Source organism: Dunckerocampus dactyliophorus, chromosome 1 (assembly GCF_027744805.1).
Source record: "Dunckerocampus dactyliophorus isolate RoL2022-P2 chromosome 1, RoL_Ddac_1.1, whole genome shotgun sequence".
Taxonomy (NCBI): Eukaryota; Metazoa; Chordata; class Actinopteri; order Syngnathiformes; family Syngnathidae; genus Dunckerocampus; species Dunckerocampus dactyliophorus.
Genome location: NC_072819.1, coordinates 36,330,905 through 36,475,083, shown reverse-complemented (window position 1 = coordinate 36,475,083; position 144,179 = coordinate 36,330,905). Strand labels below are relative to the sequence as shown.

Here is a 144,179-nt window from a genome sequence, read left to right as displayed (position 1 = left end):
GAGACGAGACTCAAAAATACCTTGGTTTACATGTGCTTTACTTGAGTAGTAGACTAAAAGCCCAAAATTCGGTGCTACGCCCCTGATAAATGGTCTAGATGGATGGATGGATGGACAATGCACACAAAGAACAAATGACTCGTGAGTAGGGTTGGGCGATGAAACGATGAAATCCGGGACTAACATTCCGATTCTCACAGAATCGTTCACATTGTTACATTTTCATTACTAGTTTCGATGCCCAGTCCGCTGACTGGAAGAAATAGCCCCGAACACCAACGAAGAAGCAGCCTGCGAGCGCCACGGAAAAAGAACTGGCTGCAAAGTTTGGCTTAATTACATAAAAAAAAAGGTTGTCTCAGTGCACCATTTGCAACACAATGATATCATGCAAAGGCGGGTGCACGACCAACATGATTAAACACTTCCAGATTCATGGTGCTACGTCTTTGACACGCTATGTCGGACTTCTTCTAAGCAGTCAGAATCAGGGAAGTCAAACAATAAATGACGTTTTTCTTATGCCGATGTAACCGACGGTTTCAGGAATCCCGCTGCTGTGGAAGTTTGGTGCAAATAAAACACGGGAGTCACGGCCTCAAGATGCAAGATGCAAGATGGCAAAGGTCAAGACATCTTCTCAATCCACACAACACACCTTCAACACACCTTCAAAATAAGAGCACTTTGTACTACATCTGGTTTACTTGTGCTTACAAAATAAGGGTGTCATAAAAATTAGCCTCCACCGGCATTGAGGCAGCAAAGTATACTAGTGCTAATATGGTACAGTAGCTCAAGGCTCATAGCTTATAGACAAACCTCTTACAGGTTTGATATTCTGTGCTCAGGTTAGTGCATGTTTAAGTGCACGGAGCATTACACACTCACACATAAACAACAGCATATGTGGAAATGTTTTCTCATGAAAAAAGTAAACATCTTTTGTGAAAGTGTATTGTGAAAATAGATCTGTCAGAAATTCATACAAAAGTTGAAAACAAAGTTCCTAAAAAAAAAAGGAACCGGAATCAAAATGAGGAATCAACATCGGAATTGGGTTCGTTCAAATTCAGACGAAGCCCAACCCTACTCGTGACATGCAGAATTGAGAGGAAAAAAACACAAAGGCAAGGAGCCTTGATGTTTTGACAAATGAATCCAATAAAAGTGTCTCAGTCCATCATCAGGTGTTTAAGTGCGTATAAAGGGAGTAAGTTCCGTTAGTTATGTTGGCATCTAGATGTTCAAGATGGTTTATTGGGTGGCGTAAAGGTGGTTGGCATGTGTGTGTGTGTGTGTGTCCACCACTTTTCTCTTCTTCCTCCAGAGCTCACACGGAGGCGACAGAGTCCCTCTCATTGCTAAGCAGCACAGAACCCCCCCCCCCCCCCCCCCCCCCCCCCAAACAAAGGCTGTTGCACAAGACAGGGGCACGTGTTCAAAGGCGATAACGACTGAGGCCTCTCATTTGAATTAGCATAGAGCATAAGCTCTGACACATATTCACCCCAACACAAAGAAACAGCAAACATGAGCACACACTCTTATATGCAATAGTCCACACGCACACACTCTCATCGTGCAGCTCTTGTGTCGACTTGTGGACAGTGATTACGGGATTATACTGCAGAGGCCACTTGCTTATGCATTCAAGCTCTGAGTCGTCAACATAGGCTTTTGCTCCTCGTGTGGAGGAGAGCTGCACAAAACCTACCGACATCAAAGTGGGAGAACAGGAATAGCAGCTACAGCCGCACTTGTGAGGGAGAGATGCCGCTGGCTGGCTTCACAGAGGAGGAAACAAGAGGATGAAACACGCAAACAGGCAACGCAACATTATTTCTGCTCTACTTGAACACAGCGCTCATCATCATCATCTGGCCCTCTGCATGTTTCACACCTGGTTGGTTAAATGTGCCACTCGGGCCTGGAGATGTCTACTGGGGGGTGAACAGCAGCGAGGCGGCGCATGTATGCAGTCAGAGACACACATGTACCAGGGTGACCTTTGCAATTTTGATCGTCCTCACGTAGCCAAATGCATTGTGAGCTCCTCTGCAAGTAGTCCCTTTAAACACCTTTTAAGAGCCTTCGTAGGATGAAGCATCAAGCATCAATCAAAATAGCAATTGTCATATCAGCAGTCATAACATTCCATTATTATCATTTTCTAATCTTTACAATGAGACAATGTAATCATATTTAACCTGAAAGTTAATCTTTAATGTCGAACGCTACCACAAACCCAGGAGGCTCTGCATTTGCTGGTGCATTTTCATGTTGCTCTGTATGAAAGAGGACGTTTGAATTTGTATTCTGGCCTGCATGATGAATTTGCCTTAGGTTTCATTAGTAAACTAAAGGATCCATCATAAAGAGTGGTGGATTATTCATTGTAAAACCCAAAGGAACTGAGGTATGTATATGTTTGCAAACATCATCATTTTAACAAAATTATTGTTTTATTAAAGCTATAATTCAAAAGCACTGCACTGAAATTCTCAGTGAAAGGTCAGTTGCTATCATTCTTGTGTTTAGATGGTGATAGCGTCTCCTCTTGTGACAAATATGTGCAATCTTCTCGTCTGTGTGTAGCCCAAAATCACAACTACTTGTTTTTCTTGCTGTCATATTGCTTTGACGCTCTTGTATGTCTCACTCCACTATGATTTGTGCAGGGGTCCTCACAGATAGCTCGGCTCGCTAACAACGGGGAGTCAAATGGAGCACTTTTGGAACATTTTCCGTTCCTGTGGATGCAGCCGTGCAAATCAGTAATTGCATATTTCAGGTGGAAATTTCACCTCTGTTCGCTGAGCTATCGATGTTTCAACACTTGATTGCAGGCAGCGGTGACCTGTTTTGCAAACGAGTTCAGGGAATGAGAAATATTTACCAAACAGACAGATACCGGCGTCAGTTGTGAGGCTGATAATGAGGGGAAAATGCTAGGGGAGGGAAACATGGAAGAAAGAACAGTCAAGAGAAGCGGAATGCAGCAAGGGAAGCGTCAAATATGCCCGCCATCGTAAGAGTGACTGATAGCGTTCTGCAAAGGCTTCTCTTGATGCGAGGCAGGCCTCTAATTGAGCTCTACTGCCAATCACACATGCATATATGATGTGTGAGTTCCTTTACTTGCAGAGTAACGTTTCCCGAAACAAACCCACGCAACACCCCCATGTCTCATGTGATTGAGACTCTTTATGTTCTAATTAGCTTGGTGTTAAATGTGTGAGACAAGAGAGCTCAAGCAGCGATGCCAACGGATGATCAGTGGATGCTGAGAATGGAACCGGCACCCATCTGCAAGACCAACTATCTACTAACACTTCTCAAGTCGTATTTTAATGGTTTCAGGAGAGCAGCACATTATGGGCAAATGAGGACAACAAACATTTAATTACGGTCACAGTTTTGTGGATTTATGCCACATTATTAGGTACACCTGCAATATACAGTATAAGAGTGTATATGATACTGAGATGTTTATTATTGTGGTTGTAGTTTTCAGTGTTTTGCACTGCTCTATTAGTGAGAGCTGTTCTTGATATTTTTGTATAGCTCAATAATAAACCATCCATCAATCCATCCATCCATCCATCCTCCATTTTCTATACCACTTCTCCTCTCGAGGGTCGCGGGGGCATGCTGGAGCCTATCCCAGCTGACTTCGGGCGTCAATAAGAACCAAAATATTAGAAACATCTTTTAATATTATGCTGTACAAATTGTGCAGTTAGTTAGTGTTGGTGCACACTGCAGTAAAAATTTTAGACATTTTTTTCATTGTTTGCATCTGGAATTGGTGTGAATAGTGTTCGCTGTTTTCATAACCCCACTTGAGACTTGGCAAAACACCATCATATGCTGTTTCCTGTTTCCTGATTATATGAGGGATTTATACACACAATTGGTCATGAATTTTGGTAGAAGTTTGCCCACATCTGAATGCAGTCCTAGTTATCTTTGTAACTTTCACAGAATATTTAGAACAAATTACATGAGCAGGCATTTGATTTGCATGTTATTGGCTCAGATCTCCGTTTGCATGTTCTCCACATGGCTCGGTTGTTTTTCTCCGTTTCCTCCCGCAGTCCAAAAATGCGCGTTAGGTTAACTAGAGACTCTAAGTTGTCCATAGGCGTGAATATAAGTTTGAATGATTATTTGTCTATATGTGCCCTGTGATTGATGACCAGTCCTGAATCTACCACGCCTCCTGCTTGAGGTCAGCTGGGTTTGGCACCGGCTCACTCGCGATAAGTAAATAAGGTAAACAAAGTAAATTGTTGGATCAAAAGAATGAATGCAGATTAGATCAGCATCAGGTATACATATGTTGTATATTAGTGCCTATAAGGCATTACAATTACTTTGTCATATTTTCATCATCTGAACAGGAATGCTGTTACTGTGTGTTGGAGTGTTTCAGAAGAGTCCTTTACTGCACCTTCAGACCTGCTCTATGCACCCTCCCTCTGCTGGCCCACAGCCTAGACGGAAAACAACAGCAAGCACAGAAGTAATATCAGTGCCTCCCCACCTTCCTGCCATCTTTTATTACCCCTCGCTCTCATGAATAAACATACCTTACATTCACTCAGCCCTGGCATGAAATGGCCACACAGCCCCTGGCACACGCGCACCCGGTAATGCCGCAATCATTATTCCACTGCAGTGGTCCCACACCGGCATATTTCACCAATCATGTGGCTCTCTCTCCTGGCTTTTGTCCGGATGACTTAAACAAATGATGTGGCAGTGAGGAAGGCCTGAGCAGCACAGCTCCCCCTGTTAACACAGCAACCGTTGACACTGACACAGAGGCATTTGCATGAGGCCGTCAAGCAATTCCTACAGTGGCCCCAAAGATCGTTGCCTCGTTTTCTGTGAGAGGGCAGAGCAGAGAGGATGAGGATGGGAGGGGAGGGTATCCTCCCACTTTGGTCGTTCCTTTCATGCTGGTCTTGCCTCTTCCGACTGCCAACTTCTCTTTTCTCTGCTGATTAATGAAAGATGCACACATGCCATGACACTGGTGGGGCGTTCAGCAGCAGAAAGGGAGAAGTCTATTTGGCAGAACTTTTAAACACATCCAAGACAATGGTTTCTAAGAATAAGCCTGAAAGGCTCATTTAGAAGAAGCGGAATGTGAAACTGTATCAACTGGTAAAGACTACATCAGAATACAGGGAGTGACAAATGTATTTCAACTGATGTGAAATGAACGAGGGGTAGGATTAAATATGTTTTGCTTCTTCCTACTCCTTTTGGACATGTGGAACTGCGAATTGAACTGTGTGATGTATTCCATTGTAACTTGTATGCATGTTTAAATCAAATTAAACCATTACCATTAATATTACGTTTACTTTCTAGACTGTGTGAGGCAAATACATTATTTTGAGCTGTCAGGGCTACAGATACAGGGTGACACAAACAAGAATGCTGATATTTGAAGACAGGGAAGGAAAAGTACATGTTACAGGTGAGGAAGTTGATGTTAAAATCCTGGAATAAAACTTAATCAAGCAGCCAAGCAAGCCACTGTCTGTCATTTCAAACTCGCTCTACAGTGCTTCTATCTTGATCTGTTTCACTCCCCTTATCTCATCCTTTTTTTAATCTCAGTGTATCTGTCTGAATGAGGAGATCTATTTGCATGCCATTCACTTTAAGAGAATGTTCCATTTCAGTTCTGCCTATCTTGTCTGACTTTTGGAACTTTCTCGGTGAGAGCGACACGCAGGAATAGCTTGCAATTGAAATAAACAGTGTTGTCTTTCCAGGTGCTTATGTAATGTGTGTGTGATGGGTGTGGCACAGTACAAAGGTTGTCTCCATGGTGATAGATGAGGGGTCATCACCATGACGATGGATTGCAGGGGGTGTTGGCTGCCCAAGGTCGCGGACCAAGGACACAGTGAGAGTGATTGCAGCCACCAAGACAGGAAATCGAAGAGGCGCGCAGCAAGAAGCGTGTGTGTGTGTTGGGAGTGAGGTTGACTTTGGGGGTTGGCTGTAAGGGTGGGTGGTGGGGAGTGAGGGAAAAGGTGCAATTTCACAAGCCAAATTACTTCTGGGATGAAGGAGAGAAAAATATCACAGCAATAACTGCACAAGGGATGGGGAGGGCAAAGCAAGAGGCAAAAAGGAGGGAGGTCCCCAAACAAAAGGGGCAACTCAATTAACCAAGTCATCAAACGTGCGTGCTCACACATGCAAACAGGGTAACAGCCCATTACCTCGACGTCACACTTCCTTGCAGCATCATGTGACTGAAAAGGGAAAACATATCCACCCTGCGTATTCTACATTGTCAGCATGGCTGGCGATACAACTATTGATTAGTTTGTGCAACATGCTGCTCTTCCGCACTCTTTTGTTCCTCTTGCGCTTTCTCACTCCGCACAATCTCAGCACACCAAACCATTGCACATCAGTAAGTGCATAACAATAATGATGTTGTCACCCCAATGTCTGACCCCCCCCAACAAGGGTTTCCACAAACACAGCTTCTCTCAAAAAAATGACCCTTGTTTGTGTGCGTGTGGTAATACGGATGAGTGTATCAGTAGCCTGAGTGCATTGAATCATTAAGTCCGCAGTGCCGCTGTTCTTATTGCCTCATTGCACCTAATTAAGTCCCCTTTTGTTTCCTGTCAATTAACATTGTAATTAAAACTAGTCGTGTTTATGCTTATTCACCTCGCAAATGACTCACAAGCCGTGATGTGCAGGAATTCTTCTAATAGTTGCCCGCAGACACAAGCCAGCATGTCACAATGCAAACATATATAGATATTTACACACACACACACATGCAATTCTCACTTGGCAAGACAGTGTGACAGATTGTTGATGGGGGCTGAAATGACAAGAGAATTATTTTCTGTTTGTGTATGTGTGTGTGCGTGTGCGTGAATGTGTGTGTGTGGAGTCGTTGACAGAAGCAAAGGATTTACCGCCACATGATCTAACTCAAATCACCTAATCCAGTCCTCAGGTGATACGAGAAGGTGAATAAAACCTAGCAGCATCACATATACACACAGATGCAAACAGTCTATAGTCCACTATACTACAGTGACAAATCAGCAACAAATGGGGGCTATTTTGCCCCATCCCCGCCATCTTACACCTGTCCCAAAGTACACCAAAAATATACACCCTATCCTCTTGTTTCCATGGTAACGATGTGGCTATATGAAGCAGCAGGCAAAGTCTGTGGGGCGAGAGGTGTATTGGTCTAAGGCCTTAACACCCCCCACACCCTCGCTCTCAAAATACAACATTTAATACAGTTCTATATTGCATCTACTATCTAGTAGAAACACACACTCACGACACCACTCTCAGCCTGCAGAGTCATACTGATGAACTAGGGGCGCTGACATTTTGGTTTCTTTTTTCTATGATCCCCACCCCCATTTCCCCATCTCTCACCCCTCTCACCCAACCCCCAGTACTCGTGCTCTTGTGGGTGGATGCTATGGCTGACGGAGGCCAAACTGTCCTTGGGTGCAGTAAAGCATTTGAGCAGCAAATGCCATGTGACCTTAATTCCCCCCTGCCTGTTTTTGCCATGTGCCAGCCAATCAGGATCCAGAGTCCAGCATGCATGCATGTGTATGTAAGCATGTGCATAATTTGCAGGATATTTGTTCAGTATGTTGGTCTTAAGTGCTGATACACTAACAGATGGATTACGTGAGATAAAGGTTTTATTGTGCTTGCATACGTCGGAGGTTGCATGTGTGTGCCATATTGTGTGTGTGTGTGTTTTTTTAAAGGGAGGGGGGTGATAGTGTGAATGAGCAGCCACTCCGGCACGTGTCGCACATTCAGACGACCTCATTCATCCCCTGTAACCCCAAAATCCCACTGCTCCTTGTCCCCCTCCTGTCCCCCACAAAGGGGCCTCAACCCCCACACAGACATTGCCGGCAGCCTCAGCTGGTGGCTGAAGGAGGAGGGGTGCATGCATAGATGGATAGATGGGTGGAGGCAGGTGCTTGGATTATGTGAAATATTTTCTTAAATGCTTGTATTTTTGTACTTGTGTAAGCAGCAGTTTAAAAATGACAATCACACGAGGACATGAGTGGGGTGTTCGTTAGCTTGCTCCCTGCAGACAAACCCGCAAGGCTATGTGCGTACATGAATGAGCGTTTGCGTCTTTGTGCCTGTGACGTATCAGACGTAGCGTCGTAAGACACCCGCTGTTGTTGTTGGCGCCCTTTAACCTTAACCAAACTTTGACCCTGGCAGAAGGCAACTGATTTACCCAACAAAGACAAATGAAACCAAACTCTGACCTCCGACCCTTGAGTGACGTTTATGCTGAATCTGAAGCGCGACATAAACTGTCCTGTCAACATGTGCGTGCCCATTTAGACAATGAAGCAGAACCAATGCTGTGCTCATCCATCACAGCAGCAATACCGTCAAATAACGTACATATGCAAGTGAAACTCATATTGAGTGACATGACAACACATATGATTGAGTGTTTTGCATTTTGTATAATTGTTTTTGACTGGGCGTGCACTATTCTCACCTTTATGTATTTTTATTGTTGTGTTATAAAGCAATCTGAGTGATACATGTTAGTAGAAAATACTCAAACATTCATTATGTGTGCAACTATAGCCTTAGAAATACTAATGTAGCCAATCCAAATATGTATTTCAATTAAACATTACATTTCTTAACACGCATGGGGGTCTTAGTGTAAACCCATAAACAGCGTTTTTGTTCTTTTTTAGAACTAAAAATGTGACCTCTATTGGCAATACTGAAGTGGAACCACACTCAATAGGAGGCGCTGAGCTGTCACCTGATCACAACCCGGTGATGAGTTGGATTAGATGGCAAGGGAGGACGCCGGACAGACCTGGGAGACACAAGCGTGAAGTGAGGGTGTGCTGGGAACGTCTGGCAGTCACCCATTTATCGAGTCTTCAAGTCTCACCTCCGGCAGAGCTTCACCTGCATCCCGGGGGTAGACGAAGAAATCGAGTCCGAATGGGTCGTATTCCGTGCCTCCATTGCTGAAGCAGCCGATCAGAGCTGCGGCCGCAAGGTGGTTGGTGCCAGTCATGGTGGCAAGCCCCGAAACCGATGGTGGACACCAGGGATCAGGGCTGCAGTCAAGCTGCAGAGTCCTATCGAGCATGGATGGCTTGTGGGGCACCTGAAGCAGCTGACAAGTACCTGCAGGCCAAGCGGCATGCGGCTTCAACATAATATTAAGAGAAAAAAATGTATGAGAAGAAAGTTAAAATATTTGTAAACATGTAAACAAATAAAAGAAAAAGTGTAATGTCATGAGAAAAAGTTCAAACTACTAATACGCTTTGTCATGGTTAACACAAAGCTGAGATGCACACTGTTGTTTTTTTCTTTAAATATAAAAAACATCTTTCCATAGCTATATGGGTTGGTTTAAAAAATTAACCGTGACCCCCGCATTCTTTGATTTTCCAGTATGCCGCCCTTGGTGGGGAAAGTCTGGACATCCGTGGTACGCACATATACGAAAGCCGTCTCAGAGAAGTGACCGACAATTTGGAGTCATTGTGTGGTAAAGATAGGCTATACATTCAATGATAGCTAACGTTGGTAGCTAAACTTTCCAAAATTGCTGCCATTAACGAACATAACTCATTTGCTTGTGTGTGTTACGTCAGCGTAGCTTGCATACTCAAAGCAGGAAGAGGCAAGATGCATTGCTTGCAGTATGTGTGCATGTTCTAGGGAGGTGGAGGAAGCCACTGAAAAAAGTCTAGACTTGACAGAATTGTACATATATTTACTTATTGAAGATACTCGCTCTATTAAGCATGGCTAATCTAACCTTAAAAAGACAGCAAACTGTTCGCCCAACAGTTACCTCTTGAATTTAGACTGAAAAGCGCATGCATGTATTCGCATGTAGAGTCATGTGATATAAATGGCTGGCGAGTGCACTGTGTGACAGATGGTGTGTGTGTGGCACCTTGACGCTCTGTGGTGCATCATGCCAACTGCTAAACCACCTTCATACAATCAACTGTTTTTCTTTCTATTACATATGTACTGGGATACATTTAGGAGGGAAAATCAGCATATTTACAATATTCCTTTTATATGTCAGGTGGATTTACAGCACTGTAAAATCCCATTTATGAGGACTTTTGCAAAATAGCTTCAGCTGCCCTCTCTCTGTTTCTGCTTTATTAATTTATAGATAGATAGATAGATAGATAGATAGATAGATAGATAGATAGATAGATAGATAGACAGACAGAGAGACAGACAGACAGACAGACAGACAGATAGATAGATAGATAGATAGATAGATAGATAGATAGATAGATAGATAGATAGATAGATAGATAGATAGATCAGACGTTCATGTGCCAAATAAAAGTGTAAAAACAATCTCTGCTTCCGTCATGGCAAAATAATCCACTACTCAATATGTTATGACACAGCCTTCAGACAAGAATGAAACAATACCCGCAAAGCTGATGGAAAAGAAAGTATGTTATGGCGTCCAAATGTATCTACTAAATCTAAGTGGTGTTTACACATGCACGCACTTTCCCTTGGCATTGTCCCGCAGTTCACTGTCACAAGAGCACGCCTGAACTGCTTGAAGACTAGTTTACGCATTTGCTATGCAATTTGTGACCAAAAATTCGCATGCTCATTGGCACATGTTATTTTACACCCAAGTCAAGCATTGTTTAAATCTAGTGTACAACATCATACGCAGGACGCGCATGGTTATGCATTGTCACCCCCGCTTCCTTCCTTCTGCCACGCAACAGCAGGCATCACCCCTAGCTTCATTAATTCCTCTATTTGCAAGGGACCTACAAGATGTTGAACTCCAGTGAAGAAGCTCTCTTTGTAGAAAAGTAATGTAATGTAGCTGCAGAAAGAGACTGCGGAAAGAGCAGGAAAAAGGCACAAACTAGAGAAAAGAAGGCACAGCCAGTATGGGAGAGGGAATTGCTGACTAGAAGACACTTTGGGCATTATGATTAGTTATTAACAGAAATTCACAAGGAAGATTCATCCATCCATCCATCCATCCATCTTCTACCGCTCTTGTATCCGAACAGCCTAAGCAGGGAGGCCCAGATTTTCCTCTCCCCGGCCACTTTGTCCAGCTCCTCCCGGCGGATCCAGAGGCGTTACCAGGCCAGTTGGGAAACAGTCTCTCCAACATGTCCTGGGTCTTCCCTGAGGCCTTGCCTCGGACTCGGACTTGCCCTGGACACCTCCCCAGGGAGGCGTCCGCGAGGCATCCTGACCAGAGTACCAAGCCACCTCATCTGGATCCTCTCAATGCGGAGGAGTAGCGGTTCTACTCCGAGTCTCTCCCGGATGGCAGTGCTTGTCACCTTATCTCAAGGGAGAGCCCAGCCACCCTACGGAGAAAACTCATTTTGGCCGCTTGTACCCGCGATCTTGTCCTTTCGGTCACTAAGGAAGATTCAAGACGCTATCAAAATTACTTGAGAATTCCCCCCTACTTGCTCTAAGCGTTGGTGGAAAAGTTAACCCATTCATGTGAATGAGACATGTTTTGATACCCGCCACCTGCATTGTTTAAGGCATACAGTAGGTTCCAGTGCGTTCGCGGTGCGTTCACAAAAAGTTCACAGAAATTATGCGTAGCTCAAATTTGGAACATTTCATAATTTTCTTTGTGCAATGACATGCAGCCCCGCACAGTTTACACATACTTCACACCTGTCCACTGTTACGCATTCCATTACTTCATCAATTGCTAGTGACATGTTTTTTAGTACCGCTGCAATACCACCTCCCGTTTTGTTTTCTCTTTTCATATATTTCTTCATGTCAAAATGTATCTTCATTCAACCATGTTTCTGAAATAATGCTAAAAGAGTGAGTGGATACTTTTCGAAAATAAAAACACTTTCTTGTTTCTTTACTTTATTTGCCTTTTATTTAACCTACAAATGTGTCAGATCATTTTGCCTGACCCTGTATTAAAGAGTGTGTGGAATTCTGACTAAAAGTCTCCGTATGTCACAAACCCAAAATGTGCTTTCGGATAAAAATATTCAGACATTTAAAAAGTGGCTTTCGCACTAATTCACGCAATTTATGGTGTATCGAGTCCACCTTGAGTAGAACTGCTCATCAGCGACAGCCTTGCAAGGACTACAAGCTGCAGTCTGCGACTGTTTAATTACCATATCTCGGAAGATGATGATTTAATCATTGCTAACTGCACAATCACACACAGATGTTATTTGAAACAATATTATTACCCTGGAACATTTTACTCACGGTAACATAAATGATAATGTTGTCCAAAAGGTCAGCTCTTTAAATGAAGTGCCAGTGTCAGGGGTGAAGACGAGAGAGAGTTGGACTGTGTCACTGCGAGAAAAGGACACAGTGCTGCAGGGTCTTGGCATGGGCCCCCTACAGCCACATTACAGTGGAAAGAACAAGTGGAAAAGAGTCACCATCATTAACCTCTGGCTCAGCTATAAATCAACAGCAGTTCGTGCAAATCAAATCAATTCCCACGATTTGCTATCAAGGGCCCTCACCATGACTTCGCTATAATAAATCATAGATGCAGGAGGGGGTTTGGTGACATTTTTTAGTGGTTGTGTTTTCCTGTAAGTCTTCTATGCTTTATGTATTCAATTTACTCGGCTTGACCTTGGTGACTCAAATATATTTGCTTATTCAAGATCACATTTGGTGAAGAGTGGGACGGAAGAGTAGAAAGCAAATATTTGCTCCATACTTCAAATGAAAGCAAAAAGTAATCATTTAAAACAGGCAAAGAAAGGGGGTGGTAATATACATGAATACAAAAACAAACGCTTCCATTCTTTTCAATCAAAATGTCAATTAAGTAGTAAAGTTACTAAACACCAAACCTCCTCATTTCCACAAATAAGAACCATCTTTGACCTTTAATAAGCACTTTATTGCTTGTATTTCTATAAAAGTAAGAATCAGTTACACAGAACTAGTGCAGGAGCGCAGCACAGAAGCTGTCAGAATAAAAAGGTGACACGGGTTATGCAATTTCTTCTTATTATTCTGCACAGTGCCCTCCTTTGGGAATGATTTGATGTAAATATGAAAGGATACAGCATGCTTTTTTTCCTCAAACAACAAAGAATGGGTTCAGCGGAAACCAAAACCCAAAATAACAATAGCTACAAATAGAACATTCAATATGCTCCATTTTTCTCCATGATAAGATTTTTGTTCCGGGGAGATTTGACTCCAACAGTATGAAGCCCGAATAGTCTCTGTACTGATTTTGGATCAGGCTGTAGATCCGTGTGTAAGTGTGTGTGCGTGTGTGTGTGTGTGTGTGTGTGTGTGTGAGTCCTTGCAAGGTGGCGTGGGGAGAGGGATGGACAGCTGCCGTCTCTCTGCGGTCGTCTGCAGGAAAGAGTACACAGTGCACGTCACTGGGAAAGGTAACAAATATGGCAGTATGTTGCAGCCATCTGTCACTGGAGCTTCACACATCCACACAGACAAAAGAGAGCCAGGCTGCGGCGACGGCAACATAGCCCCTGCCTGCCATTGTCCTCCGGGCTGGTGGGTAAATGGAGGGCCCCCTGTAATCAGGGCCCACCTCCCGCTGGAGCGTTGCAGCCAGGCTAGCAGGCAGCATTGTTCACCGAGGGCCCACACAAGAGAAGGAGGGCTTGTAAAATTAAGATTTTTGCGACACTTTCCTCATGACTTCTCCAAGGTTTCAAGCTTCGTTAATGAGAAGAAGAACCTTCAGAAAGTCATACTCAGTTTTGTCCTGTTGGAGTCTTCAACTCTAATTCCAATACTTTTTTTTATCGCTTGTACTGCCACTTTTCTGCTTACTCACACACACACACACACACACACACACCTTCATCCAGTCCAGATAAAGTCCTGGGCTTAGTGGACAGGGTCGATTTTCCATTATGGAATTTTATAATAAAGATAAACTGCCACTGCAATCAAAGCATCACTTGAGGCTATCTTCAAGCAAAACCAAGATCTCTGCTTGGATCTGCAGCCTCCTCCCCATCCCTCAAAATAATCATCCTCGATTCTCCCAAACAGCGAAGCCCCCATCAGGAGTCATACCATTTCTTCCATCTCTCTTTGAAGAAAGGGGAATAAAGGAAAGATGAGTATCATTTGATGATCTGTCAAAAATAGATAAAGACACATTGTAGACAGGAGGGCTCGATGGAGAAATCTTTGCAGGTTTGATACAGAAAACAGCAAGATGAACTGCTTGTCTCACATTTACAGAGTTTTCATTCAAACTTGACTCCCATGCACATTCACTTTCATTTCATTTCTATGCACCAAATCACCACTAAAGCCTTGTCAAGACACGTTTCATGTGGGGAAGCTTCAGGACTCTTTAAGAGAGACCATGTTGGCAACAACAGTCCACAAAAAACCGTCCCCATGATCAGGAATAAACTTTAGGCAAAAGTAAGACTCGGTTCAAGGCAACCATCTTCTGATGAAGCTAATATTTTCGTGTTTAACCAACAAAATACAAAAAATATCAATTCAATAGATATAGAGATAGTGATAGTATTAGCAATAGTAATTTGACACTTCAATCAGTGAGTGCTCTTAATATTATTACTAAATGTAATATGATACAATGTTATTGACTTTGGCACAACTCTGTCTAACGGTTCAATCAATGACTCTGTAAAAAGTATGCATTCATATGTGAAGCTGAGCTGACCCAAGCTATTTATGTCATCTTGTGTTGGGTATCCTTGAAAGGAAACCACTTTGTTTTTCGGTGCGATTATAGCAGGTAAGAATTGTTTAATCTCAGTGTGCCCATCAAAGATGAATTATTGCCTAATGCAATTCAGAAAAGAGCCTTACTGAATCATTTGGACAAAATAAAAAGTTTACTTTAAGAAACATCTAAGTGCAAGACCCTGAAACTTTTTGAAGGGCACAAGCAGATGTCCAATTCTGACCCCTTCAGGTTTCTTATAAGCCAGGGCAGTTTTTCCCAATTAGACAGATTGGTTATGGGGCCCAGTGGACACAAGGGGCCCAGAGTTGCTTTAAATCCTGACGGGGGAGGGGGGGGAACTGGCAAGCTCTCAAGAAACCTGTTTCAATTACCATAAGAGCCTTGCCTTGTTTCCTTTGCCCTATTCTTTAATGGATGATTCATGTACCGTCATGCAAATGACTTATAATAAGGTCCTTTGCTTTTAGGGGTGCGTCTGCTTGCTGCGTCTCTGCAAATGTTGTATGTGCACTTTTGCACCGGTATGATTAAGGCTGAATCCCAATTCCGCCCTGTACCCGTTATCTTTGCCCTTGCCGCTAGGTTTTGCGCGTTCATGAGAGGCAAGTGGTGTCCCAATTCTCCCTAAATCAAGGGCTCAGGGCTAAGAGGTGTACAGCCGTAGAAACCAAGTGTAGTCGGGGACCACACTTGAAACGTAAGGGTAGGAGGAGTTTCCTCGGATTCAGCGCTCCCTCTGACAAGAGGGCAGAATGGAGTCTGAAAGAAGCATATAAATGTAAGTAATTAAACATAATTATTGATTTTCGTAGTAACGCCACTCATGTTTTATTAGATATTCCATCCATTGTCACACTGTAAATTTTCGCCGTGTTTTTAATTGTTGGGGCCGGCACGGCTCAGGTGGTAGAGTGGTCTTCAACCTGAAGGTTGTGGGTTCGAACCTCAGTCCTCCTGTGATCATGTCAAAGTGTCCTTGGGCAAGACACTGAACCCCCAGTTGCTCCTGATGCTATGTCATCAGTAGGTAAATGTGCTAACAGTGTCACAGTGCTTTGAGTGCCTTGGAGGTGGAAAAGCGCTATGCAGTTTATGCATATATGTCATTTCTTCTTGCACCTTGCCACAACCCTTTGCAACACCACACAGCACTCTAGGACCATTCAAAAGCTGCAATCCCAGTATGGAAAAGTAAAATGCAACAAAATGCCATTCTGGACTTTCTTTCAAAACAATCCGAGAGAGAACATCAACGACAGGAGGAGACCGAGGCCTAAACCTTCAAATAATAGTTGATAAGATGTATACATTTGTTGATGTTCATAAAGTTTATGTTATATTCTTATTTCACATGTATAGATGATACATGTTCTAGTTTATAAATGCTGCTGTCCAGGTTGTAAGCTTGTTTGGAAATAAATCTCAGAGTTTGTAAAAAGGTATTCCGAAGTAAGCTATATAACAATGAAATAATGTAGAAATGTATGCATCTTAGTTTATGGTAGGAAACATTTATTATGAACAATTTAATTGTCTCAGCTGCCTATGTCAGATGACGACATGAGACATGATGACATGATGACATGACAATGAGAATTAGGTAGCGTCTCATTTCTTAGTGGCTTCTTCCCCTTGGCTCTTGGTTTTAAAGTGTAGGGATAGGAGTAAGACAAAGGGAAAAGGGCTAAGAGGTGGAATTGGGATTCAGGCTAAGTAGATCCCTGCCATTATCGCTTACACATTACTGTCTCTCTGGCTGCAATTCTTGGTACAGTTAATGAAATAAAGAGCTCAAATATGAATAAGTGCAAAGGCAATTCATGTATTGTTGGTGGTATATTGGCACTATCTGCAGATTTAGTCAGAAGAGTAACTATTGAGACCAAAATGAAGGTGTGTGTGTGGTACAAAGTCAATCAAAATGAGAAAACAATTGTAGTGTACTTGAGATGATCATTTGCTGGTGCATACGTGTTGGCAGAGCAGCAGGACCAAAGAAGAATCTGTCTGGTGCAATCTTTCTCCATCCTCCCGTTCTTTCACATCTTGTTCAATGCTATAATTTGCTTGTTTTTCTCCAGCAAGGAGATTTTTTTATTAGCAAGACCATTAGGTGAATAGTTGTCTCTGCACAGCAACAGGACGACACAGAATTTGGCCTGACTGGGTCCCTAGTAGCCCAATACTAACTAGTATTGAAATGTAAAAGCCTTAATCATTGTCGTACAAGGAACTATTTTGGTAACTTGAAATGAGCCCCGCATGAACAGAACCATGTTACCATTATCAAAATGCCATTATAAACAGTACCAGTACACATGCGATGCTTTTTTGTGCAAAGCAGGTGCAGCGTTAGATACAAATGTACATTTTTCATCAATCTCCTGGTGACTGATATAATGAGGAATAAGAATACTTGCTAAATATCATTACAGGAGATCCGCGCTTTTTGCAGGGGTTCCATTCATGACAGCGTTCCTGCCAGCATCCAGCAACTTTCCCAGCCATTGAAGAGGAGTGGACCAACATTCCACAGGCCATAATCGACAACCTGATCGACTCTATGGAAAGGAAATGTGTTGCACAGTGCACTGTTGCACTGTTGCAATGCGTTGCAAATGGTGGTCATTGGCACATTTTGGAAGGGCCTTTTATTGTGGCCAGCCTAAGTCACACTTGTACAATAACCATGGAAGCAAGCTAGAGAGGGTGTTTCTCCAAGATGGGTCTACATAATCCACACTGCTTGCCTGTTGCAATTCAAGTAACGATGTAAAAATAATATATTAACTTGTGCTCATAAAGACATAAAAATGTAAAAATTGTGGGCTTTCTAACAGTGGTACATGTACTGTACATTGTACCAAAAATCTGCAAATCTGCACCATTCAGCATGTGAATGCTGAATGGTGAATGGGAGAGGATTCACGTATATGTGTATATACTGTGCCCTCCAGAAGTATTGGAACAGTGAGGTCAGTTTCTTTATTTTTGCTGTAGACTGAAAACATTTGGGTTTGACAATAAAAGACAAATGCGAGAATCCGAGAGCAACATTTCAGCTTTTATTTTCAGGTATTTACATCTGGATTGGAAGCACAATTTAGAAGATAGCACCTTTTGTTTGAACCCACCCACCCCGATGTGAGCAAAAGTATTGCAACGTGTGACTGACAGGTGTGTTTTGTTGCCCATGTGTTCTATTACATTGCTTATTCAATCAATAAATAGCATTGAATGTCTACGCTCATTTTCAGATTGGATAGAACGAGTTTTGCCTGTGTAGACTGCATTTAGAGATGACAAAAAACATGAAAACCACAGAGCTGTCTATGGGAGAAAAACAAGCAATTGGGAAACTGAGTGAAGATGGAAAATAAATCAGAACCATTGCACAAAAATTGGTCATAGCCAGTACAACCATTTGGAATGTCCTAAAGAACACCAGTGCACGAGCCACTAACTAAGTAACAGACGTAAAACCGGGAGACCAAGGAAAACATTTGCAATTGATGACAGAATCGTTGTGAGAGATGTAATACCCTATAACAACTGTTAGTGACATCACCGACTACCTGCAAAGGGCAGGAGTGAAGGTGTACTATCTAGTGTTCATAGAAGACTTGAACAAAACTACAATGGCTATACCAGAAGATGTAAACTACTCATTAGCAAGAAGAATAGGAAGGCCAAGTTGGAATTTGCCAAAAACGACAAAAGGTGCTATCTTCTATGTTGTGTATACATTTCATTATAGGTGTCCACTGTCCAGAATGATGAGAACCAATGCAATGTAATCAATTAAATCACTGGAAAGCCCAGGATGTCCTCTCCACAGCACAACAGCTTTTATTCTTGTAGAGTGTTTTGCAATTGAAATAAGGCTATAAAATGATTGTCCCTTCCAAGGGACAAAAATGCTTTGCTGGGCCTCAGGAGGATATGTGATATACAGTAGGCATCTCCAGTCAAATGCACACATAAAGTAATCACAATACTATGCATCGTCAGTGAGAACATTTACTGTACACAGTAAATAAGAGGTTATGTAAAGATGCAGCGCACATCTTCTATGTGTCTTCCACTCAGTGACACAGGTGAGAGCAAACCTGGAAACTTTGGTCTTAATCTGCAGGGATGAGCAATGGGATTACCTGGCCTTGGGACTGGTTCCCAGGCTGCTGGAAAAGTCCATTAGCATCACTAATCTGTAGGTCAAAAGAACTGGACCACAAGTGTGTGTGTGTGCGTGTGTGTGTGTGTGTGTGTGTGTGTGTGTCACTGTCGAGTGTCTCTGATTAGTATGCTTGGGCCATGAGGCAACACTGACAGTGGGGCCTCTGAGAGCTGCAGCACCATGAATTCTTTAGCAGGGGCTTGCATGTACCATCGCTTCATCACGCCTGAGAGGACAGGTCCAGTCAAGAGAAGACACACAGACACACACACGCACACAAACACACCCACAGGCATACACATTTATTTCGCGTGTATATAAGTACATCATCATTTAGTGAAAACATCTACGCCTGCTAGCCTTCTCTAAGACGCTCCCTCTGGCCTGCATGTGAACTTATTTGGTATGGTTTTATCTCATCAGTACACTCAACACATTTCCTTGGTGAATCATACCCATGCACACACACACACACGCACACATACGCACACACACACACTAACACAAACAATCTGAGGGAATTTTCTGTCTCTTTCCCTCTCCTTCTGCCTGTGGAGAACACTGGCGGGAATCAGAGAGAGGAGCGGGGTTGCTAGGCAACAGGTTGAGGTTGCCATGGTGAATTTAAGTGGAACAGCTGGTCCAATCAGCATAAAGTGCGGGCAGGCGGGGGCAGAGCCAGCGAAGCTCATGCCAACACAGACAAACAGGAAGAAGAAGCTTGCTGAGGCATGCAGGATAAGGAGAGGAAGAGAGGTGAAGAGGAAGAGGAGGGTAAAGTAGGCTAATTAAAGAGCATTAAAGGAGGGATGAGGAAGAAGTGGACAGGAATAGGCTTGATGAACATGTCTATTTTAGGAACAGCAAAAAAGATATCCAAACCTGCCCCCTGGTACGTTTACGCCTGAATATGATGTCCACCTTGTTAAAAATGAGACAATTATCTGCTTTAGACAGGTTTGATGCAGCTAATGATGACGTGTCTGCAAGTCCTGCAAGATATACAGTAGTGGTGTGAAAAAGTGTTTGCCCCCTTCCTGATTTCTTTTTTTTTTTTTTGCATGTTTGTCACAGTTAAATGTTTCAGATCATCAAACAAATTTAAATATTTGTCAATGACAAGGCAACTGAACACAAAATGCAGTTTTAAATGAAAGTTTTTATTATTAAGGGAGAAAAGAAATCCAAACCTACATGGCCCTGTGTGACAGTGATTGTCCCCTAAAGCTAATAACTGGTTGGGCCACCCTTAGCAGCAACAACTGCAATCAAGCATTTGCGATAACTTGCAATGAGTCTCTTACAGAGCTGTGGTGGAATTTTGGCCCACTCATCTTTGCAGAATTGTTGTAATTCAGCCACATTGGAGGGTTTTCCAGCATGAATCGCCTTTTAAGGTCATGCCACGGTATCTCAACAGGAGGACAGCATCTCAGGTCAGGAGTATGACACACACTACCACCACCATATTTTACTATTGGTATGATGTTCTTTTTCTGAAATGCGGCATTACTTTTACACCATATGTAATGGGACACACACCTTCCAAAAAGTTCAACTTTTGTCTCATCGGTCCACAGAGTTTTTTCCCAAAGGTCTTGGGGATTATCAAGATGTTTCCTGGCAAAATTGAGACAAGCCTTTATGTTCTTTTTGGTCAGCAGCGGTTTTCGTCTTGGAACTCTGCCATGCGGGCCATTTTTGTTCTTTCTCACAGGTTTGGATTTTTGTTCTCCCTTAATGATAAAAAGCTTAATTTCATTTAGTGTTGTCATTGACTAATATTTCAATTTGTTTGATGATCTCAAACATTCAAGTGTGACAAACCTGCAAAAAAACAATAAATCAGGAAGGGGGCAAACACTTTTTCTCACCACTGTATCCAGCATGTTATTTTTATTATTATGTTTTATTTGCTATGTTAATGATGCCGCACTGAAATCATAGTGACGGCATAGTGATAGCAGGGTGAGAAAATAATTATTCTGCAGCACTAATTTAAGTGTTATACCTTAATACACAGTCTGTCGATAGGTTAATGCTTTTGTCCACATTTAACTTGTCAACATAGAAAACAATATTGTGTCAATTCACCAAAGTTTTCAGCAAGAAAATGGAAAACAATATGCACAAAGCCCAATGGCGAACACTGGCAACGACAATGCACACAGTGGAGCACATGACAGTAAGAAGATGTGACAGTTGCTCCCTGGAGTCACTTATTTCACATTGAGCTTATCACTTTGTTAGGTTACTCTCTAAGTTCAACAGCGGAGATGCTGCTGCTGCTAATCTCTGGTATCACATATTGGTTTCATATCAGCCATCCCAACTTCAACTCTTCAAACGAACAGGTTCACACACCGGTTTGTCCTCACTGAGATTTAGTAGATTTTAATACAAAAGGGGGCCGCACCGTGGTCTAGTGGTTAGCATGTTAGCCACACAGTCACAGTCTGGAGATCGGGACGATCTGGGTTCGATTCTTCCTTGGATTCAAAAAACATGCATGTTAGGTTAATTGGCAACTCTAAATTGTCCATAGGTATGAATGTGAGTGTGAATGATTGTTTGTCTATATGTGCCCTGCGATTGGCTGGCGACCAGTCCGGGGTGTACCCCACCTGTCGCCCGAAGTCAGCTGGGATAGGGACCGCGACCCGAATGAGGATAAGCGGCATAGAAAATGGATGGATGGATGGAAATTCAAGATGGCTTAAATTGGTAACTTAAGTTGGGACTGTTTGCAACTGTCAAGATGACATTTTTGTCAACCAAAAATATAAGAACACCACCATCAGCTAGCATATGAAACTAACAGCAGTTGAAAGAACAGATTGAACAAAAAAATAATGCAATATTTTTCACAATTACAAATCACATCACATCACATTTGGCATGTGTCTCCAAAGGTGCAGGCCAATTTGAGTGGACCATCCCAAAGTGTGTACCACAATCATTCTGTTTTAAGTTGGGTTTTTTTTAAAGGAATGGACAAAAAGTGTCATTTTAAATAACAACAGCAGGTTCAGATATGAGGTGGGTTTGGTTGTTAGACTGGACATGAAACATTTTGAAACCTAAAGGTACTGAAGACACGTTTGCAAGAAGAACAGACAATGCTGAAACAAATTCACCTGACAACGTGGCACACACTACCGTCACAACTTATTTCGTACTCATTTAGGGTTGCCTTCAGAGTGGAAAGCCGACTTCTAGTCACAAGACACACATAAAGGCCAACATGTCTTCTCCTCGGAGGACATACTCTCAGAGTATCTCGCATGAGCAAGCACAGAGGGGAGTGAGATGAACACAGGCTGCCACTGCTGTCACCAATCAATGGCAGCCACTTATCCTTCAACAGAGAACACAATTGTTTTGCTGCCGCACTCTCACACTTTGTTCATATTTGCTCAGGGAATATGAATTTAAACATGGGGGCAACGCCATAATCACATCTTTCAGGCTTTCCATTTCACCTTGACTGCATGGCTTTTTGTAGTCAAATGATAACGCTAACATTTTCACCAGCACACGAAAGCGCCACGGATGTGATGGTACATTTTGGAGCCGCTGGTGCATACATGCTCATCCATCTCTGCAAGATGTCCGTTTACACAAAGCTCTCACTTGGTCACACCTTCTCCCTGTCACTCACACCAAGCATGCTGGGAGCCAATGGTTACCAGGGCGACCGAGAGGCACCTCTCCTTGACGACAGTTCATAATGTGGAAACGACGGACATTAGCATTAAAACCTAGGTGGAGAAGTACGGCGTCCAATGACTCCACCTTTAATAAAGCAAAAGTGTCCTCCGTTTTGTGGCGCACAGATCAGAACTCAAATTAAACCTGACAAAAAATGGCAATTGTTCCTAAATGAACTTTGTGGTGTTGTCGTTAGTTAGAATCCTCCTGAGTGTGTCTATTGAAACAGTCCTCCCTCTCACTTATAAATGAACTGCTTCACACTTATAGTGTGAATTCAAATTTCACACACTCTCTCAAAAAGACCCTCACTCACTGTCCTAAATATGCAATCACACGCTCCTGAATTCCCCCTCAAGGCTCCCAAATACATCTTCAAAGGAACGCTCTATCTGCTTAACACATTATAGCACGCGCACACACATGTGGACACACATCTGCACAAGGCCGTAGCAGCACAAAAGATCACAGTCAGTACGTTTATAAACACTGAAAAAAAAGATTTTGCATGAATTGGCATAAAACTAGCTTTTACACACGCATGTAAGCACCTTAATTAGATTGTGTTTGGCTTTTTAAAAGTTAGATAAACATACCTAGATTGTGCGATTGGAAACTAGTTCTTTCTCTCATATGTGTGCGACCAAAGAGGAGGAGGCATTCTCCGCACGTGCCAATCTCAACGGCACTATGTAACCCAGAATTAATTGTGGCCAAGTGGGTCATGATTGTGTAAAAATTGCTAATTGCTCACTGTATGCACATTGCTAGTGGCTGTTCAAGCTAATATGTGTCCATGTTCGGTGGATGTAACATTAGCTACAATCTAAATTGTTGCCGGGTCGCTCCGAATGTGGAGAAAAACAGATAATTGTGTCTGCTATTAGTGACTATTAAAGACATAAAGTACAGTAAGTATGAATAAAGGAAGCCGGACGGTCGTACTTTGTGATGTAAAAAAGTAGCCACCCCCCTGCGGCGACCTGTATTGTTTCTGTTGTTTCTGCTAGCCATCCAGGTCAAGATGCTTGTGATAAATTGAATAGAGGGCAACATTTGTGTCTGCCAGGTAATTGTTTTGTTTTTTGTTAGTTTTCTTTTTTTATTTGAAAGCACAATATAGCCTGTAGAATTCCTTCGCATGCATGTTTGCAACCAGCACACACAGATCAATGCATGGAGCGGTTGCGTGTGAGCCCGTGAAGAGCATGAAAAAGTAGCAGTTTGTCAGATAACACACGAGCAGCACGGGGGGGAGGCCGGCCCACGGTTGCAGGCCTGTCTCGAGGGGAGCACGCGGCACTGGGAGAACAAGCGGGAAATACGGTGTTTGTGCGAGTGAGAAGGAGACTGAGTGCATGGAGAATTGAGTGCGCTCGGTAGTGTTTCCCCCTTGGCTGAGGCATTAACAAGCCTATAATGGACCCTCTTAAAAAGCCAACTAGGATCTCCTCCAAAACTAACTGATGTAGAGTGGCCAGGGCCCCCGTGGGCAGCGGCCAAGTCCCCCTCGGTCCCTCCCTAGCACAGGCGCACACAGCCCCGGTGGCAGGCGGCACAGACACATATTGTGTTTGTCTAGTGAACCACAAGTGATAGCAGTTTATAACACAATAAAACACCACGAGGAGGCATTAATTGGATATAATAGCCAGGGACTGATTTAGATGATTTAACACCTTTTCTCCAAGACCACTACATAAAAATGGGAGGAAAGGAAAAGAGGGATCAAGGGGAATTACAAGTGGACATTTCTGACTTTGCTGCGCCACACAAGACACACCTGAGTACGTGTGAGTCACTCTACAGGAATACCCATTTTATATCCATAAACTACTGCTAAGAAGATGTTCAGTATCTATGCTTCAGTCATTCATTCATTTTCTATGCCGCCTAGCCATGCTGGTATGCTGGAGCCTATCCCAGCTGTCTTCAAAGGGAGAGGCAGTGTACACCCTGGTCTGGTCGCCAGCCAACCGCAGAGTATTTACGCTTTTAGTCCATAAATACATATACTATATGAATATTTTAATTGTAAGCATAAAATGGCACAGTTACACAAAATAAACCATATTTCCTGAAATAGTAACATCCATTTTGACACCCTCCCCCACCACCACAAGTGCTGTAAATGTATTTATGTCAGAAAACGTATATATTACAAAAATGTAGGTCTCACCCAGAGCAATGTTATTAGTATTACCTCGGACAAAAGCACTCTTATTTTTAAGAAAACATGGTTCCAGTCATCACATGGCTTCCTTCAATTATCTTAGTGATAAAAGAAGTAAGCTGCATTGGAAATCCACTTGTTTTTTGGTTGATGTCTTTGATGATCCACATGGGAATGTTCCTGGAATTTTTTTTTTTGGCGGGTTGAAAAAAATGATCGTCCACACTGTGCTGGATTACTAAATAGCTGCATCCGGACAGGAACGGCTCATTGGGTGATGCTGTAAACAGGTGTGGCGCTGTGAACAGACACGCAGACGCAAGCACGTGACACACCAAAGTATTGAAGAAGAAAGAATGCATGCGCATAAGTCCGTTGTCTTCCGCTTTCCAAGGCTCATTTCGACTTACGACAAAGTAGAATTACTTCTAGGAGAGAAAGACAACAAAATATCAAAAGAATGTGGACTTGGGTGAATCATGAAATATTCAGATATTATGTTGGCTTGTCGTCAACGCTCACTTCTGGTCACATGGCGGCAACGAGGTGGCAGATGGATTGGTGACATCATTGTTTCTGAAAAACAGCGGTTTGGCTGTCTATTAAAAAAACAACAAGCCGGCGTTTTCAGCGTTTCCCACTCCGGAAGAGAAAAAGTTTCCGTGTCACACGGAACTATTTTCTGGGGCTCACACGTCGTTCTGGGTGCCCTGAAATGGAATTGGAACGGCTTCCAGAGTGGGAAAATCTGAAAATGCTGGCTTGTCGATTTAGTGTAGACAAGCAACCCACTTCTTTTGACCCGTCACCATCACGTGACCAGAAGTGAGCGCTGCCGACACGCCAGCATAATATCTGAATATTTCGACTAGCATGACTCACCCCAGTCGACATTCTCCTGAAATGTTGTTGTCTTATACTCCATAATGACCCACAGAAGTAATTCCACTTCTCGTAAGTCTATACGAGCCTTGGAAAGCAGAAGATGATGGATTTATGCGCATGCGTTCTTTCTTCTTCTATCATTTGGTGTGTCACGTGGTTCCGTCTGCATGTCTATTGACAGTGCCACACGTAGGTGTGCCTTTTGTATTACATTGTTTTCACTCAGTGATCTGTTCCCGTCTGGATGCAACTATTTTGTAATCCGGCACAGTGTGGACACTACATTTTTTCAACCCGCCAAAAAAAAAATCCCGGGGCCTAAGTCCCATTTAGGACATCAGCCAAAAAAGGGTCTTATTTCAGTCTTGTGGATGTTTAAAAAATAAACAAACACAAATAAACAAACTAAATAATGCAGTTATCTTCTCATGGGCACCACCACTGACGATCAGTAACTGCAATAGAAGCAGTATAGATGTCAGCACCTACCACCTACATTCAATTGCTATTCAAGGTGTTCTGTAAAGTCAAACTGAAATTTAATTTTCCTAAAATATGTCTCATCATGCTGTGCAAATATGAAATAAGATTAAAGAGGTGATTGAAAGCAAATAAACGGAAGCGTTGTGTTCTGCATTACAATGGCAGCAGATGTAATTTTCATGTTTACTAGAATCAGTCCATCACTTGCAGGTGATGCTGATAAGATGTGACACACTAACCAAGCCCCTTTATCACATCAACATTACAGCGGCAGCGTTTTATCGAAAGTATGACGACCAGGAAACAGACTCCACTTCTTCGGAGCAAATTATCCTTGATACCTGCATGCCAACCCTTCAAGAAATCCTGTCACCATATCTCGCCATTCTCCCTCTTTCTTGCCGCCTATTCCCTCCCCATGGTGCTGAAAGGGCGCAGGCCCTTGCGTGTGTGTACATAATTCTCACTTTACTGTCATATCAAATTGATATCAGTGCTGGGTTTGGGCTTGGGAAGAACAATGAGAATCAGACAAAAGCATGCATGCTACAAGAGCCGCCCTGATAACCGCATGTGACACAGGCCAGTCAATAAAACCAATCATCTTGAATCTTCATATGGGGACTAAATAGCTACCCCCGATACCCTACAATGGCCACTGGACACACAGTACAGCAGCTCAGTGTACACATAACAAGAAATGCAGCAATAGAGAAGCAAACAATGGTTGAACTGTAACCTGCAGTGCACAACCTCATCTGTCGTAGCTGCAGCAGCATTATTGTCACTTCTAATCAAGCTCTTTGCAACGTGAGGTCTAAAGTTAATAGATGGGTTAAGATGCGCAGGACAGAAAATTAAACCTCTAGTGAAACCAAAGAAGTCATGAATTTAAGCAGTAAATACAATATTTATTGGTTTGCTGCATGCCATGACTCATATTTTCTGCATGTGGAGCAAAAAAAATGTGCCAGTACAACCACTAAGCATTGTCATCTTGTCATTGTCATCACCTCTGGAAACAGTTAAAAAAATAGGGTGGGAGGATGGAGATTGGCATGCTCGCTTCTTGTAAAATGCACACAAACTGTGTATATGTGAATGTATGAAGTGGTCACAAGCCTCTGAGTGCAGTCACCCCAGACCTGAATACAGCTGTATGCAAAACCTCTCCGATGCTCCAACGCTCAAACCTCTCGACTGCAGGGGCCTTCCCAATCTGCAAGAAAAAAAGGGAGGGTCGGGGGGGATGGGACAGGTCACATGGATGATGCAATATGGATTATGTAGATTAATCGCTCACAATCCATGTATTAAAAAAGGTAAAAAAAATGACTTGACTAAACTATAACGGCATATACCATACACAGAAAAGATATCGACAAAAACTATGAACCATGAACTCAATTGAGACAAAACAAATATACATGTATAAATATTTATTCATTTATTTATTTTGTCATGACTGTGAGTGTTCTTCTTCATCTGCCTGTCCTCCATCTCCCTTCTCCCTCTCCTTAACAATGTTTGGCAATGGTGTAGGTTAATTGCTGGGTTAACTGACTGCGTGGTGGAGCAGCGTGCAGAGAACATGAGGTTTGGTCACAGTGTGGGCGAGAAAGGCTGCACATACATTTATGGAATTGTTTCGAGCGGGCATGCTGTGTGTGTGTGTGTGTGTGTGTGTGTGTGTGTGTGTGTGTGTGTCTTTGTGCCTCTTCATGTGCATAGTTTACACATCAACAACAAGAGGGGGCATATTTGTTTTCATGCAATATCACCTGGAGGTTGTGTCCCCTCTCAACTCAGTCTCAACTGAATTCAATCACATAAATTACAGCTGTTAGTTAGTTGCCAGATAATTGCCCATTTTAGTAACTGTTCATTTCCACTCATATTGCTCAGTCAGACTGCGGTGCAGCATCGCTAATGTACACATACATTTTGACATTTCACAAACAGTATCTGTACATCAGTTGTACATCAGTTGCAAAACCTTCATATGGTTTTGTTCTGGGCTCAAGGCTTTTCCCGTCTCTTAATGCATGCTCACATATTTGGATGCAGACACACACACACACAGGGTCCCTAAAATGTGCAGGTACAGAGGCCGGCTGCATAATGAGTCACCAACAGATCAATGCTCATGACATTTATCAGACAGAGTCAAGAACCTCCACAATAGCGCTGATGCTCACCTCGCTGGTCAAGTGCCTCAGCATTATTGAAATGAGGTGTGTGTGTGTGTGTGTTTGTGGGTGTGTGTGTGTAGGCGTGTGTTAATGCATTTGTTCATTTGGGAAAAAAACTCTGAAGTTGAACATTTTTGCCAAAACTAATGCAATAACACTAAAGAAATAATACAAATAATGCAAATTTACATTAATTGTATTTGCTGCGTGCATTTTATTTTAAGAGTATATTTCAATATATTGCTTTGCTAAAAGGCTAATCTAGACAGCTTTAACAAAATTTTGTATTAAATAAGCAATGTTATGCTCTACTATAGATCTTACCTGAGACCACATTAGTTTGGTGAAGCATTTAAATAATCATAGTGGTTCATCCTGTAAGCAGAAGAGCACAACACTGCATCCAAAGTTCAGTACACTTTTCTTCCATACGGCATGTCTGCAGACAGTGCACGCACACGCTGAGGTCTTTTAACATAGGCAAGTGTTTGGTGCAACCTGCTATACATGACCATGGCTCCTTGGAAGGGCCCCTTGCATTGAAATCAGCGGCCCGCAGCCTGATCGTGGAGGACAGCTTACTAGGCCTCTTGAATTGTTCCCAAGGAACAATGGATTCTTTTGTCAACGTGTTTCTCTTTCTCTTCTTGCACAATGCTAAAGGGTCCTTCTGGTTCTTTGCACTTACGAAATGTTTACACCTCTTTATGTGCCTCTCAAAATAAGTATCAGTGCCAGTATAAAAGTGTGGGAGGTTTAGTGGAAAACGCACTGGAGATTTGTTCCTTTTCTTTTCTGTCTGTTTTTTTTTTTTTAAGCCTTTTATCGGTGCACAAAGTATCGTGCATTTAGTATTTTTGAATAGCCACAAGCCCCTCTTTAATTTGAAATTTAGCCTCTTAAGTCCATAAGCGATGCACATAAAATAATTATTTATGATAATATAAAAAACTAAATTGACAAATAATGAACAAATGATATATTTGCGGAGAAATCTTTTCGAATGTGTTCATTAAAACTGGCTCTCAAGAAGCACGTGTCAGCTGTGTCTTGAAGGCACGTTTGGGGGAGAATCATGTAAGAAAGTATATTATATTTCATTGAGAAGATGTGCATGCGCATAACGACCTGCACACACACAGAAGGTTGAAGCTGCTCCTGACCTCTCCCTCCCCTTGATGAACGGAGCCATAAGCAGATGCCCAACTGTGCCTACTCGGGCCTTCAACAGCATTTTGGAAATCGGTATGATGTTGCTGCATGGGAACAAAAATCTACACAATTGAGACTACAGAAAGCTCCATTTTTCATTTATGCCCTATTGTTATTATTTATTTATATTATTAGCATAATATTTTGATATTTTTATGACAACACTTTAAAAACTAGGGTACCTATGATTTATGTATCTACTATCTATATATTTGTAATTCTTTATACATTTCAAGAAATATTGCTTGTTACTACGTATGTATCTTTGTATCTATGTATCTTTTACCTATATATTTATAATTCTTTAAAAATGTACGGAATTGTTGCTTGTTAGCTGTCAACAGAACATTAACATGGCATGATTCATTTAATATATATATATTATTTTTATTGCAATTTATTAGCTGTTGTGTGCTTTTGTTAGTTAGGCTGCAACAAACAATTTCAATAATCAAGTATTTTATTGGAATTGTATAATTTCCTAGTGTACTTCTTGCACTGTATTTAAAGGCATTAACATTAAATTGTATTGACATTAAATTGTACAAAGCAAGGCTGCTCCTTTAGCTGCACCGTTACGGTAATGTGCGCACATTCTGCACCTGCAGTACTACATTATACATTTACCTTTACCTTTATAGTCTGCTTATTTATGGTATGCTTTGTTTTTGCTGCACATTCCCTTTGTATAGTGCATATAGAGAAGTATTTTCCCATGCAGCACACCTCACAAGTCCAGGGGCCGCAGCGCGCACAACTGGGGCCGACTCCCCTCTCTCTTTTGTTGGGATCATTGTGGGGGGCTGCGTATAGGGATGGGGGGAGGGTAATGAGGGGGCTGCGACCCCCCGATGGGGGTGCATTTGCTGTCCAAAGACCGTTAGACAGCGGCTGAATGAATGGGGGCCTGCATGTCATTGTCATGCACGGGGACAACTCCCCCTTCATTGAGCCGAGGAAGAGGAGGCCGCTGGAACGCATGAAGGGGAGACAAGCTTGCACTTCAGCTTCACCGACTTCCACTTGGTTTGCGTGCAAGACCGACGAGCCTGCAAACGGAGAATGGCTTAAACAGATCATGTACGCAATGCTGCTGCATGTATGTTCTTGCACTGCACGCATGAAGAGCACCTTTTTGGACAGAAGAAAAGGAACACCAGTCTGCAGGATGAGGATGGATCTCAAACGATGAGAGTAAGAATACAAACAAAGGACTTCTTCGGCCAGGGATTTTTCCCCTACTAATCGCTATTGGAGTACGCTTTTATCCTGTAGGATGCTGGGTTAATATGGGCTATTTTCAGCTTTGCCAATTGGGATCCAACAGGCCTAACAAATGCAAGCATCATTCAAGTAAACGCATGGGCGCACGTTTTGAGATGTAGATTGGGGTGAGAGTGGGGAGGCGGGGTGTCTCAATAGGAATGCCCTTAAAATAGTTAATAATTACATGTTAAATAAAACCTACATTTGCGATTGTATAAACTCAATAATGGAGGGTAAATGGCAGGCATACAGTGCTGTGGGCTGGTTCTCTCCACCTCTTTGTTCACACACTAGTGGGAGATGGACACAAGCTAGATACGAGACAGTTGGGAGAAAAAACTGTCGAAAAGCCAATAATATTTCCTTCCGGGGCAAAAATGCATTCAGGCAGAACATTCGTGGAACTGTGGGTTGAAATATACGTATGTATGAGAACAGGTATATTTATGCCCCATGTACTGAAAATACGACACTTTTCATTAAGTCTGTTTAATTGGACTATTGTTTAAATCAATAATGTAAGCCCATTAATGCATTTTTATTTTTGACTTAAAGGTAAGCAACTTTGTCATTCTGCTCCAAAGTCACATAATACATTGATTATAAACGTAAAAAGCAGCACATACTGTAATTATCAAAAATCATGCATATTTTAGCCATTAAATATAGGGACGTATCTGCCTGTATGGGTGTTAGGGTTGTCTATTTTGTGCATTACATTTAATGTAGGAGCAGCGTGCAGTGTAGATGTGTGTAACATTGGGTGGTGTTCCAGTCAAGCCTAACCTAAACATAGAGGCGAATGTGCCGTTTTACGTCAGTTAAAAAAAAATAACGCCTTACTACATGTCTAGTCACTTCTTCATCTTTGATCACAAGGCTGTGATTCCTACAGCGGAACGAGCACCTGCTTGCATGTTTGGCCTATTGGATGAAGATGTGTATACAGTACTGCTGTCTTGATGTACTGTATGTATTCATGTATGTATGTACACACGAATATCTGCAGAATGCCCGGCCGTTTTCAAGGACATTCAGGACTGATGAGGATTTGGTTTTAATGGGGGGGGGGGGGTGAGAAGCAGGAGGAGGAGGGAGATTGGGCCCGGGTCCATGACGTCATTTTGTGTTCATGTAATCCTCTTGCGTTGAAAACCAATCAGCATGAGACTCGGTTGTCTAGGACAGGAAGAGCGGGGCGCTCTAATCCGGGAGACTGTGGATCACACAGCCCTGAGAGAGAGAGAAAGAGAGAGAGAGAGAGAGCGAGAGAGAGAGAGAGAGAGAGAGAGAGAGAGAGAGAGAGAGAGAGAGAGAGAAAGAGAGAGGGACCATCCGTCCAGGACTGGAGCCCGAAATGGGTCAGATTAAAACACAACGCGATCCACAAGGAACCGGTCGACTTTCGATGGACAGGAGAAGATATTTTTTCGGCATGTAGCTGATGTAGATTCCTGAAAAGTAGATTCCCGTAGAGTCATCTCCATTGTGAACAGAGAGGAGGTATCTTGATGGTGGACAAGTCTCGGAACGTTCAAGCCAAATTGAATGGAACATACAGTAGCTACTCCTTGCAGAGGGACGGACGACTTAGAACATCGTGGTGTGCTAACATTTCTCACTCCTTTGTGTGTGCGTGCATTTGTGTGTCTAGATTGGGTTGAGTGTAGAAACCGGACAATGCAGCAGTTTAGCATTTTTTTTAAGTGTGGCTTTGAGGTGTACCTTTATGCATTAACGCGGTGTAATAAGCTTTGACGCCGAGTGGTGGCGCACTTCTGTCTATATGTTTGCTTTGAATGCAAAGTGGCGCATTACAGTCATTGGAGGCAGTAAATCGGCTTTAGATGTGCATGTATACGTTGTTGTGTGCGCACGTGATTGGAATACAAAATCAGCTTTAGAATGTGCGTGTGTTAATGTGTGAGTGTGTGTGTGTGTGTGTGTGTGCACGCACGGAAACGGGAGCTGCACTAAAAAGTCTGCAACCTCCTTTTGGCGGGTAGATCAGATGCTGCGTGGTGCTGATCCGTTCGAGGCCGATGGTCATATTTGCCCTCTTTTCCTGCAGGGTGAGATGATTTTTTTCAAGGGTTGTCACTCTGCGTGTTCACAGCGGACCTTGATTTAATGTCCAAACAATTAAGGCACGCGGTGAATGCCAAGAGAGGAATCTACATGGCTTCACTTTGAACTGGCTCGGTGATTCTTGCAGGGGGTGTTGTGTCAAGAAGGTTTAAGGTGCCCACTGTGACCCCGGCATACTTGCAGTGGAATAGGGCCTGTCTGCTGTACTGTGTGGTCACATTTATGTTCCACGCGTGTGCTTTGAATAGAAAGGTGCAATGCGTATTGCTGTGTATTTTTAATATGAGGTCATGTTGTGTTTTAGTGGTGTTTACATCAAATTTCTGCACAAGGAAAATGAAATTTTGCATTCACATGTTTTTGTCATATATGAATCTTTTTTAATGAGGTGTAAAAGAAAGATTGGACTAAAATACAAGCCTTCTGTCTTTTGGCGTGTGTGCATTGATGTTTGATTCCCTATAACTTTAGTAGCCTGCGGTAATCCCTTTAGCCGCTAAAATATTAAACCGCAGGCGCTGGAGCACTTCATAATGAATTATTTCCAAAGCAAAAGTAGGCCAGCAGCTCCACCCTACCTTTACTGTGATGCTCTCAAGCTGAGGCCTACACACAGGACCTTGATGAAGAGCCTTGAAGGGGTTCAATGTGAAAAGACTGCAGTGATGAAGAGCATTGGAGTCAGTGCAGAGAATGAAGTCATTAGACGCCACCTGCTGGCCTTTACCTATCAGTGCACACAATGACGGGATTCGATTTTACATTTAAAGAAAATGCATTCAATCTTGCAGCAGTGTTAAAACATGGACAGTGTTATCAGCTATTTATTGTGGTCTTTTTTTATGAGAGCGGTGTATTGCTTGAGTAAAGGTGGTTGTCACCACAATGACAAATCCTTTACATAGGCAAATGGGGGTATAAATACAACATAAAAATGTCTTTATATCAACATATATCCTGACAGTATGATTGTGAATACATTTTCTGCTTTTATGACAGTGTGTACTTGTGTTCCATTAGAACATTTTGTACTAACTTGGCTAATAAAGCTGCACTGAATCTTCTGCATGTTGCTGTCATTATTTTATTTTTAAAAATGGCCCCAAGATGATCTCTACCGATGTCCACCAAATATGTTGGATTTGAAAAATAGGGCTGTAATTACCAGGATTTTCATAGTCACATTTTTTTGAACACGTAATTGGCTTCATATCATTCTGTAGTAGCAGCAGCTCTTCAGCACCTCGGATAGCTCCATATGAGGAAAACCGACAAAGGGGACTAGAAAATGGGCACAGCATGTTTGGAGTCAAAAATGACAAAGATTAATTGTCAGTAACTTACCAACCTCCACGAGTGAAAGTCCTCTTTGTAACTTTAGATTCTTGGTTATTCCGACAAGATTCCAGGTGTCGTGTGGGATAGATGTTGTTTGCAATGTGTTGTGTTTTAGGTGTCAAAAGTATCAGGAGCATGTACCTAATGAATTATGTATTTCACACAAATGCACGAACGAATCCAAGGCAGCAAGGAGACGTTCTTTCTATAAAGGTCAGTCAAGCTAAGAGTTACTTCAAAGAATGCGAGATCAAGACCAAATCATTTATGAATAAACAATTTATTAAGGCTTGATTTCTTCTATCATGAAAAAAACCCCAAGATAAATCCTTTGAATAATATTCCCACTACAGCTGTGGTTTAGAAGATCATTTTCAGTTCATATTTATTATTTGCAATACATCCATTCATGGATAATCTTGACATTTCACCTTGCCGCAAAAACCTCTGGCATGTCATTAACGTTTACATCAATCCAAGTGCTCAAGCAGCTAATGACCTTGATGACTGCACCTGGTGGCACCCTTAAGTGTCTTGCGAAAAACCACCCCCCACCCCACTGTGACTCAAGCAGTTGAAGCAAATAGTGACGAGTGATTATTAATCAAAGTGAACTTTATCACAATGTAGAGTGAAATTTGTCTCTGCATTTAACCCATCCTCTTGAGATGTGGGCAGTAACCGTGCTGTGCACGGGGGCGGATCCAGGACGTAGATCAGTGAAGCATCCCTGTGTGGACGACCCTGGGGGGAAAGTGGGTGAGGTGTCTTGCCCAAAGAACAGCAGTGACTGACATGGAGGAAGCGAGATTGAAAACACCGACCCTCCGGTTACTGGAACTTTCTACCTCCTGAGACATGCAATTAAGAAGCTGAGATTCAAACCGCCAACCCTCCAATAACTGCATGACATTCTGTACCTCCTGAGCCACAAAATGATGTAGCTGGGATCAATGTGATAACTGGCGTGGGAAAAAAGCAGAAGAGAAGAAGAAGTGATGCTGTCAAGACGTCAGTTCCCGTGGAAAGATTTGACTGGCCAGGTAAAAATGCAGTGTCACAAGTCTGCACACACGACTACACAACAATCATAATCCTGATATGATCAAGCAACTTTGTGTAAGTGAGACCTGTGCATTCAACCGCTTTTTTAAAATTAAAATGAATTTGGAATACAGTGGAGCCTTGGTTTTCGTCATTAATTAGTTCCAAAAGGTCAAACGAAAACTGAAACGTACAACAACAGAGGCAATTGTTCCCATAAGAAACACCTGTAATGTAAATCCAATTAATCCTTTCCAGACACCCAACAATATTAACAAAAATACATTTAATAGAGAATTATTTTAGTTTTACATGCAGAACACTATGCCAAACAAACAATTAGAAATGACAAATGAATGGCTTGTTGATGCAGACTTCCCGGGCATCCTGGAGAGATCGAATTCAATAGTGTTTCTCACCTTTTTTTGTTTTATCAAATTACTGGCACTCCCAACTGTCTTTGGCCCCCCATTATGAGTTATTTAGCAGTCACACTCAAAAAATACACAGACTGTGAGTCAGCAAGGTGCAAGATGTAGGGTGCTTTCTTTGAGCATTTGATTTCTCTAAACGATACAGTGCAGGGCAAACGGAACAGTTTAAGTGCAATATTATAGCAAAAGTTGTCAACAAAACCCAAATCATACGGAAACTGGGGTGTACGAAAGCCAAGGTCTAACTGTAGTTAATTAGTATGAAGTCCGACAGTCAAAATAACAAGATTCCCCACACATAACATGTCATTAAGAAGCTAAAAATCAATTCAGGCTTTGATGGATGTTGTGTGAGTGACACCAAAACATGGGGGCAAGGGGTGCTGTCCCCAAAGAACCATTACACATAATCACCACTCTGCCAAACAGTACAAACTCCCCATATTCCACTCTGACATGCATGGGCGCACAATCTGTTGGTGACGTGGTACTTTGTGTCCACAGTTGGAACTTGTGTATCATAAGCATTGAATTCAGACTCTTGAGCAAATAGACCACCAAAAAACACACAAACCACTTTTCTTTCATTTTTGTTACTCCACAGTAAATCAGTTACAGTTATTATTAGGTTATACATTTTTAGGCTTTCTCCATGAATATATAGGCTCCTACGTTAAAGCTTAACATTACGACCAACATGAGAGATTTAGCAAACCCAAGTTTGGGGGGGAACAAAAAATGAGGATTAAGACAGAATGGTGTCAAAAATAAGTGAGCTCCCGCCACACCAATTTGTGTGGAACAAAAAAAAAGTAACAACTCTTCTGACGCAGCAAATAACATCACGACATGTTGATGATTATAAAAATCTAAAATGGAGGATGCCACATTTCTCGAAAACTGGGTTGAGCAACACAAGCACCGTTGGAGACAAACATTAAAAGAAAGTAAAGCAGAGAGGTGAAGGATGTCAAGAGTACAGTTTTATGATTTAAAAGCGTGATGGTCCTGGTTGCTGAGGACTTATTTCTTTCCAAGAGGTCTTTGCAATTCCTCTTCTGAATTGTCTCCAGTTTTGTGTGGCATCACACTATCCCTGATTTTTCCAGCAGTGTCACTGTGTTAGCGGTTCATTAATAATTAGAGGAAGAAGAAAAAAACAAAAAAACACTAAGCCTCCAGAAACTGAGTTTCTGAAATGAAAGCTGTCAGTAGTAAGCCAAAAAAATTGAAATTTTGTCAATCGTAATGAAAAATAGATAAATTACTGAAGTTTTATTTTCGCACAGTTCCATGTAGCACATCGCCTTTGGGCCGCTCCAACTCTGTTGGCACAGTTAAACCTCTAAAACTTGGCAATGCTGCCCCCACGTGGACAAATGGGGGTAGGACATGGCTATTCCTGATTGTACTGAAATATATATAAAGTGGCAGATTTTTTTCTCCATGATGCAGTCAAACCCTGATTCGGCTGAGAAGTGGAGAGCACGGGGGCAGGTCTGGTGAGAGTACACGATGTTAAGAAGTGTAAAAGAAATTAAAAAATGAATTTAAAGTGGGTGGTGGAGATTCATTAAATCAGCTGGTAATCCCTGCACACAATAAGTGTTGGGTGGTGGGGATGGAACACCGGGCAAAGAAAACACACAAACCCATTGATGGCAAAGAATTTCCAGAACTGAATTGGAAAAAACAAAGGGCTTGTTTGCATTTCATGTTCTTCTGTCACTTAAATCAATTGTGTCCTAGTGTTGATCAAGCCAGAGATAAATGTCCTCTATTGTTTATTCCTGTTTTGGCGCTCCTGTTTGGGGAAAAAAAAAAGACACAAATTTTTTAAAAACAAATATTTGATTTTTAAAGACGTGATAAAATATTTAATCAAGTCATTCTCTTGGTTCACATACAATGCAAGCGACACTAACAATTTAAAAAAAATAAAAATACGGATTCCTCACCTGATCCAACCGAGAGCGGCTCTGTATCTGAGCAGGTTCAAAAGTCTATGAAAACAAAAGGAAACACATGGAAAGAGAAACCAAAATATTAGTGCATTAATTAATAAAATAAAAGTAATATCCTTCAAAAAACAAAAAATTGCAGTGTGTTGCCCAAGTACACCCACCTTGCGCACCTCCTCCTCTTCTTCTTGTCTCTTCTCATAGTGAGAAAAGTCATCAAAGATGGACGTGGTGTGTTTGTAGGCGGCGATGATCTTGAGCACCTGTTTGGCCTTCTCCAGTGGAACTTCCTGGGTGTCACGGGAGTTGGTCACTGGCTTGTTGTCGTTGTTCTCCAGGCGGATATGGCGCAGTTGGCTATTAGGAACATCCTTAACAAACAACCAGTCAACATCAAATTTGCCCTTCCACTTGTCCTGTGCCCAAACACCAGCACTGGTGCCGTAGTCCACTGGTGAACGCATCTCTGCCACGCCGCAAAAATGACCACTGCCATTGACACTAAATAGCAAATACACAGGGCCTTTACCATTCATTGCCCGGAAGGCTGAGTCTAGTCGCTTGTTGCCGTGCTCTGTGCTGCACCAGATTGAGTACTTGATGGAGCGATGGATGTCGTCCTCAGAGTAACTCTTAATGATGAAAACGCGTCCATTCTTCAGGTTCCATTCAAAGTCCTTCGGGTTATAGCTGTGGGAGGCACGAAGCTTCTCCAGCACTGGATGGGACTCGGCACCAGGTCCCTGGCTGGAACAGATTTGGGGGCCGCAGTTTCCGCTACCAACCATGCCCATCATCCCACTACTGTCATGGCTGAGGCCTCCCTGCCCATAGCCTTGATTGCGGTTGCGTGGGGCCACCCAGCGAGTCTGGGGTTGCGGGGGCTGGGTGTGGTTTTGGTAGGGCTGAGGAGGTGGCTGATGGTGCTGGTGATGGGGGGGCTGAGGCTGTAAGGCAATGGGTTGTATCTGAGGCTGTACCAAAGAATGAGGAGGGGGAGGCTGCATGGGTCCTTGCTGCATGGGGGCTTGATGTTGCATGGCATGAGGAAGACCGAGAGGCTGCTGCTGTTGTTGCAGGGGGGCCGTGGCGATTTTAGTTACTGGTCCCTTTTCCCATGTGCCAATGTTCATGTTGTGTTTGATTGGAGGTGGGGGCAAAGCTCCCCCTGGATTGGCCAACCCTGGCTTCACCTTAGCTTTTAGCTGTTGTGGCTTGGCAGGCTTGCTGGCAATAGCAGCCCAAGACGTGGGTTTCGGTGGGGGCATTCCGATGGGTGTGGCCCCATTCCCTGTGGCTGCCACAGCTTGCCCACCAATCACTGACCCAACAGCCTTCACTCCTGAACCCGGGCCAGTGACATCCCCTCCAATCTTCAAACCAACCATGCCCTGCTCCAGGCTGTTCATACCAGGAGCTTTGTTGAGTGTGTCACTGTGAAAGCCAGTCTGACCATCAGGCACCAGGGTGCCCCCAAGGGAGCTGGGAGGGTAGCTATAGCTGCCACCGTAGGCTGAACTTTGAGTCTGCTGGCCCTGGGAGCCACTTGTGCCCCAAGCAGAGAAGGCGGGGTTTTCTGGGAAAAAATTAAACCTGTGGGGGTAAATGCTGCTTCCCAAGCCCCCCGGCTGGCCAAATACTGTGTCCGGCATGAAATGATGGTCTCCATTACTCAAGGGTCCATAGGGAGTGAGGTATGGAATTGGGGGGTCGCCACCTGTGGACCAAGGAGCCTCACTGAGGGGGTACGGAAAGCCGATGGAGGGAGCGTAGTAACTGGAAAGGTAAGGGTCGGTGATGGACTGGTAGCTGTTGTTCTAGAAACATGAAATGAGCAGAGCAAAAACATTAGCATGAGATGTTATGTTTGATTTACATGTAACCACTTAACATTCCAGGATTTGGGGGGGGCTATAACGCCCAAAGAAAACCAGACCCTAAATAAATGTAAACCTGTCCTTGAACCAGTAGAGGCATGACTTTGGGCTATTGAAAGTCATCAAGCTGAATTTTTCCCTAACATAATCTGTATAGGTGCTGCAGACACTGAGAAATCCGAGTTCGAGAACATGAAATAGAAGGATTTTTGTCGGTTCACTTATATTTTTTTAGGATCCGACATTCCAAAGGTGTGCCAACTGGAAACCCTTGGTCACACTGTGTGTTCACTTACTCATGCAAAGCCCCATAGTGTCCTGACACTGTATCTTGTCTTTGAAAACCATTTTGTCATGATTGTTTGGAAATTAAAGAAAAAAAAATAAATTGACGCACCATTGGCGCACAGTCCACGTTTCCCATTGCTCTGGTACGCAGGAGCCACTTGGTTTTACGACAAAAGTCTACCCATCAACCGGCATATCTGAGTTTTCACAACTTAAATGGCTATTCAATGCCTCAGTCATCATAAAGATCTGTTGCAACTGGCCCAAGCTACGTACGGTAGAAGACAGGCTGGTACTTTTTTTTACTCACAAAGGTTCATTTGTGAATTATTGTGCCACGGCAGATAAGGTAAACCGTTGATTGGGTCAAGTGAGGTGCCCGTCAAAACTCAAAAGTTCAAAGTTCATTAGGTAGAATGGTGTGGCTAATACGTCCAAGATAACCACAATTTCAATCCAACAATATGTGGAAAATATGATCTGAGGAAAGTCTGCAGCTGCCGTCAGTGTGTCTTGATGAAAGTAATTTACTCAATTTCAATGATGTCAAAGACCTTTTTCCCCTGATGAAAAATGAAACGATAACGAATCAAAACAAAATATTGACAAAAACTGACAGTTTCATCAATGAATAAAAACAAGACAAAAAGGAAATCCAATCATATCTAATTCATCTTGTAGACAGTATATTGTCAGTATACAGCATATATCTTGTAGACAGCTATTTTAGCTGTGTGTGGGAGAGGAAACGGGGGATGAGTTACGGAGGAAACCCAATTAGAACTACTGTCTTTGTGAGGTTGGGCTGTTGGCGTTTCCACCACAAAACCATACAGTCTGCTGCAATATGTCTACACCTGGGAGAAGGAAAAGAGTAGACCAATGGACATATTTCACTTTTGACGGTATGAAGAACAAGACACTGTGTAAACCTGGGGTGCTCACATTTTTTCAGCCTACGCGCTACTTTTAAAATGACCAAGTCCCAAAGACCTCCTACTATAAACATAGAAAATACATAGGTCACGATCGATGTAATGGGCACTCCTGGTGTAAACTGTATGGCGCAATTATCACTGCTAAAAACACAACTAAGTTGAAGTGGCATCTGCAGGCGAGTGACCTGACAAATGAAGCAAAGATATTTACCAAAGAATGTGTTATTTTCATATGCTAGGTTTACTGCTGTTTTTTATTGCTGAGAAAGACGATAGTTGTATCATAGATACGTAGTGGGTAGTTTTATTATGTCATACATTAGTTGCACTTTGTCATATTAGTATTATTTCACATTTGAAAAAAATGTTTTTTTTAATTTCAGGTAAAATACAACAATAAGGTTAGTGTGAAATGACTGACTTAGATACAGTATATCCATTGAGAGCAGGTCTACTTTTTGTTATGAAGGCTATTATTGAGATGCTTTGCAGGTAGACTATACAAAGGTGGTTCCTATTCATATTTTATTTGATTAAAATGTTAAATTTAGTCTACTAAAACTAGACTAAAACAAAATAAATTAAACACAAATTCACTCATATGGGGGGCGGCGTAAAACCCAGGCTTCATCATGAAAACAGTAGAAGGGCTGACAGAACAGCAAGGGGTTAAAAATAGAATAAAATTCTATCTCATTGCTCCGTCTTTACCTGAGTTGATTGACTGGTGAGATATGGCTCAAAGTCATTGTCATGGACAGTCTCCTTCTGATGTAGTGAACCATTTTGCACTGCAACAAAACAACTTTGTATTAATGCATGTTTGGATAACAAACCATATATATTTTTCCAAAGAGCAGAGACATGTTAGCTAGAAACGTACAGATTATCAGATACATCTCAAAAGAGTTGATAAAATTTATATACAGTTGTCCCTCGCTACATGGCGGTTTGAACATGGCTTTCTCACTTTATTGCGTTTTTTCAAACAATTAATAAATGATCGCCGTTTCGTGGTTGACTACGGCCTATTATTAGTCAAAAATATGCATATTTAATAGGGAGTTCCTCAAGGCTCTCAATGTTGAGGGACTGTCTTGGCTGACACGTCTCCTCGACACTGCGTGGAAGTCGGGAACAGTACCTCTGGATTGGCAGACCAGGGAGGTGGTCCCCCTTTTCAAAAAGGGTGACCGGAGGATGTGTTCCGACTATAGGGGGATCACTGCACGCTGCCACTTGTCCATTGTTGTGTATGTGTTCCACAGTCTTTACATGCATGGATGAAGATGCGAGAGAGTTAGCATTGCAGCGGTCTTCATCCATGCATGTAAACACTGTGGAACACTTACACAACAATGGACAAGCGGCAGCGCGGAGTGATACGAACAGAGAGAAAATAACGCCGAGCGGTTAAGAGGTCCGACTTTTTAGTGGGAAAATATTTTGTGATACAAATGTATTACTCTTGTGAATGCATATTGTTTTGAGAAGCAAAACTCTTAACTTACGAGACCCCAGCAAATAGCGGGAACTACTTTCCTCCACAACGAAAACAGACCAGAACTCGACTCAAGGGATGAAGTGGGGGGAAAAGTCACTGCTGATGCACTACACAGCTGATGGGGGTGTCATACTACTTCATGCCAAAAAAAATCGGAACTATCCCTTTAATACGGCATTTGAACAAACACACGGATTATGGTGAGTTTTCGAGGCTCATGGTGCAGCATCAGTCAAACGGCAGCTAACGTAGCCAAAATGCTGGACAACACTCGCCCGTATGTGCGTGACAGTCAGATGGCTAAACAAATAACCTGAAAAATAATTGAATTAATAGTACTAGATCACCAGCCTTTATCAGCGGTGGAAGGCACCGGGTTCACCGACTGCTCTCACGCTTGAAGCCCACCTACATGCTACCTGGAAGTCCTGCTAGACCTTCATCAGACAATGCACTCTCAAATTGAAAGTATCTTTAAAGAAGGCGTCTCATCTAGGGATGCTCTGATAGATCGGCCATTTCCATAATAAAAAAAATCACGTGATATGCTGACAAATGCCTTTCAACGCCGATCACCTGTGGCTAGCACAATTGCAGGCCACAGCAAACCCTTTCGTGCAGTGTAGTGTCTTGCCCTAACTAACGTCTTGTGCGGCGTCGTCCTGCCAATTTCCTTCAAAACATATGCAATCATGTCTGCCGTGTGGAACCTAACTGCTAACATATTCCACAAAATCTATCTTGCGGGGGTAGCAATTTAAAAAGCTTTAATACAGCATTTGAGAAACAACACTTTATGCATATATTTATATTTTGCATATATTTTGCTATTTTGCAAAAGCAGAGGCAGCAGAAATTAAAGAACACATCAATTTCATGTAGTTTTATCGAAAAAGTGAAACGGTCACTCTGATTATATTGGTTTCAAAACAGTTAGAATTTAAACTTCTATTACATTTTCCAACTAGTGCAACTTATGCCATAAAAACAATGTTGAATTGACTAATGTATGGAAGATACAAACCTAAGTGTGCACCCTGCCTAACGTGGGCATTTGCAATTATCTCAAACATACATCTTTAATTTCTGATTATATTTGGGACTCACTGGAGAGGTGCCAGTGTGCTTCCTGAGCACTTTCAGTGTATCCATGCTCAAGGCACCAACCTCCCGAGATGCTCAGGAGGACAGCCGCCCCATCATTTTGACTCTCTGCTATGCATGTGATGTGTGAATTGGTTGTTTGTGGGGTGTAATGTAATACAAAATACAGCAATGCAATCATTGATTAAATTTAATTACATCTAATTTAAAACTAGTAGTTAAAAAAATATTAATTAAGGGAAAGAACTCAATCTTCCAAACAACCACGGTTAGGAACAATAAATATGCCACAGATACTCACCATTAAAGAATTTGCTAATGGCGCCTCCGTACTTTCTAATAAACATTCAGGTAGCTGGTAAAGTTGCAAAGAAATTCACCAACAACTTCATAAGGTTCACCTGCACAATCTATGAGACAGCCAGTACAGAAGCTCTGTCAAACACTGTCAGAGAAGTATTTATTTAACAACAGGAATATTGTTGTAGTTCAACTAACCGAATATGGTGTCTACAGGAGGGCCTAAATATGAAGCAGTGTAGCTCAGTAGCACTGCTGATGTACAACTACAATAATGAAGCTGTGCAGCAGTTAAATTACTACCTCTCTGTCACAATATTAGATGTGTAAACTGGATTTTGTTGATACAGCACTGGTATTGCAATTTTTTAAGGCAAATATTAATTACGCTGTGCAGTGAGTGGGTTTCTGTTAACGCCTACCCTTTGTTCAAACAAATAGCCATACAGTTTTTCCATGCATTGCATAGGCAATAGAGAATGAAGGCCACGACATCAATACAAAAATCATCAATGTTCTGTTTGACAGTTACTCACCTTTAGATGCTTGTCCCTTTGATCGCTGCATTCCCATCCGAACAAGAGGAGGAAAAAGCGGAAGAAAGTTATCTTCATGTAGTAAAAGACTGGAGCCTTTAATTGTACACTCACATATGCTACTGATTTGTTGCTCTGGCGCTAGGCTGCTTGACTTACTGGCCACAGTTGTTGCTGTTGGATTCGCGCTGCTAATCACATACAGTCGATGGAGCCTTACTTTATTTTTGCTTGATTAATAATTTGTGCGGTAATGAGCAACTTTAGTGATTTAAGTCATCAAACCAAGCCAGGTATTAATTCACGGACAACTTGGCTAGCTAGCATAGCCCTGCAAAATGGCTTTCACAGCTAGCCATCAGCTAATTAATACATCCTGAAAATGTAGCTGACAAAATAAAACGTAGGCATCCGTGTTAGTGTGAACATACGCACATAAACTAGATGCCTCAACTTCACTGAAACGTTATGATTGATCAAGTTATCTTAAACAGTGTTTTACTATTAGCTTCGGTCGGTGGTGGTACACTGTGAATCATTTGTCCACAGCGGGGAAACGTGTGGTTATCATTTGTCTTACATCAACATTTATATAACATTTACGTTCACTGATTGTATCCAACTTGCGTGTGATGTTACCTCTGCAGATGCTAGCTAGCACTTCCTAGCACTAACCACATAGCCCTGTAGATTGCTAAAGTTAGCAGACGGCTAGCTTTGCAAGCACTCCAACAACCGAGGTATTTTGTGCGTCCTACCTGAGGGTCAATGCTTGCGGCAGACATAATTCATGAAGCAAGTCCCTGGGTTTTTTCGCCGAGCCTGACCGTGTGAGTGGATTTCAAGCTCCGTGTTCTGAAAGCAAGTTGACAGCCCACAAGCTGTACTTCAGAGCTCCAGTTAGCAATGTGGCTAGCAGTGCCGCTTAGCGTGTAGTAGCTGGTAGCTCAGCTGTATCGTCTCCGCTGTGCGCCTTTCCAAACTTGCTCGAAGACTTGGTCAAAATAAGTCCTTTGGGGTTTTTTCAAGCAAAGATAAGGAGTCACTGAATGTCTGTGGTGGAACTGGAATGTGTTTCCTCTTCGCTTTTTACTTTGGCGATTTAATTCCAGTGAGAGAGAACCCTCTTCAGTTACGTTTAAGCCCAGTACACTTCCCCAATGGCTGCTCCATCCGGGCTTTGAGCCCCCGCTGCAGTTCCCCTTGCCTCCACTAGGTGCCAAAGTTTGCCTATTATTTGGCATACATGAGCTCACGCACGCTCACATGATATCAGCGTTCGCCTTCCGTGGTAAATGGATAGACAAAGCAAAACATATTTCCTTAGAATGTATAATTATTGGAGTCAATGTATCACTCCTGTATCAATTCATTACATTTACCAGTTTCATGGCCTGCAACATGTGCCAGTAGTTTCTAATTGTCACCAGCAGTGGGCAGCAATGACACTTCTACGATCTGCAGGGTGGGTTTCCATGCATAGGAAAATGTATACGGTAGTGTATTTGTTTGTTTCAGATCAGATCCCCAGATCTCTCTTGCCTCTTGATTTCTATCTTTGGGGGCACTTGAAGCCCATGGTGTGTCATCTCAAGGAACGTATCACCACCGCCATTGCAAGCATAATTTCAACTGTGTTAATGCAAGTTCATCAACAGTGGAAAACAAGTGTTTTCAAAACAATGGGAATCATATAGAGCACATGATATAAATAAAAACGGTTGTCCAACATGAATGATTATTTTTCCTATGTATGGAAACTTATGACCCACTCTGTATTCCAATTCAGTGAGGGGAAAGGTCAAAACATTTGATTTTTCACAGTTAACCATCTATCCATTTTCTATGACGCTTGTCCTCTCTAGGGTCACGGGTGAGATTGGAGCCTATCTCAGCCGACTTTGGGCAAAAGGCAGGGTACAGTACATCCTGGACATGTTTTGGGGATGTGGGAAGAAGCCAGAGTATGCACCGAAAACACACATGCACATACACAGAGATGTCCCAACAGAGATTCAAACCCGGATGTCCGGAGTGTGAGGCTGACGTGCTAACCACAAGGCTACAATGCAGCCCACACAGATAACCATATATTGTACATGAATGTCAAAACCCATCCGGCTTATTAAGCCATTCATTGAGCTTGTTACACAGCAGCCTAGGCATTACCCCGTCAGCCTCACAGTCTGGTTAAAGTCTTCGGAACATCGTTGTGTGTAGTTAATATGTTCTCCCTGTGCGTGTGTGGGGTTCTCCGGGTACTCTGGCTTCCTCCCACAGCCCCAAAACATGCAAGTTAGGCAGATGCTCAATGTGGCGCCTTAGGTCATCATTACATTTGCAGATGACACTACAGTCATCGGCCTGATCACTGGTGGTGTTGAAACATCATACAGAAGAGAGGTGGCGGACCTCATAGCTTGGTGTCGTGATAACAATCTCCTTCTCAATACAGAGAAGACTAAAGAGATGATCATCGACCCAAGAACAAGGGAAAAGGAGCCGCATAGACCCCTGTTTATTGATGAGACTGAGGTGGAGAGGGTGAAAACCTTCAAGTTCCTTGGCACACACATCAGCGAGGACCTCACCTGGTCTCACAACACCCAACAAATTATCAAGAAGTCCCAAAGGAGACTGTACTTCCTGAGAAGACTGAGGAAATTTGGCATGTCCACCACAATCCTGAGTTGCTTCTACAGATGCACTATCGAAAGTGTCCTTACCGCCTCCATCACTGTTTGGTACGGTAACTGTACAACACGTGATAGGAAGGCACTCCAGCGGGTGATCAAGATCTCACAGCACATTGTTGGGGCAGCCCTCCCCTCACTGCAAGACATTTATAAATCTAGAGTCCTACACAGAACACACAACCTCATCAAGGACAGCACACATCCACAACACTCATTATTCACACTCCTACCGTCAGGCAGACGCTACAGGAATTTGAAGTCCAGGACCACAAGGCTGGCAAACAGCTTTTACCCACAGGTCATCAGGCTTCTCAACGAAGAACTCACACACGCCGCGCGCAACACACGCACACACTCATAGCACTTTTATTTATTTACTTATTTATTTGTATTAATGTCTCTTCTGTTGTTGTTGCTTAATTTATTGGTATTTATGTTTCTTATGATGGTATTTATGTTTCTTATGTTCTTATTCTTTCTTGTGTTTTCTTTCTTTTCTTGGGAGAATGAACAGAATAAGAATTTCATTGCATAGTATAACTGCCTGTTTTACTATGCATATGACAATAAAACTCTTGAATCTTGAATCTAGATGAACTTTTATATGGCGCCGCCCTCAATCAGTGATTTTTACGCTTCCAGAAGAAATTGAATGGCATTGTTGTTACCGTTGTCTTTAATTTGTAAGAGAACATGTCACCCAATTTACATGGTTAACATATTACAAATACAAAAAAACTGAAATACAATATAAATAGCATTAGCATAAAATGAAAACCCTGTGAATAAGTAAATAATATCATTTATAAATACAACTATCAACATCAAGCAATTGAAATAACTACACAGTTTACACACAATAACCACATAAGCTTCTTTTGCACGATACACAAAAACTAAACAAAATAAGGACTTCTGTATCGTGTATATATACTGTATATATATGGACAAATAATAAAATACCTATAGCCTATCCAATTATGTACACAAATGATGGGCAAAGGTAAACATGACATGTACAGTATATATGGAAAACAACTGTCTCATTGAAATAAAGCAGACAATGAGAGAACAAATGTAGTAGTATAGAGGATTTATTTAATGATTATAAAGAGTGGCCCTAACATTTTGCCCACAATTAAGTGTATTTTTTATTGTTTACAAATACTTTGTGTATGTCTTACAAATGAGGCAATGAAATATCGATATATAAAGTACATTATACACATTGGATGTAAAGCTGTATAATTTTATTTCTGGGGTAAGGGGTCCACAGTTTTCATCTGATTCTTAAAGGGGTCCAAGATACATGAAAAGTTAAGAACCACTGTGTTAGTCTACCTTTGTAAAATGTTTTACATGGTTTGTCTTTGTCTAAGAGGAGGAGCAACATAGCATGGTTAGTCAATTGTTCAGTGAGGGACCAATGAGCAACATTCCAGCACTGGGTGTTTTTTTCCAGAATGTAGTTTCCCATAGACCACCATGCAGGCCCCCACACCGCATCATATCTGAAGTGGTGCGCTTCACTTGCTTTCGATTTGTGCTCCACTATGGACCGTAGAAAGGATGCCCGGCACAGCACAAACACAGACAGGAACCCCTTCACGCTCCAGAATGACAGATGACAGAAGCACTATGCTGTACATCCTTGAAGAACCTCAGATGCGGAGAGAAGGCGAGAGGCTTCGAACATTTCAAACCTGGCCAACAGATGCTCCTGTCACATCTGGAGACCTGGCCAAAGCAGGATTCTTCTTTTTAGGTCAAGGAGATAAAGTCCAGTGTTTCTGCTGTGGTGGGGTTTTAAGATGTTGGGTACACGGGGACAGCCCCACTGCCGAGCACAAGAGGCATTTCCCCACTTGCAGCTTCATACTAGGCCGAGCTGTGGGAAACATTCCACTGCAAGGTGGCTCGTCGGATTCTGTGGACGGACAGCTTTTGAGCCAACTCCAGAGGATGACCATGGACGACCAGGGGACGGCAGGACAAGCAGTCTATCCCGAGATGGAAGCAGAGGATTCCCGGCTCACTACCTTCCACAACTGGCCCACGGAGGCTTCAGTCCAGCCGGATGTTCTTGCCAGAGCTGGATTTTTCTACACAGGTGCTTTTTGTCAACCATCTAATGAAGCATGCAACATGATCAGTGGAATATTTAGCTGTGACCCAGGCAGTGCTAGACTGACCTCTCATTGTGAGAGTTCATAATCGACCTGCTGAGTCATGGTGTTGTCAAGAGAACACCCTGGACTAAGCTGGGGGTGCTAAAGCAGCAGGGATGCTCATCTTGATGCAAAATCCACTTACAGCATATCTAGAATCGCAAACAGAAGTTGCACAGACCACCACCAAGGCAAAACAATACAAACGATTACGAAACAATAGTAATTCAACACCATATTCATATATGCACTCCTCTTGCACATGTCTGAATTGTGTCATTGGGATTCATGCATTATTCACTTATTCCTAAAAAGTGTGGAATCTTTCTTGTCATCCTGATGATGAAAACATACAATATTCAAGACGTAAATAGGTAGTATGTTAAATCTGTATAATCCAATGTGCGCCCAAAAACTTTTAACCGCTATTATATATTTACTCTTGTCTCATATGTGCTATCAGGTCACGGCGACAACGTCAAGTGCTTCTACTGCGATGGAGGGCTGAGGAACTGGGAGCCGGGAGATGACCCTTGGCAGGAGCACGCCAAGTGGTTCCCACGGTAAAGAGGCATCGTTTAAAATAAAATGCATTATTCAGCATATTTACAGATTGTAGAATAGCATCTTTGTGTTTTTTTAGTTGCGAGTTTTTAATCCAGTCAAGAGGGCAGGAATATATTAGCAACATCCAGGATGCTCATTTTCATCTGGGTGAGACTGTGCCTGTGGTGAGGACCTTTTATCTGTTTTCATTTGGCATGCTGCAGTCATTCTGTATTGTCATTAACCACTTACCACCAGGACTGTTATTGCAGGACCTGAATTGTTAATAACTATCATTTATTAAATTCACAATGTTTCATTTTATTCTTTAGGGTGGCTCACAGGTGTCCACAGGCAGAGAAGTTGGCTCCAGAAATGGTAAGTCGTTTCTGCAAAACTAAGTGTTGGTATTTAGAAAAAACAAAAGACATGTTTATTTACTTGAAAGGGTGAAACTGGGGCTGCACAGCATGATGTACCCAGTAGGGAGAAAATAAAGGTTGCAGCCAATTGATTTAATTATCTGTACCGTGTAACAGCTTGGTACCACTCTGGTTGGCTCTTCAAATTCCCTGAATGAAACAACTCTTGCTGGAAAAATGTTTTGCTAATTGCATGCGAAATTACATGAGCTGTTTAGAGTAATTAGAAAGCTCTATGGATAAAGTTTGGATGCAAGTACAACCAAGGAATTCTAATACATTCAATGAGATGTGCAGTAGAGCAGTACAGTACGGAGAGAGTGTGTGCGTGTATGTGTGTGTGCGTGTGTGTGTGTGTGGGGAGGGGGTGTTACGATCCAAGACCCTCAAGAATGGTGAAAAATAATATGAATAATGTATAGTACATACAAAAAATTCCTAAAAATGCCTATTTTCAACACTACACCAGGGGTCTCTTTTTTTCTCATGAGAGCTACTTTTACAAAATGAAAATGGCCGAGAGCTACTAATTTTTGTAACCTTTATTTTTAAGTGAATACGCTTGTTTTGCCAAAAAAGTTGAACATTTTTCAACTTTTCTGGGGTCGTGTCTCAAACCAGCGTGTGCACGATGACATGTACGAGCACAAACTTTCACACGCACGAATTTCGCATCTCGCTTGGCTGGACGATGACTCTCGACAATTGCCCTCTCTCACAGGTAAACATGGAGGAAAAAGCAATACTTGCCATTCCCGGAGCTAGTTGACATTTCTGAAAAGAATATAGAGATATAAAGAAAAAAGCAGAGGCATGAGAACTCATTGGTGCCAGAGAAAACATATCGTTTAAGTTTACATTAATTTACAGTTCAGGCGTGTCAAACTCGTGCCGTGGAGGGCCAAGATACGGCAGGTTTTCTTTCCAGCCAATCACTAAAGCAGGTGATTTTAATAATAAACATCTCCTTCAATTTGAGAGAAGAAGCTCTTCAATTAAATCACCTGATGGAGAAACTGGTTGGAGAGGAAACCTGCAGTGTCTCTGTCTTCCATGGCACGAGTTTGACACACAGGATTTAAACGGACATGTATGTAAGTTTATCTTCAATACAAGCAAGATCCAGTACTAGCAAGACTACTTGATTAACACTGGCCGCTTTTCCTCCTCTGAACTACTTTGATTCCCCCAAATTTCCTCCAAATTTGGCAACCAATCCAAACCGTAGGAGACTCGTAATTCACTCTGGATGTGAACACGTCGCTTCCCGGTGTTGCTGGCTGCAGCCGCTCGTCACCATAGCCAGCAAACTAAAAGAAATAGGCTTTCAATTCAATGTTCTGCACATTTCTTGAGGTGTCAGGTAATGAGGTTTAACCAAGATACTATCACAACCCTACTGTTCAGTCAAAGTGAACTTATTTGACCTACTTTAGAGTATAATGTTGAAAATAAGCATCACATGACTGGACGCGTAGTCATCAAAGAGTATGACAATTCTAATGACGATTATGACGCTAAAAATGCGTGCCGGAGAGACCACTGGTGTGTAACTGGTTATGTAAATAGTTGAAGTGTGAAATAAAACTCAAGAAAATCTACTGGAGTTGATCAAATTTCCTTGACGAGCTTCTTGGCCTTTTCAAGTGCAGGCATGCTTATGTCCAAAAGAACTTGACAATTGATAACCATGGTGCAGTTGTTGGACGGAAAAGAAATTCCTTTAATGTTCCAAACCAAACTGCTGACCAAGCTGAGCTATATCAAAATGGAAGCTCAAGTAACTGAACTTATGATACATAAAAGGAAACAAGCTGCTGCTAAAGGTTCCTTCACAAAGAAACTCACAATATGGTGGACAAGATTATGGAGAAAGAGCTTCGAGAGGAATTCGTTACTTCACAATAGTATCTGGAGAGTGGAAGTGACATAAGTGAAGACTGCAGAGCTGAACCCGTTGAAATCAAAGCTGCTTGTGAGGAGGCTGAGGACAAAGACAACATAACACTTACAGAGCACTTAGATGTAAGACGACGTAAGGAAAACAAAAGTAAAGCTTGAGGAAACTGAGGAACTCGTTTGGACCAATCTGGTGATGACATACTTGAAGAAAAGCCTTATATCTGTAATTAAACGGGCTGAAAGGGATTGTGGCATAAACAGCTATCTCCTGTTGACGTAACTACCAATCACACCTGGACGACCTGGTAAATCAGGTGACTGAAGGAAAACAAGCCATCTCTGAGTGGGAAACGTGGGCACCGCAGAATGAGATGAAGGAACTAGAAGCGAGAGTCCAAACGAAAGAGATTAAGAATCGCCTGAAGCATAAGAAATCCCAATTCCGCACCCCACAGGCTGTGAAACAGCGTTTAGTGTAACCACCACCAATCCCAGCCCTATCCATAAAGGTTAAAGCAACTTGTCTACCTGTGGTCAGTAGTTACCACAGAGACTACTACAGATGGAAGAGAGATTGAACTTCACTGCAAAGATGAAGATTTGAAAGCTCATTGAATAGACAGTATAGACGAGGGGATAATAAAAGATCTTCGATTGACATCCTACAGTACTGGCAAAGAAATATTCGGAGTACTTCAGAACAGAGGAATTTAGAGGAATTAAAAAATTATGGTACAGCAGAAGATGGACTCACCATGCTGTCAGTGGAAAGTAAATTACCTTTCTTCCTCCAGAATGAATGGCTAATGTTTGTACGCTGTCTCCACTTCCAACCGGTTCAGCAAGTTGCTGCCATTTCCAAAAGAAGAAGAAAGTAACTTGGAGGAAATCTAATGATACAACAACATAGCACAGCCTAACATACAGTAGCCCAAAGAAACCTGACTACGCTATCGAGAGAAAGCAAGCATTTACTAAAACATCGACCTCAACAAGGAACACTGGAAGCACATGAAGCATGTGCAAAGAAGATGGAAATCACGACAAGATCTTTCTCTGTGGAATGTTTAAAAGGCTTGGGCTGCTAAAGAACAAAACCGCAGTGGAAAACTTGGGGGCTTGCGAGCTGTGTTGAAGATGTCACAATGAAAAAGAGCACTGTGATTACGTGTACCTCTGCAACAACAAAGAGTGCAGAAAGGACCACCATTACCTCTTATGCCTGATGAGGGACAGTGGAAAAAGGAGAGAGAATACTCGCACTGGCTACTTCACCTGCGACCAGTTTAAACGCTTGTCAAAATTGTCAGTTGAAGATGCAGAAGTGGTCAAAAAAATCTCGACGTTCACCTGAAAGTGCTAAAGAAGTCAAGAAAGCATTTACAACCAAGTCAAGTACTTCCATCGATCACACTGGTATGTAACATCTATTGTAATTCCTAAGATACAACGGTGTGTAGTCGTGAGTAGTAATTTGACGCTATTTGTATTTGATTCAAACATTATCACCGTAACCTGACAAGCTCATGTAAATAGCTGAAGTGTGAAATAAAACTCAAGAAAATCTACTGGAGTTGAGTTGAGAAAGCGTCCTCAACGACCTTCTCAGTCTTTTCAAGTGCAGGCTGGCTTATGTCCAAATGAACTTGACACCTACTAGTTGTTACTATCTGTTACACATGCAAACTGCACTTCTATTTGTTGTATTCTGTTGTTATAAGTGGTAAAATTAAGAAAGATTCAAACTTTTAAAAGTTTATAAGATTTTTGTTTTCCCGGCTCCAGACTATTTTTTCTTTAGTGGGCGAGGGGGCAAAATTACTATTCTGATTGTCAAGGTTGCCGACCCCTGGACTATAGCAAGAAACGGCCCTGCTGACGCCCAAAAGGGGTGACACACCTCTTGAAAACCACTGGTATAGAGAAAAGAAAAAACTTGCAGGCATTTAACTTCGCTCAGCCATCCTGTGTTGTATATGTTTTTAAATTAATTTGTGCCTAACAATACAGTTTGAAAAATACTTGGCTGTTTTCTCTCATCTCCCAGATTTGGTCGGGAGTTTGGCAGCGTCGTCAGCCATGCTCTCCCCTCTGGTGCAGACAGTGCTCCAGATGGGCTTTGAAGCCAACCTGGTAGAGAGTCTAGTCCAGACCAAGTACCTTTTGACAGGCCAACACTACTCTCATGTGTCTGATCTGGTTAGTGATGTGCTGCAGGCAGAAGAGGAGGACAGGCAGAGAAGGCCGCAGAGCAGAGGTAACATCCCTTAGCCCTATTATCAGAATTCTAATATTGTGATTTGAGACTATTGTGTGAAAACAGGAGTGAGTGTCAGTATTAGCAAAGACAGGTGAATAGAAATAGAAATTATAGACAGCCAAAGTGTATCCCATCTGACGTCTTCTGGATTTTTTTCCTGTGTGGATGAAAACAAGTGCATTTGGAATTGGTTCGCACTAGGGGTGTCACGAGATGTTGCGAGATTCAAACATGATGATATTTCTTGTTTAGAGAAAAGCTGTCTCGCAAGAACAGACAGCCAGAAGCCAATCAGACTGTACTATGGCAAAGTGGCAGCGCACGAAGCAGGATTGGAACAGCACATTAAGTGCCTTACACACACTATAAACCTTGTAATCCAACCTACTTCGTTGTTCCCAACGTCAGGAAGTGACATGTGGTTGTTTTTTCCATCAGAATTGAACAGCTGCTGTCGTGTCAATGTTCAAGCAGAAGCTGCAGTAATACATTTGATCAAAGTTAAGATTTGTCAGATCGCCCTTAATCACCGAATGATTTATGCTTGTTACATTTGGCTGAGCACCAACTTTACAAATGGCAGAAGTTAGTTACTAATGCTCCAAGTTACTGGCAGAAATGAAACTCAGAATGAAACAGTCATCCCTCATTACATCCCGTTTTGTACATCATGCCTTCACTTTATTGCATTTTTGAAAAATTATGAAATTTGGGGAGTTACGTGGTTGAATAGTGATTATTATTAGTAGTAAATAAATGCATATTTAAGCAAATTGTACATATTCATGGCCTAAGTTGGGCATTTTCGAGCATAAAAATGGGTAAATGAAGGAAAATACAAAGATAAGGCATTCAAAAGAAGTGATATCTGTGACTTGTTGTGTGCGCCTTGATGAAGCGGAGCCTGGGAAGTGATGTGTTGTGACGTCAGTTGGCTAGAGTTGACTGTTAGCTGAGGGCGAGCAGCAGGTTTGCAGTGGCCGACAGCAGCTCCTGTGTGAATGTTTACTGCATGTGTTCTCTGCTTGTTAACAAAGTGATCGAAGTGCAATGTGAGTCTCTCAACGATAAAAAAAAGGCAGAAGAGTAGTATTCTACACTGGTCTCTAGGTGTCACTAATGTTACATTGATGAGACAATAGCCACCAGCCACTTCTTATTTGTCTAAGATGGCTTATTTTCTATTATTATGTCTACTATATTGGATAATACAAGTTTAAAGGTGACTACAGGGGTGTTGTTTCCTGTCTAGAGGGCTATGAGAATGGTAAAACCCATATGTAGAACGTCATAAGCAGGTTTTCTATGCTCTAACTACGAAAATATTCCATTTATTAATATGGACTCCTACTCGGGGTCTGGAACCAATTACCCGCAATAAACGGGGGACAACTGTATTGGGAGATAAAAGGTTAAGTGAGTGTCTTGCTTCATTAATAATTTTTATTAATATTGTGGCAGCCAACTTCTCTTCATAACACACCTCATACATAGAAGAGATCTGTGTTGACAATTTTGTGACATGGTCGCTATATTTAGCAAGTAGGGGTGTGCGTTAAAAGTGAAAGGCAGGAAGTGTTTCTTGTGTCAAGCATTTATTCGGTAATTAAATACAAGCGGTGAAGTATCCGCCACGCAGGCGAGCAGGCGAGGAGTTCCACCTCCGATTGTGCAGAAGGGTTGCAGTGTAATATTGTTGTGAAAGTTACATAAACCCCTCCACAGTGCAAACCAACCCCTGACCAGTCGAGAAGGCAGAGCTTGGAGACACTCCTCCATTTGTCTTCCTGGTAAAACATGCATAGGTGTCCAAAAGTGTGGCCCAGGGGCCATCTGTGGTACATGGCTCATTGCAGAAATAAACAAAAACCCAGCAAAAGTGGAAAAATAGAGCAAAAAGGCATAATCTAACGAGAGCTAAAATGTTGATACTAATAACTAATAAAAATACAAGGATTTGTCTTTAAATCAATTTTTTTATTATGATACATATCAAAGGGGCTTCTCTGGACAGCCCTGATGTAAATACACAAAGACAAGTAGGTTTGCCACCCGCCATAAACAAAAACAAGATCGCCTCTACAGTCAATAGATGGATAGATAGCAACTTCATTCATCTCCAAAAGAACAACACGGCATTTGAAGTTTTTTTTATATGGTTTATTGTATCTGTATTTCTATTTATTGATGTATAGCATACATGAGCGGATATGATGTGTACGCCTGCGGCGCTACGTACATTGAGTAAGTTTTACATAGGCTCACTTAGGGAATTCCTAGATATTACACACTATTTCAGCTGGAATTTTCCCTCTGAACGTCATGAGAACCATGATACAGTGGGTCCAGGGATACCACGGTCTGCTTTTGAGTCATCATAGTGCGTCCTGGCGGATGCAGGTATGTGTCAACAAACGCAATCGCTGCACACATTCAAATACGTCCCCTGTTTTTTTTTTGTTTTCATTCAACATAACAGGCTTTGCAATCTTGGCGGTATATTTATGGTGTTTATTGAATAATCCAAATCCAACAATGTTTTACATTTTATTTTAGTATAAATTGTGCTTGTTGTTGCTCACTCTAAACTGCAGCGTGTGCATATCCGGCTCCACTCAACTCGAGCGACAGGCTTAGCAAATGGCGAGAATGGTGGCTTCTCGGTGTTTGGTTGTTTCCTGAACTTTTTTTTGCCCTTATGATGAACTATCTTAGGAATAGCATTTTCCTAAATACATATTTAACGATTAGTAGTAGTTCTGAAGTATAGAAGATGTCATGAGATTAGACATGACCACACCAAGCATCATGGGAAATGTAGTTTTTAGCCATATATTAGCCGCATCGGTGTATAACCGCAGGGTTCAAAGTCTGAGAAAAAAGTAGCAGCTTACACACCGGAATTTACGGTATGTGAATTGGAGTGGACAGCGCAGGGAAACAGGTAAATCACACTGCAAAAAGTGCATAGAAAGCAGGAGGTCAAAAAGTGTGAGAAGACTCGAAACAATCTTAAATGAATTTCGACAACTTCAAAAAGAGCAGGTGTTACCACTAGAAAGTTAACAATTTGGTTTGACAATAGTTTGACATCCAATCGGGCCTTGTAAAGAGGCCATCAAAAGAATGGAGACAGTGGCAAGGACTCCACATGCTCTTTGGAATAGGAACAGGACATCACCAAAAACTGAAAAAATCCAATGCACTCTGACCCTGTTAAAAGTCCTTTATTATATTTTATGGCATGTCTTAATGGACCTTATTCTGCCCCAAAGCGTTTCAGCCATCCGGCCTTCATCAAGGGGACAAACAAATGCCAAAATACACCATGTGAGTTTAAATCAGATGTTCCACCAAAACAGCTTCAGCACTCGCAAGAGGGCGTATCATAGTGGCAAGCACATCTATGTGGGCATAACACCACGAGATGGCTGTGTCAACCCCAAAAACAAGGGGGTGTATAAAAACACATTGAAATCGTTATCCTCAATCAATCCTGGGTATTTAGGGTATTTGGGTATTTGTTCCCCCTCCCATGAGCTCACGAGTGGTGAGGGGCCAAAGGGGTTGGATGCAGAGCGAGCTGGGTGGCAGCCAAAGGCGGGAACCCTTGGCAGTTCGATCCTCGGCTGCAGAAGCTAGCTCTTAGCACGGGGAATGTTACCTTTCTGGCGGGGAAGGAGCCTGAGCTAGTGTGTGTAAGGTGGAGATGTTCTGGATAGATAAAGTCGGACTCACCTCGACGCACACCAAGGGCTCTGGAACCAGTCCTCTCAAGAGGGGCTGGACTTTATTCCACTCTGGTGTTGCCGGCAGTGAGAGACGACGGGCAGGGGTGGCAATTCTTGTGAATTCCGGTGAATGAGAGGGTAGTTTACCTTCGCCTTCGATTGGGGGGACGGGTCCTGGCTGTTGTTTGCGCTTATGCACCAGCTTGTGTTCAGGGCACGTCCGACTGGTAGAAGGAGTCCTCGGGGAAGACCCCAAACACGTTGGAGAGACTGTGTCTCTCAAGTGGAACGCCTCGGGATCCGCCGGGGGGAGCTAGACGAAGTAGTCTGGGCTTCCCTGCTTAGGCTGCTGCTCCCATGACCCCGATCTTGGATACACGGAAGAAGATGGATGGATGGGTATTTGGTCAATTACAAAGAATACGCAGGATTTATGACCTGGAGACTGATTTTGAGGCCAAATCTGAATAAATGGTAGCCAGATTTGGAACAATAAAGAGTCAAAAATGCTTGTGAACGTGTTACACATTTGAATAGGGAATCTCTACTTAAAGGAACAGGATCCAAAATTACCAAGGATTGCATTATTGTCAGTACCACTCACAATGTTGAGGCTAACAGGATTAAACAAATTATCAAACAAAACTGGAGTATTGCCGAGAGTGATGAAACTCTTAAGACAAATATTTCCAGAGGGTCCACTTGTCAGTTTTAAAAGGTGTCCGACTTTGAAAGATAAACTGGTTCATAGTTACAAACCACAAGCTTCTAAACAGACATGGCTAAAATCTAGACCGGTTGGCTCATATAAATGTAATAAGTGTAACCATTGCACTAATATATGGCAAACAAAGACATTTTTGGACAATAATTCACAAAAGGAACTTAAAATTAACTGTTTTACCAATTGCAAGACTACATTTCTTATTTATAGAATGGAATGCCACATTTGCAAAGTATTCTACATTGGAATGACAAAAAGATGACTACAAGACTCTGCTTTTCGCACAGTAAACACCAACTACCCCATGGCTGGACACTTTTTGGATTTCCATAATAGTAATCCAACCAGTCTAAGAGCACATGGAATAGACCAACCATCACCAAATGGGGGACCTTGGTCCGGATCCGGACCCAGTGATGGCCCTTATGGACCCGTGATCAATTAAAGTGAATGGAAAATATAATAACATATAATTATGCTCGCGGACCGATCGCAGCGGCAGTTTGCAGGCGTAATTACTTCAGTTACTACGGTTACGTGACAGCAAACGCGGTGACATCACTCAAAATGAGCCAATTAAATCGCTTGTGTACTTGCCGAGCGAATGAGAACCAGCTTGCTCAAAAGTAAGAAAATCAGATGGAGAAAAAGGAACATTTAAAAGTGAATGGACAGACAAGTATACAGTCATTGAACAAATTATTACACCAGCCTTGTTTATCGAGGAAAAGGCTTCTTGAGACGTCATCTGTACTTCTGTGTAGAAGGTGTCGGACGTTTCGCTCCTCATCCGAAGAGCTCACGGTGGGCTTTTAACAAATGTCAAAAGAGGAGAGTAGGGAAAGAAACCCAAAAGCCCACAGAAGCAAAAAGGAGAGGAGTGGTAGTCCCTTATGTAGCGGGGGTCTCCGAAAAACTCCAGAGGATCTTATGGCAACACAAAATTCCTACCTATTTCAAACCAGTAAATACCCTGAGACAAAAATTAGTGCATCCTAAAGACAAGGCTCCAAACCAGAAACAGAGCAATGTGGTCTATTCCATCCACTGTAAAGATGAGGAATGCAAAGAGCACTACATTGGGGAAACTAAGCAAATGCTCCAAAAAAGGCTTTATCAACATCGCAGGGACAATGTTAGTGGTCCTCAATCAGCAGTACATCTACACCTGAAAGCTACCAATCACTCTTTTCAGGACAGCGAGGTAAAGATTTTGGCCAAAGAAAACAGATGGTTTGAAAGAGGAGTAAAGGAAGCTATTTTTGTCAAACAACAGAACCCATCATTGAATCGGAATGGTGGTTTGAGGTTTAATTTGGACCCTGTGTTCAGCAGGTTACTGAGACCAAAACCCACAGCTCTTAGTCTTGCAAATGAGGTGAAGGCAGGGCCGAGCCAGAACAATAGATGCTAACAAGCCAGTATCAGAGTCGTTCATACCCAATTCAGGGAGCGACACTTCCCTTTTATCGTAGGTGTGAATAACAGGATAGGATTATACCACTGCTCCGCCCAGGCTTAGTGTAACGAACCAATAGGAGGAGGGTGTTGGCACACCAATTCCGCCCACTCTTACTGTATTTAAGGCCTAAGCTACCAGCACTTATTAGTTTGCTGACGAAGCTCTTCGGATGAGGAGCGAAACGTCCGACACCTTCTACACAGAAGTACAGATGACGTCTCAAGAAGCCTTTTCCTCGATGGACAACTCCTGTACGACTGAGAGCCTACACAGACCAGCCTTGTTTCTTCAGTTTCTTGTTCATTTTAATGCCCGATACAACTAAAGTTACCTTTGTTTGGGCAAATATAACGATGACAACAAAAATAGCTCATAAGAGTTGTATTGTCTGGCAATACAATGCTTTAGCTATTCATGTAAAAACTTAAGTGATTTTGGTTATTATCAAGAAAACCATGGAAGTTACTGGATATCAGCTCTTAAATTAAACACTTATAAGCTATATTTATTATCACCATTATATTTGTCCGAACAAATGTACCTTTAGTTGTACCAAGCATTAAAATGGATCAATTAACTGAATAAACAAGGGTGGTCTACTAACTTTTTCCATGACGGTATGTTCATTCTTCCAGAATCCAGTGCCAAACCGCTGTGTCTCATATGCCCTGAAACTGGAGCGCTGGTCAAAAGCGGGAATGTGACGCACCATTACAAGACAAAACACTGATCATTCGAGGGGAAGTGTCCACTGAAGTCTGATGTGAGAGCGCGGATCACAAAGTATAGCTCAGTATGAAATATCTACGAGAGTCATTACAGCACAGCAACGTGCAAATGAGTGTTCACTAAGGATTGTGTGGATATTGGAGCAAAACAAAACATATTTCACTGATGGGAGAGTTGTGGAGTGCTTCTGGTCTTACGTAAAGGTAAATAAAAATAGGAATTGTGTTACAAATTCAGGCAAATCCCAATATCAGCTACAACAATAACAAGAACATGTGAAACTTTAATAGGGTTGACTGTTGCAGCTTTTCTGTTAAAGAGACACTTATTAAATTGTTATGTAGCATTATTTTTTTCAGAGAAACCAGTACAGTTCATTCATTGTCTGTACAGTCAAACTTGGTATTATTTATGAGCCATTTGGTTCTGTTTGCTTTTAAATGCAATTTAGTTGCCAATATAATTGCGTTTAGGGTGATGTGCGGGGTTTCATTACATTTGATATTCGTATGAGTGAGTCTGTTTGATGCAATTTAAGGCAAAACAAATTTCGGACCGTCACTGTGAAAAAAATTGCATAAACGAACTCAATTTGAATGGAAGACTCCTGGAATAAACCATATACCGGACACCATACGAAAAGGAAACAAGGTTGAAGATTTGAAACAACATGAGAGCTTTTGAATTTATAAACTTCAAGCCACAAAATACCAGGATTGAATGAGGATATTGATTTCAGTGTTTTTATAGACTGCTCCCTTTTTCTGTTTGTTTTTGGGGTAAACACTGCCATCTGGTGGTGTAATGCCCACATAGGTGTGATTTCCACTATGATACTTCCTCTTGCAGGTGGAGAAGCCCTTTTGGTGGAACATCTGATTTAAACTCACATGGTGAACTACAGGAAGTGTTGGACTCTCATGGCACCCTCCCGGGACATCATTCAGTGATCATTCAAGGTCTGAACAGTTATTACCAAGCATTATTCAATCAAATCAATAAATTAATTCAGAGGTTGTCAGAATTAAACGCCATTTAAGCGCCAGCACATGGTGGCACGTCCCCCAGCCCAGCCATCTGCATCGGAGGAATCTTATGTCACCAATCTGGAACTCTTTGAGGGTGAGTGCAATAAGTGTAGAGGTTTTTTGGTGCCATGTTAACTTGGGTTTCAACAGAGACCCAATATCTTTTTTGATGAGCAAAGGAAGATAAATTACGTCATGGGCTTGTTATGGGAATGAGCTTTGGCAAGGTCAGAGGCTTTGTTTTGGCCTAAAGTACCCCCATCACCTTCAGATTTCTGGACATTAGCAGCAAAACCGGGATGGAATGAGGGCGCCCTCCTTCCTGTGGTCATCAACGGTCTAACCGAGACCCTTAAGGATGAGTTAGTGGCTGAAGAGGAACCCGCCAGCATCAACGCCCTGTTAACTATGAGCATCCGCATAGACAACCGGTTCGGTGAACAGCGTCAAAGCCAAACGTCACTGATCAGATGTCCCCTCAGTACAAGATCTTATTCCCGAGCCCCCAGTCAGCAAGCACAGGAGAAGCCTATGCAGCTCGAATGAGTGAGATTAACCCCTGAAGAAAGGGAATGGCGACTAAAGGCTGGTGAGTGCTTGTTGCTGCTTTCTGTGGCTCAGACAGCAAAACTCCCACATTAACTGGAAGGCAGACTACTTAGCTGGAGCAACTTCTGCCTCTCTCATTGCCTCAGGGGTCCCTTTTTCCACAAAAAACTGCCTGTTTTTGAGGCTCCTGTCCCACCTACCAATCGATTACCTTGCCCCTGCGATTAATTTTAGCAAGCAAGAGGAAGGCGCTTTCACGTCCACCCCGTAGTCCTTACAACTGTGGTAAGGACAGTGTTCCCTTGTTTATCACGGGGGATAGGTTCCCAAAAGAGTCCGCAATAATTGAAATCCGCAAAGTAGCCAACTTCATTTTACTTATTTTTTTACAGTTATTATACAGTATATGTTTTCAGGCTGTAAACCCCCTCAACATACACTTTATACACTTTTCTCAGAAAGGCAATAACATTTTCTCACATTTCTCTCTTGTTTCAACACTCAAACAAGTTCAAACCTTTGATTGAATTTTAATGACCAACCTACAGGTCGGACACAAGAAATTATTAATCATTCATGCATATTTCACTCCTGTGACCGTGCCTTTTGGTCCTGGTGCCGTTCCGCTGTACTGTAGCGTTTTTGTATCCTCGTTAAAACTTCTCCTGTTGCAGTCCTGCTTCAAACCGAAGATTCATTTCCAAGCTAGCAAGCAAGCAAGCTAGCGATGACACAGGAGACACGGCAGCACAAAGGAGATTGATTGGCAATGGTCTACAGCCAATCAGGACGCAGAAAACAATGGGCGGTGCAGACAGAGGAGAGAGGGAAGTGAGCGTGAGAGAGAGACAAATGGCGAAACATACGAAAACCGAAGCAATTTCCTTCCATAAGAAACAATGTAAATCGAATTAAGCCGTTCCAGACACCCAAAAATGTTAACACAAAAAACATTAAATTTATAAAATAGTTTGTGTGTGGAAGGAGTTGATAAGGCAGCGATTTCCAGCCTCATGTCTTGGTACCTTCCCCAGTTAAATGGGCAATGTGAAAGAGCCAACCAGGACTTAGACGGTGCTTAGATGCATTACCGAAGCCAACCCTACCTCCTGGGCAGAACACCTCATTTGGATTGAGTACGCGCACAATTCTATGACCAGTATGGAGCTGGGCATGTCCCCTTCGACCACCCCGCTTCCTTTCACTATCAACTGAGGACTCCCTCCACCCCTGTTCACAAAATTACTCTCTTTTGCCCACTCTAAAGTGTCTGTATTTTGGAGTTCACTCCATGATTCCAGTACCAGCCTTACAGTTTCATCCACCTTCAACCCTTTTTTAGGTTGTATTTGATGTAATCATTTTAGAACCATTGGTGTAGATAACTAAATACGTGACCGCTGACCTCTGCTAATACCCACATTTGGTACGTCTGACTTTTCCATTCTATCATGTTTATCAGAGCCTGATGAGGGGCAAGGCCCGGGTGCTGGAATTGTGGGGACCCTAACACCCCTGAGGGAGAAAGGTCAGAGGCCAAAGCTGCTGATGTTCAGTCCTTCAGTGTTCTGACTTAAAATGAAACAAACTTACTGTGCAAATGTCTTACTTAGTTCCATCAGGGAGGGAGCCCAGTCCTGAGGAGCTTCTGAGGCAGCTGCAGGAGGAGAGGACCTGCAAGGTGTGCATGGACAAGCTGGTGTCCATCGTCTTCATCCCTTGTGGTCATCTGGTGGTATGTGGCGATTGCGCTGCCAGCCTGCGTCATTGCCCCATCTGCAGAGCTGTCATCAGAGGCAGCGTCCGTGCCTTCATGTCCTGAGAGTGCGGGGGGTGGGATGCTATCCAGGGCCTGCATGAGAGACTTTTGACGTTTTCACTTGTGGTTTTCCTTTGCAGGCTGCTGGTTTTGTCAACATTTACTAAATATTATCTATGCTAAACATTTTAAGCTGCTCGGTCTGCACGGTGATCGTTAATGTGGATTTGACACAGATTTCTACTAAATGACACAAGAGCAGAGAAAGAGTTTTATTAAGCACAGTTCTGGAAAAGGAACATACACAGTCCGATCACACTGGGGTATTGGGAACACTGGGCACAAAATGGAAGTGAAAATAGAACACTTTTTATACAAAGATAAAGAAATATCTACATAGATGTGCCATCGTTTTATGCCATTGCATACAGAACTGTTTGAAACTATTCCAGTCGCCACGGTTTGGGACGCTATATTGAAACAAAATGCAAGACTTTTAATTGATACCGAGTATGACACAATGCACACACTAGTTTGTCAAGTAGGTGTGTGTAAGTTCACAAAAATAACTGCCTTTGGAGACCAGTCACAGCCAATGCAGTTCACGGTATTTATTTTGAATGATCCAATGTGATATGTTCAGACCACCTGGCAGTGAGAATATGACTGGAATCTGATTACCAGCCATATAGCTGTATGTGCTAAAAATAGACACATTTGTTCACAACTCTTTTGCTCCTGAAAGCACTTCAGCTTTAGTAGTTAAGAAAAAAAAAAACAACTAAAAACAGCATAACTCCTTAACATAAACAAAGTGCTGAAAAAATATTTATTGCATCTGATTTTGAGACGTCATTTCTTTAAAAAAAGAACACTGGTTTATTAAAAAAAACAAAACAACTAAAAACCGTCTGTTCTTGCACATGGACACTGTAAACACCAGAGGGCAGTAAGGCAACAGTGGATTCTCTCCCCCTAAAATGACTTTTAGCACATTTAACATGATCAAAGAAAAGTGCATTCTTTTAAGGGAGGTATGACCCATGCGTCTCCATCTTGACTGATGAAGTCAGATCCAGGTATGACATATAACTGCTCAGTAGAAACACTACAGCTACAAGCAGGGGTGCCTCCAAGGGATTTTGGGCTCCACCAAAACAACAGACTAATACTGTTTTCTTTCCCTGTCAGTCATGGGCCCTTACAATCAGCAGCGCTTTTCTCCCCCTTATAGCACCCCCGGCTACAAGGTAAACCACTTGATATGCAACCAGTAAAGGAGTGTTGTCGTTCCATTGTTTGATAGGTTATACACATATACGTACAGTATGCACTGTATGCAAAACATGCTTAAAACACCAGATTCCAAGTGTTGAACTGGCATTGGACAGTACTCAGGTATAGGTAATTTTACATCCAATTGTACAATGAGGATGAAGCGGTATAGAAAATGGATGGATGGATGGATGTACAGGTTTCCTAACATGAGCTATTTTTGATGTTTCTTGACTGTCAACAATATGCCGAGCATGTATAACAATCCCATGCACAGCTTCCAAGCACTATGTCAAACACAAAGACCTGACACTTCAGTGACGATGACTTGGCTGTTTGTGAAACTCTTCACAAACTTTGAAAGACCTTTGAAATAAAACTTTGAAAACTTGCATGCCATAACTTTAGCATTGTACATTTATCTCCTTTCCTCACTGCATTATTTACATTGGGTATTTCTGATGCGTGTCCTTCAAGATTGGCTTCCTTTTTCCTGCTCTGCCTGTGTATGTATGCACAAAGACCCCTGCCTAAAGTAAACAGGCAGTGCACAATGGTTTGTTCATTCCACAGGCTTCACTGTAATTCAGCCCTCCGGCCAAAATCTGAGCCAAACCAGCAATGACATGCAAAACGACTGTAGCGCTAAGACACAGACCGACAACATTGGGTTTTTGCCGATTACAAACTAAAGGTATTTACTGTATATACTGCTCTATACTGTTGTGTTGGTGGGAAGGCCATAGCATCTCTGCACGGAATAACAAAACCTGCTTCTAAACATTTAGCGGTGATGAAAAGGAAGACAGTTAAGCTGAGGTGTATTTTCCATGCAGCCCACCAATGAGTGGCATGTTTAAAGTACTGTAAAGTGTAAGAGAGAAGAATGTCTGGCATGTCCCAGTGCCATGGAACTAACAGGTCAAAACAGCCATTTTTTTCTCCCATGAGAGCGTCGCTTCCCCTCCTGGATGATCTATTTACGTAGACCTGGAGAGAAAAGATGGAAATGCATTTTTTTGTAATTAATAGGTGTTATGAATATATGCAGTAATCCCTTAATACTTTGAAAAACTATTGCAAAATATATCAAATTGCTAAATATAATATCCTACTGCAGCATGTATTGTGGCAAGGCTGCCTGTTTTGGGGTGTGTCTCTGGGGTTTGAGAATGAGCACATACTGTATGTTGCATTTTTCTAACATGATGCTTATCCTCCTGTAAAACAAGAGGGATTAGAAATAGAATGTAATTAACGGCCTTCTTTATGATATATTTTAGTCAGAACCGGTTGCCTGCACACACACACGCAAAGCAAGAAAGCATCAGGGATATAACTGCCAAGAGGTTATGGGAAACAAGGGCTTCCTCCTTCCTCCTTAGAGACAGAGCTGATTAAACTGTCAAGAAGCTAATAAAATATGCATGCACGCATGTGACATGTTTGGTAGGGACTGTTACAGGACCTGCTAGACCCATTGTTATTAAAGAAGCTATGCACAAGTGAACTGATTCATCAAGTTTTCAACATTTTCCATTGTGTGCAGTGAGGGGACACACGTATCACGCAAACACATGCCACAATCCTCAGTGCACTTCAGACCGGCTGTAACACCCCAGGGTCCAACTTCCACGATTTAAGTGAATTTATCCTAAATGTGGATCACGGAACAGTTGTTTTGATTGATGATGTGCTTTGGGGGAAAATTGAATATGTAACCTTGAGGCAGGGACTCATGCAAACAGTAAAGGCAAGGTGAATATTCACATGCACCTGCTCATGGTCTCATTTAGAACACATGGATGCACATACACACATGGCTGGGTGACAGCACATCTGTACTTACAGGGACACTGGCTTTAGGAGAAGATGGGATGGTTTCTCATTGACATGGTAGAGTGGGAATGGGTCAAATCCACCAATAAAATCAACTGAAAACAAAGGATGGAACATAAATATATCATAAATAAAAAAACAGACAGCATATAAATATCAAAACATGCAATGGTATGAGAACAAAAGCGAGAAAAGAAACAGATGTAACACAGAAGGTTGAGGATGGAAACAAAACATGCTTTTTTAACGTTTATTTTAGTGTCTGAAAAACAGACGCCTAAAAAGAATAAAAATACATCAGTTCTTTAATCTGTGCGTTTGCCTCGAGCCAAAGGGAACAGGTGGAAGCTGCCAGCCCGTCAAAAAAGCCTGGCATTTTTATCGCTCACACACAGAGATGACCTTCAGACGCACGCCAAACACTCCAGTTGCTCGGTTTATTTCCTCACTTAAGAGGTCAGACTAGAGGCGAGGGGCGGATGAGCAAGCAGGAAGTGTGTCACAAGAGAGGGACAATTGCTGCTGATTATGTGGCTGACGCTGAGAGACGTTTTCTAGATGAAGGAAAAGCCTCTGTGATGTTGTTGAGACACAAAGGCGGAGAGGGAGGGAACACAGGGATGTAGGGGGGTCACTGTGTGGTTTGATTGACAGGAGACAAGAGATATTACGTGAAAGGCGTGCTATGAAAGAGGCTAGCATGTCCAGTTGGAAGCCCCTGCAAACACACCATGGAAAGAACAACTGATACTGACAATAATGTGATTCAAGTGGCGGCTTCCGCTCTCTGGGATAAAATGAGCAGCTACATCCTGCAAACCAAATACTGATGGGGAAAAAAAACACAGGACCACCCTGGAAAATACTGTAAGACCAGATCAGGTCCATTGTGATAAGATTCGGCAGTGGTGTTCTGCTGAATACTGATAGGTTTTCAGGATGAGGGCTGGGCTTTCTCTCCCCTATCCTTTTTCCTGTCACTTTCATTTTTATCTGTTGATCAGACAGTCACAGACATGCAAAGTCTCTGCTTGTTTCTTTATCCATGAGTCCAGCACCTTCAAGACTGGAACAATTTGGAATTCAACCAAAGTATTCTGGAATAATATGCCTTGAAACATGGTTGAACCTGGGATGTCATGCGAGGTGTCAGCATATCTCGCAAGACTTCAGCATATCTAAAGAGACTTCATCTTAGTGATGAATGATTTGCTTTTGCTTTATCGTGTTGGGAAGCCACCACAGAAGAGCACCAGTAATGGCAAAGAACTTGATAATGGATGCCGATGTGAGAAAGCCTGACACACATAAACCTTAACTTGAAACACTTAACATAATTAATTGTTTAATTATTTTTCTAGTAATTCCGGGGCAAAAATCTGTATTTTGCATGGTCACATTTTCATAAAGTGTCACATGAGCACGTAAGCATCCTTCCGTTTGAAAGGGTTGAATTTGGGCTTCACTTTTTTCGTCCATTCACATTGGCTATGACTTAGTCTGCATATTATTTTAATACCAAGTTGAAGGGGAAAGTCTAACAATCATGACAAAACATTATCCTAAGTAGAAAAATATATACAACCAACAATAAAGTCTCATTTTCGGGGGAATCCCCACTCACAGTGACAGGTTTTCACCGCTGCGATTGGATTGGGATTGGAAATCTTCACTATATTCTAAAATACGCCTTATCATCTGTTTGACCAACACTTATATATATCAAATACAACAGATGGGAAGTTGGACTACTTCAGTTCTCAGGTTTTGGACAGCTGTGATGCTACAGCGTGCACGTCTGATGGCGTTCACAGAGGTCCAAGGGATACTCGGCTTGTTTGTGTGTATGCTCAGACACTTGAAAAATTAGGGGGAACATTGGCTCTGATAAACAATGACAGTGAGGTGTAATTCTACCTTTGCTACCTTGTGTGAGTGGTTGTGTTTGGGTCAGGCTGACAGAGACATGAATCACTGAGTGATATTGGGAAACACCAGGGGGGAGAAAATGGGTCGGAAAGGATGAAAAGAGAACGTGAGTGTGAGGAAAAATGGGGGTGAAAAATGGTGAGGGTATGCAGAGAAATTGAGATAACGAGCAGATAGGCAGCTAAAGATATCATAAAGTGTCAACCTGGAGGAGATACAACACAAAGCTGCAAACTCAAGGAGAACCTCATTGTTGTTGCCTCCTTTTAAAATATGTTTTAAAGAAAACTGGAATTGATTTATGCTGAATGCACAAAAGGTGAAGGTGGCCAAGAGAGCATCAGGAAGTACATGTATGTAAAATACTAATTCAGGCAAGGATCTGAAATAATTAATTTCCGTGTCAGCAGATTGTTCAGTGTTTGTTTCTACATTCTAACATAGCACCTTTGCAAGTCATTCAATCCTATTATTTTTCATCATACAGTCAATCATTCAACTACTAATAGATAGAATTGATGTAATTGCTTGTAATTAGAGATTGATAGCAACATTAATAGAATGTTATTGTTGAAAAATATTGTTTAGCACCATTAGGGTAGATTTGTTGGTGCTAGGACCTAAATTTTGTGTAGCTCTTCCTTACTATATAGTAAGGATAAAAATGATGTTACATTCAGACACCTTGGGTGAGATTTTATAGGGCACTCCCCTCCATCTGCGATTTACATCGCTTGCATGAGAAATTGAATGCCATTGTTTTTGCCGTTGTCTTTAATTTGTAAGATGACGTATCATCCATTTTATATGAACACAATACAAAGAAATACAAACAAATCTGAAATATAATATACAGTAATTCTTCGTTTATCGCGGTTAATTGGTTCCAGAAAGTGAATTTGCGGTGCGCTGAGAACACTGGAGTACTGCCCGGACTGCTGTGACAGAGGCAGTCTGGGCACAGTCAGGGGGAACGACCGCTGTAGCTACGGAGCAGAATATCCAACATCCAACATGAAACTAACTTCACCACGGTACACCGTGGAGATGTCTGCATGGTGTTGTTGTGTTTTCTTCTTCTTGCGGGTGGCGCGAGTCGAGTGGCAACCAGCTTTGAGTTGCGAAAGTTATACAGCAACCGTATCAAACTGATCTCGTGGTGGAAGCCGATATTATGCGATCTTCAAAATGCAGCGTATGGGTAGCCGATCCTGATCCTGAAGATCAGATCGGGACATCCCTATAAAATACCTATTTACAGCTATATACAAAACTATGTACAAAAATTATGAGACTTATTTGTCATCATTTGTAGCAATATTAATTGGGCATTGCTATACGTTTGAATCAATGTGAGTTTGTCTATTTTAAGAGTTAATAGTAATTAGTAGTTTTAATATAATTAAATAATTAATAAAAATTTTCCCAGATTTTTTGGCAACCCTTGCCATTAGTATTATTAGTACTTTTAATATAATTAAATAATTTTTTTAAAAATCCCAGATTTTTTGGCGAACCTTTCCCCTTACCATCCCACATTGCTTAAAGGGCCCGCTGACTCTGGTTACATTACATCCAAACTTTGAAATTTGAATTATTCCCACATATGCTTGATTCTTTGGCGCATTGATGTAAAAACATAACTGTAAAAGCCTTTGGCGCCTTCATAACCTGAGGACAACCTGCCACAAACATTCCATCCACCCACCAAAGCCCCTAGGTTCACAGTTCTGCTCTGAAGGATTTTGCGGAGACGTGACTCAGCACATAGGGCAGCAATATAATTAGCAGACATGCTAAAGTGAGCTTATCCCAGCGCTAGGCGGCTAACTCTATGACCTACTTTACAAAGAGGATTTTCCGCACCACTCGCGCTGACGGTGTGTCTGAGAGCCACTGATAAGTCTGTGTTAAGATTCACAAGGCAACACAAACACGGTGTCAGACGCATGCCCAGCCTAACACACAAACACACAGAGGACTATTAAAGCCTTGTTAGTCGGTGATGCTTATTGTCTGGCCGATAGTGTCTTTTTGTGCTTTTGCGTTTTGGCATTTATGTGTGAGTTGTACACAAGCTTTGGGACACAAATCTAACTTATCCATCTCCTTGGAGAGTGCACAGCATGAGAGAACACTCCTGTCTGTCTTTTGTTACAGTATGTGCAAATATCCCGTCTCATCAAAAAAAGGTCAAAGCTTGACACTGTAGATCACATGACATCACTTGTTGTCAGTGCAAACATGAGTTGACGTGGGCACGAGCAATCGGAGACCTCAGAAACTCTCGGAATATCAGCGGGTTGAGGTTTGTCTCATGTTGTCTTGCTGCTGCATAGCTCTCTCAACACCTCAACACTTCTCCCCCATGCCCCCACTGACAAACATCTGCCTCTGCTCCCCATAAAAACTCACTTCCCTGTCCTTTCTTGTCTCTTTCCTACTTCTGCCACTTGTGTTGCCCCATCGTGTTCCCTAGTTCCCTAATTATTGACCAGCAAGGTGCTAAATGACGCTAGTACAAGTAGTGACTAGGGACCTGTGTTTTTTTAAGCAGAACACTAGGGTTCTGATACACCAGGGGTCTTTAATTAAAATTGAGTAAGGTCCGTTTATGCAATTTTTTTCACAGCGAAGGTCCGAACCTTATTATGCCTGAAATTGCGTCAAACAGACTAGCTCATATGAATATCAAATGTAATCAAATGAAACCAGGCACACCACCCGACAACCCGTGCTATTCAAATAGTGGGACGGGCCCACCTGGGGGACGCGGGGTGTACGGTGAACTGTAAGGGGGGCGTGAGGCAGGAAGGACTTTCGATATTAGTGCAGACCTGCCAACATGTTGAATTTGTCACACTCGGCATACAATTTAAATATGCTTGCATGCTTCACTGCTCTCCATTTTGTCGCATTTTGCTGGTTTCAGTCTGTACAGTACAGAAAAATAAATAGATATTACCAGTTTCTCAATAGTATTTCAAAATGGGAAGGTGCGAAAATATTTCTGTCCCCCAGTGGGGGCATGACAGAAAATAATTGAGACGCACTGACAGACAACACACTTGGTTCTATTCGAAGATTACGCGGCAAGGAAAATGGATGGATGCATGGTTGTCATTCGCTCAGCAGGTAAACAAACAATTTCATTGGCTCATTTTGATTGACGTCACCACGTTTGCTGTCACGTTAACCGTAATAACTGAAGTAATTACGCCCGCAAACTGCCATGCGATCGGTCCGCGAGCATGATTATATGTTACTATATGTCCCATGCACTTGAATTGGTCACAGGTCCATAAAGGACCATAACTGGGTCCAGATCCAGACTGAGGTCCGCCATTTGGTGATGGCTGTAATACATGCTGTTGCCATTTACTAGCAAAGCAAGCAAATAAAGCCCAATGGTTATAAACCTCAAACAACTACAGCATTTACGACCATGTTGACTGTGACGTTCAGTTCAGTGAATGTAGAAGAGTATATATTATATACAGAATTTGTGGGAGGTTATTTATTATTCGAGTTGAGCTTCAGAACAAAACTATGTTATCCGTTCCTCCTTTTTGTTTTATTAGAAAGCTTTTGTATTCTAAAGTTTTTGGATTCTAATGCAATGCCAAATGTTCTTGACTTCTGCACACCAAATGTATAACCATCGTCACCCATAAAACCATGTAGAAGTTTGTAGCAAATGTAAAGAAAGTTCTTCCTATTCTGTTCCCATTAGTGGGACATATTGTACGAGCTGCAAAAAGAATAACTCCATGGCTGCTGCTGGCAGAGACGCTTAAAAAAAGCATTAAAGACATCAGAGATGAGAGACGTAAAGGGAAGGAAGCTCTGAGGAGGAGGAGAAATGCTGAGGCAGGAAGGGTGCTCAATGCAGACAGTTGCTTTAATCTACACATCAAATGAGAATGGAAAATGAGAGCAAGGGCACCTGTCTTTGTGTGTGTGCGCGTGAGTATGTGTGTGAACACAGCTAATTATAATAACAAAGAGCTTGCAGTCAGAAGTAATGTAGCCGCAATTTACTGCAGTTCAGCCTGGATCACAGAACAACTACATTTTAATTATATCCGGAGTGTAGTCGCCATAAAGGAATGCAGTGAAAACATGCAAACTCAATTTCCTGTCCAAGACATTTCACTGCAGTTACCTTCTACATAAAAAATACCCATAAAAATTTGAACTACATTTTGACCCTTGACCTTTGCCAACCACAAACGTTTTTGGGTTGAACACAAACATGTTCTCAAAATACATCAGCTCCATTGTAGTGGGGACTAAAATCATTCAATGTCTTGCTTAGGCTTCGCAGAGGCACTGCATAAGTACTACCTACACAAAGTTTCCATTTCAAATGTAACACTACAAAGGGAATACAAATTTTTAGCATAACGATTAAAATGTAAACATGGTTTTAGAGTATCTTTAGGTTTTGGTAAAGGTTTTGGACTTTAACCGAGAGGACACTTCCCTCCAGGCTTGATTTGGGAGTGCACAGTGCTTAAATGATAGCGTTCAAAGGATGGGGGGATCAGTTGAGTAAAATGCAAACTGCTCCACAGCCAGTGGATCTCTGGTATGTGACCACAGAGTTTGAGCTCTTCGCCACTACGCCACATGAACACACGAGACAACACCAAATTACAAGGGACTGCTGGTGAGCATACAATTAGCTTGTGTTGTGTGTTTAAAATCACATCAGACTTTGGGTGTCTGACAAAAGTGGCTGACGTGATTACAACCAGAATCCATATTTACTATAATCTGTACTCAACAATGACGCCCTCTCCACCTAAAAGAGCCCATACAGTCACAGCTAATCCTCACAGAGCCATTCACCCATTACAAGTATGCAACAAAAGCCTTCATGCGTTCCCTTTCAAAGCGTTGACTAAAACGTGAAAGGTATAGCTCCATGCATGAGGACAAAGCTACAGTATTAGTCCTGGTGAATTATGATGATCAGATATTTATGACTCCCACGGACCCTTTGAGCAAATGTTCCTGTTCTCTGATTGGCTAACCCAGAGAAGGACCTCTGACCTGCTGCCCATGAGGTCACAGCAGCTGGGTCGTTCATCACGAGTGGCCTTCTCTGGTTTCTCACTCTTCTCTTGTGGCTCCTTTCACTATGCCGCTTTTTCCCACCCTCTCTCCTTACACGACAAGCAAAGAAGGACAGTCGCAGTTAATTTGTGTATTTATCTAACAGCTCGTTATGCGCTCGCACTCGCTCAAGTGCAGGTATGACCTGTTCTACATCTAACAGAAACATGGACATGTACAGTATGACTCGTTGTAAGAGCTGTATGATGAACGGACATGAGCACAGGTGGTGATGGAACAACACATCGGGGGAGGTGCAATTCTGACACTTAAAAAAAGCCACCCTACCAGGGAATAGACAGCTGGAGTGACAAACAAATGGCTCATGAGAAAGTGAGAAAGCCAGAGGATCAGAATCACCAGCAAGCACAACAGAAAATAGCCAAGGTGTTATTCTTTTATTGTTGCAATGCTGTTTGTGTAGTGGTGAGGTCTGACTACTTACAGCTGTCCTCCTCCTCAGTGATGGCGCTGACCACATAGGAGGCGTACACAAAGCCCAGGAGCTGTAAACGGACAAGAGAGGTTAGACAACACAGAACGATACAGCGGGGATGTCACCAAGGCAGAAACCCTTCACTCATAAGAACTGCTTTAACAGATAACAGCAGAAAAATCCACAAGTTCAAGTGTCTCCAACGAAAAGATGTGTAACCTTTCTGTGACTGTCAGTGTACAAAAAAAATCTGGAATATTGCATTTTAAAATGCATTTCAACACCTGAATTACATCATATTTGACTTTTTAAAGATTAAATTAACACACATAGACACTCAGTGCATTTACATGCACTAAAACAGTCACAGGAAGAGTATGTATGCCACATGCCAATAGTTGACACTCTGAGAAGTCATCTGTTTAAATGGATAACATAAGCTTCTAACATGAGTTTTCGACAGCTCTTACGTACAGGGGTTAAGGTTTTAATGTGTGTTTAAAAGACATCTGCTTTGGCTTTTGCAAACCTGCCAACATTCCCACCGACCAACCAATTGTTGTACAGTCGTTCCTCACCACATCGCGGTTCAAATTTCCCTCCTTCACTCTATAATGTTTTTTCAAAAATATATTAATTAATAAACCGTGCATGAAGACGAATGCCTTTTATTGTCACTATACACATGTACAATGAGATTTAAAGCAGCGGCTTCTCTGGTGCAGACCAGTATGTAAATAAAATATAGAAAAATATTTACAATATGTAATCAAAGAAGTAATATTTTAAGAAATATATAAGAATTAAGTGATATGGCATTTAGTAATTTAGTAGTGATATGATGTTAATATATTATTATTAGATTTGGGACCGCTAAACCGATGTGACCGGATATCCAGTTTGACAAGCAAGAGACACGGTTGCATTGGTAGCAGCCTCCTGGATCGCTAAGAATTTGCCATAAATCATGAGATTAATCGATTGTAGAGACATGAACTGGGTATCACAAAACTAGCAACCGGTTGACAGAGCTTCTCTTAAATAACACAATAGCCTAGGCTGCTGGTGAAAGGATTGTCGTACATTCACACCACTTACCGTGACTGAAGACGAGAATGGATGTACATAGTAGCAGTGCATACATTATAGCGATCTAATTTACTTTTCCCTCATGCCTTGCCTTGGTTGTTTTATTTTGTGGTTAGGTGATGAAGTTCATTATGATAGTTTTGCAGAGCTGTTGGAAACGTGAATTTCTCTTGGAGATTAATAAAGTATGTATCTATCTATCTATCTATCTATCTATATTTTTTGAATGAAATAACGGTCCATTACCAAAACTGATATCCATTTACATACACATTGATGTAGTTATTTTCAAAAAAAATGTTTTGTGTTTTTTTTAATCATTACACCTGAAAGTTTGGGCGGTTGTGGACCCCTGCTTCGGGCATATGATGTGATCTTTTATACATTTGAAAATATTGTAAGAATGCCACTACAATTGGCTTCTTTATTTTATAATGTAAGATTAATGTCAACAAATGTAACTGTAGAATTGTATCATATCGAATCGAATCGTATCGTTTGTATACTGCATCAAATCTTTCTGTTTTTAAAACATATCGTTTTTGAATCTAATTGTAACCTGTGTATCTAGTTTCAAATCGAATCGTCTATCACAAAGAGATTTACATTCTTAATTATTATATGATGAAAACGGGGACAAAAAGTAGCCACTAAAGTTACAATTGAATATTTACATGAAATTTCTTTATTTGCATATGTTGGTATGGACATCATCCTTTGGTCCATACCAAAATGTATTGCAAAATTGCATGCATGACTGACCACAGATATTTTTTGTCCACCGGAAAACGGGCCTGTGTTCAGTCATGCATGAACCGAAAGATGATATCCATACCAATATATGCAAATAAAGAAATTTCATGAAAATATACAATAGACGACTGAAAACGATTCAGCATTTAAAGCGCATAGTCAATGTACGGCATCACACATACAGTCGTGTACAAACACACCAGACAGCTCCATAAGTGACCGCAGCTAGTAGTGACTGAGCGCTGAGAAAGTGGCAGAGGGTTGTCATCATCTGCAAAACAGACCCAGTGAAAGACGGGGATGAGGCAGTGGGTCTTCACCCTGCCATGCATCCATCAGTTGGCAATCTGCCGTGCCAAACCGTGTGAAAACAGTGCTCTTTCCCCCCTCCCAACAAGATATATTTGCTTTAATAGCTTGATGAAAAACGGTGATGTAACATTTGCAATGGAGCAAAAAAATACAATTCAATATACATCCAATATACTACTGTGGTGTCTGGTAAAACAAAGAGTTTGTCACGATGTGGTCTGGATAAGATACATAACTCTTCTTGCCTCCCTTCTCTCTCTCTCTCTCACTAGCCCCCCTGACCTCATTAGTATTTTATTGCTCCTCTCACTCTTTCCATTATTGAAGCAACAAAATGGTGGTGAATTAGCACATGTATAAAGCCACTATCAAACACAATAGATTGTGTTAACAGCAGGGGCACACCCTGTATTCTGTGTGTGTACTGTATATGCCTGTGTATGTGTGCATGCATACATGCTTGTTTACTATTCATCAAGGCCTAAAAGTAGGGGTGGGAATTACAGAATTTTTAACACAATATTTTGTTAACAATCACTATAGTACTGCGATATAGCAACTATGCAATAATCAACATACTGTATTGGGAAAAAACACATCTAAGATTCATCACAATACAATAACTCCCCGCTGTTCATGGGGGTTACATTCCGAGACTACCCGCGAGTAATTGAGGCACCAGCTTCCTCCTTGTCCTCATCCTTCCTCGATTTCAGATCAACATTTGCAATAAAAATGACTGTTGTAAAGACAATTTGGGAACCTGTCATTTGGGAACCTCCTTTTCCATGACACACAGCTATCTAGATTCATGCATAGACTCTCATAATATCACATCATAAATGTACACTAACAGGAAGAAAGACACATTTGGTCCTCACCATGGTGTGCCCTTGTTTTAACTTCTGTGACACAATGTTCTCGTGAATCTCTGTTCTGTCTCCTCTGAGCACTGAGCAGTGATAAGGGCCAAAAAAATGGTCAGAAGGAAAGCACATTAAATTGTACAACTGAGTACAAAAAGTTCATTGTGGATGTGGGGAAACAGCTAAAGCAATTCCATCCACCAGGATGCCATTCACTTGTTACCCTGTTAGAAGGGATGTAGTACTGATAGTAATAATGAAGGTGAAAGGAAAGTTTTATCTGTGTGTGTGCGTGCGTTTGTGTGTGTATGTGTGTGTGTGCGTGCGTGTGTCTATGTGCACAGTCAGCTTCTGAGGTAAGTGGAGAAAAGGCTATGCGGATCTGCAAAGGCTAATGAGGGTCAGTTTTTCACTGAATAGACCAGCCCAGAACGACATTTTACATTTTCACAGTGCATACCCAATCATGAAAATCAGTCTACAAGGCATTAAACACTTTCATGTTGGAAAAAAGTTCTGTAACAAGCCAATTAATTTCCATAGCAACCAGGGACAGGGACAAATAAAGAGTAAACATCAATTACGTAGGTAATTGAACAAGTAACAGAAATACTCCTTCATAAATGTAATTAGTTACCAAGGAAAGTAATTATTCTATTACTAAAATAAAAAACAAACTTTCAAACATGTAAAACAATTTGGATTTAGCTTTGTAGTGCCATTGAAAGATGCTTTATGAGATTAGATAAACCCGCGTCCCCGGGTGAAACCCCAGAACAAAGCCCAAATGCACCACTACCTAGGCAGGCGAACCCATCCCGACTATCTTCAACCATTAAATGCACAAGTCCAAACACCCAATTCCCGAGTACCACGGGCGAAACCCACAAACCGGATGTTCTCACGTTGAAGTCGTGCATGTGCTTACATTCTGAAAACACCAGTTTTAACTTGACAGACCCCTCCCGACTCGCCATTGCAGCATGTAGTTCTCTTGTGTGGCGTGTTGACGTTTGTAACAACAACACCCACCTACCTGAACTCTGACACTGATTGGCTTACCATAAAATTGTACTCTCCCTTTAGCCAATCATCATTACTTACGTGTCTGTCCCGTCCTCCCCCACCAAAGAAAGAAAATCAGAAAACAACTATTTTATTTGCAGCTCCTGTCCTGTGCCTGGCTGAGCAAGCTGTTATACAGTATATCAGTGCATAATAACTCGCCACATTTAATGTAATGTAATGGTAACAGCTTTGTAACGTTTGAAATAGTAATTACTGGTAATTAGATGACACATATGTATGTTTGTGAGCAATGATGAGAATCTGTGTCGATCTACAAGCGAATGACCACACAACTGATTATGCCTCAGCGCCAGGAAAAAAGTCCAAGATAAAATAGCGCAATAGAGGTTGACAAGAGAGAGAAAGAAAGGGAGGGGAGTGCAAATGTCTTGTAGGTTAATTACACAGGACCCTCCGCCTGACAATGAGGCACAGGCGCCGCTGTAGATGTGTTAGATGTTTATGTGTGTGTGCGTAGCTGAGAGTTTAATGACAAAACATGATGAGATTGGGTCTGCAGAGACCATATCCACCTGTTCCTTTCTGCCACCCCCACATCATCAAACACACATGCACATGCCCACATGGAGTTATTAAGTGTCTTCTGCGTTGCCTAATTTGCATCTTTCACACCCAATAACTGCATGGCAAAGCATGCTAATGTCCTAAAACACACCTCTCAGACACGAGAGATTTGCACATGTAGGAATGAAAGCTGCACCAGCAAACAAGCATTAGCCAACAGAATTCAGATGAAGTCAGAGAAGGAGTGAAAATGGGACATCTGACAAGGAAACAAATAAAAAGAACAAAAAGCAAACAGTTACAGTAAATAACCAAACTACAAGCTACAAGAAAGGTGGCTGCTTGTTTACCCCATCCAAATCCTCCTGCGTTGCTTCTCAGAAGAAGAACAAATATTTGAGTGAAAATAATCAGAGGAAAATCCATTTCCCTGGAAACCAGATTAACAATTAAATCTGTTGGCAAAGACAGCCTTTGAGGTAGAACGACAGATGCTGGTGTGTTCATGATATAGTGCGAGTAGACTGACATGACTTTCAGTAGGCTTCAGGAGACTAATTCTCTCGTCTTGAGGTCTTTTTCTTTTCCCCTCCCTGTTTTTGGCTGATGCCTAGCAACCGCATCTTAACTTAAATCCTTCCTGTGAGTTGATGGAAAACATGCATTGAAAATGCAATGTAAATGCAGGCATATTACACATGGGCTCTGTGCTATTGTCATACAAAGACAAAGCATTTGCTAATTCTGGACATATTACCATAAGATACAAAGACACATACATCAGTGATACCACCAGTTTGCTCAGCATGCAGCATGTACACAACTAGAGGAAAGAAGAGACACACAGATACATATACACACACACACACACACACAGGCACACACAGGCACACACACACACACACACACACACACACAGGGGACAGGGGACACGTGTTCTGCATAAATTTGAAATCAAACAAGACTAATGGACTTCTCAGAGGGAGCATCCCGACAATGTTGATAGATGTGGGGATGGTTGAGAGGATGGGGGTGGAGTTGAGGGGGGGCGTACATGCTGTTTTCATGGGGTGGAGTTGGGTGGGGGCGCCCATGCTGTTTTCATGCAGTTGAATGCCCTGTTCGATGAGCAAATACAGCCTTAACAAGTAATAGCTAGCTGTGCTCTGGGGAGCCGTTAAGCCATTACACAAGCCCCACTTCAAAGCAGACAGGTAAATGGCATCAAAATGTCTTCACTGCATATGTGGACCAAGAAGACGGTAGGGGAAAGTGAGTGAAACGGGCCAACAGAGAGCTAAGTGCGCCATCTTTTTACTCATAGACAGGATTTGACAGACATGAAGGTCAAACGGCCTCATATCCTGGTGAGAAAATTAGACAGGAAGACAGGCGGTGCTGATATACTGTGAGAGGGCGAGGACATGGAAAGTAAAGGAAATAAACAATGGAACAAAGGGTGAGAAGACTGACATGCTTTCTATGATCAACTGTCACTAACAAAATCCCATGTTTGTTGCCAGGGAATTATTTGTGAATGTCCTGTGGTGGTAATACCTCCGCTATATGCAATATCTATGCGTATTTGTGTGCACTTTGTTTAACGGTTTAAGAAATATCCAACATCTCATCACTATTCCTCTTATGAACATTATTTTGCCTGGATTCCATTTGTCTTTTTATATCAGTGGCTGTGGCACAATGGAGTTTAGATTTTTTGCTGATGACACTGATGGGAAAATGAGTCACGGTTAGAATGGTGGAGGGGAAAAAAAGAATTCAATAATGTGCAGGGGTACTTATGGATGATGAAGAATTTTAAAGGGGTGTCGAGCAAAGTATTCCAAAAAGGTGATGAATGATGCCATAACATAGTTTTAAATGCTTGTACCTGAGTCAAATGGTTACTCGAGGGATAAAAGTATGATGAAGTGGCTATAAGCACTGAGTAATAGTTTTCTATTACCTGAGCTCTCAAACTGTTTTTATATGTTGCTTCATTTAGACAACAAAAACATTGCACACTGATGATAACACACTGATGATACAGCATCAGAGCGTGAAGTTTCAGCATATTGCTCAAGGGTACATTCAAAGCCCTGAGGGGGAACAGAGGATCGAACCTGCCATCTACAAGTTGAGAGACCAATCTACCTCTGCCTCTCTTCTGAATATCATTTTCTATCATCAGCATCTTTCTGACACATGGTGAATCTGAGTAGACAGTGATTACTGGCCAGCAGATTCACATTCTTCATCTAAATGACACAAACGACCATCCTTGGAGCCCCAACTAAATATTTCATGGCCTCTCAGAAGGGCAACCTTGAAAAGCCATCTTACAAAGACAAAGGGAGACCTTGCTTTCTACCTTTTCTTTTCATTTATCCTTTGAGTTCTAGCCTGCTATCTGCTTGGCTGGCTGCCCTCACTTCAACCACGCATCCAACCAGAAGGGAGTAGAGACACAGACATGACAATCTGAAAGTACTTAGTGTTCCTGTTTTTAGATTAAAGCAACATAACATATTATTTATGGGACATCAATGATATCTATGTATGACACCTCACTGGCTAGTGCAAATACTCACCGCGGCCAGGATCTGCATTCCACTGTGCATGACCTCAATGTACTGGTAGTCCATGAGGCAGCCCATGACAGTGATGTAGGAATGGCTCTCAGTGGTATAGAACCCTTCAGTTTCCGGCATCTCTCTCCTAACACAGCCGGGCCCATGTTCGCTCCACCATGAGTGATGGGCTGAGATGTTAAATGTCAGCAGGTCACTGTCCTGGAAAAGAAAAAACAAAAGAAAACATGAGCGGTATTCAATTTATTCACAGCATTCAGGAAGGAAGGGACAGAGATTGATTTTTTCATTCAATGCAAAAACTTTTGTATTGAAAAAAAAACAATTAAAAATATAAATAATAGATGCAGAACACAGAACAGCCATTAAATTTTTTTTTGATAGTCAAAAAGTCCAGGAAAAAAAATCAAGTGTCATAATTTTCATGTAGGCCTGTGCAGCAGCACGCTGTATTCGTTTCCAGGGCACACTAAAAAATTGCTTGTACACAGTATTTCCATGGCAAAATTAGCATATTTTGCACCACCAGATTTTAACAAAATTTCATCTGCAGATAGATATTAAAGTGAATTTATATCCTACACACCTTTTATCTTGTCCTGAAGCTCCGATCCATGAGTTTGAAAGGCCTAAAGTCTTACGAGTCGAGTTGGATGTGGTCCCAACACGCAGTATAAATCCAATATAAAGCGTGGTGGTGACATCACAGGCAGACTGAGTCGAGTGTTGCGTCCGAGGTGTAGGGTGTCTAGAGTCACTCTTTACTGGACAAAAACTCACAAACTTGTGCTCTTTGGAGAGGACGTGCCGGCTCCACTTATTCAACTCCACGTGTGCTAACTGCCAACCACACTTTAACCACAACAGTTGCCTTTACATGACGTCATCTGTGCGCCCCACTCAACAGGCATGACTAATCAACTTATGCCAAATCAAACTGTTACATGAGTAACGTTTAACGTCTTTATCATTAAAAGTGCTAAAAACACACACATCCATATAAAGCCTGGATTAGATACTATGTTTGTGATTGTCACTCTACCGTGCATCCCAAGACACAAATCAATTCCTCCTTCTCAGTGATTAAAGGTTATTCCCAAATCTGTATAAACTTAAAGAAAGAACATCCAAATGCCCAAATATTAGAGTAGGAGACAGGTTATAAGTTTGTGTATAGGCTGCACGGGTGTAGAGGGGTGTGCTCACAGGTGGGTGTGCATGCTTACACACACAAAAGCAATAAATCGCGCGCACTTGCTTGAGCCGGAGGAAGGAAGAAAGAGGAAAGGCTGGGAAACTCTAATTTATGTTGACTGTTTATGTATTCTTCATTCGCTTTGTCACATTTTACCATACATTGCAGCAACGATCAATTTCATGGGCAAAATATCTGTTTGTCATCCCGGTTTGGTCTTGTTATTATCAAAGCTTATTATAATAAACTCATCACACCACGGTATCCTGTTCAGTGTCTCTGTTAAGCACGTCATCAAGACGGAGTACCCATTCCGACCCGTTCAGTGGCAAAAGGTACATGGAGGCCTCAATAATCTTGTTTCCAGTAATTTCGTATTTATGATGTAAAAAAACATTTGGCTGGGTGTCTCTCTGAAGGGTTGAAGATGAAAGTCTCAGGATAAATGTCACCTTTCCCTTCAATCCATTAGCAACTTTGCGCCCTTCGAAACTCCTGTTGGTGCATTTCATCACTGTTTCATTGAAGTCAGTTGATTAATCAAGATGCTTTCAAAATGATTCCCATTTTTTTCCCCTGTAGTCCACAATTTGGATGACAAATGGTTTCCACTGCTTCAACTTGACTTTTGAAGAAATCCCAACTTCAAATTTAGTCTGACATGGAAACTATGTGTTGTTCATCTTGAATCGTGGGGTATCGCAACAGAATCTATCAGCTGAATTTACTGTATAATGTTTTTAAATGGGAGTCAGATTACTTTTCTGCCACATGTTTGCTTAATTATTAATCTGATGATCACCCTGTAGTTGGCCACCATTGATGAGGGTGTCTAGCGTTGAAAGGCTGAAACACCCACTGATTCAAAGATGTGTCCCAAAATTTACATCCTTCCCATGGCTGAGATAACGTTCCCATGCCACTCTCAACATCCACGCCTCATGTGATTACCATCTATTGGCACAAAGGACAGTTTCCATAAAGTCACGTGCATTTAGCAACTTGATGAATGTGACGAGTGCAGCTTTATCCGTTGGGCAGGTTCAATTGGACTTCACAACTCAACTCACAACAAAGCTATTAAACTGATTAATTCCTGTATTAAGCTTTCAGATGAAATCAATATGAGACTGGTTAAAGCAACGCTCTTGTATGGCTTGACCACCAGGCCATGCCATTGGGGGTGTCACGAGACACTCACTTCACGACATGAGACGATACAAGATATTGGGTATACGAGAACGTGAAAAGTACAATGAAAAAATATACTTTTGAAATAGACAATATGGTGCAATCTACTCATATAATATCTACTACGTCACACTTCTGAATTCGTTGACTCTGTCGAATGACAAAATCTGTCAGGGGCTTCTAAGAAGGCTGTGTGTCAAGTGTATGTGTGTGTGTATTTGTGTGTGCATGCGCGTCCACACTCCATTAGGCAGCTCTCCTCCTGGCCACCATATGCAGTGCTGGGAGCCGAGGCTGGTTCCATCTGTTGGGTTAAAGCCCAGCCTCAGCCCCGAACAGCTGGCCCCAACAAGGTTCATTATACAGCACACACAAACACACACTCATGGTGGACGCATATAGCGGAGTGAAGTGATAGACAAGACACACTTGACGGAGCTAAGGTCTGTCACACAATGACAAAGGCACCAGAGCTCGAGAAGGTGTCTCTGAAATTCATTTTGGAATTGTGATGTGGGTGTGAGATGAATGTTGGCTGAATTCATTTTTCTCTATGGTTGGGCAGCCACTGGGGCAACAGACCCATCAGTGCAAAGGGAAAGGGAGGGGGTGACGGTGGTCGGCTGAGAGGAGAAGCAACGAGGAGCGAGAAAGAGCACTATTTAAACTGAGAGAAACATTTGGGAAAATGCAGCAGGGGGGCAGATGTCTGGCGAGAAAGGTATGCACACAACAGCAATTAGATCATTAATAAAAAATAATCACGTACTAGCCACGGGATGCTGAAAAGATTAAATAAATCAAGCTGCAGAACATCTGTGCATGTAGTAGCTATGTACATGTGATTATTTATCAATAAAACTACATTTGAAAGTCAACAGGGAGCTGTTGTTCTTTCAACAAAACAAAATACATTAAAAAGAAAACACCCTTGATTCAGAGAATTTGCAATTACGGGTGAGGTAAGTGAAGAAGCTTTGAGTTTGAGTCACAGTTTGGATTAGTGGTAAGAGCCGTGTTTTTATTACAATATATAATGCAAGAATTGTTGTTTACTGTGTGCGGCACTTGCCTCACACGTTTATGTTCCACAGTACCTAAGGCAGTGGATCACATTTACTTAGCGGTCATAAATAATATTCAGTGGCAATAAAATTCCAGCATGCTCAATTATGCTTTTAAAGGTTTACAACTCTGGAGCAGCTTTGTGTGGTGCAATCAAAAGCATCAAGAGGCACAAATTAAAATATGGAAGGATGACGGCAGATCATCAAACTAAATGGCCGTCTTTGCACCGTACAATTTATGTCCAAGACGGGAAAGGCAATGAAAAGTAAAAAGTTGGAAACAAACAATTGTTTTCTGACATTAAAGACCTATTATACAAATTTTCGGGCCAAATTTTCAGTTGTAGTTCTGGACTCCTATAGAGCAGCTACACACGATAATCCGCACAGAAAGCTTTCTAGATCTTCCAGACTCTGCACCTCTTCCTGCAGTGTTTCCTGCCTCCGCCCCACACAGTCTGTGTAATTTTCGACACCCCTGGCCCTCCACCAAGTACGCCTCCCGCCAAGCACACTCCGCTGTGATTGGTCACACTCCCAAGCGCTTCTGAAGACTTCCATACAGCTGCCAAACCCCTTTTGTCCGATTACTTACACAAAATAAACACAGTCAGGACACTGATAAATTGTTACTTACAGCTTGCTGTTCTGACTATTCAACATGACCAAGTAATGTTGGAAAGGCGTCAGACTTCAGCAACAGTTTGGCGGATAGTCCAGCTTCATATTGGCCCATGTTCACAACACACTCCTGTGTGAAATGCCATTGACAGATGAGCAGATTTTTCTCTTGCTGAGCAACTCCAATCACTTCTGCCTGATGCTTGCCTCTTCAGGCACACCCGAACAAACATTTCATTGGAGTGCCAACACGGTGAACAGAGCAGAGCGAAGCAGAGCGGGGAGAGGGCAGGCCTTCAGCATTTGTCTGGGCATGCCCATATAAGGAAGTCCGGGTTGCATCGACGTCAATGTAACTCGGTAGGGATGATCCTCAGGATCAGGATCGGCTGCCGATCCGCTGTATTTGTGAAGATCGGATAATATAAGCTTCCGCCACGAGATTGGGCCGCTCCGGTCACCGTTTCACGTTCGTAACTCTGAGCCACACCCAACATGGTAGGTGCAGTAATGCGCATCAAAGCTCATAATCGGTTGATAATTACAAACATTACTAAACATGTCAAACCGCGGCGAAAAACTTTGGAAACTCCTCTGTTACGAAGCATAAATGGAAGCTAGCGGGATTCGCTTAGTTTAGCTAGTGTAGGTGTGCATGTGTGTGTGTGTGTGCGCGTATGTGTGTGCGGCTCAGGCTGGATGAGTATATTTTCACTGTGTTGTGTTTACTGCTTTAATGTAAGGACCATTTTACTATGTCCACTGACGACGTGCAGGTTGTGAGTGAAAAAAGACGAGAGGCACGTTCATCTTGCACCCTGCGCGTATCAACCGTCAATTGTCATTCTCAACACACACAACACATTCCGGCTTTCAAAATAAGAACGCTCTTTGTCACTTTTGGCATTGTGTAAACAAAATAAGGGTGTCATTAAAATATCTTACATTAATAATGCCATGTGAATTACATCTGTGACTCCATCTTCCTTAATCACAAGCACGGCACAACAGTTTGTGGAAGATTTTGTAGCAATATGTGCTGAGGCTGACATCCCATTAGAAAAGTTAGGTAAGCTACATCCATTTCTAAATGATTGGAAAAAATGGGCCAATGATGTATTGCATCAATAAATGTAAGGATTTTTGCATTTTATTCACTAATGCAAATAGCACACACTCTATGCTGGTAAAATAAGTGGAAAAGGTAAAAAAAAACAGAATTCTAAAAAATGTAAATGGCGAAAACAGAATTTGGGAAAAATAAAAAATAAACAGGGCTCTAAGAGAGTTTGTTAAAAAAAAAAAAATTCAAATTGATCTATAATCATGTCAAATGATTAGTCCTACCCTAAAAGTATTTTGCACGCCCATTTTTTCAAATTGTATCTTTTACTGGATGATTTATTGGATTAGGGACCTGACTCACAGAGGTTTGATACAAAAGCCAAACAATATTGTTGGTCATGCTGTGTAATAAAAAAGGAAATTCAGCAATACTTTGTTTGTATTATTAACGCTTTAAAGAGCTACTCTCGTAACCATACTCAATTCCACAACAACAAAAGATTATTATTATTATTAAAAGAAACAAACAAAACATCGGTTCCGGATTGGATCGGCAAGACTATAAAAAAAATCGGATCAGATAGGAAGCCAAAAAATGTGGAGGTTGGCATTGGCGATACCGATACAATACTATGTGCAAATTCACCTAATTTTAAAAAATAGTGTACAGCATTTCAATATACAAGTCACATATGAGCAAAAATTCGGAATTGAAGTGCAGTGTGAACATAGCCTAAATATCTGGACATAAGACAGCATACCTTACAGTAGACATGTCCAAATTGTGGACAAAATGTTGTGCAGGTGACCGAATGTAATGTGTGTCCAAACTTTATCCACCAAAATCACAAAGGGTCCACTTTGATATTTGTATATATATATTTTTTATATTTTGTAAAAAGGTTGAACAAAACGTACAGTATCACAGACAAAGCTTTGTGTTATTATTTGCCAACAGTGTCAATATTAAAGCTTTTTCTCTTTACATAGTGCTTTTAGCTGTGTTTTCAAATTTTTGTTGGCGTTGTTTTGTTTAATTTTATTTCTACTATGTTCTGTGCCCAATAAAAAACAAGCCGTAGGCTGCCAATGGCCCCCAGACCGCACTTTGAAGCCCCTGGTGTGTTTACGGAAGTAAATACGCCTCGATTTCTGAATTTGTGGCAATTTCAAGTATTTTGTCAAAAGTTTGATAAACCAAATTGTTTATCGAGGGAGATTAACACAGAAGAGGGCAAGAATTTGGGCTATGGCAGTTCATGGGGAACTTGCTGCGAAGTATGCAAAGCGGGCCTTTCCGAGACGTATACATGATGGATACATTTCAAATTAGTATACGAACAAGGCACGGCTTGCATTTGAAAACGTTGGAATTGTACTGTTCACATTGACAAGAAAAAATAAGATTGCGTTCACAAAGCGTTAGCTCGGCTTATTATCTCAAAGCCGAGCCCCTCTATTCAGACTAACAATATCGCGGTACGTACCAGCCTACGTGCAGACTCGGCACACCCTCCCCGGGCTTGCGCCATCACCCGGTGGAAGCGGAATAATGTCGTCCACAGATTCAGACACTCAAGGATGCATATCCATGCATAGGGTCACTTTTCTTCCGGCATTTATAGTTCACCTGAACAATTTTTTTCTCGGATCACGTGCCTTGTGGAGATTCTGGCTTGTTCAATACAGTAGCTCCACCTACTGTTTAAGAGGGCAAAACATTTATGCACATACTGTGCGCGGGCCATAGTCAATTATATATTTAGATTTTGATACAGGCCAGTTAAAAATGGATGGCGGGCCGCATTTGGCCTGCAGGCTGTAGACACCCTTGTATAAGATAATTACGGCCTTGAGGTTTCAGTGAAACACGTGTAGCAGATAATGACATATGTATTTGTAAGCACAAAAAGCCTCACCTTGGATAGGCCGCCTACATCCAGATAAAAGCAGATGATGAAGACATTCCAGGCCACCCACAGAGCCGCCCAAACTGTATACTGAAGGAAAAAAATTAATTAATCAGTGTAAATACATTAAAAAAACGTGACACAGATTTAACTGAGTCAGATTTATATTGAAAAAAATACACAGCAGATGCCAATATGTGGTCCCTCCTGATGTTGATGATAGCAGTCAGGAAGACTGCTTGAAAAATGACACATTTATGAACTTTGACACCAGATGTCTTGGGTCATCATCTCTTTTTTCCTTACTACCTGCACTGCGTTGTATTTTTTCATATATCTTTTAGTCCGGATTCTATACGCTCGTGTGTAATGGTGTTTATGATAAATGAGAAATGATATCCACCAGTGTCGTATCAAATAACAACACTTTCCACAAACGTTTTAAGTCAATAATGGCGTGATGTTTTCATGCAATGATGGATACATCTTCATTGGTTTCCGTTGCATGTTTGTTTCTAACATGTGATTTCACTTCACCACTTAAAACGTGTGTCACCTTTTTGCCATGTCTCCAAAAGATGCGTACGCCGACTACAAAGGTGGCGTACATTCTCACGTGAAGTTGTGGTTTTTTTTATGTACCATACTTGCCGTGGAAAATGCCGTACGCAACTTTTCGGCCCCATTTTGTGCTTACGCAAGCTTTATAAGTAAGGCCTCAGGTGTCCTGACCTTGAACCTCAGCTACATCATCCATCTTAATACTGTATGTACCTTTATAGTTATGTTTTCACACACAATAACTCCTGAAGGACATGAAGCGCATTTGAGACTGGTTGGGTGTGAATGTAAGAATGGTAATGAATCTGAATTTTGACCTAAATTCTAATGACAATGTTGTGTCATACTGTAAATTAGTAATCTTTTTGATGACAAATAAGGTAGACGTAATCCCTAAAAGCTTGAAGTAGATCAGCTCAGAACTGCAACTACGGATGTGTGTGCAGGGGGGAGGGGGAGGGGGCCTCAGGCTGGTTCAGAGCTAAATCCTGCTAAGTTCCATTCCTTCACAAGGACTACAATTAAGACAAAGAAGCAAAACAGTCCTACAAGTGCAGTCATGTTTTATTTGTTATATTCAGTTTTTAACTCTAGACTGTCATACTCCTGTATCTCAGCGTTGGTCTTGGTGCCAGTAAGTTCAATAAGCAAATCCAAGCCCTCGAGGAACAAGAGGATTTAACAACATCACTCCTACATCAAGCTGTTGACAGCCAGAGTGGCACTGAGCTGTGTTCACTTTGAGAGAGGGTCATCAGGTTGCAAAATCCTCTGACTCACGCTGAGTGGAGTGGTGTGTTTATAATGTGTCAGAGGAAATGTGGAGCGATAAAGTGTACTTTGGTAAGAACATACATGTTGAATCATGATGCCTCCTTCATTTCCCCACTTCTCATTTTTACGTCAATTGACACTTCCTCTTCTTCTTATCCTACAAGTCCCTTTCTCGTATCTGCTGATAAAACGTTTCTAGTCATCACCCTAAAGGTCAAAAGGACATATCCTTAACTTATGTCCAAGAAGAATCATCATCACGCTGCACAATTTTTGCCAAATCTTTACACATTGAAGGAGTACTGTTCCATAACAAAGCAAGACAATTACAAAGTTCTAAAGGCAGACATTTGATGACCAAGAAAAAATGATCAACCAATGTAAATTTCTAAGGCTACACATCATACTTTTTTTCTTTTCTTTTGCCAATCGTCGACTAAATGCAACTTTCAACCAACACCCACGCCGTCTACAAGAAGGGCCAGAGTCGCCTCCACCTGCTGAGGAGACTGAGATCCTTTGGTGTGTGCAGGACTCTCTTAAGGACCTTCTATGACTCTGTGGTGGCCTCAGCCATCTTCTATGCTGTGGGCTGCTGGAGAGGGGGCAGCACGGACAGGGACAGGAGCAGGATCAATAGGCTGATCAGGAGAGCGAGCTCTGTCCTGGACGGTCCTCTGGACTCCGTGGAGGAAGTAGGGGAGAGAAGGATGTTGGCTAAGCTGACATCCATCATGGACAACACCTCTCACCCGCCACATGACACTGTTGTTTCCCTGGGCAGCTCCTTCAGCAGCAGACTGTTACACCCACGGTGTAAGAAGGAGAGGTTCCGCAGGTCCTTCGTACCGACCGCTATCAGGCTCTACAACTCCTGAACCTTTTTGTATTCACTATGTCACTATGCATTCTTTCCTTGTGTATCTTGCTTGCTGCTGTAACAGGTGAATTTCCCTGCTATGGGATTAATAAAGTACTACTACTACTACTACTACTACTACTAATCTCCTGCTTCTGTTATTTTGTTTGTAATAAATGGTGTTTGTGTAGGCAAACAAATGACATATTAAAATGAACTCTGCTTATTTACTCCCTTATGCCAAGACTATTTCTGTGTCATCCAGTTTTTCTCTTTCGTCACCATCTGTGCTCCCACTTATGCTGCTCAAAATAGGCTTTTAATGCCTCAAATGGGCAATAGGGTATCAAATATAAAAACACTAAATTGTGTAAAAGCACATAAATTGGTTTTATACTGGCCTTTCTCAAAGATAGAAACAACAGGCATTGCATTATTCCCAGTGACGTGCAGTCAGGGGTAGATATGTTCCCCCGATCTGATCTTCAGGATAGGGATCGGCAACCGATCTGCTGTGTTTTGAAGATCGGATAATATCGGCTTCACCACAAGATCGGGACACTCCGGTTGCCGTATCACATTCATAACTCTGAGGCACACTCCAACATGGTAGGTGCAGTAATGCACCTCAAAGCTGGTTGCCACTCGACTCCCGCCATCCGCAAGGAAGAAGACGCAGCAACACCACCATGCAGACATGTCCGCGGTGTAGCGTGGTATAGTTAGTTTTGAGTTGGACGTTGGACATTCGGCTCCGTACCTACAGCGGTAGTTCCCCTTCACTGTGCCCGGACTGCTGTGTCATTGTGTGGTGAGCTCGCACGCAGTTGCGGAGCTACGTGGTGGCCAATGTTGGCCTGAGACAATAGCCATCGCGGAAAGTACACTGTAAATGCTAACATGTGAGTCTATGTAATGTCTTATTTATGTCTAAGATGTCTTTTTTTCTATTATATCTACTATATTGGGTAATACGAGTGCATTTTTTACTTAATGAATGTTAAAAATGATTGGAATCATACAAAAACTACATTGATAAGCCTTTTGTTCATATAATATAGTCAGGTGAACCACCATCACATTAGTCTGTTACATATGTACTCACCACCACAATGTAGCGTGGTCGGTACTGAATGGTGCCGAAGAGGCCCAGGATGACAATGATGATGTGGAAGAAGTTGGCTAGGATAGGAGCCCATTGGTACCCCAGGAAGTCAAAGACTTGTCGTTCTAGAGCCAACACCTGGAGAACAAGATAGGAAAGACGCAAATGTCATATTTAAAACAGACTCAACAAAATGGTTTTCCTCCTGCCAGGAACGTTGGAGTTTTTGGAAGTCACACAATTCACAGCCCAAGCAAATGTGTTCACATCTTCACACAAAAACTAATACATTTATAACACTGTTCAATGGAGAAATATTAATATTTATTTTATGTTATTCATTTTTTTCATGATTGTTTTCAATGGAAAACAATTATAGCTTGCAGCAACTCTTCGACAATTCTGCATACGGAGCCAATTGAGTACAGCAGCTTAAGTATCTCTCCACCAACAGTGGGAGTCCCCTAAATTCAGAGACAGCAAGTTTAATAAAATAAACAATGACAGATGTATTGATTCAACTGCTCCTGAGCCAAAGAGAAGCTCCCTATTTCCTAAAGGAGTGACAATAATGAACTTCAACAAAAATACCACTGCAATGAGCTTTTATTCAATTGTATTTTCTTTTGTATTAAATTACATGTAAGTAAACAATGTGTTCACATAAACATGCCTTGCTATGTGCATTCACAAGCAAGTTACAATGAGTTCTACAATGAGACCATAACATTCAATGTTTTCCCATCAGTCAACACCCATATCATGAGATCTTTTTAGTATTTTTTTACATAAAGACGATCATTTTTATTCATTTAAAAACTCACTTGCCAATTTCCTTACATGGAGACATACATGAGCAATTTGAACCCTTAAGACAGCTGAGTCGCTATTTGAATCATCTCATGTGGCATTTGGGGGGAATGCAGGGAATGACCACAGACCATTTAATCAGGATTCCATTTCCATTTTAATTCCATTGCATTCCCAGTTTGCGTTGGTATTCCTATGTGTGTTCGTGCAGGAGCCTCATGCAATTGACAGTGTGTTTCACCGTGTGTTGGCGTGTCATTTTCAGCCAAGCTCTTGAAGATGGCTGAGGGCAGGGAGGTGACTCTGCCCCACTGACAATAACAAACTACACACACGTCCATCCACACACATAAGTACATACGATGCAGCCTGCTCATCTTAATGAAATGGAAATGTTACCAGGCACCCAATAAGACTTTGTGACAGACAGGGAGGGGGAGATAATCAAATTTAAGAGTATAATTAAAAGTGAACGGTCCTTTGCAGCGAGAACAAGGGCAATAACTCTACTGACACAGTGGGAAGTGACAATGGGTGAAATATGTGACCTCCAATGAGATTGAGAGCCATGGAACTGCTCACGCTCCAGTCTTGTGAAAGGGACAAAATAGGAAGATGACAATTGAAAAGTGAAGCGGAACTGGAAAAAAGAGGGACAACTGAGAGAAAATTACAGGTGACACAAGTTGACTTGGAATGACTGAGCTCCGTCTTTGTCCATCCTCTGGACGAAGGAGATGCTGAAGGAAATGAATAGAATCATAACTCTGTGTGGGTGGATGTAGGTCAGCAAAGAGGGGGCTCATCCAGAATGCAGCAGGACGACGCTCCTAAACTGGGATCTTCAAATTTAATATAAAAGTTTAATTTAGGTCAAAATAATTATTCATCTATAATCATCAGTGTGGGAAAATAAATATAAAAGCAAAAAGCAGATTGCTGATGCTGACAAAACAGGACTCTGTGCTAGCAGAAGTCTGGTTTTCTAAACTCTGCTGTTCAACACTCACACACAGTGTGTCCATGGTAATTTGTCATTTCTTGTTCATCCATTTCAATAAATAATATCTGATTTTACTTCATATATGCAAAAATGTTGAAACGTTTTCTATGCTGCTTATCCTCATTAGGGTCGCGGGGGTGTGCTGGAGCATATCCCAGCTGTCTTCTGACAAGAGGCCTAGACTGGTCGCCAGCCAATTGCACATGAATTCAACCCATTCTGTCTTTTTCACATCTTTCCTTCAAATAACTGTTTCTAAATTGCGTTGATTGGGTTTTGTAAGTGTAAATATTCTCTCTCTCTCTCACTACTACAATCCAACTCTGATACATACAGGTATATGTATCCATTACACATAGCCCTGAAAATATGCCAGTCTATATTACAGTACATTATAGAAGTGTACAGGCATGAGAAAGGTGTGCATGTGTGCACAATCTCTCCTCTCAGATGCTGTAGTGAGCCTTTCACATTTACCACTAACTCAATAGTCCATCAAGATGATGACAACAAGGAGAGAAAGATTTCACACGCCATCATTCATGCCCATATGACTAAATTAGCCCACATCTCAGAGGAAGCAGATTACTGGAGAGTGGGGTGGAATTTGATCACCAACACTCTTCCGGGAGTAGTAAACCAGCAACATATATATATATATATATATATATAGTGGCCCGTAAAAGCCTCCCACTGATTGTCTCCGTGCACAAATGACTCCCTGGAGGCTGACCAGTTTTCTTGGTTCATCTAGGGGGTGCATGTGGAAGATTGTTACCAGCATTCCTCTTATAAATACTAAGGGAATGATGAGGCATATAAGGCTTAATCCATGTGATGAGTTTACTTTTAAGGATTGTTGGCTCTTACATAGTAAAGTAAACATACTGTACATAAACTAATCATCCTTGATATAAGATATGAATCAAGCATGCGTTTGACCTGTTTTAAAAAATTTTTTTAGGTTTTTTGCCAGTTACAATGAAGTAATTGGTGATGTACAGCAAATTCAAACAGCAGATTTAGGCCGAATCCCAATTCTACCCTTTAGACAATGATTAGATAGCGACCACTTTAGCCAGTTCATTGTAAGTTGTATTTTAAAATAAATCGCTCGCTAGCGAGGGGAATCTACATTACTGAACTGGCTGAGAGAGTGCCATGTTTGTGTCCGACTAAAGTGCCCTCTTTCTCGGCCACAGTGGGTGGATATCCCCCACTCAATATTCCCGAGTTCCGTGGCAGTGCAGATGTACCTCGCCCGGCAATTGCAGGTGGCTAGCACCGCTCCAGAGAGTACAGTGACGTTGGCGTTTTCTTATCTAATCATTCATGTAACACAGCACATTGTAGTGAAGTCTGTTTGCTGTGAATTATAGCCACCCTAGTCCACCAACAATTGAAATGGTGAGATATGTTTACTGTATTCAGCATACAGTATGGATGGTCAGGAAGTGAGCTAAATAAAAGATGTAAACAACAGGGCCATATGTGGACAGAACACCAGATTATCTAATCTACCGAAGTGCCACCTATTTGTTTACCATCACTCTATATTTGTTTTCAGTACACTATTACTACTAAACTATTATTATTGTAATACAATGAGCTAATAGTTGTAGCCCATCATTCATGCATGTGTCATTCCTGCAGGAGATGCTAAGCCAAGTGAAGTCAGCTGCTTCACAATACAGCAGTCCAGGACCTTTTAAAAGCTACAATCTCAGTATGGAAAAGTCAAATACAACAAAATGCAATTCTGGAGTTTCTTATAAAACAATCTGAGAGAGAACATCAACGACACGAGGAGAGCATGGCCAAAACAGGGAGGTTTTTAAACCTTGAAATGATGCTTGATAAGGTTTATATAATTGTTGATGATGTTTATTATATTGTTATTTCGATTTCGTATGGATATTTGCTACATTTTCTATCTTTATAAATGTTGTTACAGTGCTGGTTGCAAGCTGTTGTTTGTTACAATTGTTTGTTGTTTTGCAGTAAATGCCAACGGTTGTAAAAATGTGTACCTTATATTAAAAAATGGTGTCGTGAGCTATATAACATTGCAGCCTACTACTACAGCTTCGAAAAATACTAAGGTAAACTCTGCAGTATATGCACCTCAAGCCTCTCTGTTTCCACGTATTTGACCACTTACGTTTGTTTTGACTTATATCAAGTCGGTCCTTGTTTACTCGTTGGGAAAAAAAAACAACTATGTTGTACAGTAAGTGATGCCTACTGTATTTCATATGTGAGAAAGTCCCAAGAATGAGTGAGTGAGACAGACAGTTTTCAAGTGGGCCAAGGATACACATTCTTGATGAACTTAGCATTCAATCCCAGTATTTCCCACAAGGCAATACTTGATGCAAGCAAAATAATTTTGTTCCAAACACATGAAAAGACAATGGTGTGATCACATTCTGGGACAGACTAATTGGCAATTATACACAAGTAGGCAACTGCATCTCTGAGCCATTTCAAAACATCTGATGCGTTCCAAATTGAATTGAGATGAAAGATGACATATGCAGTGATTCAGAGGTCTGTTGCTTTGCCCGAGCTTGCTTTTATTCGTCCACTCCCAGCAGGCAGGAAAGTATTTATCAAAAAGTTCACTCCAATTTTTCATGCCTGGGTAAAGTCACTACTATCAGATGGCCATCCTGTGCAACTAATGGTACCAATCAGGATGTGTGGCTTCCATTGGACACCACAGAATTGGTTAGATAGACTGACAGATAGCCCATGGTGGTGCTTGGTCTCACAAAACTGAGACAGGGATTAAGTGCTAGGGAGTCTTCACAAGGCACTTTGGTCGTCACAGTGTGAAATATGATCTCGGGGTAAAAGCCACGGGAGATGAACTTGTGATGCTTTTCGTATTTTAGGTGGCATCGATCAGACAGAAATCCATGATCAATTAAAACATTTTTAAATACAGGTTAACACACACATTGACTTGCTATTCTGACAATACTGTTAAAGGAAAACTGGACTTTTTTTTTTTAGGAATTTTGCCCATCATCCACAATCCTTATGTGAGACACGTCTTTCGCTTTTCTTTGTGTTGTACAGATATAAAACAGATAAAAAGTGACAGCTAAGAATGCACATAATGGGACCAACCTCTTCCGCCTATAAAGCCTTCTGAAAACACCTCCAGAAACCGTCAACAACACTCCATTTACATAATGCGACCTGCATATTAACCAAGTTACAGCAACGTTATTATTGTTACTAACATTGTAACCCCGAAGAACTTACTGGCGTAGTGATACCTCACCACACCACATTGGCTAGCCACACACTCACCTGTAGTGCGTCAGCGCCACACTCACAACGGTGTTGCTTTTTTTCATGGGCTAAACATGGCTTTTTCATGACTAAAACATGACAAGTCGTGTGTGAGTTTTCATTGATGAGACAAGGCTGGACGAAAATGTTAGTGGGTGATCTATCAGATGTTTAAAATGCATGACATTTCTGCCTATTGTGTGTGTAACCTTTCAGTCAGAATCTAAATCGTAGCAACACATCCTAGCTTAGCATGCAGACACTTCCTGTTCAACACTCCGGTGGCCGGTGACGTGGGCAACGGAAGCACTTCTGGTGGGGAACATGACACTGATTTGTGGATATACGTCATATACTTCTATACTTCATATACTTCAAATATAATCCATCCGAAAGAAAAACTGAATGCACTGTGCAGAGAAACGGTGGTAAACGTGATCAATAAATACAGTATAAGGATTTTTACAATTAATTAACAGACATTTTAGTCACAAACCCAAAAATCATACACTCTATCCTGGTAAAATAAGTGCAAAAGGTAAAAACTGAATTCAAAAAAATTATATGGAAAAAACAGAATTTGGAAAAAAAATAAAACGGAATTTGGGGGAAAAAAAAATCAAACAAATTTCATAGAGCTCTGTCAACGAAGCCTCGCCTTAGCCCTTGGTCACGGGTACCCATAGAATTACGTGGGTACCACACCGTTGACAGGTCTTTGTACTCATAAAAGGTACAATGATGCACTTTGTGGTGATGAAGCAAAGTTTGGATGAATGGAAGGATGTGACCCAAGATGGTAGACAACTTGGAAATCACATTTGCACATGGCATCTCCAGAAAAATGCTTCCCTCTCTTGGTTTCTCTCCCTCACCTTATCTCCACTTTGCCTTCAGCCAATGTGACTATCAGTGAATGTGGCTGCAATATTTGTAAATTTGAGGGGGTATTAGTCTTTGCTGTATCAAGTAGAAGGGATGCAGCTGGAATGTGGCAATCTTCGCCTCAGCCCACAAGATTAACTTCACTTGTGAGTTTGTTTTTCTTCATTTTCACATAGCTCAAGAGTCAAGAGTGGAAAAAAAATATGGAATTAATGTAGAAAGACATCTTACGAGACATGGGAGTGTTTTTCGTTAAAAACTTTGTTTTCAAATACTTTTTAGCCTAATTTATTTATTATTTTATCAACTGAAATATATTTGTGGTCTTACCTTTTATTTGTATATGAATTTGCACCCTAGCCTTCTCTATGACAACCTGTGATACTTTGTTGTAAATGTCTGGCCACTTTCTGTTGAGTTTGGCTACGTAATCCGCCACCTTGACAGTTAAATTCATTCATTCATTCAGCAGAGCATAAAAGTGTCTGTAACGCATTGGACACTGCACAAGATGTGGAATGGATGGGGGGTAGGATTAAACAAGCTTTGCTTCTTCCTACTCCTTTTGGACATGTGGAACTGTAAAGTGATTCATGAGATGTATTCCATTGTAACCTTCATGCATGTTCAAATAAAATTAAACCAAACCAAACCAATGGCTTATGTGCCTCTCATATGCCATATTTAGAACATATTTAATGGTCTAGGCTTTCCCTGTTGTTTTCAATTACCATGAGTGTTACAGCCCCAGTGGAAGATGCCTTTCATTAATAGATTTGTATCAACATTTGACAGAGGTCTGACTCCAATCTGAGGCTATGCGATTCCATGCATATATATATATATATATATATATATATATATATACATATATATAATTTTTTTTTTTTTTTTTACAATGCCGCATGCGGAAAAACTGTAATTGTGTCACTTGAACATGCTGTGTAAATGCACCTTCAGTGTCTGCAACGAAATAGTCGAGTTGTGATCTGGTTGCCTTCGATTCTATCTATGCAAATAGGCACCCCAAAGACTGACTGTTTTTACATGCAGACCTCAAAGCGCCTGCAAATGTGCACACGTGTCACTGCAACATCCACACCCGAGAGGGGTGATATGATCACCAAAGATGCATGGTGGTGTCAGATCTTGATATTGCAACTGAGCAAACCACATAGCTACACATGACTGGTTCCATGTTGGGCGGGGGGGCCTTTGTGGTGACATAAAATAAATGTAGAGCTCCCCCTTTGGAATGACAGGATGTGCACAGGGCATCATATTCAAACCCATGAGACTTGCCACCAGCACCAGAATTTATGGCCCACTCAGCTTGTGTCCTACAACACGCAAGTCTCTTTTGGACACATTTCCCATACACGTTGCTTTTTATTATAAATGTGTGGCAAACAAGTTGAAAAATTATGTTTCCTTTGCTGTTGTGTTCGTTAGCAGGTTTGCACAAAATCAATATAACTGAATTCCGAAACTCTGTGTGCCATAAACATATGTGCAGATATGGATAAAGTAGGGCACTGACATACAAGACCAGGATAAGACCAGGAGGTATGCCAGTCAAGATAACTAATTTTGCTGGTCAATAATTGTGCTAAAAATTATCATTGATAATCGATACTATTGACAACAATTTTTTAAACCATTTTTTCATTATTGTCAAGAGAGGTGTAATTCACATTTGAACCACTAGATGGTACAAAAGTGTAGTGTACCTGTGTGAGCCACATTAGCTTGACACAGAAGTTGCCTGTACGTTGGTTGTTTCAAATTTATGCCCAATGTTCCATATAACCATATTGAATGGTTGCATTTCTTTTGCAATGTAGCGAGCGACACTATCTGTGAGCACGCACTATTTTGCACTGTTTTGTTTATATTTGCTAACCAAACGCCTCAGTAAGCGTTGATTGTCGTAATGAAGGCTCCACTGCCCGAGGGCACCTCCATCGGTAGTTTATTTTCCCAGTTGAGAAAACTGTCCCTGTCAGTCGTCGGTGTTCATGTGCTCACCTTGTTCATTCTGTTTAAAACCAAAATATTGTCACTCTGGCGCTGTCGGCTCCTGTGCTTCTGCGCTTCTGTGCTTTCATTCATGTTAGCGTATGATGCCTCACAAAGCTAACTGCTAACCCTCTGTATCCACTCACTAGTAGCCCCACCTCCACAAAGAGGCAGAATGAGATGAGGGCTCACTCTCTCCATTCGTTCCACTATAGAACCAATGCACACAGATGCAGAGTGAACCCTCTTGTCATCCAGCCTGTGTGGCACATAGAGACGAGCAGATGAAACACACACGCATACACGCACATGTCAATTTATCAAGGGCGTCATAATTATGAACCTGTATTTTTTAGTCGCTGGATTAATCAATTTAGCGATTATCGTGACAGGCCTACCAGGAAGATAAGTAGTTGGTGCATGTGTGTACAGTTAACTTTTCAAAAACGCAAAGAAACACACCTTACAACATCACACATTATCTATATACAGTGGAACCTCGGTTAGCGTACACCCCGGTTAGCGTGCTTTTCGGTTTACGCCAATTTACGCCACAATTTTGCCTCGGCTTGCGTGCATTCTCCGGTTAACGTACAATATGGTGTGCATCTTGTCATGTTATTAATATACTGCATTTGTCCAACTATGTTTTTAACGTATTTGTATCACAAAACGCCCTTCCTTGTTCCATCCTATTAGCTGGCAAAATGGCAACTGCAACTGGAAGTTACATCGCATGTCTACGAGGTCATCAGCGGTTGACTCTCAAAAATGTTAATACAAAACATTTTTATACTTTTACATGCATAAAACAATTCTAAAATAAATGACAAATGAACATGAATGAACATTTAAGGTTACTTTTACCTTCATTGAAGACGTGATGGTTCCCAAAGACACAATGTGGCAGCGGGATCAAACACCACCATCCTGTTTTCAGTCACGTCATGAAGGTAGAACTAACCTTAAATGTTCATTTATTCCTTTTATTCATTATTTATATGTAGTTATATGCATTTGAAAAACATGTTTTGTGTGAACATTTTTGGCTTTCTGGAACGGGTTAAATGTATTTACATGATTTCTTTTAGGAAAAATTTATTCAGTTAACATCCAAGTTGGACCTTCTGGGAACGAGTTAATGACTCTAACCAAGGTTCCAGTGTACTATTGTACTACATACATTTTACTACTTTGCTGTGATGTAGTGTAGTTGGTGTACTGTAAAGGCAAATGTTTCCTTGGCAACACCACAAGCGATAGGAAGGGGGGATAACATTGAAAGAGACAAGGATCTCAGGTCTCAAGGGTCAAGCCCTTAATTGGCCCAGAGTGAGAGGGCGAACCAACCCCCATGCCTATTTTTTTCCTCTGCCTTGCTATTTGCATCTGTCCACAATGTCAAGAGGATCTGGCTCTGATAAATCACTCTCTAATCAATAATTCAAGCATATTCAAACCTGGGATCCCAAAGGGGCTGGGGGAAATATGAGCGTGTACAGAGCATGTTGCGCTACAGTACCTGTACATGTTGGGGCTTGAACATAAACATTTATTACGCATTCAAGCAGTGCCTCACATCACACAGTGCAGGTGTAGACCCCATTTGCATTATACTCTCAAGTGAAATGGTGTCACGTGGGGGGGGGTTATTATGCAGTCACCTTGCCTCGTGACCTTACACACACACACATGCCCAGACATTTCCTCACACACAGTAGGCTGTTGTTTAATCAACATTGTTTAGTGGTGCTGGTGTAACAATGGCAGGACTTGTCTATGGTTTATGAGGGTGTTCAGGCTTCACAATTAAAAGCGTCTGGGTCAAGACCACATTCAGAAAGGCATACCAGGGGTCCCTAAACAGCATGAGAAGCACTCACAAAGAAACACACTCTACATAACTAGGTTAAGACCCTCAAAATGGCAAAGACAGTTTCCAGATAAAATATAAGACAAGTTAAGCCCTTCAAATGTACAGTACACCTCTTTAGAGTGCAAGTAAACCTCTTCAAAGGACCCTAAAATAAGCAGCTAGTCATTTTTAGCAATGTTAAACTGACCTTGTTACTTCAACAGGAGTTTTTTTTCAGTGTATGTTTTTAGCTACGCAATGTGTAACTGCCACACCATTGCAAATTGTAAACTGCTGAACCATTTCAGGATGCAGCCTTTGAAAAGCTTTCAAGGCTTTGTTTTGGGGACACTAGGCATTGAATCCATCACAGCTGAGCGGTTGACTTCTATGAATTTAAAATAGACTTCAGTGTATTTTATATATTCTATAGTGTCATTGTGGCCTTTGCTGTGCTGACTGCACAATATATAGTAGTTTTATGAATTCAGGTCCAATTAAAGACATTGCGTAAACAATGTCACTCATGATAATAGTTCAACTTTAGAGCCATATTTTTGGGGGGAAAATGTAGGTTAAATTCCAAATTGTATGACATTTGGCTGTTCGACTTTGGAGGTTCCACTCTACTGAAATGTATTGACATTTTTAGCGGCAAGACAATGAGGGAAAAACTGGGACACGAGGCTTTCAGATGTGAAGACTCTTTCCCATAGCCATCCGTGTGTTGCATTTATGGGGAACAATCAACATTGAAATTTGGATGAGCACAAAATTCTGCATCATCACTGATACCCATTGTCTGCATATGCCAAAATTTGGTCATTAAAGGAATGGTTTGGATTTTTTGATATGAAATTGTATGACATCCCCATCAGCGGTGTAGTACATGAACAATGACTTACCCCCCACTTGGTCCCGTGAGTCCAGTGCAGTGAAAAATTATGATATTCAAATTGTTTACCAACTAACTGTTGTCAATATGTGCGTAAATAATACGTTTTATTTGTGTCTATAGACCATATATATCCACTCATAAAATATATTATAAGGACGTCCCGATCCGATCTTTAGGATCGGGACTGGATGCCGATCGGCTGTGTTTTTGAAGACCAGATAATATCGGCTTCCGCCACGAGATCGGGCCGATCCGGTTGCCGTATCACGTTCGTTACTCTGGGCCACACTCCAACATGGTAGGTGCAGTAATGCGCCTCAAAGCTAGTTGCCATTCGACTCGCGCCACCCGCAAGAAGAAGAAAACGCAACACCAACATGTAGACATGTCTGCGGTGTAACGTGGTGAAGTTAGTTTCACGTTGTATGTTCGGCTCCATTGCTACAGAGGTAGTTTCCTCTCACTGTGCCCAGACTGCTGCGTCATGGTGTAGGGAGCTCGCACCGGAAGTGCCACTCGAACTGCTGGTTGATAATAGGGAACACACAAACAATACTAAACATGTCAAAACTGTGGCGAAAAAGCTTGGGAACTCCTCTGTTACGGAGCGTGAATGGAAGCCAGCGGGGTTCGCTTAGTTTAGCTACAGTAGAGCGGCTGTGTGTGCGTGTGTGTTCGTGTGTGCGTGTGTGTGTGTGTGTGCGCGCACGACTCGGGCTAGATGAGTATATTTTCACCGTGTTGTGTTTAACTGCTTTAATGTAAGGACCATTTTACTATGCCCACTGACGACGTGCAGGTTGTGAGTGAAAAAAGACGATCGGCACATTTATCTTGCACAGAGTGCGTATCAACCGTCAATTGCCAATCTCAACACACACACACACACACACATTCCGGTCTTCAAAATAAGAGTGTTCTTTGTCACATTTGTCTAATTGTGTGAACAAAATAAGGGTGTCATTAAAATATCTTACATTAATCACGCGATTGGAATTAGATCTGTGACATCTGTGTCATTAACCCAAATAGCAAACACTCTATGCTGGTAAAATACGTGGAAAAGGTAAAAAACTGAATTCTAAAAAATTTTAACGCAGAAAACGGAATTTGGGAAAAAATAAAGCGGATTTCATAGGGCCCTAAGAGAGTTGTTTTTTTTTTTTATCTTATTCCAAATCACACCACAAATGATTAGTCCTACCCTAAAAGTATTTTGCACACCCATTTTGTCCAATTTTCTCTTTTATTGGATATTTTATTGGATTAGGGACCTGACTCACAGAGGTTTGTTACAAAAGCCAAACAATATTGTTGGTCATGCTGTGTAATCCCACAAATTTATGTTTATAACAAAAGCTTATTATTATTTAAAAAGCAAACAAAACAAAACAAACATCGGTACCGGATCAGATTGGCAAGACTATTAAAAAAATCAGAAACCAAAAAATGTGGATCGGGACATCCCTAATATACTACTTAACATTGCTTTCAAGTTTTTTAAAAAAAGCCCTCATTTTTAATGTGTGGCGGCTTTTATTTTGTTGTGGCGCTGCGCCGCAATCAATTACATGTAGCGAAAACCTTGACACAACCTGCTTTGGGATGTAACAATTCTTTACACAATTTGAATACTTCAAAAGCCATAAAATGACATTTCAGATGGACAAACAGTCATGGTTTCACTGTGTTCACACCGGTAACCCCTTAGGCTCATTCATGTCTACTTAACCGGAAGTAGGCTCGAGGCTAGCAAATATTCTTCCTCGGTATAGTAGATCGGCTGGGGTTCTTGTTTTAGAAGTGCCTTTGTATGGCAGACTGTGTCTAACATATCCAAACAACACATTTTGCTGCTTGGATAATCCTGATAGACCTGTTCTTTTCAATCTGCCAACAGCTGAAGCGTAAAATAAAAAAATGAATTGTTACTCTTCGGAAGGCTATGAATCACAGTCCACAGAGGCATTGTCAAAACTCAATGGTGAGTGAACCCATTACTTTCTCATTTCCAGTGGTCTGCCTACTACATCCACTTTACTGGGCCAAGGAAATACACTTCAAAAGATATCAAGTTTAGCTATTTGGGCTGGACAGAGGCACTAAGTCCATCACCCTGGTTGCTAAGCCTGAAAGCATAGTATGTTTTGTCATGATGTGCCAGCTGCTGTGCTTAATCTTAATTACAGCAGCCTAATGCACTGATGTCAATGGGCTATCAGCGGGCTGGACAATATATGAGCCTGGCTGCCAATGCACATGCATACAAGCAGACGAGGGTGGAGGGACAAAATGTTGACAGACATCCAAAATGACTCATGAATATTCAACAAGAATTATGAACATTCGATTGAGCAAACCAGTTAGCAGTAGAAGCACGTTGTGGAGAGGCGGGAGCAATGCAACCTAAATCCTTTGTAATGTGTGGGAGATGACAACGCGCCAAAGGATAATGTCTAGCTTTGTAGAGACAACGCTATTCAGTATTTTCTGCTAGCTGAAAAACTTTCTTGGAAGCACTTAAGTTGAACCCTCTTGGAGGCTTCACTACAAAGTTTATTCTGCTACTGTATGTCATCAAAAGTTGAGGAAAAGCGGGCACTGTGATGAAGGATAACACACACATACTGTGCTCCTGGGTAGACTAGTACAGCTTCTAAGGCTGCTTAGAATCATGGACACTTTCTCCACAACAGATATAAAATAAAAAACTCCTTCCAGCTCTATTTTGCATTTCCCTCATCTTGTTGACTCATATGAAGCTGCACTTCCTCTCCTTATATAAATAAGTACTTTTATTCAAGTGCATAAGCCACTAATTGAAGTTTAGATTACAGCTGGGTTTTTTCTCTAAGATTGCAACCATTTCAGCATGAATCCTGCCATTTTCAGGAGGTGAGTGGGTCCTCACACTTGGAACCACTTAACACCTGAAGACACCATGTTTCGCGAGTGTGAGTGCCCCGATTTGCGCTCAAGCTTGGTACACTTCCCCTCCTCTGATACGATTAGAAGAGATGGGCCAGGGCACCGCATGATTGGTTATGCACGCACACAAGTTGGCCAAGTCAGACCGCAGTATGATCCCTCCTTGACAGTTTTTAATGATAATCGGCACATTTCATAATAATAATAATGAATAGATAATAATGAAATACTTTCAAAATAAAATGTAATAAAGATGTGTCATTGAATTAATGCGACCACTCCTCCTGTATGTTATAAAGTTGTCCCTTGCTACATCGCGGTTCGAACATTGCTCCCTCACGCTATCATGGTTTTTCAAAATGTAATTAATTAATATTTTGCTGTTTCGTGCTTGACTATGGCCCATTATTAGTCAAAAAATAGTGAAAGACAAATCATATGTAGTATTCTGGTCAGTAGGCATCAGTAATGACACAAAACATTGATGAGATATGACATTACATTACATTACATTGACACTGAATGTAGTCAGCCGTGTCATGTCTGACATGATGAGGTGAAAAAGGTTCTCCTCCCATTCCGTGTGGAAGTGGTAAGTTTTTGGCTTCTTACTTTGCCCTTCTTCCCCACTCCATTTGAAACCCTTTCTTAGGTTCAGAATAAATAAATTGGGAGCAAACTGGTTAGCTTTCTAGCATGCTATGCTTAAAGCCGTAGCCGTCTCTTGTGTCCCTGCAAAGTCATAAACAGGTTTTCTATGCTGTAACTAAAGAATATTATATTTACTGTATTAATACTGAACACTACTTTGTGGAAATTCACTTATTGCGGTCAGATCTGGAACCAATTAACCGCGATATACGAGGGACAACTGTAAATGATAAACACCCCTTTGCAAAATCAAAATAAACATGACCTAAAACAAGATTCAAAATAATCCACAAAGTCAGGAAAATTGCTATATAGCATTGTACATGTGTGCACGAATGCAACAGTGTGATCGCAAACCAGCGGGGGCCAGGAGAGGTAGGGGGAATTGTGCTCGAGTCATGGCCTAGTGTGAGTGCGCCCTGAGTGATTATGCGTGAGTATACATGTATCGGTACCCTTTTCTGAAGACCCAGCAAGACCAATGCAAAGGGCACCTTCATCAGTCACACCAGACGGATCATCATCTCCACTCATCCACCATCATGACCACTGGCTGACATTCACAATGAATCTTGACCAGATCCGTAACATGTCCAATCGAAATGCTTCCATGACAGGTCATCTTTAGGTCAATAACCAAGCTGCTGAGACACAACAAGCTCCTCTGAGTCCAAACAGGTCATTAAGCAAAGCCAGCCTCCTGCCAGCACTCACCGCTCTCCGGGGTTGATTGGGGTTCTGACAACCAGAAAGCTCTGCTGTCTGGAATAGTTAGGCTGCGGAATGAAGAGGGAAGCAGGGCATTTCGATCAATACAGCCTCATTATCAGCTGCTTTCCATCCTGGAGAGAGAGTCCCTGTGCTTAGCCTGCTGATGAAGAAAGCGAACCGCAATTCAATTAAATAATGGCCGAGATGCCAAAAGAGGTTTGATCCAAGTTCGCATCCTGGATAATTAGCGCATGTGGTGCTTCACTGGGGCTATTTTTATATCTGAGGAGTATGTTGGTTTGTTAATGGTACTTTTAGTCTGTAATAGACTGGGAATGACCTGGCTCATTGTCAATGCATATGTTTCATTTGAGGTAGGTTGGAGCCACACTCCCATATTCATATGAACACACAAAAACCTACACAAACACAAATTCAACCGTGTGAGGTTGTGCAAGGTTTAACGCTACCCCTCTTTGTTGTTTAAAGTCGTGCAAGTGTGCATATGTGTGTTCCTGCAGACAGGAAGAGTCAGGTCATCCAGAAACAGTTTTGGGGGAAATAAAGCCGTTTCCTGGAGTCTTCAGGGACTTTTTAGGCAGCTCGTTGACAGCTTTATAAACCTCTTAACAAATGGTCCTTTTCTCTAATGAGGTCTAAAGTCTGAGTGGAGGGTACAAGGGGGAACAGGTGTGTTCCTAAAGGTGGGTTCATAGTTTTTGTGTGTGTGGTTTGTCTTTCTTGTAAGACTTGTGAGTCCACGAGAATCTAATCTTTACAGACTCCAACAAAACTGAAAGGTCACAAACGGTGTCATACAGGCACGTTTAACAAGGTTTCCGCTAAACAGCCCACTGAGTCTTAATGTGAATCTTCTTATAGGTTGCTGCATGACACAGAGGAAAAATGTCTTTTGTGTGAAAGAAACTACAAACTCTTGACAAAAGAGAAGCATTTGGATTCACTTACGTGTGAAGTATCAGCATGTTCCCATTTGCAAGTGAAGCAAAGAGAAGTTTTATTCGTTACTCCCTATTAAAACAGCATTTATGTGAGGGGACCCTCTGTGAAAAAGCAATCTCCTAACCATAAATAAAAGTGTCAAGCAAACAGCAGTGAATCAGTGGGACGAATAGCGTGCACCAGTTAAATGTCATGGACTACACCTGACTGAAGCCCTCGAAATGCTCCAAAGCTGTCTGTCAGTGGAATACCATTATCCAAAGAGGTAGCTGGTTGAACCATTTTCCATTTATTAATTTACAATCTTAGTCAATGGCATGCAATCTGACATCTTTAGGAGGTAAACGCAATTATTTCTTTTAATATCAAAGATTCTCCCAGAAAATGATGTTGAGTTTAGGGGACTCACTACACCACATTTTCACTCATAACATTAAACCACTTGATTAAAAAATACACTCAAACGTAAAAGTGTAGTATCGGGTGTACTAACATATGTGTCTAGTGTTATCCTCAATAACTTTTACTGTTAAGTTTATGTACCACGAACCCAGTGCTATCAGTTCAAACTCATGTTTTCTAAAGTAAAGTGGCCACTCATTCTAAATCTTATTAAAATATGTAAAATAATAAATAAATCCAACTTACCAACTGTACAGTGCAAATAAAAATAAGCGTGCACCGCCCGCTGCAGCAGCCCATTGTGTCCGTGGTGACAAACTCTCAGTCGGGAGAGAAGCCCTCTGTAAACTCGCTCAGAGGAGCGACAATATGCCGACCACACTCAGTCTTGATCCAGCAACCGGGCTCACATGTCTCGTCTTTCCCTCCGGTGTTGTCTTCGACTACAGATCATCACAGCTTCGTGGTAAGCGGTCGGTAGTTTGTTAGCTCCTATCCGCTCCGGCTGGTCCGGTCTCAGCTAAGGTAACTGGCAGGGAGACGACAGGACTGAGCCAGTAGGTGAAGGAGGAGGGGCGGTGATAGTGAAGCAGTCAACCCAGGGGCTGGGATCCGGCTTGGGGGAGCATGAGCTGCTGGCAGAAGGTTAGACAAACAGCAAAGTTCTCGCATGTTTTTTTTAATTGTTACAACTGAGACAATAACGGTATTTATGTGACTTTATATGCGACATTGGGGCTTTCAAAAGTAGTACACTCGTGTCACGAAATTACGTGCGTGTGCTTGAATGTGTGTATTTATGTGTGCGTGTGTGTGCGCGCGCGTGTGTGTATGTATGTATGTATATTAAAAGATTGGTTTTGAGGAGTTTAATTCGAATTTGATATGTATGGAATCGTGGACAGGATGGAGTGTAGGGTTAACGTGAGGATGGAGAGCCATCTTGTGGCCTTATGTTTAAACACGCTTTAGGTAGCTCAATTTTAAACAAGCGAGGCCATCAGACAAAATTATATATATATCTCATTTTGGTTACAAATAAACTGTAACTTGTGTAAATTATATTAAACGTTCTAGCTGTTAAATTCAGTGCAGTTAAATGATCAGTAGTGCAAATGATAATTTCTGAAATTACTGATATGACCTGTTATTTTGTACAATACATGCCCAGGCTTCAACTTTTTATATTCTTATTATTTGGAATGTCTTTGATAGAGTGCTTGAACTATATTTCACAAATAATACACATCAGATTTTTGTCTTACAATCTTACAATTCTTACAATCCTTAGGATACAATGGAGTGAGGATACAATGGAGTGGGGCCTCTGCCCGCTAGCAATGGTCGTTTGGGTGGTATCACCTTCATTGGCATCCCATTCAGATGGAATGATGGTCTTGGACCCACCTCAAACCAAGGTGGCTGTGCCTTATTTGTTAGAGGTTAATTGACTGAACCTTTTAGCTTTTAGGAAGGGATGAAAGGACAGCAGTATATGTGGGAGAAAGGTGGTGTCATAGACCCGCCGCCCCCCTTTTCAGAGTTGGCTTCTCAACCTCAGCGTAGATAGCCAACCATTATTTTTCTGTGTCCAGAATGTGCACATTTTTGTCCTGAAAATAGTGCTCTTTCTCGTTGAGGTGCATGTAGACTGCAGAGTCTTGACCTGAAGCGTTAGCTCGTCTATGTTGTGCCATGCACCTGCTCAGCGGCTGCCTGCTTTCCCCAATGTAAAAATCGGTGCATTCCTCACTGCACTGGGTAGCATACACCTGATTGCTCTTCTGGGTATAGGGTGTCCTGTCTTTGGGGTGTACCAACCTCTGTCTTAAAGTGTTAATAGGTTTGAAGTGTACTGGTATGTTGTGTTCATTCAAAATCCTTCTGTTCTGAGTTTCTCAGATATACCAGAGACATACAGGACGACAATGTTATTGCGTCTGGTACTCTTTTCTTCCTCAACCACCTTGCTTTTGTTCTTTCTGAAAAGAGATGCACTTTTTACAAACAACCAGCTGGGGTAACCAGAGGCTTGAGGGCATCCCTTAGGTGCTTATGCTCTTTCTCTTTTGCCTGTGGGCTGGTGGGAATTTTTACATTGGGGAAACCAAGCAGCGACTGAGCAGGCACATGGTACAACACAGACGAGCCTACTCTTCAGTCTTCAGGTCAAGACTCTGCAGTCTACATGCACCACAAAGAGAAGGAGCACTTTTTTGAGGACAAAAATGTACACTGCAAAAAAGGGCTGGCCAAATATAAGATAAAAAGACTAGATTTTTGGAAAAAAAAAACTACTTAAAACTAGTGAAATGATCTGTCCATCCAGCAAGTAAATTTAACTTGGTCAGAAATCCTAAATTAAGATTTCTCTATCTAGAAATAAGCAGGACAGAAATCCTAGATTTAAGATTTTTATATCTAAAAATCAGCAGGACCTTTAAACTCGAAATACGTATTTTTAGAATGAAATACTTTTTTTTTTTTTTTACCTTATTAGAACCGATAAAAAGTGAGACCCGGTACCGGGCCGTGGGTCATTTGGTACCGTGCCGCACAGAAAGAAAAAATAATTTCCAGAATTTCATTTTTTTATATGTTTTATTTTGAAAAGTGGCCGGATTCTCTCTGTTACATCAGTCTCACTTGATATATTAATAATTAATTGATAGACATTTGTATTAATGTCTCTTCTGTTGTTGCTTAATTTATTGGTATTAATGTTTCTTCTGTTCTTATTCATTTTCTTGTGTTTTCTTTCTTCTTTTCTTGGGAGAATGAACAGAATAAGAATTTCATTGCATAGCAGAACTACCTGTTTTACTGTGCATATGACAATAAAACTCTTGAATCATGACGCATGTCTATTGTGCGTGTGCTAACTTTATCTCATGCCGCACAGATAGACTACTACTGTATTTTTACCATTTTTCTTTCACCTCATATTTGGTGTCAAATGCTGATACTATGTGGGAATGCGTAAAGGTAAGTTTTGATGACTTATTGAGAGCTAATGCACATTTGCACATTTGTCTCAAGTTAATTCATGCAAGCGCACTGCCTTTTACCACACACGTCAAACAGCGATGTAATAATCTCTCTGGAAAAACTTGGCTGGAACTTGAACTGGTGGATGGTGGGTCGGCATTCATTTTGTGCTTTTAATTTGATGTTATTCATGTGTTAGTTTTACACAATACATAATAAATAAGATAAATTAGATCGCTATAATGTACGGTCCGCGGGAGATTTGTGGGAACACAAGCCGGTCCGTGGGTCAAAAAAGGTTGGTAACCACTAAGAGGATAAATAGAATGGATCTTGCACCAAGCTCTCAGACTAGAGCTGTCCTATCTAGTCTCACTGGTGCGTGTCCCACCTTGTCTTTGAGCGTGAACTGATGAAACCTGCTCGGATGAGAGGCGAAACGTCTTCTAAGACAACCTGAACAGTCCAGTTGCGATCGATTGAATGCCCTGAGAATAATAGAGGGGGTCTGTGACCCCTAGGAGGAAAAACTGTGAAATATTCGCAATTTTTTGTAAATATATTTGTTTCCCCCAGTTAACTAAATATATTTTTAGTTATCTTTAAATACATATTGACTTTGTAATATATTGAAGGAAATGGATAAATGGAAACAGGAGTTCTGGCAGTGGCACGACCACCTACTCATTGTACCTCGCCAGGGGCAGACTTACCATTAGGCAAACTCAGGCAATTGCCTTGGGCCAAGAGATTTCCAGGGGCCCCCAAACATCTCTTTTTCTTCTATTTAAAGTACATATTAGTGCTTTAGTCCTAATTCACATGCTTAAAACTACATGAAAATCTGTAATCTATCATGATCTTTTTAACCGCTTACCTCTGCCTTCTCATGCAATGGACTAGTCCATGTTACTGTCCATCTTTCGGGAGCAAAACAAACTTGTTGGCGCGGTTTGGAGAAAACTGAAGCGGAGTTACCCCAGTGGAGTGGAGTGGAGTGAAGAAGAGGAGAAGGCGAGAGAAAAACAAACAGTTTTTTAAATCAGAACTACCAAAGGTGTCAACCTTTTCACTGTCACAACAAACATAGGCACACAAGTCCAGCCAGACGGTCTTGACAGCAGCACAGCCGAGGAGAATGCAGTAGTTTTAGAGACGAACCTGAGAATGACCCTTTTTGAAGTGGTGAATGTTGCTTCCTGTTCTTATCAATTACAGTAAAAGCGTTGCGTTACGTAATATCCCCCAGGAGGGTTTTAAGGACCTAATCTAGCTCAGGAAATAGGATAATTTTCTCATATTCACACTTGTTAGTAGATGATAAACATTCATATTTTAAATCATTTTTGGGGGGTATATAAAGGTGGCAGTGTAACTAGCAACATAAGCTGACTGATAACTGTAACAGATTTCAAAAGCATACTCACATTTTGTAAAAAAAAAAAAAAAAAAACATAAAAAATTAAAATAAGTGCAGTACAAGGATGTGGAGGGACCCAATGTTTGGGTTTGCCTTGGGCCCCCAAATGACTAAATATGCCCCTGTATCTTGAACATTATAAAAATACAACCATGAGTATATGAACCTGTGTATCGTTTAATAGCTTATTGTTGAATACAAAATAACAAGGTATGTTTATACATGGCACAAGGTTCTTTTTAATATAAAACAAAATTTGATACATACAGCACAGTATACGTATGATTCATCCTGGGTTTGAATGTCGTTGAATTTTGGGCACATAATCATTGATTTGAATATGTTTTTTCCAGGAAGGAATGATAGTACAACAACATTAATTTTCAATGATATCTTCAAGGATGTGCTCAATTTTTAATTAATTTTGGATTTTCTTTCATTTACGCAGGGTCAGAATTCTTAATACTATACATACTCAAATATATGCAGTGGTGTGAAAAAGTGTTTGCCCCCTTCCCGATTTCTTATTTTTTTGCATGTTTGTCACACTTCAATGTTTCAGATCATCGAACACATTTTAATATTAGTCAATGACAACACAACTGAACATAAAATGCAGTTTTTAAATGGAACTTTTTATTATTAAGGGAGAAAAAAATCCAAACCTAACCAGGAAAAGGGAAAACGCTTTTTCACACCACTGTACATATAGTCACTTATAGTTTGACTTTAGTGTCTCTTGATAAAAGGAGTTGATTGACAGCACTCATTGGATGGTATCCATACTAAGTGTAAGTAAGTAAGAAACAAAAACCTCAACTTGTATGCGTTGTCTAATGTTGACACTTTGTGAAACACGGTAGATAAAATCCAAAATTCAAACTTGTGCACCCAATTCTTGTTTTTAAAAATCATTAAATGTGTACATGATATAATCATTCCACCCTAGAGAAAGAACAATTGAAATAAATGAATAAGGTCCCATCATCAGTGTATGTAAATGTAAAGGTGGTCACCCACGCAGTTCGGCCCTGCACCAGCCAGGGTTTCAACCCACGTCCACGAACATTATAGTTGAGCAGCGCTAGCCAATTTAAAGCCCAAGCTGTCAACTCATTGTCCAGCGCACTTCTCAAGACATTAAGGAGTGAGTTTTACCAACATACTTTTGGACAGCCACATAGTAATTTTTTAATTTTTAATTTACTCCAAATATAAGATGTTAGAAAAGCTTCAAAATGGATTGCGAAGGCCTTGACATTTATCCAGAGAAAAGCATTTGCTCCCACGCCATTTTTAAACGAACATTTGTTTCAATCTCCCTTTGCCTTCTGGATAGAGCTGCTCAATACAATATACTGTATAATAGAACAGATCTTAAAAGCAACTCTCGGACCCGGCCTCTTTCTCCATGCTCAGAGTGCATGGAGGAACGTTCCACCTCCTTCCTCAGCTTGATAAATCTTTTACGCCTCTGCGGCCCGAGCAAGGGAACACTTCACTTCCCATTTCATCACACACAACATTGTGCTCCTTTATGGTGCCGCTGACAACCCTTGCTGCCCTTCCCACCCGCATCTTTATACACCCCCTTGTTGCTGAAAATAATCTCAGGGGATTTATGAGGAAACCAGCTTTAAACTCAAATGAGGCATTTCTGGTCATCCTGAGAGCAACATGACTAGTTTCAAGTGGTGACGTGGTACAGCAGGGCATGCACATTAACAGCAGATGCATCCATCTTTGATATCTGCAAGTTGTTTACACTGCAGTATACAGTAGTTTTACTTTAGTCATGAGCAGTAGTGGTTCACGTAGTTGACTTTTATGCAACTGCTTCTCTAGAAAGTGACATACAAGTCAAGTGTTGCTCTTGCAGATTGAAACCATGTATTTTGTGTTGTGCTGCACATCCTATCACGATGGCTATACAGTATATCCTAACACGATATCTTGAAGTGGGTCAAATGACAACATTTCCATTTGTCATGTCAGTGTATGTTTGTAATTGATGTCATTTTATGACTGAACCTCAATTAGTGACTGCTCACTCATTCATAACTGTGTGTGCTATGAGAGGATGTTTTCTGAATGTGTGCAGCGGATGAGTGGTTCCTACATGCTTGGAAGTAGAGAGGAGAGGCTAAAATAAGGTCACCGTTATAGTGCTATTAAAAGCCTAAATAGTGGCTTTCCTATGGTGGTGTTCCCATTTTGACCGATTTAGACAACACCTCCTCACTAACTCACAATGTGCATGTGTGTGTGTGTGTGTGACCACAACTCTTCTTTCATAACAACTGTGTCCAAGTCCCCCCACGGGACCGCCGTTCTCTGCAAAGACGCTAATGTGAAGCGACAGGACAGCCAGTGGTGCTCTGCTCTGAGGGGACCCGCATTGTGAAGGAGACCCAGCAGTCTGGCTCAGAGTGGACAACAATGGGAAAAAAGACCTCCAAAGGCTGAGGCTTTTCTCTCTTTCAAGGCGTACGTATAATGCTGTCGCTTTTATTTGTGTCTTCTAGCCTCTCGGTGCCTCCGCACTCACATAAAACGAGGCAAATCTTGTCTTGCAGAAACGGTCAGCAACGAGACCAGAGAGCAAAAGCAAACAGAACTCTCATTTCCACATAGTGATTGTTAATCAAAAGTAGTTTGCTTGTACAACAAGGTTAAAAATGATGCCTTTATTCATGCTGAAAGGATCAACCTTGGATAAATGAAAGAGCACAGTGCATCTCACACTAATTGAACGCTACACCATAACATAGCTTAAATCAGCGGTTCCCAAACTTTTCACAGTTAAGTACCCCTTCATAAGTCTGACTGGAAGCCCTGCACCTGCACACTTACCTGAGGAGTAAGATATCTCCTGGCATGTTTGTCTTCTGTTTATTGAATTTATTTATAACAAGTGGTGACAAGCTGTGGTGAACTGGTCTTTATATTCTTTTGCTGTGCTTTGGTTTGCAACAACATGAAAATAATCAGTACAATGCAACTAATGTTACACGTAAACGTAATAATTAAAAATAACTACAAAAACAAAGATACATAACATACAGAAATTAATAAGGAAATTAAATTAATTCCATACGAGGCTTATTACGGCGCCAAATGGACATATGAGCACATATCCAGTAGCATGAGATTATGCACCAAGCAAAAATTATTATTATTAAACCTCACCTCTCTGCATTTACGCACAGCATTAGCATTTGTGAACAAGGACGAGGTGAAAGGATTAATAGAAAATACACGTTTGTCTGTGCAGCGTTGGAGAAAGTCACACACATAAGTCTCGATCTGCGTCACACATGGTGTGTTCAAGGACCGCCAAACAAAGTGGACGCAGCGCCTGAAAAAGACACATTATTCGAGAAAACATAAATTTACTTACACGTGCAAAATTGGGGGCTTTATAACATAGTCTTTGCATCCTTTCAACAAACAAATGACGGGCTCATACAGCTCAGAAACGCACTAATTAGTCAGAGCACCACAGCTTTCATTTAGCACACAATATAAATTATCTTGAAAAATCTATAAGATTAAACACTAAAGGCGAATGTCATTGGTCAAGATGTGTTGCTGTGTTGCAGGGGCAGGGGCGGGGTTAAACACACGCTGTGTTGCTCTTAGAGCGGATTCATCCATCCATTCATTTTCGATGCCGCTTATCCTTATTAGGGTCACGGGGGTATGCTGGAGCCTATCTCAGCTGACTTTGGGCGAGAGGCGAGATATACCCTTGACTGGTCGCCAGCCACTCGCAGAAAGCCGATTCATTCATGAGAAATTTGCATGAAGAGATTTGACCTATTTTGACGTAATTTGGGTATTGAGATGGGTCTTTGTTTTTGTATTTTATATAATTTTTGTAGCTGTTCATTGAGGTTTAAATAAGTCAATTTGATATCATGTATTTTTCGTTTGAGAAATTAATTTTACAAAATACACATAATTTGGTAATAAATTAACGTAAGACAACAAAATAGGTACTAGAAGATACTACAAATTTTAACTATTTTAGTGCTTTTCTGACTACACTTCGCAAACACAAGATCAGAAATGCTGGGTGACAGATACAGGTACAGGTACAGATTCCTTGAAATAAACTAATTACAAGTGCTGCTAGCTGCTAGCAAGTCAAGCTAACTGGCTAACTGCTGAAGTTCAAAGTGGTTGCCTAGCGACAGTGCCAAACACCAAGCTAAACGATACTGGCCCTGGAAATATGGATTCAAAATCAGGAATAGGGTCAGTCGGCTGTCGAAGGAGGAGGGTGACGCCTCGCATAAAAAAATCTAATTCAGATTTAGAAAAAACTCTCGAGTGCAAAAATGTGGTATTTCTCCACAACCTTGAGAAAAAGATGAATCAGAGGTTTCCCCCACCTCCCGCACCTTCCCCACCTCTCGTTTTAGAAAATATTCTCGACCGAAATAATCTAATATGATTACACGCCTTGAAGAAGGAGATGTATGATATACAAGTGCGTACTGCAGCAAAAACAGAGCGAGACCTAAGGTGTCTGCAGGCACAAATAAACGCATGATTTTTTACAAAGCAAGAAATTAAGAATCTGCAATCACAGATTAAACGTGTACAAATGCAGACCGACGGCCTCATGGACATGATCTTGGAGGTCCATAATGATGTCAGAAACCTTATGGAGGAAGGGAGAGTACTGAGCAAATATACCAAGGCATTAAGAGAGGAAATCAAGGAGTTGCAAGATGAAAACGTTGCCTTGTGCACTGCTCTTAAAGAAGCTAAAAACTTCATGGAAGAAAATAGAGCATTATGCAATGATATCAAGGTTCTGCAGGACGATATCAAGGCATTATTGGAAGAGAATGCTGCCTTGCACATTGCTCTTACGGGAGATAAAAACCCTATGGAAGAAAATAAAGCATTATGTAAGGATATCAGGGTTGAAATCAAGGCATTATTGGATGATAATGCTGCCTTATGCACTGCTCACAAGGAGGTTAAAAACCCATCCATCCATTTTCTATACCGCTTATCATCATTAGGGTCGCAGGGGTATGCTGGAGGATGATATCAAGGCACTATTGGAGGATAATGCTGCCTTGCGCACCACTATTGAGGAAGAGAAAGAAGCAGAGGAAAATATCAGCGAGCAAATGAAAAATATAATTGATGAGATGGATCAGAATGCACGAATGAACGATGTGATCCTCACAGGGCTCTGAATTACACCCAAGTCAAAAGATAGGGCAGTACAAAACATAGGAGAACCAGATGAAATGGATGTTCCTTCAGCAAAGGAACAATCAAAGGAGGTGGATGTAGATATCAACACCATCAACACTTGCATCCCACTATATGGCAGAAACAATACCACATCCGTCATCATTAAGTTCATCAACAGGGAATTCTAAACTGCACTGCTGAAACAGAGAAAAAGCTGATAGGTACAAACGTCTACATGAATGGGCATCTGACAAAACACAGTGCTGACATCGCCAGGAAAGCACAAGATGTGAGGAAGCAGGGAAAGATACGAAGCACTTGGAGCACCAACGGCAAAATTTACGTAAAGCTAAATGGAGGATGAGTAGAAGCAAGAGTGCTTGTTGTCAAAGATCAACGTTCTGGATACATATTAAAGAACATACTACCGTGACTACCATGCAGGAAAATGGAGGCTACAACCCACAAAGAAAGGGCCATGCAGTTACATTCAATAACATTTGGCTTTTGATATTAATGTTGCAAGGGCCTGCTCAACAAGAAGCACTAGAATTAGGAACCCATGCATCTACAGTGAATAACACTCATAGTACAACTGGAAAGACAGTAGTGGATCCGGACATCAACAGGGGAAAAAGGAAGACCTTTTTTGTTTGTTTTGGTTGTTTTTTGTAAAAAAAAAAAAAAAAATAGTAATGATACTAATGATGTAATAAGGATATAAGCTCTGCTTTTTCCTACTCCTTTTCAGACATGTGGAATTGTGGATTGTAACATGAAGCAGTCAATGTAAACTGCATGCATGTTTTAAATAAATTAAACCATAACCATAACTAGACTTCTTAGCTACAAATTACAGGCATGCTGGCTGTCTGACAAACGTATGGAGGCTTACTGTATTAAGAACAATCCTCATAAAAGTTTAACTCCATGCAAATGCTCTTGGGGCAGAGGATCATCTTTTTTTCACCATTTCATGATGAAGAACATACCAGACACCATGAGAAATCAACACAGACAGAGGCTGTTTGTAAGGAGAGTGGACTGTCAACAAGCAGCATTGAAGAGTTATGCTATAACTACCACGGTAAAAATGTAACATCATCACCATCAGTGAGGTTTTATATGAACCTTGGCAGACACTTGCTCCCCTCCAGTATTCTCAGAGTTTACAATGACATCATGCTTTTTGCCAATGAGGAGCCATTCACTCAGCAGTTGTTGCAATACTGACACTGGCCGCTTGGAGGCCCCCTTGAAAGAGGTCGAGTTTAAGTGAATGGATGCCACTAGTAATGCGTCAAGTTAAAAATAAGATGAAAAATACAGGACGTGAGTTAATTCGCGTCAACATAAAAGCTATTAGTAATGACGTTTATTAGTAATGACGTTTGTGAGAACATTTTTTTTAACCTACGGGGATATCACAGATACTCTCAAATGTTTGAATTTGAATGTAAATAGTTAATGTATATTGTATAAATCTTACAACTACAATTACTTTACACACACCTACTGAATATTGAACAATATAAATCACCGGCTTCAGGGGCTGCTGGGACGCCGGCACGCCCCCGTGCAATCAACATTGATTGATTTGGGCTTCCTAAAGTCTGTTCTGTGTTCGCTTCTGTCGGCTTTTATTTTGAAAGCTCGGGCCCGTGGTGGAGGGCTGTGCTTGATGGTCGTCGTCACGTGGTGCTGCCTAGCTGATGGAGGCTGAGCAGGGAGGAAGGAGGCGAGCCCCTCTGCTTACGCGTCAGCATCCCTTCAAATAGCTGCTGTCACTTCACCGCTGCTGCACGCAAAGACACGGACGACTGTGAGACAGAAAAAATAACATTTCAATCAAATGTTGCTAATTTAATTAAGCAGCTCTTTTCCTGACCGCAAGCATGACAAACGGAGGGAGTCACTAAACGGAGGCTGGAGCCTGGCCAGGAAGGATAGCGATGTTCAAGGCACCTTGTCCCGGGAGTTGTCATCCTCAAAGCTGGCTGCAAGAGATAGAAATGCGCCTATAAGACACCAGGGGGTCGAGTGAGTACCCTGTAATCTCTCATTTTTGTGCATGCTAATGTCACGTCAACTGTTTTTAAGCCGTGTATCCACCCACCCACTCGATCTATCAATCAATAGCTGCTTATGTTTAAAGTGCAGCATAACCGGTTGGTCATCCATGTGTGAAAGTTGCCTCGCTAATTTGAAAATGGTGCACCCTCAACCATCCACCACCCCTCCCCTCTAGAACACACACACCCCCGGAGCATTGCACGCATGGAGGTTTTACATCATGCAGTGCATTGCACTGTATGGTAACAAACTTTTGATCAAAATCAGTGTGTACTGCACACTATGACCCCAGTGTCAACATGAGCATAATTAATAAAGCCTTTGTCGGGGCCCTCCTATCACAGACACTCATGCTAATCTGCTGATGACCCACAGGGTTGCCTTACATGATGATAAGAGAGAGACACCAGTCATATACAGCAGTGTAGGTTCATTATGGACCCGGAGCTTATGCACGTCAGCACACATACAGAATTGACCTTTAAACGTAATGTCAAATCCAAACTTTACTATAGATGATAAACAATACTCGTTTATAGATATAAACTATAGCTGAAACAATGGATGTGAAGAGTATCTTAAAAAATATCTTGTGTGCCCATTTCACCTCATTGCACTCTTTGTGTTGACCTAAGCAGGAGGGTCACCCCTGAGGCAACCTCTCTGATGACCCATATCAAGAATTACAACTAACTCATCCTGCTCGCAGAGTGGTAGAAGACATTTCACATTTGCCATACAGCTCCGGCCCTGCTTGGAATCCCGGGCAATAATGTTCACAGCGTGCAGCGCACCCACACTTTGCACAGAAGAGACTCCTATTCCTGCTTGTTGTACAAAATGTCAAGAATTCTCTCCCTTACAGCGTAGTCTCCCAAGGCGTCCTCAATATTCTCCCCGTGTGTTAGACATCAAGCAGGACAGGGCAGTCAGCCTTCTGTTGAGGGTGACAGAACAGTCAGATAGTCCCCACAGGGCAGACAACAATTCCTGCCGCTGTTGCACCAGAGGCTACAGGGACCGGAGTGCTACTTTCTCCTCCCATGATGCCTTGCTGTGTTCATTTTACAGATATTAAAGGTGCTGTCCTTCCTTGGCTACAAATTACACTTTTTTCACCCCAAAAAATACAAGAACACAACCACTAGCTAGCATACAGTATGTTACCAATAGTGGTTTTAGAGAACAGATTGTACAAAAGTATGCCTATATTCTTCACAAGTACGAGTTAAACTGAATGAGATTTGTCGTTGGCTCGTGCACAGACACATGCTTGTAGTGTGCGCACACATACACATACGGTTTCAGACAAGCTATCGACAATTAGTCATGGATGAGCAGGAAAGAGGGCAGGATGTAATATGTTCAAACGCTAGCGCCTCCGTTGCAGTACCTAACCATGACAGACAGCACCTTTAACGCAGTCTGTTTGGTTCTACACGTTTGTGTTGTCTAGTGGTCATACATTCATACACTTTGAAGCTCTCCTGCTGTAATAGTATTTATGATTGGTTGATCATACCTTCTTTTATGTACAGCGTCACTTCCATATCCTTTCAATGCCACTTTAATAATGATCTACTATACATTCGCTCTTATTCTTTCCAACATCATCACACACCTTGAGGTCTTTTACATATTTTTTAAATTACATTCAGGCACCATTGGTCTTTGTGAATCCTAAAAGTTTATTGTATGTCAGTCAGAGGTGGGTCCTAGCCAGCAACCTGTAGTGCAGTGCCTCAGACAGACCATCCAGCCAAGCCTTAGTGCGATAGCCCAACAGGGTCATGGCACGAGAAGCATGTCTACATGAAATGCTCTCAATTATTAATGCTGTGCAAAGGCCAAGAAGGCAATGCTGAGCCAAGTGAAGGGAATATGTAGTCTTTTATTACAAAACATTTCCTATTATGACTTCAGCTGGTGTCACGTAGAAAATTGATGTCACCACAGATATACAGTAAGCATCCTATATACAAAAAGTAGAGTACACCTTGAATCGTAATAATGAATGGCTTAAAAGGTGTTTCAGTCTGATCGGAGTGCACTAAAATAACTTCAGATCCGCTGCTACTAATGGGTGCAATGGTAAGCCATCACGGTTTGGTACTTACCTTGGTTTTAAGGTCACGGTTCGGTTCATTTTCTGTAATGGAACAAAATACAAAATATAAAACTGCTTAGCGTTTGTGTAGATTGCTTCAATGAGTTTTAAAATGAAATATTGAAAAAAGCAAACTGCGGGCAAGTAATACAATACAATTCTTTAATAAAAAGTTAAAATATAGACATAGGATCCAGAAAAAGGATGCAGGGAGTCCATTTTGGTACATTTTGTGCATTAAAGATGCTAAAACCAATGTAGATCAAAATACTTACATTTCGGCATTGTGTTCCACATGACAAAGCATAATAGCGTAATATTTAATAATATATCTAATGAATAATTACTTAAGTTTATTTTGTAGTAAATAAAATAAAAATAATGAATTCATATGTTGAGGGCCAATTAAAAAAAACAAGCTGCAGGCCGAAAAAGGCCCCTGGGCAGCTCTATGGACACCACTGATTTACAGCGTTTCTTTTTCGGAAAAAGTGCAACCATGCAGACAAGTGCAACACTAACAGTTTGAACAGGGTGGATTATTATTATTTTATTTTTAATTAATGAAAGTTCCTTATTGCATATACAAATACTTGTACCGTTACAGTCAACATCAGATCAGGTAGCCATGAGCAAAAGATTGCATTCTCCTGCGGGCCGCAATATTCTGCTTATAGAAACAGGAATTCAGAACATTCATAGAGATGTACACCAGTGAATTAATTTTCCTTGCCCACGCTCCTCTTTAACATCCACGCTACATCAGGCCTTCCTGTTTGAAAGGTGACATGCTTACATTTTACTGACATGACAAGTTATTGTGCAGTGTTTTGTCACCTTGCAAGTGTCAGGTTCTCTGTGGTGCATTACCGGTAACTTTCACCATCCAGTGCAGCCTGAGAGTGAGGCCAAGCTTCTGCCACATGTAAGCAGCAACTGGGGGACAGCTGGTGGCAAGTTGGAAGCAACCATTCTGCTCTGTGTTCAGAGGGGTGGCTTTGGTGTATCCACGGCTCATAATACTATTCCAGCATATGTTGACAATTGTATTTAGTTTTTAGGTTAGTTTTACGTTTGCTAGATACTACAGGAAGGATACATTTCATTCTACATAAAAATAATGTATTCTTTCATTGAGGGCTATTGTTCTACCTTCCCTGGTGTTTATATAGTCTGTACAACAAGAGTTGCCCCAGTTTACACTTGGGAAGGTGCTTTGTAGATTTTTTACACGTTCACATACAGTAGTTGTAGTTTGTAACAGTTTGTACCATTTTGACAGTATTATTTATTTTATTCCCTCTCACTGGTTTCTTGTGCTTTATGCTCATGTGCAGAAGCACAGGTAATCTAAGCTGTTTCTTTTTATTTGTATATTGTAGGCTTCCTGTTGTGGTCCCATGGATCACGAGTCAAGTGAATCTCTAAGAGGCTTCATGTTAAGGAATTAGCACACAGGGAGTGGGATGCACTCCTTGGCGTTTCTTTTTATTTTACAGACACATATTTTGAGTGATTTACATTTGCTTATATAAATAGGGCGACAGTGCCTTCCAGCCACAGTACAGCAGAGCAACTTAAGTACACCTTTGTTTTTTGTTTTTTTTCTTGTGTTGGGTTTGTTGCTAACACAACCAAAAACACCTAAATGTGTCTTCGTCCAGGTACACTCACATGATCTGATATTAAGTTGTCCAGAAGTCTGAATTTCTGCCTTTACCAAAATAATAATGCTCAGTTGGACGCATTAAAAACATGTTTATTATTCTAATTGTAGCTTGCAGTAGGTAAGATACAAAGATGTGTATATTTTGGTTAGCTTTCTTAGCCACATGAGAGGGGTAGTATATTAGAAACAACTTAAATTCTAGTACTTGTTATATGAAATTGTATTAATATATTGCCAACAGTCTATTATCTTCATTTCGTAGCATGTCTCTTGGTTGCACTGCTTCCAGTAGTGTATGTGTATTTTAGATGTCTTTGTCAATTGGATTTCAGCTTATATGTGTTGGCATGTCAATCTAATCTGCCCAGGGCCTTCAGAATCAGTAGTGCTGTCTCGTGTCACTGAAACACTAATAGCAATTGGGCTTTTTTTAACCAATCAAATTTCAGATTCACCTCACAGGGCCAGCTAGCAGGTGCACAGGAATGTCAGCATTTTTCTGTCCCCTAATTAGAACGCTTATGCCTAAGATTCAAAGGTACCAGTGCGCTTGAATGCATCATAGCATGAACAGCTCAATGCTTAGTTGATCCCTGTTCCAACACGAAGAAAGCAGACAGCCACGACGTTGTTCATTGTTCTGTGTGCGCTATTTGCACAAATAAGTGAGTTTATATATTTTATATATATGTCAGCCTGAGAAAGGGTTTGTTCGACCCTTCTACTGGTGATGTATTTTATTATGTTTTTTATGTTTTGTCATGTTATTAGATAATTATTGATTCTGAACTGCTCCAAATGATGTTGTAGTGTAGAGATCTGGAGTTTGGAGTTCTTTAGAGACGATGTATTTACAGAAAAAGGTTTTGTTGCGTTTCTTGCTTTCGTAATAACGATATTCATCCCCAATTATGTAATGCCACACATTGTTAGGATCCAGTCGCCCCTTGTTTATGGCGGTTAATTGGTCCCAGAACTGACCGCGGTCAATGAATTTCCACGATAAAGGATTCAATGTCAATAAATGAAATGTTTTTGTAGTTACAGCATGGAAAACCTGTTTATGACTTTGTAAGAGCCCTGTAGACATGAATTAACACGCCTATAGTCACCTTTACACTCCTATTATTCTTTGTTAACGACACATTGGGCAACTCTTATGCTGCAGGGACTTGAAATGGCAGCTAGCTAGCGAGCTAAACAGTTAGCCTTGTATTTATTTCTTCTAAACATAAGAAGCCAAAAACGTACCACTTCCACACTGAATGAGAGAATAACTTTTTTTTCACTCTGTCATGTCTGACATGCCATGGCCGGCTTCATGACTTCACACAGTGCTAAAGGGATAGCTCAGAGATTTTGACATGAAGTTGTATGACATCCCCATCAGCAATGTGGTGCATCAACGGTGACAGCGGCCTTCATCCGCGCATGTAAACACTGGAACACATACACAACAGTGGACAAGCGGCAGCGCGCAGTGATACGACGGGAGAGAAAGTAACGGCAAGCGATGGAGAGGTCTGACTTTTTTGTGGGCAACGGTCTTGTGATGCAAATATATTACTCTTTTGAAATGTATTACTCTTTTGGAAGTCCCCACTGAAGGCACACTGCTGTGTTTATTATCATTTACTTGCAATCACTAAAAACATGCACATGGATTTGAAATTGCAAGTTTACATTGGTGTCTAAGGGCCTGACATAAATACGTTCAAGTACATTAATTAGTATGTGGGTTTTTTTTACATGGTTGCCATCTGTATGCAAAACACGTTGTCTTACTTTGAGTCATGTGTCAGATCTGTGCACATAGGAGGTGACCAATATGATTCATGTCAAAATATGTTGTTTGTGTGAAGTCTGCTTTTCTATTTCAATTCATTTGCATGCGTTCCCCAGGTTTTGTCAGTTCTGATGTTAACATTAATATGAAGTAATATAGTGCAGTATACGACTCCGGCAGCTAGTGGGTGAGCCAACCTTTGCAGAAGAGTAGCCTCGTGTCGATTCTTCTGACAGTCACAGAGGTGTATGGGATGAAGAATCAGTTTCAGCACTCTCAGAGCGCGAGGACAGCGGTGCGTTCATGCTGACTGGTGTGTTTATTTATTCATTAACAGCCGGTTTGTTCTCTCTCAGAGGACTGTTTGCACCTGTATGTGCTATTATTTCACTCTCAGGGTGATGAAAGGCATCCACCTCTTCTTTGTCCCAACCATGAGTGAGCCAAAATATGCAGGAAGACCAGGGGGGTGGAGTTGAGGTCTCCCTCAGAGGCCGTGGCAAGGCAGGTCCTGTATTGATTGGTTTAGTAAGAGAATCCTCAGGCTTTTAGATGTGCTGCTTAATAAGAGTGGCTTGCTGAAAGAGAGATCACATCAACTGAACTCTACCCCAGAGGATGCCTTCATCTTTAAGGACTAGTTCATGGCATATCAAAACATCTGTGTTGAAGAGATCTTATCTGTTTACAGCCTTTCCTATTTACTTTCCATTAGAACTTGCTTCAGTCTTTACATGATCTGTGCATGATTTATTTATGTTTTCTAAACAAAACAAAAAGGTCAGTTACTGTGCAACACAGCTGAATTAGTATGACAGCATACATTGTGTCCCATCACAATACATAGCAAGTGGATCCATCTGCATTCTGTAACGACATAGTAGCTTGCAAATGGTATGTTGCCGTAGTCAAACTGGATAATAGTTTATCATGAAAACAACACTGAAGGCTTTCCTTCATGGTTTCTCGTGCTATTTCCACAATAGATTCGTGAAACAATTCATGGGTTTGTGAAACAAGCCATCTGGCGTGCCAGGTTAAGTGTCATGTCCGTCCCGTCTGATCTTCAAACTGTGCTCTCATCTATTTGTGTGCCTATCATTCAGCACACAGCAGTAACATCACACAAAATGAATCTCCAGATTTTGTAGTCAGTTTGTAAGCTTGTGACAGTGTAGATATTGTGGTCTTTTTTTCCTCTGCACGCTACCCTATTTGTCAATCATAGTGGTGAGCCAAAAGCCTGCTTCATCAGAGAAGCACTGAACTATTTTAGGAGGAAGCAGATTGTGTTAAGTCAGAAAGCAAAGTGACACAACTGGGGTGGAGATTTCTTGGTGCCTCAAAACTTTGAAAATGTCTTTATTTAGTACTTCACTCCCATGGCACCTTGCAGATTTCACCTTGTAGCTTCTATCAGATCATGTTAGCACAGAAACACATTCAAATTACTAATAATATTACATTTATTCTTTTATTGTATATGCTATTGTTACTTTCCGGGACCAGCTTGTGTAGGGAATGTGTCATTGTGGCAAATATATATTATTTTCTATTTTAACATCCAACAATTAAGGTACTGACAGATGTGCAACATATAACACTCGGTGTGCCATCACGAGAGTGGCTCAGTCTATTTTTGTCTGTTTTTGATTATTTTTATTTATGTATTCACCCCTACATGAAAGACCTCCAATCCCGAGGGGATTCTGTCGTTTTCCCATACGCACACATTCACATAAATCACACTTTTTGGCTCATTTTCATTATTTGTTTAGATCATTGTCATCATATTTTTGTTTTATTTTGTACACCTGCAACCTCTGTGTGTATCTGGGAACGGAGCGAATTCATTGTATTGTACACATTTGTGTGCGTGTGTGTGTGTGTGTTGTGTTGTGTTGTGCACATGCTCCCCGTTGTTCAATGAAAACACCTGCTGTGTTTGTCACTTGCACTAATCTTATCAATAGCAAGCTCGGCTTTGTCGACACGGTAGCTGAATCTCTGCTAACTCAATAACTCGCTAAGCTAATTAGTAAAATCTTGCACTGTATTCACCTCTTACACACAACTCAGACGCTCATACACAGAAACTGGCGCACACACAGACACACACACACACACACACACACACAGCGGGTCAGGTACAGGTTGTTACTGTCAACATATATGCAGCAAAACCTATCAAATATTTATCAATCACAATATTATAATACACCTCCAGGTTGCTGTGCTTAAATTAATTCGGGAAATGTACATTTATTGAAAGTAACGCATTTTTACAGCTTGACATAAATAGTAACTGTAATGGTAATTGATTTGATTTGCAGTTCTCTTGATGTTAATTAATGTAGAAGACACCGTAACCTATTCATTTTGGGGTATTATTACGCATTAGTGATATGACCATGATGAATATATCTGAATATATTTAGAGAGCTGTTTATTTCCTGGAAAAACAGAAATTGAGCCTGCTGGTCTATAGCAAAATGTACAATATTAAATAGGTTAAGGGGGAAAACATCTCAAAACATGCATTTTTCACCAGAAGTCTGTCCAAAATGGAACACGTCACTTCAAATTTACAATTAAGTGTAAAAAATTGTGTGAATCTACTGTTTCCTCGACAAAGAAATGTAGCAGATGCATCAAAGATAAAAGGCATGCATTGTAAATGAAAATGCATTGAGTTTAGCCACTACATATCCCTTTTGTTGTATTACAGCAGACTCCAGTTTGTTATCTGTGACTTTTCTAGTGTGGTGTAATGCATAAGCAGGTGTTGTAACTCCAAGCTGTGCCTGAGTGGAGGTGGAAGAGGTAGGAGGCCTTGAACACGATGCACAGAAAGGAAGCATGATCCACCGAACAAAAAGCCTGCACACATGACTGAGGAGAAACCTGCCAAGGTCTTCCTTCCATCTCCAGTCAGTATAGCAGCATGTGAACTACAGCCAACAAGAGTGTGAGCATATTCTCAAACCTGCATGTAGGTTAACATTTAAAAGAATTCACCCAACGTAATGGTTTTTCCATAAGCTGCCATTGTTGAGGCGGGCCGGCCTTTTAAGGCTGGATAAAATCAATGGCCTCCTCGACTGAGGCTGGGCGGAGCAGGGGATCTTTTTACTGTCTGCACGGCTATGATAACACTACTCAACAGCCCATTTCACAAGGAAATGTAATTCCCAGTGAATATTAGACACAGTCATTTGGATGGTATTTAGTACATGGCCACTGTAAATACGGTAGCGTGACAGTTTAGGAGTGCATCACATTCCGGCTTTTTTTTTGTGAGACATCAGTGTTTGCAGTTTGCATTTAAGTTTCATGCTAGCCTGAGAATTTCACACCTAAATGCAGCTTTGTTTCACAATGACACATCCGAGTTTGAAAGTACGCTTGCAAATGCAGAGAGTGACTCACCCCAAACCATGAAGTTGTGTGGAATGCATTCATCAATATCAGCTGGCATTTGAAGATTGCATTTGTGTGTCAACGGGTTTTTACGTATGCACTGGAATGACACACTGTGTGCATGTGTGTGTGTGCAAGCAGAGTCGCAGACCTTAAGGGTGCTGAAAAGAACGAAGTGGAAAACGGTTACACCAAGGTGTCGACATATGTAACTGCTCCAATTGGCTCCCTTCACTTCTCCTCTGGGAAATATGGGCAGCAGCAACAGCACAAGCAGATAGAACTGACACAGACTTATGTATCAGTCATGGATGTGCACATTTTCGCGCTGCGTGAGTCAAAGATGGATGGAATGAGTTGCCGTTGCACTAAAAGTGCAACATGTGCACATATCAAAAAATCCCCTGGGAATTAAATGTGCTCTGTACAGTGAGTGCTGCATGTATGAGTTTGTGGGGCCATGTCAAAGTAATATTTGTAAAGTGTGTGTTTACATGTACACCACATCTACACACCATTTTGAAGTGAATGTGTGTCTCTAAGCTTCGCATGTTTGTTTGTTCACAAGCTCCCAGGACTCCATACAGTTTATGTCAGGGGTGATGATTACACCCTGAAGGGAGCGCACAGTAACTCCTGGTGGACTCCAAGCATAGCAGAGCCACAACTAAGTGGATGTGTACAATGGTAGTGTGTAAATGCATGTGTTCCCCATGTGTAAATAAAAATCAGTAGGTTACATGACAGATTTATAACAGATAACAAATAAAAGATAACAGATTTATAACACAGTTAAAAGGAACCTCTGGAGAGTTTGACCCCTTGGTATGCCTGGGTGTGCTTGTGATTGAGAAAGTACCAGACATGCCAGCATGTCCGCATTTTTTGTACTCGGCACGCATTTTGACCCTTAATTAAGCTTTTACGCCTCACTGCTCTTCACGTATGCATTTTGTTGCATTTTGTGCTTTCAATTTCAAGTTGCCATGGCAATCTGCACGTAGGTAGAGAGGCAAGCTCTTGGCGAATCAGAGAACTCCCTTTATAATTGTCTTCTGCACTAGCTGCCACTAGCAAGTGCTGCACGGAGTGTGGTGCACATCCGCTGCTGCTGCTGCTATTTGTGTATGGATCCCTTCCCTTGTTGTACGTCAATGCAAGCAGCATTTAAAAGGCAAAATTAAGACGTTAATTAAGATGAGTTTAGCTGGTTGGCAACGTCCCATTCATCTGTTTGATGTGCATGTTGCAAAGTGCGTAGTAGGCTAACTGTCGTGTTTTCTCAAATCTATTACAGAAAAAAAGTTGCGCGTTATGTGTTTTTGTGTGCAAAGGCTGAACAGCTGCCTCACAAAAAGCTTCGGAAATCACAAACGTTTCTTGACAACAATCAAGAGATGGCCTTGCCTCATAATTTCAAGGCTGACTCATCACGCGTTCTGCACTGTGTACATTATCTTTAAAATCCCTACACGCTTACATAGAGCCCAGGAACCATCGTGAATGTTTTTTTTTAATCGCTTGTGAGCGTTATAAGGTGCATGCACGTCTACTGCTTCATCTCCCGCACTGAAAACAACACCTGTAAGTCAAATACTTCATGTTCTATTGTTAAATAAGGTTTAATAACACAAGGTAATGTCACACATTTCTTCTGACACAAACCAGAAAGCTCCATTGATAAAAAAAAAAAAAAAAAAAGCAGGGTTGTTCAAAGTGTTCACCAGGGGCCATTTGTGGCCCTTGGCTTGTTTTCTCTTAGCCCACTGCACATTATACAAATAAAACTAAACAAAAAATAGCAAAAAAAGGGAAAAATAGAATGAAAGGCATCATGTAGCCAGATGACAATTAATGTTTTTATCTCTTTTTACAACAACAAAAAATATATAACTGCCCAACCCAAATCCTTACATTTTTCAAGTTAGGAGGGGGAGGGCGGTTACTCAAAAAATGTCTTCCAGGTTGACAAGTCTGAAGTATTTTTCTTTGTCACAGTGGAATGAGCAGTAGAGGATGCATAGCTGGCTGTGAGAGACGATAAGGGACACAGATTCCTCCCATTTGCTCTGCTGTGTGAGCCTCACCCCCCACTTCATATCACTTTGACTGTTCACAGTCAATGTTCATGGTGGTCACTTTTCTCCTTTTGTCTCTCTCCTCTCCCAATGCACACTGTGTGGAATGTCACAGGTTCTTTGGAAGTGTTCTTATGCACAGTGAGTGGCATTGGAAACACATGTGAGACACACCCCACTCTCTCCCTTAAAAAGGTAAAGTGAATGCACTAGCATTCACAATGAATAATTGAGTTATGTGGCTGTGCAGAAATAGCAATCTTCCACGCAAGTGTGAAAACATCACTTGCAAGCCGAGACCTGGAAACAGCCCTCATGTGTGCTTCTGTTGGCATTCAAGTCTCTTTGACACTCAATCTTTGAGTCATGATCTGTGAGGTATGAGTATCTTTCAGGGGTTTTAGAAATGTATTTATTTTTTTGCATGTTAAATGGCCAATGCATGGTATTTGCTGAAAAATACATGCCCTCTAGCTGTGGTTGCAGTGAGACTGAGGTCAGTCTGTTTATGTAATGTCAATAAACTCACATTCAAGTGAGGTTTCTCTTTTATGGTTACAGCGTATAGCACGCATTACACCGTATATTAAATAGTTCAAAATACACTATACAGCCATTCCTTGTTTATTGCGGTTAATTGGTTCCAGACCCGACCACGTTTCCGCAATGTAGGATTCAATGTTAATACATTTTATAATTTCGTAGTTAGAGCATAGAAAACTTTATGACTGACCAAATAGACATGTAGACATGAATTAACACCCCTGTAATCTGTCAGGATCTGAGGAGCTGTCGACCTCTCGACCCCCGGTATGCAGAGACAGAGGCAGAAGTGTGCAAATAAAGATATTTTAATAGCAAAAACCGGTACTCACAGTAGTGCAGGATAAGGTAACAAAAGGTGACAGAGAAAAAGGCTCTGTGAAAACAAGCAACTGGCATAAGCACCAGGTAAGTAAATCATTCAGGTGACAGCACAGGAGAGGAGAAAGGAGTCAATGAACCAGCGCCGTACCTGTGGTGTACAATTGTTTACAACTCCACAAGGGTAAAGCAGCTGCAACTTCCCCCCAGCAGGAAGTGCAGCATTCCAAAATAAGAGTGCAGGACAGGAAGTCATCATTCCTGTCCTGCACTTTTTCCAAAAATATATACAGTATACAGTAGTACCTCGCATAACGTAAACCTCCTTTTACGTAAATTCCACTGAACGTAAAGAATTTCTGTAAAGGTTTTGCATTGTATTACGTAAGAAATTCCATATAACGTAAAGCATCTTTTTTTTTTACAGTCAACTTTATTAATGCCTTACAAATTACACTAACAGTGCATCAAACCATGGGCGTTGAAAAATAACAGTTGGATAACAAAAACACACACAGAAATCGAGATTCTGTTAAACGTAACAGAAAAGTGATAAATAAATAAAAAAAAATAAAGATAATAATAATGATAATAATAATAATAATAATAATAATAATAATAATAATAATAATAATAATAATCAAAGTAAGTTACACCAGGGGACATGAGCAATGAAAATTTAATTGAATTAAGGATATTGAAGTGGGAGCACAGATTTATAGTCTTGATAGCTTTCTTGTTATTAGCAGAGGATATTGATTTGAAGCACAACTTCAATTTGTTTCACTTTGGCAAATTTAAAGTCGGTGCAAGTTTTTTTTTTTTTTTTAAGTCGGTGCAAGTTCAGACTAACAGAGTACCCTTCCATTTTATTCATTTACAGTAATCTTATTTATTACCTTATTTTATATTGGAATGTTACTCTACTATGTTTATGATAATGTTTTCTTATATTTCCCACCATATTTGGTGGACTTTGAATATTTTGAAGAACCAAAGGAGTGAGTTTGGGAAGATCTTGGAGCAGATTAGGCTATTTACATGTATTTTACGATTTGTATAACATAAAAACCCATAACATAAACGTTCTCGTAACGGATTATTTACGTTATAGGGGTGTCTACTGTATATACAGTCGTCCCTCATTTATCATGGAAAATTGGTTCTGATAAGTGAATTTCCACTAAGTAGAGTTCAGTATTAATAAGTGAAATATTTTTAGAGCTGTGGCATAGAAAACCTGTTTACAATCTTCTAAATACAGGTTTTAACATAATTCGAGCCCTCTAAACAGACTCACATGTTAGCAGTTTCTTGTTTTGTATTGTATTGCCCAATATAGTATACATAATAAGAGTAAATAAGCCATTTAGGACGTAAATAAAACTCCTGCTTGTGTGTGTCACAGTAAATGTATTCCTTAGTGGACATTAGTGGCAGGCGGACAGATGTGTGGAGGACAGGAAGTGATGTCAAATGTTCAGAGTTGAGTTTTAGCTTGTTGTGGGTTATGGCCCCAACAGTGGCCCGTGTCTTGTATTTATGTTTTAGTTAATTTAGTCAGTTAATTTATCTATGTTTATGCTTGAAAATGCTCAATTTAGGCAAAGAATGAGTACAATTTGCTTAAATATGCATATTATTTTTTACTAATAATAGGCTGTACCACAAAACAATGATCATTTATAAATTATTTGTGAAAAAACGCGATAGAGCGACGGCGCGATGTTCGAAATGCAATGTAGCGAGGGCCGACTGTATGTCCACTCCTGATGAAAATCTTAAGACCAGTTGAAAAAATGTTAGAATTTGCATTTTGCACATTTGGATCTTAATGAGGTTTTAAGTAGAGCTACAGTATGCAAAAACAAGAAGGGGGTCTTTTTCTCATTGTGTCCTGCTCTGTTTTTACCATTTTTGCTGTTTTTAAAATTGTATTTTGTTTCTGCATTACACTTTGGGCACCACAACTTTTGCAATCTTCATCGAGGTTGGGCGTGTGGTGTCGGCTCTGTGAGGAAACTACAGGTATATTTGGTTTGTTGGCTTTTAGTGTCGAGGGCGAGCTATGGTGGTTGAGGAGAGAGGGGCTGCTCAATGCGTATTATATCCCCTTTCCACAGTTCAGAGCTTATTTGGAGCTGGTGCACAGAGCTTTGGTTTTCCATTGTCATGGTTCCACAATTAGTTTGACCTGAAGCTGTCTTTTTTGGTTGAACTCCGACTCCAAAAGCTTGCTGGGCCGAGGGAGCGAACTGGTTGCATAATGAGATGGGCGGGGTTACCTAAAAAAAAAGAAATGGCTCCTGCGTGTTTTGTTCGTTCTTTCAAACAAATAAATAACAAACTTAAGAAATTAAAGAAGGACTACAGAGACCGGAAGAAAGACCTAGGCAGGCGTGGCAGTGGTCAGAGCAGAGTTATGCCTTATTTTGAGGAGCTCGACAAAGTTTTGGGCCACAGGTTCAATACCACAATGCTGTACTTCTCCGAACTCCACCGAAACCCTGAAGGCTATAACAAAAGAAGACTCAAGCATAAGTCAGACCAGCTTGCATTTGTTTAATTTAATGCTATTGGCGAATGAATGAAAGCCTCGCCACCCTCCCCTTCTCGTGTGTACGGCAACTGTGTTCTGGTGTAATATGTTTTTATCTTTCTGTCAGAAAACAATAGTGATGAGATGGATCATCCTCCCCTCGCTACGAGCTCCCCACAAACCCGAAGCCTGCAAAGTGCAATCTTTATGTTAAAATGTTTTGCATTTTGCACCTTAGTGTTTTACATTTTTGCACCTTTATATTTCTATTTGTACCTGTAAATTATGTTTAGTTTGAAGGACTATAGTGAGTTGTGTGTTTTGATTTTAAAAAAAACGGTCAACACTTGAAATGTCCTGTTATTTCCTGATCCCAGGCGTAACCCCTGTGACGTATTAACATGGCTTCCCAGGACAATGGAAAATCAAACTGGTGTCGAGTCAGTTCGCAGGCCACATTGTTCCACCCCGGCATCGAACTTAATCCAGCAGCAACAACAAAGTTCACTACAGTGAAAAGGGGGTAATACTCAGCCCTAACGATCTGCGTATCCACAGCTGGATGTTCTTGTGGCGAACTGGTGTGGTGTGCCCTGGCATCTTCGGCCAGGTTTTGGGGATCGGGCTCCGGGCTGGGGCTTGTGGGATGCGTGGCTGGAGAGTGGCGAGGCGTACAGGCGTGTTCAGTGGTCAAAATGTGTGCTTGTTGGTCACTCTCTGGTAGGGGAGGGTACTGATGTGATAATACATGTATTTTCCATCCATCCATCCATTTTCTATGCCGCTCATCCTCATTTGGTCGCATTGTATTTTTCGTAATATTTTTGCAATCGACTGGCAGAGTCCCAACGATTGAGTGGTCCATTGCGATTGACAGGTTGGTGACTTCTGGTCTTAATTGTCCGTAGGGTTAAATGTGAGGTGAAATGGTTGTTTGTCTATATGGCGACCAGTCCAGACTCTTGACTCAAAGTCAGCTGGTATGGGTCCCAGAAAATGGATGAATGGGTGAGGCCTATTTTGACTGTGACAACCTACACTGTATATGTGACACCATTGGACATCGACAGCCCTTTTGGACATCGTCAACCCTACTTTGCAGAGCTGAATAAATCTTTCTACTTTTATACAGACTACAGTGATGTACACGACATGATGAGGCGTGAACATGCTCGGCATGTCAGCATCTCTGCGAAGCTGAATCCGCATTGGTGACGCAACAAAGCTGAGGGAGCGGGATCACAGCAAACTGATAAATATGAAAAATCTGACAGGCAAATTCCCCTGTGCTGCTTCACTTTGTGACAGGTCAGCAGAATGCCTGAGCGCCAACGCCCTTCCCGGCACTATCATTCAGTACAGACCTTTGCCAAGACTGAAGTGAAAATATACAGTAGCACGCTGTGTTTGTGTTGTGTGCATCATTTTCTTAACGGAGGGTGACATAATAAGCTTCCACCATAGTGACTGATGTTTTATTGAAATCTCTTAAGTACCTTTTGCGTAATCCTGCTAGCAATTCACCAACGAACCACCAGCCAAAAAATACAACCCCCCTGACTCACACTTTGTGCTTAATGGAGGTAATTATCACTAGTAGTACCAGTGCACACAAGAAATAAATGTAATTGCAGTGTATGAGGGGAGAGTGGTTAAATGCTGCAGTTGATAAGCAGTGCAGAGACTAGTTAGTCTTATGCAGCAGCAGGTTGTGGGGAGTAGATTGGATGTGATGCAGACACATCCAGCTGTTGGGTCTAAATGATTAGAGCCATGTTACAGGAGGGAGACGGTGGCAGATTAAACAGCAATCCTACTCTTTCAGCCCACACACACTTAACCATCCCCACTCCCCCTCACGTGCACACACACCACTTTGTCTATTCCAGGCTGTGATGTTAAATGCTGCTGCCATAATAGGTAACAAACCTGGCTGTAGATCCCAGTATGGGCAACATTAAAGGCTGCCAGTAACGGAAGGCTGGTAGACCTGAGAGTGCATGATCCTGACATTGTGAAGACACAAGTGGTATTAAAAGCTAGTGACAAAGCATGAAAGTCAGCAGAAATGGTGTTCTCAATGATGTGTTTGTTTAGTTCTTTTTTAACGGCCTGCATGCACCAGCCCGTGCGATGGAGATTTAGCAACAGTCCAGGCTACGCAAAGCAATTCAGGCCTTTTGGTCTTTGCGCCCTCTGTTTCAGCCTAGTTTTAAGAGTTTTAGCCGAGAAATCAGCATTAATCTGCTCAGTGCAGACAAGTCAGGCAGTACTGGGGTGTTAAAACACATAGCAGAAAGAGGTCTCCCTGGATCATGTGGAATCCTGTTTGGATGTTTCACTAATTTGCAGCTAAGAGATTGAGCCGTTCCCCCTTCCCTGTTTCTGTCTCACTCATTCTTTTGTTCTTGTCTCACTCTTTCTCCTCTCTCCCTTCTTATTTTCTTCTGACTACACTTTTTCTTGCTGTGAGTTTTTCTCTCTCCTGTCTGCCTGTCTCGCACTAGTTTCTCTTCTTTTAGGCGCTAGCTGAGGGATTGGGAGGGTTCCTCCAAATTGGCACACAGATGAATAATGCATCTAAAGCAAAGGCGGAGAGCTGGGGTTTGATGTATCTGTCAGATTCTTCCTCTGTATTACAGTTAATGTTGGGAGTTCGTCTCATGCTTAGGAGGCAAAAACAGATGTTTGTTGCTCTTTACCCATCTTTCTATTTCTTGTTGCTTCTGTCCGTAACTCTTTCATTACTGTTAAAAGCTGCGTACATGGCCTGCAGGCAGAATCATGCGTGGGATTTGAGAATAAATAGAGTCAATGCTCTTTCACTATATGCATATGTTCTTCTGTGTTTCTCACTATACACCCAAACACAGGTGGTAAAAAATAAACTGAAATCAGGAGCATAAGCTCCCAGCAGTACCATCATTAAAGTAATGAGAGGGAACACTGAAATGTACCATAAACAGAGAGGGAGTGAGAGAGAGGCCCAGTCCCATAAGAATAAATCTTAAATCTTGAGTGTTTCTTCTGACTCATTCTGGTTAATTAAGTCGAGTCAAGTGAGAGGAAAATGAGGTCTTGGCGTGACTAAATCTGTAGGATCAGCACTATAATGTAGCTGAAATTTCTCAACGGAACTGTCTCCTTTGCACTCAAAGAAAAAAAGCAAAAGAACACATTCTATGCAGTCTCTCATTTTTGTTAGCGTGATCAAACATTCACACAGTGTATTGATTTCCCCCATTCAGTACTTAGTTCCAGGGCAGTTTTCTTTATCATTACTGCAGTTTCATTAGTAATTGATGTTATTAGTACGCACCACCTTTGCTTGCAGTGAAAACACACAAATACACACACATACAGCAACGCACATGCACTAACTCCAAAAGGAATCTGTCGAGCAACCATTTGGGATTTTCTTTGCGGTTTGTGACGCAGGATGAGGCAATCCAGTGAAATGTCAAAATTTGGCGAGGTTCAAAATAAAATAACACAAGGCGTTGCCGTTGGAGGGGCTTCACACAGGCACACGATTGGGGTTTGAGACAGATAAAACAAACAATTATTTTTACCCAACAGCAACCAGAGCTGAGCTTCCAACTGTCCTCTACTGAGAATAGAAGTGTGTGGATTTTACTAATGCCCCCTTAAGATTAAGTCTTTTTTATTTTTTTCCCCCATTGCCTTGAATATATTTTTTTCTTGGCAGATAAACATGACCTTTAAATGAACAAAAATAGCATTACTTTTACTTAAGTGCAATGTTATGTAACGTATGATACATAATTTATTAACATGCACATTTCATAGTAAAGATGTGCCACACTCTACTGACGGAATTAAAACAACACAGTAAGTGTTATAAGATTTGTATAAATTATGCATGTAAACAGCCGTATGGAATATTAATATTAGTTAATTTATTTTCTGGTGATAGGTGAGCTGGAGGCTGTGCCAGGTGACTTTGGGTGAGAGATGGATTACAGCCTTGACTGGTTGCCAGTCATTCTTAACATAGATTCAGTATTTTATAGTATTTATTCTAAAATTTTCATTATTATCATTACAGGTGGTCCTCGGGTTACAAACGAGCTCTAATCCTACGGCGCGTTGTAAACAGAATTTTAGTATAAGTCGGAACTAAATTAACACTTAAGTCACTCACATTTTACATAGAACACATGAAGGACATACAATACAGTAATAAAAACACGAAATACAAGAAATCAATAGCATTGTCCAGTGTGCCGCTGTTTAGTCATGTCTCTGTGAAAATTATGATGTTGCAGTCCAAATGTCCCTCACTGTGGGTGATGTGGAATCGTAACTCGTCCACTTTATTTCCTAAAGACCGCACATTAGCAAGAAAAAAGCTTGGTAAAGAGCGTCTTTGCAGTGTGCTAGCTTGGTGTTAGCTCGTATTAGCCCGTGCCTTCCTCACCTATTTTTACGTTCTCGATGCCCCTTGCAAGCACTTCTACCTGGCAGGGTGGTGTGTATAGACTCCAGTACTGTGGAGCTCTGAGAGACAAGTCGAAGATCGGTGATAAAAACGTTGGGGCTGAGGAGAATGGGAGTGAATGTCAGGACAGTTGAATTTGCTGATGTTGTTTTGGCGTGGTGCGGCTGACAGTAGCCTGTTTTGTTTTTGCAATAGAGCCTTACTGATTGTTGCAACAGTGGAGCAATTGAAACGAGTGCGGCCAATACTGAGCATAGTGTGTAGGTAGTCCTCGGGCTATGTACAAGTTCCCATCTTAGACTGGGATGGAAGTTGTGTTTTAGGGTAAGCCAGATCTTATATCTAAATTATACAGAAATTAACTCTTAAGTCACTCACACTGTACACAGAACACATGAAAGAAACAATAAAAAGATAAACTACAAGGATTAGAGGAAACATTAATAGAAAAGACTCCTCACTTTTATCCCTGTGGTTGTCTTGAACACTGGGGAGTGTTGCAAGGAGTAAGAGACAGGCTTATTGGGAAGAGAAAGTCTCAATAATGAGACCACTACGCTGCTGAGTTGTCACTGTCCATCTCATAGGAGAAGATCCTTTCACATGTTCAAAGATACCATCATTATCCTTTGTTGCAGCAGCTAGGACGAGGCATGCAGCCAATTTTGATTTCTACTAATTCCAGTAAGCATCTCACAAAGTCTAATCTCACTTTTACGCTGCCACCAGACGAGTCTGTCGTTCTGTCTTGGGAGACATAATGGAGGTTAATGTTAAATAGTTTGGTTTGGTTTGGTATTCGTTTATTTGAACATGAAGGTTACAATGGAATACATCTCATGAATCATTCTTTCACAGTTCCACATGTCCAAAAGGAGTAGGAAGAAGCAAAGCTTATTTAATCCTACCCCTCATCCATTCCACATTTATTACAACACGTGTTGTTCACTTCCTGCATTCCATGTCATGTTTTCTGTGATAATCAGGATAATAATATATAATAGATGACAGTAAGACCAAAAAAAAAAAAAAATATATAAATAAATATGAATAAATAAATAATTTTTTTTCCTTAAAAAAAACCGAAACCCACCCCCCCCAAAAAATAACAAACCTGACGGAACATCATTGTGATGATCAAGACTCTTCTGCCTTGTATTTAGTAAACATCAACTGCTTGTATTGTTTTTTGAATTTGCTCATCTCTGTACATTGTTTTAGTTCCTTACTCTATCCGTTCCATAATGTAATTCCACACACGGAAATTCTGTGGGTTTTCAGCGTAGTTCTCGCGTATAAATGTTTTAAGTTTAATTTTCCTCTAAGATCATATTTCTCCTCTCTGATTGAGAAATACTGTTTGAGGTTTTTTGGTAACGAGTTGTTATTAACTTTAGGCATTATTCTGGCGGTTTGAAAGAATACTAAATCTGCAAATTTTAATATCTGTGATTTTAAAAATAAAGGGTTTGTATGTTGTCTATACTTGGCATTATGAATGATCCTCACCGATCTTTTTTGCAGTACAGTGAGTGTGTGAAGATTACTTTTGTAATTATTACCCCATATCTCCACACAATACGTTAGATATGGTAGTACTAAGGAACAGTACAGAGTGTGGAGTGATTTTTGGTCAAGAACATATTTTGCTTTATTCAATATTGAGATATTTCTCTCCACCTTTTGTTGTATATATTTAATATGAGATTTATAACTCATTTTTTCATCTATTATGACCCCCAGGAATTTATATTCTTCCACTTTTCCAATGTCCACTCCGTTAATTTGTATTTGGTCGTACATCTCCCTTATGCTATTTCCAAATAGCATTATTTTAGTTTTACTTAAGTTCAGGGATAATCTGTTCCTGTCAAACCATGATTTTAATATGACCATTTCATCCTTGACCTTTTTAATGAGTACTTGTGTGCTTTCCCCACAACAAAAAGGGGTGGTATCATCCGCAAATAAGACCAATTTTACATCCTTTGTTACTTTACAAATGTCGTTGATATACAAATTTAACAGTTTTGGTCCCAATATGGACCCCTGGGGTACTCCACACGTGGTATATAAACTCCCAGATGTATATTCTCCTAGCTTTACAAATAGTTTCCTCTTTGCTAGATAGCTTTTAACCCAATTCAAAACTAATCCTCTTATTCCGTACCTTTCTAATTTTGAAATTAAGATAGAGTGATTAATTGTATCGAAGTCTTTTGTCAGATCCATGAATACTGCTGCTGCGCATCTTCTGTTGTCTATGGCAGTAGTGATTTCCTCCCTGATTTCCATCAGCGCCATAGAAGTTGAAATGTTGGCTCTGTAACCATATTGACTGCTAGCGAGTAATTCATTCTTATTAATAAATTTGTCCAACCTATTATTAAATAACTTCTCCACAATTTTAGAGAATTGAGGTAACAAGGAAACTGGTCGATAATTTGGAAATTGATGTTTGTCTCCTTTTTTAAAAATTGGAACCACCTTGGCTGTTTTCATTTTGCTTGGAAATATTCCAGTCTGAAAACATAAGTTACTGATATATGTTAACGGGTCTGCGATCTCATTGATGACCCTTTTAATTGTTTCCATTTCAAGTCCATGACAATCAGTTCATGTTTTTGCCTTAAAATGTTTAACAATGTCAGTAATCTCCTTTTTGGTTACAACGGTGAGAAACATAGAATTCAGATTCCTATCAATATCTTTCCAGTCATCAATTGTGCCTTGTTTTGGGATTTCTTCTTCCAGTTTTGGTTCGATATTTACAATAATCGTTGAAACATTTAGTTAACTAAAAAGAACAAAAGAGACATTGTCCTTCTTTTCGGTGTGGCGACATGACTATGTGTTGCTCTGCCAGTCGTCCAATGTTTTTTATCCACCTACTTATTACTCCACTGTCTCCACTAGTTCTGATTTTCTTTTTGTACAGTGTTAATAACTCATGGCAGTGCATACTAGGGGTGCTACGGTACGGTCCGTACCTCGGTATTTGGGCTATGGTCTCTGTCAGGTTTCGGTATTTTGTAATTTTTGTAGTTTCTGAGCTTGTAAGTTAAACAAAACAAAAAAAATCTGAAATAGATTGTTTATCAGCTGATCAAAAGTTTAAGACCACAGGCTATAAAAGCCAAAATCTGCTCAAAATGTTCATTTTCTGTCAGGCATTCACACTGTCATGCCCTCCTGATGGCTAAAGCTAACAAGCTTTCTCTTTTTGAACATGGTCGGATTATAAGCAAGGCCCCTCGCAGCGTGCCATTGCTGCTGAGGCTGGGCGCAGTAAATCAGTCATTCTACATTTTGTTAAAAATCCTGAGCGTTATGGAACAAAAAAGTCGTAGTCGACCCAAAAAAATCACACCGCTGAACCGGAGGATCCGATTGGCTCTCCATCAAGACACAGGGCTGTCTTCGACCGAAATTAAGGCCCTAAGTGGTGCTCACTGCAGCTCAATAACCATCAGACGGCATCTGCGGGAAAAGGGTTTAAACTGCCCATTTAGACTTTGCCAGGGAGCATCAAACATGGGACATGGAAAGGTGGAAAAAAGTTTTATTCTCTGATGAGAAAAAATGTAACCTTGACGGTCCAGATGGCTTCCAACGTTGCTGGCATGACAAGCAGATCCCACCTGAGATGTTTTCTACCCGGCACAGTGTAAAAACATTTTACATTTTACATTACTCTAACATTCCACTTGTTCTACAGGGTGACATGGCTCAGGTGGTAAATGATTGATGATGATTGTCTCCCCACCTGATGGTTGTTGGCTTGATCCTCAGTCCTCGTGTAATCTTTCAACATTTTTTATACATTTCAATAATCAAGTTTGACTGAACTTGCTTCATCCAGTTAATTTATGGAATCACGTTCATAACCACAAAAAGTTGTAACACAGAACGCTGTAAACCAGGGACCGCCTGAACTTTATTTGACTCAGAGACTACGTACTACTGCTAAAGTGAGACATGTAGGGTCAATTTTCAGTCAAATCAACAAATGGTTCATTCCCAATAAACACCAACATTGTGACAACAGGATTCATACTCATATCTCATACTCATACTCAGGCAGCACTTCACACACAGGAAAGTAGAGCATTTATCGGGGAGTAGTTTGCGTACCAGGACATAGAACGTTTATCCACGTTTGCTGCTCAAGAGAGTGTTTACAGCAGTGAGTTTGTGCAAGACGGATTATATTAAAAGAGTGAAGCAGCAGTGTGCGTTACATTGAAGGCCATGTCATTCAGTGCTGTAATGTGACAAAAGGATGCATTTGTGACATTAACCATAAGCTCTGGATATTTGATGGGCGGTATCATGGGCTTTAAAAAAAAAAAAATTTGATTTACCATTAATTGGTGACCCTTGTCTTTGGTTTAACGCCACTCATAAGAGAGGGGCACTGTCAAATCTAATTTTGTTTGAAATTATGGGAATCCGGGACAAATAGGCTTTAATGTTCCGTGTGTGTGTGTGTGTGTGTGATTTTCTAAAAGGTCATCCTGGGATAGACTGTACTGCAAACTTCATTTCTGTAGTGTTGCTGTCTAAGTCCTCCGCAGGCCTGTGTGTGTCTGTGCATGGGACTTAGCGATAGGCATTGCTGCTGATGGCAAACATGTCAGAGGGTTAAGTCCCAACACCACTGCCTCGCTTTGCCTTGGTTTTTGCCTTCTTGGC

The 144,179-nt window shown here is 41.3% G+C and overlaps 4 protein-coding genes across 11 annotated transcripts in view; 2 read left to right on the top strand and 2 right to left on the bottom strand.

Moving 5' to 3' along the window:
- Positions 1 to 35,630: 35,630 nt before the first annotated feature.
- Positions 35,631 to 45,470, bottom strand: LOC129189816 (YTH domain-containing family protein 1-like). Its single transcript, XM_054791927.1, has 6 exons — positions 45,061 to 45,470; positions 44,303 to 44,327; positions 41,570 to 41,649; positions 37,920 to 39,572; positions 37,753 to 37,797; positions 35,631 to 37,598 (listed from the first exon to the last, which is right to left on the bottom strand). The coding sequence occupies exons 1-6, from the start codon at positions 45,085 to 45,087 to the stop codon at positions 37,572 to 37,574; spliced, it is 1,857 nt and encodes a 618-aa protein (XP_054647902.1). The 5' UTR covers positions 45,088 to 45,470; the 3' UTR covers positions 35,631 to 37,571.
- Positions 45,471 to 48,448: 2,978 nt separating this feature from the next.
- birc7 (baculoviral IAP repeat containing 7) lies at positions 48,449 to 65,966 on the top strand. 3 transcript variants are annotated; one of them, XM_054789520.1, is made up of 7 exons: positions 48,449 to 49,108; positions 49,630 to 49,729; positions 49,810 to 49,897; positions 50,045 to 50,090; positions 54,084 to 54,293; positions 63,982 to 64,047; positions 64,133 to 65,966. In XM_054789520.1, the coding sequence occupies exons 1-7, from the start codon at positions 48,568 to 48,570 to the stop codon at positions 64,339 to 64,341; spliced, it is 1,260 nt and encodes a 419-aa protein (XP_054645495.1). In that variant the 5' UTR covers positions 48,449 to 48,567; the 3' UTR covers positions 64,342 to 65,966. The 3 variants fall into 3 exon arrangements, with proteins under 3 accessions (XP_054645495.1, XP_054645503.1, XP_054645514.1); XM_054789528.1 differs by lacking the exons at positions 63,982 to 64,047; positions 64,133 to 65,966 and adding an exon at positions 60,849 to 61,222; XM_054789539.1 differs by lacking the exon at positions 54,084 to 54,293 and having other exon boundaries at positions 48,452 to 49,108; positions 64,133 to 65,965.
- nkain4 (sodium/potassium transporting ATPase interacting 4) lies at positions 64,423 to 109,438 on the bottom strand. 3 transcript variants are annotated; one of them, XM_054789552.1, is made up of 7 exons: positions 109,105 to 109,428; positions 92,431 to 92,568; positions 89,141 to 89,221; positions 82,083 to 82,283; positions 74,888 to 74,948; positions 67,403 to 67,487; positions 64,426 to 66,543 (listed from the first exon to the last, which is right to left on the bottom strand). In XM_054789552.1, exons 1-7 carry the CDS (start codon positions 109,156 to 109,158, stop codon positions 66,534 to 66,536), a joined length of 630 nt encoding a protein of 209 aa, XP_054645527.1. In that variant the 5' UTR covers positions 109,159 to 109,428; the 3' UTR covers positions 64,426 to 66,533. The 3 variants fall into 3 exon arrangements, with proteins under 3 accessions (XP_054645546.1, XP_054645537.1, XP_054645527.1); XM_054789571.1 differs by lacking the exon at positions 89,141 to 89,221 and having other exon boundaries at positions 64,423 to 66,543; positions 109,105 to 109,438; XM_054789562.1 differs by lacking the exon at positions 67,403 to 67,487 and having other exon boundaries at positions 64,424 to 66,543; positions 109,105 to 109,432.
- A 10,735-nt stretch (positions 109,439 to 120,173) lies between these two features.
- LOC129185408 (uncharacterized) overlaps positions 120,174 to 144,179 on the top strand; it is a 49,110-nt gene continuing 25,104 nt past the window's right edge. For 2 of the 4 annotated variants that reach the window (XM_054782491.1, XM_054782465.1), the window contains exon 1: positions 120,186 to 120,526. The gene's annotated coding sequence lies outside the window, so the exon portion shown is untranslated. Of the gene's footprint in view, positions 120,527 to 144,179 lie in introns of all 4 variants that reach the window. The other 2 variants (XM_054782476.1, XM_054782484.1) reach the window with 2 other exon arrangements.

Coding starts and splice junctions, on each gene's coding strand:
- LOC129189816 (XM_054791927.1), bottom strand. CDS start 45,087: ATGTCTGCCGCAAGCATTGACCCTCAG. Junction 37,798..37,919: donor AAGAGGAGGAGGTGCGCAAG/GTGGGTGTACTT, acceptor TTGTTTTCATAG/ACTTTTGAACCTGCTCAGAT. Junction 37,599..37,752: donor GCCGCTCTCGGTTGGATCAG/GTGAGGAATCCG, acceptor TTCCCCAAACAG/GAGCGCCAAAACAGGAATAA.
- birc7 (XM_054789520.1), top strand. CDS start 48,568: ATGCCCGGCACAGCACAAACACAGACAGGAACCCCTTCACGCTCCAGA. Junction 49,898..50,044: donor TGGGTGAGACTGTGCCTGTG/GTGAGGACCTTT, acceptor TTTATTCTTTAG/GGTGGCTCACAGGTGTCCAC. Junction 50,091..54,083: donor AGAAGTTGGCTCCAGAAATG/GTAAGTCGTTTC, acceptor CTCATCTCCCAG/ATTTGGTCGGGAGTTTGGCA.
- nkain4 (XM_054789552.1), bottom strand. CDS start 109,158: ATGGGCTGCTGCAGCGGGCGGTGCACGCTTATTTTTATTTGCACTGTA. Junction 92,569..109,104: donor TTATTTGCACTGTACAGTTG/GTAAGTTGGATT, acceptor CTTGTTCTCCAG/GTGTTGGCTCTAGAACGACA. Junction 67,488..74,887: donor CACTGAGGAGGAGGACAGCT/GTAAGTAGTCAG, acceptor CTTTGTTTTCAG/TTGATTTTATTGGTGGATTT.